Source organism: Callithrix jacchus, chromosome 6 (assembly GCF_049354715.1).
Source record: "Callithrix jacchus isolate 240 chromosome 6, calJac240_pri, whole genome shotgun sequence".
NCBI classification, from domain to species: Eukaryota; Metazoa; Chordata; class Mammalia; order Primates; family Cebidae; genus Callithrix; species Callithrix jacchus.
Window position 1 is genome coordinate 47,975,125 of NC_133507.1, and position 144,179 is coordinate 48,119,303.

General features: G+C 36.1%; 1 protein-coding gene and 3 long non-coding RNA genes across 8 annotated transcripts; all 4 read right to left on the reverse strand.

Annotated features, from left to right (window-relative positions):
- Window positions 1–6,375: 6,375 nt before the first annotated feature.
- LOC144576793 (uncharacterized) lies at window positions 6,376–10,530 on the reverse strand. The gene is made up of 2 exons (XR_013519314.1): window positions 7,820–10,530; window positions 6,376–7,083 (listed from the first exon to the last, which is right to left on the reverse strand). It is a non-coding gene; the product is annotated as an uncharacterized LOC144576793 (long non-coding RNA).
- Window positions 10,531–15,745: 5,215 nt separating this feature from the next.
- LOC144576791 (uncharacterized) lies at window positions 15,746–37,884 on the reverse strand. 2 transcript variants are annotated; one of them, XR_013519311.1, is made up of 4 exons: window positions 37,765–37,884; window positions 36,816–36,862; window positions 26,820–26,852; window positions 25,962–26,097 (listed from the first exon to the last, which is right to left on the reverse strand). It is a non-coding gene; the product is annotated as an uncharacterized LOC144576791 (long non-coding RNA). The 2 variants fall into 2 exon arrangements; XR_013519312.1 differs by lacking the exons at window positions 25,962–26,097; window positions 36,816–36,862; window positions 37,765–37,884 and adding an exon at window positions 15,746–17,655 and having other exon boundaries at window positions 26,820–26,882.
- Window positions 24,126–25,768, reverse strand: LOC144576792 (uncharacterized). The gene is made up of 3 exons (XR_013519313.1): window positions 25,675–25,768; window positions 24,499–24,589; window positions 24,126–24,264 (listed from the first exon to the last, which is right to left on the reverse strand). It is a non-coding gene; the product is annotated as an uncharacterized LOC144576792 (long non-coding RNA).
- A 1,005-nt stretch (window positions 37,885–38,889) lies between the features above and the next one.
- Window positions 38,890–121,339, reverse strand: UBE2E3 (ubiquitin conjugating enzyme E2 E3). Of its 4 annotated transcripts, none has more exons than XM_035304362.3 (6): window positions 120,969–121,339; window positions 119,701–119,919; window positions 117,901–117,951; window positions 44,597–44,729; window positions 41,462–41,609; window positions 38,890–39,516 (listed from the first exon to the last, which is right to left on the reverse strand). In XM_035304362.3, the coding sequence occupies exons 2-6, from the start codon at window positions 119,892–119,894 to the stop codon at window positions 39,419–39,421; spliced, it is 624 nt and encodes a 207-aa protein (XP_035160253.1). In that variant the 5' UTR covers window positions 119,895–119,919; window positions 120,969–121,339; the 3' UTR covers window positions 38,890–39,418. The 4 variants fall into 4 exon arrangements, with proteins under 4 accessions (XP_035160253.1, XP_003733205.1, XP_078185216.1 ...); XM_003733157.5 differs by having other exon boundaries at window positions 120,553–121,013; XM_078329090.1 differs by having other exon boundaries at window positions 120,461–121,013.
- Between the last annotated feature and the right edge of the window lie 22,840 nt (window positions 121,340–144,179).

Genomic DNA, 144,179 nt, shown 5'->3' on the forward strand with positions numbered 1-144,179 from the left:
CTCCCTATGCTCTACTCTGCTCCCATCTTTTGGCAAACAAGATTCTATTCCCAGAATGAAAACAGGAAGATTTCTTTGGTTACTAAGCTAAGCCTAAAATAAAAGACCTAAATATACTGGCCTTCAGGCGCAGTGGCTCATGCCTGCAATCCCAACACTTTGGGAGACCGAGGTAGGCAGATCACAAGGTCAAGAGATCAAGATCATCCTGACTAACACGGTGAAATCCCATCTCTACTGAAAATACAAAAATTAGCTGGGCATGGTGGTGCGCACCTGTAATCCCAGCTACTTGAGAGGCTGAGGTGGAAGAATCACTTGAACTCAGGAAGTGGATGTTGCAGTGAGCTGATATTGCACCACTGAACTCCAGCCTGGTGACAGAGCAAAACTCTGTCTCAAAAAAAAAAAAAATTAATAAACACACAGACACACACACACACACACACACACACACACACACTGGCCTCTGGGTATTTTTATCTTTGAAAATTCTTACAATTTTAGGGTGTATCCTGCATAGTCAATAAGCACAACCATGCACACACAGAAATTCCAAACAGCATTGTAGTGACTAACTCTGAAATATGAATCAACAGCCAAGAATCAGCTGGCATTTAAATACATTTTTTGATGTGAAAGAGGAAAATCAAAGTAAACAAGCAAGAAGAAAAAAATTTGCAAGAATCAGGAGCAATGCAGTAAGGGGAAGAGATGTTTAGGAGAGATTGAGAAAGACAGAAAGATTGTGATTACATTCAGGAAGAGTAAAACATCAGAAAAGAAAACATTCAGAGAATAAGAAAGAGCTCCTGAAATAAAAAAATAAATAAAAAATAAAAGACTTAATAACACTTGGGAGGTAATTCTAAAGATGTATCTTAGAAAGAAAATAAGAACCACACACAGAGAAAAAGCATGAAAAGTATCAGAGACAAAATAACAAAGTAAGAGTATCAAATCAGGCATTCGAATATCCATTAATAAGAGTTCAATAAAGCTGAAGCAGATAAAGTGAACAAGGAAGAAATTATTTGTATTAGTTCATTATCACACTGTTATAAAGAACTACCTGAGATTCTAATTTATGAAAAAAAAGTTTAATTGACTTACAGTTCCACATGACTGGGAGGCCTCAGGAAACTTACAATCATGGAAGAAGGTAAAAGGGAAACAAGCATGTATTACCACAGTGAGGCAGGAGAGAGAGAGAGAGTGAATGGGGAAGTGACACACCTTTAAACCATTAGATCTTGTGAGAACTTACTATCACAAGAAGAGCAAGGCGGAAATTCACCCCCATGATATAATCACCACCCACCAGGGCCCTCCCCTCACATGTGGGAATTACAATTTGACATAAGATTTGTGTGGGGACACAGAGCCAAACCATATTATTATGCCTCTGGTCCCTCCCATATCTCACGTCCTCACATTGCAAAATACAATCATGCCTCCCCAACAGTCCTCCAAAGTCTCATTCCAGTATTAACTCAAAAGTCTAAGTCAAAGTCACTTCTGAGACAAGGCAAGTCCCTTCTGTGTATGAGCCTGTAAAATAAAAAACAAGTTAGTCACTTCCAACATACAATGGGGGTACAGGCATTGAGTAGATGTCCCCATACCAAAAGGGAGAGATTGGCTAAAACAAAGGGGCTACAGGCCCCACAAAAGTCTGAAACCCAACAGGGCAGGCATTAAATCTTAAAGCTCCAAAATCTCCTTTGACTCCATGTCTCTTATCCAGGGCACACTGATGTAAGGGGTGGGATCCTACAGCTTTGGGCAGTTCTGCCCCTGTGGCTTTGCAGGGAACAGCCCCTGTGACTGCTCTTATGTGCTGGCAATGAGTGCTCACAGCTTCCCAGGTGCATGAGGCAAGTTGTCAGTGAATCTACCATTCTGGGTTGGAGGATGGTGGCCCTCTTCTCACAGCTCCACTAAGCAGTGGCTCAGTGGGAACTCTGTTTGGGGGGTTCAATTCCACATTTCCTCTCTGCACCACCCTAATAGAGGCTCTCCATGAGGTTTCTGCCCCATAGCAGACTTCTGCCTGGACATCCAGGAATTTCCATATATCCTCTGAAATCTAGGCAGAGGCTGCCAAGCCTCAACTCTTTACCTCTGCACACCTTCAGGCCCAACACCACATGGAAGCCACCAAGGCTTGGGCTGGCACCATCTGAATCAATGGCCTGAGCTGTACCCTGGCTCCTTTAAGCCATGGCTCAAGCTGGAGCTACTCTGATGCCAGGGACCAAGTCCCAAAGCTGCACAGAGCAGCAGTGGGTCCCCAGGCCCAGCCCACTAAACCGTTTTTCCCTCCTAGGCCTCTGGGCCTGTGATGGGAGGGGCAGCTGTGAAGATCTCTGTCATGTCCTGGAGACTATTCCCCACAGTCTCAGCTAATAACATTTAGCTCCTCCTTGTTACTTATGCAAGTTTCTGCAGCTGGCTTGAATTTCTCCCCCAAAAAATGGGTGTTACTTTTCTACCACATGGTCAGGCTGCAAATTTTTCAGACTTTTATGCTCTGCCTCCCTTTTAAACATAAGTTCCAATTTCAAACCATCTCTTTTTTCATGTATATGAGTGTACACTTTTAGAAAAAGTAAGGTCACTTCTTGAACATTTTTCTGCTTAGAACTTTCTTCCACCAGATACCTTAAATCATCTCTCTCAAGTTAAAAGTTCCACAGATCTCTAGAGCAGGAACAAATGCCACCAGTCTCTTTGCTAAAGCATAGCAAGAGTCACCTTGACTCCAGTTCCCAATAAGTTCCTCATCTCTATCTGAGACCACCTCAGCCTGGACTTCATTGTCCCTATCACTATCAGCATTTTGGTCACAACAATTCAGCAAGTCCCTAGAAAGTTCCAAACTTCCCCTCATCTTCCTGTCTCTTCTGAGCCCTTCAACCTGTTCCAACCTATGCCCATTACCCAGTTCCAAAGTCACTTCCAAATTTTCAGGCATCTTTATACAAATTCCCCACTTCTCTTGATACCTATCTTTCTATTTCTCTTATTTGGATCCTGTGTTTTCCTATTAATCTCTCAATTCCTATAAAATCATGTACAAGCAATAACCTATCAGTCAATATGACAAATGCTCCTTCTAACAATCCCACTAAATCACCCCTTGTCCTAAGATTGTCTCTGATACTGCAAAAATTCAAAGGATTTTTGCATTAGTAGCTACTATAAGCAACTATATGCCAATAAATTGGAAAATCTACAAGAAATTGATAAATTCCTAGAAACACATGATCTACCGATATTGAGCTGGGAAGAAATCCAAAACCTTGATAGACCAATAAGAAGTAATGAGATTGAAGCTGTGGCAAAAAGTTTCCCACTAAAGAAAAGCCCAGGAACTGATAGCTTCACTGTTGAATTACACCAAACATTTAAAGAAGAATTAATACCAATTCTGCTCAAATTATTCTGAGGCTGAGTGCTGTGGCTCATGCCTGTAATCCTAGCACTTTGTGAGGCCGAGGCAGGTGGATCACCTGAGGTCAGGAGCCTGAGACCAGCCTGGCCAACATGGTAAAATCCTGTATCTACTAAAAATACAACAACAACAACAACAAAAATAGCTGGGTGTGATGACGCACACCTGTAATCCCAACTACTCAGGAGGCTGAAGCCTGAGAATCACTGGGAGGTGGAGGCTGCAGTGAGCTGAGATTGTGCCACTATGCTCCAGCCTGAGGGAACATAGTAAGACACTGTAAAATTAATTAATTTATTAACTAATTAAAAAGAGGAAAGAAAAACTATTTTGAAAAATAGAGGAGGAGGGGATACTTTCAAATTCATTCTATGGGGCCAGTATTATCCTGATTCCAAAACCGGAAAAAGATTGTGGGAAAAAAAATACTACAGGCCAATATCTCTAATGACTATTGATCCAAAAATCCCTAACAAAATACTAGCAAACGAAATTCAACAATACATTAGAAAGATCATTCATCATGACCAAGTGGGATTTATCCTTGAAATGCAAGGATAGTTCAACATATGCAAATTAGTCAATGTGATACATCATATCAACAGAATGAAGGACAAAAACTGTATAATTATTTCAATCAATGCTGAAAAAGCCTTTGAGAAAATTCAATATTCCTTCATGGTAAAAACTCTCAAAAAACTGGGTATAGAAGGTACATACCTCAAAACATAATAAAAGCTATATGTGACAGACCCACAGCCTGTATCATGCTGAATGGGGAAAAATTGAAAGCCTTTTCCTCTAAGATCTGAAACATGACAAAAATGTCCACTGTCAGCATTGCTGTTCAACATACCACTGGAAGTCCTAGCTAGAGCAATCAGACAAGAGAAAGATATAAAGGACATCCAAATTTGAAATGAAGAAGTCAAATTATCCTTGTTTGGTGATGATATGGTATATGATATGATATATTTGGGAAAATCTAAAGACTCCACAGGAAAACTATTAAAACTCATAAATAAAGTTGTAGCATACAAAATCAACATACAAAGATCAGTAGCATTTCAAAATGCCAACAGGGAACAATGTGACTGAGGCCAAGGAGACAGGTCCTTGAAAAGAAGGCAGCGTGGAGTGGGTGGCCCCAGGGGATGGACTTACCCTCCACTATCAGACTTACCTGGAGCTTGACATCCATGATGGTCTTGGGGGCTTCCAAAGTGTTCAGGCAGCGTTAGTCTTCAGCCACCAAGCTGAGAAGCAGTGACGTGAGTCAGACAATCCAACTTCCAGTGGGGACCCCCACAGATGGGGCAGGGCTTAAGAAGACTCCCCAGCTGCTGGCATTCCTTGACCCAGTGGCCAGGTTTCCCACACTTGAAGCAAGGTCTGGGAGGGGTGGCTGGATGCTGCACTCTGGGTGCTTTGAAGTCTTTGTGAGCTGGTGGTGAGGCTGGGGTTTGTCTTATGGCAGAGGCAAGTATCTGTAGTTCTGAGATGTGCTGCTGCTGGGCAGCTTCTTCCCTATTATTGAATACCTTGAAGGTGAGGTTTATTAATTCCTGTTCTGGGGTTTGAGGGCCAGATTCTAATTTCTGTAGCTTTTTTAATGTCAGGGGCTGATTGGGTGATAAAATGCATATTAAGCATTTTCGGGGTGAGAGTAGAAGGATGATATTTAAGTCACTTCAGGTGAGATTACAGGACTGGGTTAAATATTGGAACTCTTGTATATATTAAGTAGGATCTGATGAAAAGGAGCCTAACTGGTGGCCAATTTGGGAAAGGTCAGGTAAAGAGAAAGGAACATGCACCCTAACTATGCTTTTGGCTCCAGCCACCTCTCAAAGGGGGAATTGTTGGGCAGGGGCAGAGGAGTTAGCCGTGGGATTAAACTGTAAGCTGGAGTGGGTATGAGGTGGGGAGGTGACAGGAGGGGCATAAGGAGGTGGGTTGTGGGCAGAGGAAGAGGAGGGAGGCCCTGGGTGGGGGTTGGGTTAGGGCCCAGATTAGGGCCTGGAAGGGCTGATGGTCAAGGAGGATTCCAAGTCACTGGCAGAGGCAGGAGGGGTGGATGGAAGGGAGAGAAGGAAAATTTGGGATGGGTTGCCTTGAGAGCAGAGATTAGGGAGGGATTGGAGTGTAAAAAAAAATGCCTCGACATCAGGCACCTCCGAATATTTGCCCATTCATTGACAAAAATTGTTTATGTCTTGCAGAATAGAAAAATTTAAAGTGCCATTTTCTGGCCATTTGGAGTCATTGCCTAATTTGTATCGAGGCCAGCCAGGTTATAGAAAAAATGACATGTTTAGGTTTCAGATCAGGTGACAGTTGAAGAGGTTTTAGGTTTTTTAGGACATAGGCTAGAGGTGAAGACAGAGGAATAGAGGGTGGAATATTGCCCATAGTGAAGAAGATAAGTTTAAGGAAAGGAGCAGAGATGAGGATAAGGAGTGAGCAGCTACCAGGGTTTTCAGTAGGCGTCCCTGACTGAGTCCTGGGCTGTAACATCTGTGATTAAGGCAGGCATCCCCATGATTGACCAGACATCAAGGGAAGACTGTCTTCCTCAGTCTGTGACCTATGTCAGAGTTTGTGAGAGGGAGAGACTTGTCTCCTCTGTCTCTACACAAATAAAGAGTGTCTCCTTTGTCTCTACTAGAAGGAGAAAGATTTAAAGGAAAATCAAAAGAGAAAGGAAAAGACTTGTTGTCTTTTCTCTACCCACAAGGAGAAGGATTTAAAGGAAAAGCAAGAAAGGGAGAGATTTGTCTCCTTTTATCTAAAGGAAAAAAGAGAAAGAGGGAGAGACTTGTCTCCTTTTCTTCTCTATTTAGAAGGAGGGGGATTTAAAGGTAGAAAGAGAGAGAGGGAGACTTGTCTCCTTGGGATTTAAAGGAAAAGGAGAGAGAGAGAGAGAGAGAGAGAAAGAGAGAGAGAGAGAGAGAGAGAGAGAGAGAGAGAGAGAGAGAGAGGGAGAGAGAGACTGCTTACCCAATCTGAAGGTGGTGAGAGCTGTTTGGCATGCTAACTTTGAAGTGCTGGGCTGATCTGATGTGTTAAGGTCTCAGGTGGATTTCCTTCCAGAGGGGGAGGTGGGACAGGGGGCTGGTCTTCCCAAAGGAGTAACCCTGTCCCAGGTTTTGACACCAAATGTTTAAATGCATGCTCTGAATGAAGAGACCCCCCACCTCCACGACCTGCCAAAACAGGCTTTGTGTGAGCAACATGGCTGTTTATTCCCCTGGGTGCGGGCAGGCTGAGTGCAAAAAGAGAGTCAGTGGAGGGAGGTCGAATGGGAGCTGGTTTTATAGGTTTGGCGTAGGAAGTGAAAAGTTACGGAAGTTCAAGCTGGGAGGGGGTCATAGCGTCTGGAGTCACAAGGTTGACCAAGGTCGGTTACAAAGTCCAATTGCCTTATCAATTGAGGTGGGAATAAGGAATAGAGAATGTGTCAAAGTTAATTAGGCACTGCAGAGGTTGATCATTTCTTCTCCTTTTGTAGTTTTCCATTTACTTCAGACTTTCTGGTTCCAGGAGGCCATCCAGAGGTTTATGTGCAGGTCATGAGGGTCACCATGGCTTGACTTAAGGTATGGTCTATAGTGCAGCCAGTTAACCTAAAAGACATTAATTACAGTAATGTCTTCTTTTTCATTTCTAATTTTATTTGGATCCTCTCCCTTTTTTTCTTTGCCAAAATATTGGCTAAAGGTTTGCCAATTCTTTTTAACTTTTCAAAAAACAACTTTTGGTGTCATTGATCTTTTGTATTATTTTTTTCAGTTCAGTTTTATCTATTTCTGCTCTTATCCTTATTTTTTTCTACTAATTTTAGATTTGGTTTGCTCTTGCTTTTCCAGTTAATATGCATCATTAAATTCTTCATTTGAAGTTTTTTTTTTTAAATAAAGGCACTCATAGCTATAAACTTCCTTCTTAGTATTGCTTTTGCTATGTCCCATAGGTTTTACTATGTTGTATTTCTATTATCATTTGTTTCAAGAAAAAACTGATAGACAGCTATGTGTCCAACTCTTATATTAAGAGGATGTTTAGTGAGCTAGTAGATGTTTAGAAATAAGCTATCAGTAAGAACATAGAAAGACAAGTAAGTAAAATAAAATGTGATTTTCAGGAAGATTAAGTTGTATAAGAAAGAAAATAAAGTTATACTACACTATATTGCTTTGCTATGGAAGCAATAGTGTACTACACTGCTATATTCACACACTGGCATATTAATGTAACATTCAATATATATTTAACCCAAATGTGACATGATTTGAGGTGAATGGAGTGGGAGAAAGTGGGAGGGGGTATTAGGCTGAGTAAGGGGTTAGCATAAATACCTACCTTCCATGGTAGAATTTCTTGTCAATAATGTCTGAAATGAGAAAGCCAAGAAATAGCAGTACAAATGTGTTATTCAAAACATAGAGCTTAAAACTGGAAACAAATAGCTGAAAGAGTTGAAAGTGAATGCCTGTGGGGAATGTGAATCAGAGCACAGGAAGGGGTAGAAAAGAGGCCTGTGACCTTCCTCACAAGCTTTGTAGTACCATTTTACTTTAACTATACGATGTGTTATTTTTGTGGAAAATTAATTTGAAAATAAAAATGCACTCAAAAAATGTAAGCAATACAAAATGGTCCTTCCCCAAACATTAAGTTTCTCCCTCTTCTCTGTAGCCTAAGGTGACACATTCTCTCTAGTTGTAAAAATTCTAGTGTGTATTCTTCCAGACATTTTTCTCTGCACACAAAGATGTACATCTAAGAAAAACAGCAGCTTAGGAGTAAGTAGTTATGATGGTTAATTCTGTCTCATTCTGGTTAGGTAATGATGCCCAGAAATTTGGTTCAAACACTATTCTAGATGTTTCAGTGAAGCTATTTTTTGGATGGAATTAACTTTTGAATCAGGAGACTTTTAGTAAAGAAGATTGCCCTACCTAATATAAACTCATCCACTCAGTTGATGGCCTTAAGAGAGTTTCCCAAGTGAAGAGGGAATTCTGCCTCCAGGGTGTCTTCAAACTCAGATAGTAACTCTTCTCTGAGTCTCCAGCCTGCCAGTAAACCCTGCAGATTTTGAACTTGCCAGCCATATCATGTAAGTCAATATCTTAAAATAAATCTCTCTTTCTGTATACACACACACACACACACACACACACACACACACACCCTATTGCTTCTGTTTCTCTGGAGAACTCTAATACAGTAGTGGACATACAGAAAATGGACTTAAAGGCCGGGAGGAATGAGTCTAAGAAATATGGAATATTCTCTAAAGTCAAGAATGGAAAGGTCAACTGGTTAGATGTTTTCTGTGATTGGAGTACAGAAAAATGCATAAGGCTCATAATATGAGGCACATGTGTGGAAAGATTTGTTTTAAAAGTAATTTGAGAGATGACATACTGGTAGCTATCTTACATTAGTAGAGCAATTCTTTCAGTCGAGTCAAATATTTAAAAAAAAACTGGAGAGAAGCCAAAGTAATAGAAAGTTTTTCAAAAATTAGACAAACTTGCTTTCAAATCCCTATTCTGTCTTGAATTTGCTGTGTTGTCTTGAACAGATTATTTCTGTAATCTTGTGTTACCACATTTATAAAAATGGGGGCCAGGTGCCATGGCTCACCCCTGTAATCCCAGCACTTTGAGAGGCTGAAGCAGGTGAATCACAAGGTCAGGAGTTCGAGACTATCCTGACCAATATTGTGAAACCCCATATCTACTAAAAATACAAAAATTTAGCTGGGTGTGGTGGTGCACACCTGTAATCCAAGCTACTCAGGAGACTGGGACAGGAGAATCACTTGAATCCGGGAGGTGGAGGTTGCAGTGAGCCAAGATGGTACCATTGAACTCCAGCCTGGGTGACAGGGCATGACTCCATCTCAAGAAAATAAGGAGGGGGCATAATTGTACCTCTCTCATATGGTTATGGAGATAATTAAATAAGACGGTGTATCTGAATGTAAAACCCATATTAAGGTGGGCGAGAAGTTATTAAAAAGTAATGAATATTAGTTGCTTCCAGGGAGCAGTTTAAAGTATACCAGATCTTAAGTGACTCTTCCTGACAGGAAGAGTTTAATATCCCTCTCATTGTCACAGGGGAGAGATGAGGGAAAAAAGTGAGAGAAGGGAGAGGGCAAAGAAAGAACACTTATCACCCAAAAATAATACAATACCATTTTGAAAGAAAACATAGATGGAGTGTTCAAGTTAGTGAGGCAGAGACCTCAGGAACAAAAGAGGATTATACTTACTTGTTACATTTGTCATTTGTCATGGTATGTATAATGACACGAAATTTTTATTAAGATTTTAATAGCCAGAAACAGAATTTCTGTTAGGAAGATAACTGTCTTTATTTGGAAATACCTGGATTGCTTACTCCTTCCCAACTTGGAGCGGAGCCTGGATGTCAGCAGTAAACAAGACATCAGAGAAAGGGGAAGCTGTCAGGAGACGAAGGGAGAAATTTCTTGTGTGTGTGTGCTTGTTTTTTCTGCCTCTGGATAAAAGAGGCAAAAATGAGTAAAGGTCAGAGAAAAGGAGGGAAAGAGAGAAGCCAACAAGATAGAAAAAAAGCCTAGAAGAAGGTGACATGAGTCATCAGAGAACCCTCAGATAGTAGAGTAGCCTATTATTGTGTGGGAGTCTAAGTCTGTAGGTCTCTAAGAACTTGCTTTATGAATCTGGGTGCTCTTGTATTGGGTGCATATATATTTAGGAGAGTTAGCTCTTCTTGTTGCATTGATCCCTTTACCATTATATTAATGCCCTACTTTGTCTTCTTTTGATCTTTGTTGGTTTAAAGTCTGTTTTATCAGAGATTATGACTGCAACCCCTGCTTCCCCCCCCACTTTGGTAAATATTCCTCCATTCCTTTATTTTGAGCCTATGAGTGTCTTTGCACGTGAAATGGGTCCCTAAATACAGCACACCAATGCGTCTTGACTCTTTATCCAATTTGCCAGGCTTTGCCTTTTATTGGGCATTTAGTCATTTACATTTAAGGTTAATATTGTTACATATGAATTTGATCCTGTTATTATAATGCTAGCTGGTTATTTTGCCCATTATTTGATGCAGTTTCTTCATCGTGCTGATGGCCTTTACAATTTGGTATGTTTTTACAGTGGCTGGTACTGGTTTTTCCTTTCTATATTTAGTGCTTCCTCGGGAGCTCTTGTAAGGCAGGCCTGGTGGTGACAAAATCCCTCAGCATTTGCTTGTCTGTAAAGGATTTTATTTCTCCTCCACTTATGAAGCTTTGTTTGGCTGGATATGAAATTCTGGGTTGAAAATTCTATTCTTTAAGAATGTTGAATATTAGTCCCCACTCTCTTATGGCTTGTACAGTTACTGCAGAGATCCACTACGAGTCTGATGGGCTTCCCTTTGTGGGTAACTCAACTTTTCTCTCTGGCGTTTTTTTTTTGAGATGGAGTTTTGCTCTTGTTACCCAGGCTGGAGTGCAATGGCGCGTTCTCCGCTCACCGCAACCTCTGCCTCCTGGGTTCAGGCAATTCTTCTGCCTCAGCCTCCTGAGTAGCTGGGATTACAGGCATGTGCCACCATGCCCAGCTAATTTTTTGAATTTTTAGTAGAGATGGGGTTTCACCATGTTGACCAGGATGGTCTCGATCTGTTGACCTCGTGATCCACCCGCCTGGGCCTCCCAAAGTGCTGGGATTACAGGCTTGAGCCACCACATCCAGCCTCTCTGGCTGTTCTTAACATATTTTCCTTCATTTCAACCTTGGTGATCTGATGATTATGGTCTTGGGGTTGCTCCTCTCGAGAAGTATCTTTGTGGTGTTCTCTGTATTTCCTGAATGTGAATGTTGGCCTGTCTTGCTAGGTTGGGGAAGTTCTCCTGGATAACATTCTGAAGTGTGTTTTCCAACTTGGTTCCATTCTCCCTGCCACTTTCAGTACACAAATCAAACTTAGGTTTGTTTTTTCCACATAGTTCCATATTTATTGGAGGCTTTGTTCATTCCTTTTCGTTCTTTTTTCTCTATTCTTGTCTTCACACTTTATTTCATTAATTTGATTTTCAGTCTCTGATATACTTTCTTCCACTTGATCAATTCAACCATTGATACTTGTGTATGCTTCGGGAAGTTCTCATGCTGTGTTTTCCAGCTCCATCAGGTCCTTTATGTTCTTTTCTAAATTGGTTATTCAAGTTAGCAATTCCTCTAACCTTGTTTCAAGGTTCTTAGCTTTTTCGCACTGGGTTAGAACATATTCCTTTAGCTCAGAGGTGTTTGTTATTACCCACCTTCTGAAGCCTACTTCTGTCATTTATCAAACTCATTCTCTGTGCAGTTTTTTTCCTTCAGTGGTGAAAAGTTGATTCTTGGGAGGAGAAGAGGCATTCTGGTTTTTGGAATTTTCAGCCTTTCTGCCCTGGTTTATCCTCATCTTCATGGATTTATTAACCTTTGGTCTTTGCTGTTGGTGACCTTCAGAGGGAGTTTTTGTGTGGCCATTCTCTTTGTTGAGGTTGATGCTATTTCTTTCTGTTAGTTTTCTAACAGTCTAGCCCCTCTTCTGAAGGTCTGCTGGAGTTTTCTGGGGGTCCAGAAACCCTGTTTGCCTGGATTTCACCAGTGAAGACTGGGAACAGCAAAGATTGCTGCCTGCTCCTTCCAGAGGGGCAGTCAACAGATGCCAGCCAGAGCTCTCCTGTATAAGGTGTCTGTTGACCTCTGTTGGAATGTGTCTCCCAGTCAGAAGGCACAGGGATCAGGGACCCACTGGAGGAGGCAGTCTGTCCCTTAGCAGAGCTTGAGTGCTGTGCTGGGAGATCTGCTGCTCTCTTCAGTGCCAGCAGGTAGGAACATTTAAGTCTGCTGAAGCTGAACCCACAGTTGCCCATTTCCCCAGGGGAGTTTTATCTAAAGGCCCCTGATTGCGGCTGCTGCCTTTCTTTCAGAGATGCCCTGCCCAGAGAGGAGGAATCTAGAGAGGCAGTCTGGTTACAGCAGCTTTGTGGCACTGTGGTGGGCTCCACCCAGTCTGAACTTCCAGATGGCTTTGTTTACACTGTGAAGGGAAAACCACTGACTAAAGCCTCAGTAATGGTGGATGACCCTCCCTCCACTAAGCTTGAGTGTCCCAGGTCGACTTCAGACTGCTGTGCTGGCAGCAAGAATTTCAAGCCAGTGTATCTTAGCTTGCTGGGCCATGGGGGTCAGATCCACTGAGCAAGACTACTTGGCTCCCTGGCTTCAGCCCCCTTTCCAGGGGAGTGAATGGTTCAGTCTCACCGGCATTCCAGGTGCCACTGGGGTACCAAAAGAAAACTCCTTCAGCTAGCTTGGTGTCTGCCCATACAGCCAGGCACTTTTTGTGCTTGAAACCCAGGGTTATTGTGATGTCGGCACCTGAGGGAATCTCCTGGTCTGTGGGTCATGAAGACCATGGAAAAAACATAGTGTCTGGGCTGGATAACTCAATTCTTCATGGCAGTCTCTCATGGCTTCTCTTGACTAGGGGAAGGAGTTCCCCAACCCTTTGCACTTCCTGGGTTAGGTGACTCCCTACCCTGCCTCTGCTTGCCCTCTGTGGGCTGCACCCACTGTCTAGCCAGTCCCAGTGAGATGATCTGGGTATCTCAGTTGGAGATGCAAAAATCACTTGCCTTCTGCATTGGTCTCACTGGGAGCTGCAGACCAGAGCTGTTCCTACTCAGGACTCTTACCCGAGAATCCAATGTGATTTCTAACTCCTCAACACACATATTTTCCTACAATTATGTTTAAGCACATAATCTACCAAATGCACTTTCCCATATAACCCAAGTTATTACCAATGTCTTCTTCCATCTTCTGTTCCCAAATTTTTTATAAAGGTTCAGTTCAATGGCCCCTTTTCCAGGAAACCTTCCAGATTATATTAGCTTAGAGCTGTCTCCTTGCCACCCCCATATCTTTAGGATATATATATATATATATATATATATATATATATATATCTCACTAATTTAATTTCTTATCTCTTTCTTTTTATACATATATATTTTAGCTCCCAAAGGGGTATCTAGACTACTTCAGGGAAGGCGCTGGTAAATGTAGTAAAAGTAATTGAAAGCATCATTGAGTTTCATTGCTTAATGTTATAGAGACAATTAAAAAGGAAATTGCTTGAGCTTTTTCACTTTTCAGCTATGTTTTAGGCAGAATTATATATAATAATAAAATCTGGTTAATCCTCATTTCTTTGAGTTTTTACTAATTTTGTGAGGCAATGCTTTGGCTAATGCTTGAAAATAGATCTTTATCTTAAGCATGGGCTACAAAATATTTAATTTGGGACGGACAGGACTCAGGCTTTACTAGTGTGTAGAGCTTATTTATCAAGTGCTTATTTATTAAGCATTGTGCTTATTTATCAAGTGCTCAGTGAAGTATCTCTTTTCAAATACTCCCAATTAGCATTAAGTATAGTTTCTCAGGCACAGCATATTTTTGATCAAGGGTTTTCAATCAAGATCACATCCCTTTACACACATAGAATGAATGAAATTACTTTAATGCTCTTTCTATAAATGTAAAAATGGAATTTTGGCCTGCATAGCCAAGACAATCCTAAGCAAAAAAATAAAAATAACAACAACAACAACAACAACAACAAAAACCCATAGCTAGAGGCATCATGCTACCTGACTTCAAACTATATTACAAGGCTACTGTAATTAAAACAGCATGGTACTGGTATCAAAACAGAGATATAGACCAATGGAACAGAACAGAGGCCTCAGAAAGAACTCCACACAACTACAACCATCTGATCTTTGACAAACCTGACAAAAACAAACAATGGGGAAAGGATTCCCTATTTAATAAATGGTGTTGGGAAAACTGGCTAGCCACATGGAGAAAGTTGAAACTGGATCCCTTCCTTACACCTTATACAAAAATTAACTCTAGATGGATTAAAGATTTAAACATGAGGCCTAACACCATAAAAACTCTAGAAGAAAACCTAGGCAATACCATTTAGGACATAGGCATGGGCAAGGACTTCATGATCAAAACACCAAAAGTAATGGCAGCAAAAGCCAAAACAGACAAATGGGATCTAATTAAACTTAAGAGCTTCTGCACAGCAAAAGAAACTATCAATAGAGTGAACCAGCAACCAACAGAATGGAAAAAAATGTTTTGCAAGCTAGCCATCTGACTAAGGGCTAATATCCAGAATCTATGGAGAACTTGAACAAATTTACAAGAGAAAAACAAACAACCCCATCAAAAAGTGGGCAAAGGATATGAACAGATACTTTCCAAAAGAAGACATTTATGTGGCCAACGAACATATGAAAAAAGCTCATCATCACTGGTCATTAGAGAAATGCAAATCAAAACCACATTGAGATACCACCTCATGCCAAATAGAATGGCAATCATTTAAAAATCAGGAGACAACAGATGCTGCAGAGGATGTGGATAAATAGGAATGCTTTTACACGTTGGTGGGAGTGTAAATTAATTCAACCATTGTGGAAGACAGTGTGGCAATTCTCCAAGGACCTAGAAGTAGAAATTGCATTAGACCCAGCAATCCCATTACTGGGTATATATCCAAAGGATTATAAATCATTCTATTATAAAGACACATGCACACATACGTTTACTGCAGCACTATTCACAATAACAAATACTTGGAACCAATGCAAATGTCCATCAATGATAGACTAGATAAAGAAAATATGGCACATATACACCATGGAATATACACCACTATACAGCCATAATAAGGGATGAGCTCATGTCCTTTGCAGGGACATGGGTGAAACTGGAAACCATCATTCTCAGCAAACTGACACAAGAACAGAAAACCAAACACCACATGTTCTCACTCATAAGTGGGTGTTAAACAATGAGAACACATGGACACAGGGGAACATATCACACTGGGGCCTGGGGGCGTGGGGGGCTAGGGGAGAAACAGCAGGTGGTGGGGATATTGGGGAGGGATAGCATGAGGAGAAATACCTAATGTAGATGATGGGGTGATGAACACAGCAAACCACCATCATGGCACATGTATATCTATGTAACAAACCTGCACGATCTGCACATGTACCCCAGAACTTAAAATATAACAAATAAAAATGTAAAAAAATTTTTTAAACAATTTTGGAGCCATAAAGCTGTTTCCGGAAACACTTTGTCTTTTTTTTTTTTTTTTCTTGGTTACTTTTGTTTCATACACTTAAGAAATCAGTGTCCATGGCATGCTGTGCTCTGTATGGGGCACATTTTTGCTTTATTTCATTGATTGAAAATTGTATTGGGGTAGCACTATAAATACTGCACTACTTGGGAGAAAAATATTTTTTGGCTAAATCCATTAAAAATCACTGGAAGTTACAACTACCGAAATTTAAAAACAGTGTAAAGCTATGAAAATGGAACAGCAGTGTTTTATGGCATGTGAAGTACCCCTCTCACACAAACCACATAAAAGTTTAACCAGCAAGAGGCATCCTTTTAGGAGGCTGTCACTATAACAGGTATGCTGACTGCAGCAGTGGTTGTCAGCAAATACAAATGATGACTTTCTTTTTTGTGAATTCCATCTCAGGATGTGAAAAAGAAAAATGAACAACAGATGGCTGTAGAGAAACTATTTCTGTGGACCTGTTCTTGTCTATTACTCTGGGAGAAATACCTCTGTTGCAATATATGGCCATGGTCCACATCTTACCCAGTTGTTTCAACCATTTGTATGCATAAAAAAGACATTAGACATTGAGTAAAATGCACATTCCTGGGCTACTCTGCAATAATTTCTTTTAGAGTAGATTTGGAGCAGAGCCCAGGTGCCTGAATATTAACTGTCAACTAAAATGACATGTTCTTGGACTACACTTTAAGAAACACTGCTTTGGATGTCGTACAACATAGGCTCTATGTTCTCTATGATGGGAAATGAAGTAATGATGAGTCTCCCCCCAGTACTGTTTAGGACCTGAGCCAATCTATATTCTATGGCAGTTTTATCATGTCTGAAGCAACATGTTGAACTAGTATAGGAAGGATTTCTAACGCAAAAATTTCCAGGAAGGAAGGTTCAATATAAGAACAGCTTATAAATGGCAGTTGGTTTCGAACAGGAATGTTTGACATTCAGTTTCAAGGCCTGTGGCCAATTTTGTAACTACTAAAACAGCAAAACATGGCAGCACTGTATTTTCAGTGATTCAATTGTGTGCCAAAGCAAGTTTCTCTTTAATTAAATATTCAGCATTTGAAGCAAATTGAGAAAGTATGACTGGGCAGGTTGTTGCAGACATTGAGTCCTTAAAGTAACGATTACTTTCTTTTTTTGGCATAGTTCTATTCATTTGACTGGTGTGTGTTCTAGAATCGGGGCACAATTCTAGGAGCATTCTTCCTAAGATAGTGTGGCTTATGTTTCTATTCACCATGATATTGTAACAAAAGGCCACAGGCTTTGCAGTTAAGAGGTCCTGAGCTTGAATTCTGGTCTCATTGGCTTTATAAACTTGGACAAATCTCTTAGTCTTATTATGTCTCCTTCACTGGAGTTTTCAGAGAATCAAGAAATCACATATGGCAATGACCAGGCACAGTAGTAGTGAGTTCTCTCCCTCTCCTGCTCTTACTCCTTTCCTTAGTGATAATTCCTTTCTTGACTGATATAGCAAGTTACCCGAACTAAAAGACTTAGGGTCATTTTTAAAAATCCATCTTCTTCTTTATACTTCTTATTCAATTAGTCACCAAGTATATCAACTCTGCTCCTAAAACTTTCTCTGGCTGCCATCTGCTTTATCAGGCCTCTAAACATGATGTGTCCTTTAATTAGAATGTCCTTCCTCTCTATTCCTCTACAGGCAAGACAGCGATGTTTCATGCTCTGAGTGTCACAAAGCCTTTGATTATTCAGTGCAGCAGTCTTCCCCACAGTAACAAGGAAGCTGAATGACACACAGTGCCACAGTCGAGATTGTGCCCCGGTGCACGTTGGTTATTCCCTGTGGTTGTGTTCCTTCATCTGGATCACTGCTGTAGGAGTTACGGAGTGACCTTTTAACAAGAGCTCCCAGTAGAGTCCTGAAGAGTCACCATCTTTAATGTATATAATCAATACCTGCTCCTTTCCTCTCATGCTGCTCCTAAGGCCACCTGTGCAAAAGAAAAAATAAATAAAGAATAAAAGCCCCCTCCCAGCTTACTCCTCAGGTAAGATAAACAAATCACCCCTTTTACAGACACTATAACCCACATTGTTTCAATTTGACTGAAAGGAGTTTTGTATGAATGTGCTTTAATTAAAGGAATCAAGATACAAAAAAAAAAAAAAGCTATGTTATTCAGAAATGTGGATGCTTGGGAAAAAGGAATCAAGAGATATTTTCAGAGAAAAAAGCTTCTCTGAAAGTATAAAAAAACTGAATGATGTATTTAAGAATGAATATCTCAAATGATTTATCTTAAAGTGTAACTACCCTACCTTCTTACCTTGGTTCTTCCAAATCATTTCTGAAAGCTAAACAACAAAGACTACACATTAGTAAACATTTGTTAAATAATTTTCAGAAATATATGTCATAAGTGTTGAAGCTAGGTATTAAAGAATACGGTTATATAAAATATAAAGTAATGACCCAAAAACAAGAATCCTATTGCCTTATTCTTGCTGCCGTCAACTGCTAGGACTATCTTAAAGGACTGATGTCAATTATTGACAGCACAGTTATAAAACCAGCAGTGGCAAACTTACAGCTAGTAAAAAAAGAAAAGCAGCCTGCTTGAGATCGTGGTCCAGGTTCATTGTGTAGGCCCAGGAAATCTATCCTCCCAAGGTATAAATACATTTAGGACTTCTCAGTTTAACAGATTTATTCAAACATTTACTGGATACAAGGCAGTTTGATGAGGCTAATTAAAGAAGGCATTCTAGGATTCAGGCAGAGGCATGCTCCTTCTGCAACGCCTTGACAAGGCATTATGACAATTTGCCTGACTGCTCTAATCTCCCATTTTTTGTAGGTTTTTAAAAAAGTTGATCTATGGTTGGAAATACTTATGCCAAATAAATACGTAAGCTAGCTATGACAAAGTGGAATAGTTTCAGTTAATCAGGAGATTAAAGCAAGAAAAAGAACTGGAGTAGTCAGACCGTCTAGGAAATAGGGTCCCTTTTCTGAAAATGAAGACTTGAAGGAGCTATTTGTTATTGTGTTTGTTTTACAATCATTTTCTCATTTAATCCTTACAGCAACCCTACAAAGTAAGTACTACTGCCATTTGCATCTTACAGATGAAAAATCTAGATCAGAGAGTTAAGCAATATTCCCGAGGTTACACAGCTGGTGTGGGTCGGACAGCCCAATGCTCAGCCATGCTATATACCCAGTCTTGCTATCTATCAACAGTTTTCCCTCAGCAAATTTTGTTTGCTTCTCATAAACTGGAAAAAAAAAAAAAACCTACCAAAAATCTTGTTAAAAGCTTGAAGGCAACTATCAAATCATTCATTCTCTAAAGAGGATAAAACTAAAATTAATACAATTAAGTGGATTGCACTGTAAAAAATACAAGGATAAAGGAATTAAATTATTAGATGAAAATGAGGGGGGTGGCCACTGTTCTTGAGGTGTAAAACAAACTTTTCCTATTAATAACAAAAAGAAATTCAAACTGTACAGGTGGCCCAAGATAATATGAATGCAAGACCTGGTTTACATATCTTTTAATTTTAAACTTGTAAAAGTCTTCATGTATTTTATATCTATAACCTCAAAGAAATAGCAACAATACTAAATGTAGAAATAAATTTGATGCAAAACATTGCCTCTGTGTATTTCTTGATGCTACATTTTAAGATACAAATTCACACTTTAGTAGTCAAAAGTCCTCTTCCCCACTCCCACAGGAAATTATGCCAGGGAGTGGGAGACACCTGGCTGGCCACCCAAAGGATCCAGAAGGGAAGGAGGAAGGACACAGAGGGAAAGAGAGAGAAAATTCTTCGGCTGTGCTGAGTTGAGAACAGTCAGAAACAACTCACAAAATGACTTCAGAAGCAGAGGAAACAGTGTGCTTAGGTAAACCTTTTGGTGATATGCTCTGGAGAATTTAAGTTTACCAGGAGAAGAAACAGACTTGAAGGCCCCACGTCCCTGGACACAGAAGTAGAAGTAGGAAAATCTCTCAAATATGCTGTCTCAGCATAATTTGTTACAGGCATAAAAATGTATGTCATCAAGTTAGACACTGAATATAGAAAAATGTCAACCCTGTTTCCAAGGAGCCTATTTGTAGCCTAGGATGAGACAAATAGAACATTTCAGCAGTCCCTGTCTTCGGAGGCGCCACTGGGTTTACAGGGAGTGAAAGCAGAAAAGTACGGACATGGAGAAGGTTGACTCTGTAAGCATCTGACAGCTCCCATCTCTTTGGTGAAGGCAGCTTCGTGTGAAGTGAGGTGCCCCAGGCCCAGGGGTGGTGGGAACTCCACATGGCTGCAGCAGCCACAGCCTGTGGGTTCTCAGGGCTACTCTGGAAGTCAATCAGAGAAGTCAAAGCAGGCACATTTAAAATGAAGGAATTGAGAAACTTCCAAGCGACCAGTCCTCCTTTACTTGAACTAGAGGAAGAAATTTTGGAGACTGAGGCACAAAATAACCACTAATACACATTCTGACTGGCTCCCAAGGCTGACGGTCTAAGGAAATAATATCTGTTAACATATGAGTATAGATACGTAATTAATTGCAAATAACTACTAAGTATTTATTGAGCTACTACAAAGTTAGACAGTATGTGGGACCCTGGAGAGGCAAGGAAGGGTGAGAAGCCTTAGTCCTTGAGCTCCTGTGCTTCAGAAATCCAGGCAGGGGAGAAGACAATCAGATAGTCATACAAATGAGGAAATGCCTAATAAGGGACTGAAGTCATTTCTATTAAGTAAAAAGCCTGGTTATAACATATAACAAAGGAAATCGGTTAAGCAATGTGCCCAAGGTTAAACAGCTGGGAACTAAGTGGATTGGTGAGGTAAAGGAGATACCTCATTTTAAAATATTTTATAGTGATACAATAGTATGTAAACCATTAACACTGAAAGTTATCCAAGAAATCCATCCAATATAGATAACCTAGAGATTTTTACATCATGGAAGGAAAAAAATACGCTTTGGATAGATTCGTTCAGAATAGTATTGCTATTTAGACAAGCCTCTAACAAGCAATATTTGGTAAATGTTATTATTGTAGTTTTCATATAGTACATGTTGTTATGTTATGAAACCAAGGTTACTTAGCTATTTCCAGTTGTAGTACCCAGTTGTGGCATGGAATACTTTTTTAGTTCTCTCACAAATCTCCAATGGAGAAAGCTAATATTGTTAAATGCATGCCCACTGAGAGAAATTTTACAAATTACAGAACACTACAGCTCAAATACAGTAACTGTATATTAATGAAATAAGTAAAACTGATCTACAAAATGAAAAAATATATAATCTCCATATTCAATGTGCTTTAATCTTTGAGAAAAGTTAAAATTTGATCATCCTTAAATTGAAGAGATTATCAAATACTGCTATGTAAATATCAAGGAACTATAACCATATTTTCTCATAATACTAATACATTTAAAGACATTGAAGAAATAAAACTGATTAAAATAAAAAAGAACTACTGTTTGGAAACAAAAATCAAGTAACAGTTTTGTATTTTAAGCTACTGCAATAATAATTCACTGAAATTTTCTTTCATGTTAATTTATGTGAAGTTAAAATACTTCTATGTTTAGTTCCATCTTTATCCTTTAAGAATGGGATAAACATTGCTCTAAGGAGATAATAACTTTAAGCAGTTTTAACCAGTTGTCTATGAGTTTTTTTTTGCAATATATTTCCAAGTTCTGAAAATATTTCTGTCAATTTTGAAAAGATTTTGCCAAGAAAAACTGCAACATTTAAAACAGTATCATTGCTAACTCTCGCCAAATGTTCTTAGCAAGTTGTGGATTTCAAACAATGCAATACACACCACAGTCAGAAAATGATGATCTAAATGTTTTGAGTTCCAGTGCCTACTGAATTGCTTTTCTTTATTCTCCTGATAACAGTATACAAGCCATCAGTACTAAATCTTGATCTTCCTGCTAGTGGCTGAGCTTACAAAGACACAAAAGACATCTTGAAATTTCGAATTGAGAGATCTTCTGGATGATTACTATTTTGGCAAAAATGAGAATGCTGAGCTCACCTTTGCAGCATGTCACAAAACACTCATAACTTAGAACTCAAGGATATATTGGAATAGCAGGTGCTCTGTCAGGATTGGACATGTGGCTTGAGAATGTGTTGTCTAAAGCACTGCTACTTGAAGCCCTCCCTAGCATCAGCAGTTAAAAATACAGATTTGTGACCCTCACCTGCTGAATTAGAATCTCTGAGATGGGCCCAGGAATCTCTGTTTTAATAACCTGTCCAGTTGATTCTTAGTTCCACTCAAGTGCTAGAACTTCTGGTTTAAAGGACTTTTGGGTGTCAGGTTACAAGGCTTGCCATAGACAATCAGATTATGTTTGTTCCTCTATAACAAACAGCAACATAGATATCACCTGGGAGCTTGTTACAAAGGCAGACTTTTCTGCCCCAGCCCTACAGAATCAATCTACCTTTTAGGAAGGTCCCCATGTGATTCCAAGTTCAAGTTGGAAAGGGAATGAGTGCTGATCTGTTTTCTGAGGGCATGTTCCTCCAGGGGCCTGTTCTCTCCAGCAGTAGCTAGAGTGCTCTGGGCCTCTCTCCTCTCTCCCATGTCAAAATCCTCATTTACCCAACAATGTGTTTCAGGCAGATAAAGGAACAGGAAGTGATTTATATGAGCTAATAAGTTTTAGTGTACAGTTACTGGTAAAATTCAATGTGCTTTGAATTTCTAAAGTATCAGCATTAAAAAGAAAAGATTTCTGGAGATGATTGTATATATATATATATATATTCTTCTATAAAAAGGCTTTTTTAATCTCATGGCTTTTCTTAAATTGATACAATACATATTTATGGGGTACAGTGATATTTTGATACATGTATACAAGGTAAAATTATCAGAGTAAATCAAGGTAATTAGCATATCCATGACCTCAATCATTTATCATTGTATTGGGAGCACATTCAAAGTCCTCTTTTCTAGCTATTTGAAAATATACAATAAATACTGTTAACTAGAAACACTCAAGAATGCTATGAAACACGAGAACTGATTCCTCTTATATAGGTGTAATTTTACGTCTTTAAGCAAACTCTCCCAATCTTCCCTTCTCTCCCACCCTTCCCACTAGTAACCACTATTCTACTCTCTACTTCTACCTTTATGAGATCATGTTCTTTAGATTACATGAGTAAAAATGTGGTATTTCTTATGGCTAAATAGTACTCCATTGTGTATATATATCATATTTTATCCATTCACCTACTGATGGACATTTAGGATGATTCCATTATCTTGGCTACTGTGAACAGTGTTGCAACAAGGGAGTGCAGATTATCCCTTTGATATACTGATTCATTTTCCTTCAGATAAATACCCAAAAATACCCAAAAGCAGGATTGCTGGATCGTATGGTAGTTCTATTTTTAGTTTTTTTGAGGAGACTCCGGACTGTTTTCCAGAATGGCTGTACTACTTTACATTCCCATCAGCAGTGTGGGAGTATTTCCTTCCTCTGAATCCTCGCCAGCATCCATTGTTTTTCATCTGTCTGATAACAGCCATTCTAACTGGGGTGAGAAGATATCTCATTATGGTTTTGATTTGCATTTTCCTAAAGCTTAGCAAGTTGGGGCATATAAGACATGAAATACAAGTTTTCTTTTATATATATGAAATGCTACCATTTTATACTTCAATCTGATGTGTGCATGATTTGTTATAATACAAGTTCTGCGTCTAAATATAGGTCCGAACATGCAAAATAAATAGCAATTTTAATTTTGGCATTCTCTTGCGTTTTGCTAGTAACTGTTTTAAAACTAAACCATTTAAAATGAAAACACAAGCTGAGGATGGCTAAATTTATTAAACAGTTCTTTATCAAAATTTACTTAACACTAATAATGCACTAAATACTACAGCAAAGAGCCTCCTGGGATTTGGGCAATCATTTATCTTTACCTAAAGTTTAAAGTTTGAAAATCTGACCAGGCACCTCTACTTTGAATTTTTTGATTTACTGAAACATTGGTAAACAAACCAACCATGAAGCCTATCTTCTTGAATTACCATTGTTTACAGTGTACCTCAATGACATTAGTAAGCCCTTCTAAAGTTGAGATTGTCACAAATTTTTACAATATGTACAATAAAGGAGAAACAATTTTTTCCCTTTATATTTATGACAAAAACAATAATTGCCACATAGGGAAATTAAGTTTACCCATAGTTCCTTTTATTCTGTGTATTCTCTTAATCTTTATTTTTTAATTTTTTAGAAAGGTTATTCTCTAACCTTTTTTAATGTATTCTCTTAATCTTTATTCACAAACATACTTTTTACATACTTGTAACCTGTGTATTCATAAAATTTAGGAGAAATCACTATTTAAGTTTATGCAGAATTCTCTTTAAAAAAAAACTATTATACAGTGTAAAACTTACACCATAATCTTCATAGACCGAAGAGTTTCAACCACCAGACCAAATTACAACTTCCTTTCCTTCCTTTCCCACTTGAGTAAATGAACTAATATGATGCATTCATTAGTTTAACTGTCCCTAAAAGAGTACATGTAAAATATTGTTATCTTCTTAGTTGCTTAGCATTCTCTTAATGCAATCATTATGAAATCTTGAAATTATGAATTAATGTAGATTCTCAAATCTGCACAAAACAGTTTAAAGTTATTACCAAATGTCTTTTCCACAAGTAATTTTAGTATTTTTTCCTTTACACACTTTTCTTTTTAATTTTTCTGGTATAAACATCCCCATAGTAACTTAACCAATTACCTCATTGTTCTTATCATTCCACTCCTGATGAGCTGGCTGAATAAGAAAGGAATTAATACAAATGACAGACTTCTTCAAAGAGCATCTGCATCTAAGTATATGACAAACACCAAAGGAGAAGCAGTATTAGTTAGGTAGAATAGAGTCTGCAATTAAAGAAGCGCCAGTCTGGTTCCACCATACATCAACTGTGATTGATCTTGGGCCTATCATCTTGGCCGCATGCAATTCAGATTAAGTCTACTATAAAAAGAATATCTTACTGGCATTCTAATTCTTTGTGGATATGATGGGGAAAAGGCAGGACTATTCATAAGCATTCTGAAATCCTCAGATGAAAGCTTCTGAATTTTTTAAACAGAAGATTTCATTTGTTATTAATACTCATTAGGATAAATATCTCTTATTATTAGCTTGTCTTGCCAAAAAATCTGATCATTCTGGTTAAAAATTATAAATGAGTTTACTTTTCCACTGTTTCAAAAACAGGTCTGGAGAGCATGCTGAACTGTTTTCATTTAGTGACACACTGACATCTAGTGGAGACTTACGGTGTGCTAAAGGATATCATACACCAAAAATAACCACAGTTCTGATGGGGCAGAAAGAAAAAACACCTTTTGTTTTTTATGCAAAGCAACAAGAAAAAAGATTTTTAAAAGATTAAACAAAGAAATGTACATTTCTTGTATACTTAAGTTTTGTTTCTTCAATTAGAAACACTGGCCAATTCACAAAACGTAAAATAAAAAGATGGAATATTAGAGATGGGAGTGGTGAAAAACTGTTTCATGCTGTGGTTTGAGAAATCCCAAAATATATCCCACTAATTAAGAATTTAAAGGAGCAATATGTAATTATATGCTCACTTGCTCTTTACTTTTTACAGTGAATGCAGGCAAGGGTGGAGGAAAGAAAGCGAGGAGAGACAGGAGGGGAGGAGAAATGAGGGAAGCGGACAAGGGAGGCAAGCCTTCCAGGGTTTTCACTATATCCCTTGAATTAATTTCTGCACCTCCTTCTAGTTAGAATTTTATTAATTCCAGAAGGAAAGCTCCTTTAAGCAAATATATGTGTAAGCTATTTGGCATGTCACTAAGTATTTATCAAAACCTGATCATTTAATGTACTGTATTCACTTTGGAATAAAAAAATAAAACAAAATGTTTCTATTACCTTGGGCTTTCCCAATGCCTGGCACCATCAGTAAAAACATGGCTTCTGTGTTTCCTTTCTGTCCTTCTACAGGTAACAAGAAATAAATGCTAAGTGGCCCCAGGAGGAAGTCAATTTAACACCTGCATATTTTATTTAACATAATTATTTAAATTAGGTAAAATTAACAAATGTTAATTGGAAAATTATCACATTCTTATCATATCTGGTACAGTACACTAATTAAATCTAAAACTGTGCCCCTCTTCCCCCTTTAGTGAACCTGGGAAGGACTCAGAGTACAGATGGTCTATTTGATGTACATCAGCCTATTTCCTTGTTTTCTATTGAGCTTCAACCACTGGCTGGAACTTCTTTACACTATTGTTTACAGCTTCATTAGTCCAGTGAACAGGCAAGGCTGAAGAAGAAGCATTCTGGAAGCTGAAATAAAGAAGTTATATTTATACTGCTACGTGCTTAGCCTCTGGTTCTGGAAAACCTTTCCACCACACCTCTTCCAAAAAAAAAAAAAAAAAAAGGGGCAAAGAAAAGTGAAAACATCTTATTATTGGCCTGGAGGAAACATGGAACTAAAAGAAATCCTCAAGAACTAGGAAATGTGTGATTTTTCTCTTGAGAAGAATGTGTATGATGTTGTTCCCGCCACACCCAGAATGCTTCTAAATTCTTTAATTCATTCTTTCAATTATGTCTGGAAATAAGAATCATTCAGAAATGGTTAGACCAGCTCTCCAGTGTAAAATTCTCAAAGAATATATATATTCTTTTTGAAATAGGGTCATGCTCTGTCACCAAGGCTGGATACAGTGGTATGATCACGGGTCACTGCACGCTCAACCTCCTGGGCTCAAATAATCTTTCTGCCTTAGCCTCCCAAGAAGCAGGGACTACAGTTGTGCTCACCATGTTTGGCTAACTGTAGAGATGAAGGTCTTGCTATGTTGCCCAGGGTGGTCTTGACTGGTCTCAAGTGATATGCCTGCCTTGGCCTCCCAAAGTGCTGGGATTACAGGCATGGGCCACCAAACCTGGCCCTAAAATAATCTTAAGGCAGCCATGTTGCTTAATTATAACTATATGTCCTTAAATAAATACGTATCTATTGTCGGTATTGTTAAATTTTTAAAAAGAAATATACTCACTTATTTCTTTCTTGGCAATTAATAAACTTCAATCTTCAGAGCCCAGAGACAAAAACAAACAAACAAAAAAACAACAAAAAAAGATGCGACACAACCTATTAGCACAAGCAAAAACAATGTTCTAACAGTGAAGCTTCATACTGCACTCAAATGTATAATTACCCATACAATATAAAACTGTATATTTTACTGCTTTAAAAGAAAAGTCTTTCAGACGCCTTACCCGCCCATTGTTTTACCACTAAGTAAATTTTCCTTTCACTACATTTCTGCAATTGTTCATTGTTTGTAGTTCAATTACATAGTTGAGAAAATTCAGGCCCAGAGAAATGAAGAGAAAAAGAATTCCTTGCTACAGAGCAAGAAAGCAAATAAGGCATTTGAAAGCTTATTCTATTACAGGCTGGTGGTTAAATTAATTATTCTAGCTCTGGAATTCAGTATTGTAAAGACCCAGCAGTCAGATTTAATATATCAATTATTATTGTAGTGTTTTACTCACAAAAAAACTATTGTGATAAATCAATGACCATAATTACTCCAAAAATATAACTAACATTTAAAAGTTGTGATCTCCATACTCATTTCTTTCAAGAGAAAGTGTCAAAATGTGTCAGGCCACAACCCTTGGTAATTGGTTTCTGTATATGTGTAATATAGATTTTATTGAATATGCTCTACGGATGGTGATTTTAAAGATTTCCGAGCAGAATCCCAAGTTTGGAACTAAGGCTGCTGTGCCTACTGGCAGAAGCAGCAGATTTTTGTGATTCTCAGAGAAGTCACTAGTTTTTTTGGGGGGTTAGGGTGGGGACAGGTATGTTTCTGTGTCCTCCTAAATCAATCTTCTAGTTCCATTCTCTCAGGATATGCCGCCATGTCCTAGACAGAGAATGACTCTTCTAAACATGTCCAAAATTGCAGATTCTAAGAAGAGGTGGCTATTAAAAGGTCGGTCTATGAGCATGTTACATAAAATGAATGTGGTCAGAGTACCTGTGCACAATACATTTTATCTTGGAAAAAGAATTTACAGTAATATTATGGAATCAATACCGATATTCCCACCACCACAATCAACCAGTCTTTGTAATCTCAGCTTCCCTGGAAATGTTAAGAAAATAGAGACAAGTCTGACTTAGAGAATCTGAGGAAACTTTATTGATCTCTTTATCCTTCCAGCATTATGAGAGCAGGCAATACAATGTTTTAACCCAACCAAGCTCAAAGGAGTAAACCTTTTTTCCCAAACCATAAATGGGCTGGATGTTTCCTCCACATTATAGCACCCTCTCCTAAAGCAGCCTTTATTCACCTCCATGACAATGATAACCCACAACTCAGTGCAGGATAGAGATGCTTTTGCCATTTCTCTTCAGAGGTCCTCACCAGAGTGTTCTTATCTTCTTGTGGGCTTTGGGCATCCTATGATATTTAACACTCAATGCCTCCCAAATGACAACCACAGAGTTACACATATCCTTCTTTGAAAATACATGAAGAGAAGAAATACATTTCTAGCTAATGACTAAGAACCCTCTAACAAGCTGCAAGTAAAAAGAAATACAAGCGATTTCTAATGTTAGTTAACAAAATATAGGATGTCAGAGATGCTATTCTCTAAATACAGACTTCAAAGATACTATATTCGTGGCAATATTCTAGCCTGACCTTAAATAAGAAAATGCTGTTTTAGCAAGGTGCCTGAGAAGCATTAACCTGGCAAACAACATGAAACAGGAAAGGTGAACAACATGAGATTTAAAATTCTCTGGTCTCCTAAACTTACTTCATTGAAAAGCCTTCCTTCTGAGCTTAACTAACATTAGCCTAACTTTTAAATTAAAATCTGAAAAGTTTGGGCCCATGTTTAAATGTGCCAAACCACTGACCCTTGAAGAACACCAAAGGGGGGTGACCCCACACAGTGCAAAAACCCACATATAACTTTTAACTCCCCAAAAGAAGTAGCCTACTGTGGACCAGGAGTCTTACTCATAACAAAGATGATTAACACATAGACTAATATCTACATGTGTTTTATGAATTCATGACATAACTATTTTTAAAAAATATATCTAAGGTTCATGGTTTGCAAGTTTTTTTTCAAATTGTTACAAATTTCCAAAAATCTTCTGATACATTTATTGGAAAAAAAATCTGCATATTAAGTGGACCTGTGCAGTTCAAACACGTGTTGTTCAGGGTTCAACTGCACTTGGAAATCTTACTGGAAACTTATCACTATAATAAAAATAAAAACAAGTGGCACCATATGTCAAACTGACATACAGTACTTAATCCCTGATTATGTGCTTCCCTATGCCTGTAGTGTCATTTTTTGAAGGTACTTACATATAGCTAGCATATAAGCTAAAACACTTCCAATACTCAAATTCAGCAAAAACAAAAAACAAAAAGAAAAACCTCAAAAAAGTATAAAGTTGCCCACTCATCACTGAATTATTTTGAACTGAGCAGAAGGCTCAATCTCAGCACTGCCAAATACTCTTAGGCACAGAAGCAATGCACCATCTGTCCTGAAGCACCAACTATATCAATTCACATTTAAAATACTGGTGTGCCTAGCCAAGTATCTTAAGTAATTCATTTTCTGATGCTTGATTGAAACTTAACGTGGCTAGCAACAAGGTTACATGCATTTACTTTCAACTACTAGTAGTAAAATTATAAAAAGTCAGAGCATCAAAGAGTTGTAGTCCTATGAGCAGAAAACCTTGAAGTCATCGGTGAATTAAGGAAATGTTCTCAATGAGTCACTATCGCTTTGTGTGAGGAAATATTTTTCAGTGATAAATCGAACTGCTGCCATTGGGAAGAGTGACTCTGGTATTTTGCTACAAAATGAGTACATCCAAAGCTCCTACTGAAATAGATGTTACTGCTTCCAGGGAGTACACTGATGTAATAACAAAGTCAGCCTTCTAGGGAGTTTAGAGTTTATTCAGTAAACGATGGGCAACCATTGCAATTTAAGCAGGGACTATCCTGATAAAGAGTTTACTCTGGGAAGCTTAATGTGACATTAGTGTGAAGAATGGAGTTTTATGGATGAACAAGAAACTTTAAAGGTTCCTTTAGATAAGGAATAACCAAGGGCCTGAATGAGACAGTAGGAGTGGAAGGAAGAGAACAAAATCAAGACATGATTTCCTTCAGAAATAAGAAAAAAAGCAACTACCAGACTATATGCATCTACCAGAAATATTCTAAAGCAAGCTTATCAAACCTGCAGCCCATGATGGCTTTGAATGAAGCCCAACTTTCTTACAACAGTATGAACTTTATGCACGGACCATTTCTTTAGCTCATCAGCTACCGTTATAGTGTTAGTGTATTTTATGTGTGGCCCAAGACAATTCTTCCAATGCGGCCCAAAAATGTCAAAAGATTAGACAACCCTGTTCTAAAAAATATTATTGTAATCCACTTACAAAAGAAGAGTCATATCCTATTTCTTTTCCAGATAAAAAGAATAATTGGGCTTAAATGTGCAATAATTACAACAAAAGTATTGTTCAGCAAGACCCAATCAGGAAACAAAAAAGTTTTCACTTGTAAGTATTTCTTAACTCTTGACTTTCTAAGTAAAGTAGTTGAGCTAATTAAAATTCCAACTCAATTCTTTGCTGACTAGTTTTTCAGAAAAAATAAGCAAAAAAATGCCCCACTTCTTACCTATCAATCTTGGGAGGCAAGAAGTCAGGAAAATAGCAGGGAAAAGTAAGCAGAATAAAAGGTCTAAGCCTTGGTCATAAGCTGTGATTGCCCTGTGGATTTTCTGGAAATGAAACCTGATCTTCAAATTCCCTCCTTAATGAGTGAGGTGCAGCCCAAAGGGAGAGAAGGCTTGTAACTGAATCTTGCCAGGGGAACCAATGATGGAAATGAGGATCACAGAAGTTGGTGTCACTATGTCCTTCTCTGACCACCTCAATCCATAAAATAGTTTTCTAGTGTCATTTTTCCTCTAGCAAACTCAGGGACATTATCTCTGTGTAACTCACCTTGGACATCTCTCTTCCTGACTAGACTATGATGATCTCCTTGGGAACACGGCGTAACTATCGTTTGTGTCCAGCATTTAAAACAGTATTAACTTTCAGCAAATAACTGAATTTCGCTAGTCTGGTGTCAAGGTAGATTCTTCAATGACTTCAGGAAAATCACTTGAATGAAACAAAAATTACAGTGCCAAAGATTCAAACAAATGCTAAAACGTAGCTGATGAAAGAGTAGCCATCTGAGCTGATACGGAAATTTTAATTGCATGCTCCTTAACACGTTAACTATGAAATAAATGAAAGGCTCATCCAGGTAGACAACTCAATCATTCGTTTGACAGTAAACGACTAGTTACTCTGCTGGACACTAATGGGTCACACAGATACATAAATTGTGGTCTCCTCATTCACACTTTCAGCCAATAACATCTCGTTTCATGGAGGGGTAGAAGCAACCAAAGAACCTCCTATTAACCACATCTACCCCCCAGTCTGACCTATGCCCTTGTCCTCTGCAAATTCGCAACAAGGGTCAAACACCTCACTTGTGCTAGATCCTATCCCCTCCTGCTTAACTAGGGGAACTGAAGAATTTAGTGAATGACAATGCTGCACTAAGCCCTGGATGCTGTGCTTCTCAAAGAGCTTCTACCCTAGTTAAGGAGAAAGACAGATATCCAAGGTAGTGCACAGAGCTTTGAAAACACCCTGAATAATGAGGTAGCAGATAACTTTTCAGGGACACTCGCTGCTTCTCCTCCCCTACACCATCGACTTCCCCCTCTCTAATCTTTCCCATCAATATACTGTCATTTCTCCCATCTTAAAGAAACTCCAACTACTCCCCACTTCTCTATTTCTTTTATTTATTTATTTATTTTGAGATGGAGCTATTTCACTGCAAAATGCTCACGAGTCTCACGTTCTTCATTCCTTGTTACTTTCTTCAAGCTTTGATTTCACTGCTCCAACAAAACTATGCATATAAAAGTCAACAGTGACTATGACTCCTAAGTTGCTAATGGCTATTTAGATCCTTATTGTATTTGGCTTATCAGTAGTATCACAGGGCGGTAGACCATTCCCATGTCCTTTAAACTTTTCATTTCCTTTTCAGGTTCTCAAACTCTACTGGTTTCCTTTCACTTCTTGAGCATTCCTTCCTGCGTTTCTTTGAGGACTCCTCATCTCTCCTCAGTCTAGTCACGCTGCGAGTGCCTAGGCTTTTTTCTTTTCTAGCAGCACTCATTCCCTTGAATGAGTGATCATAGGTCTCGTAGTTACAAATAGCTGATGTGCCAAATATACATCCTTGGCCCAAAATTCTTGAATGCCAAATTTGTACATCCAGTCTTGCACTTCCATTTGGATGTTTAATAGGCATTTCAAACTTAATCTGTCAAAAATTAAGCTCATAATCTTTCTCCGTATCCTGCTTCACCCTCAAGTTAATGACACCTTGGTTAATGACAACTACAGTCTTCTAGTTTGCTCAGGCCCTGAAGTTTAACTCCTGTTTTACATCACATATTCAATCTGCCAGCAAATCTTCTTAGTTCTCTCTTTAACTAGAACCTGACCTTTTCTTACTACTTACACTGCCACCATCCAGGCTGAAGTTACTGGTATCTCTCACCTGGATTACTGCATTAGTCTCCTAACTCATCCCCCTGCTCCCAAATCCTTAACCCCACAGCAAGTTTTTTCCCTATGATCAGAGACTCTAATAAATCATGTCCTGTTGCTCTTTGGCTAAAAACAGCTTCCAGTGGTGTCCCATCTTATTTAGAATACTAGCCAAACTCCTTAAAATGAAATACAAGACCCTATGTGATCTGCCCACCAGTCACCTTCTTGACTTGGCTTCCTATTCCTCTCCTGGTTGCTCACCTACTCCAGCCCTCCTAAGCATTTGCTGCTTTTTCAATGTATTGGGCATGCTCTTGCCACAAGATTTCTTCAGTTGGTATTCCCTCTGCCTGTAATACTCTTCCCCTAGGTGGCTTATTCCTCACCATCTTCAGCTCAACTCATCTTTTAGGTGAGGTCTTCCCTGACTACCCTTGTTGTAACTGCAATTCAACCTCCCCTTTCTTTGTCCCTCCCTGCACATGTGTGTGCATACACACACACACACACTCACTTTAAAAATTTTTTGGCCTGTCTCCCACCAATTGAAAGGGCAGGGATTTTTGTGTGTTTTATTAACTGCTAATCCTAAGCACCTAAACCAGTATTCCAGTGTACACAACTAATAACATATTGAAATAAATTGGATCCCTTATTTCTAGGGGCTCATAATTGAGATATATGTATACAAGCAAAACATTATATGTGTCATTAAAAAAAAAAAAACCATGGATGAAAAAACATGGTCTCTCAAGCATACTTAAAACGACCTTCATTTGAGAGTTGCGTGACCACAGCAAGAGTTCGGCAGAAGGCTAAACAGTGCTCTTCAAACAATTATAAAGGAATCAGGTAAGTGGTGCCAGTGAAAGCTCTACAGTATTATCCCCTCATACCCTTTAAACCATAAATTATTACTCTTCTTCATCACTTTGTAGATGACAACTTGAAATGCTCATATAAACACTTAAGTACCCCAATCTCAATCACTAGAGAATCCCTGACTTTCCTTACATACCTGGGCCCCTGACTGTCAGAACTTCTGAGTACCACACACCTCTCGGCAACCCATTCCTCCACAGATTTACCTATCCCCTCTCTTGGACTGAAGTGGGAACAGCCAATGTATGTGAGTTTGCTAAGCTGACTTAAGAAATATTCATGGTGTGAGACAAAATAGAAGTTGCTGAAATTATACTTCTGAAACTAGGGTGCTTCTTACTCAGTTACCTTTCCATTCACCTTACTAGCAAAGAACGAACATGGGGCAATACATAAAAAAAAGACCATGTGACTCTTCATCCTATTCCATTTCCCTTTCTCACAGAAGAAGTGAAAACACACACGCACACACAGAAAAAAAAGGCCTGAATAATAGTTTAATAAATGACTTACAACACTCCTGAGTAGCCCCTTCCACCTTACCAAATGGTATACTAGGTTCCCTTGCCCTAAAATATTTCTCTTAAAAGATTTTCTCAAAGGCCATCAGTTTTTGTTTCTTTACAGATCTCCCTAAAATACTGCAAGCAGATACATGTTATTTAGTTGTTTCCTTTTTACCAATAAAAAAGAATAGGAGAAATATCAATTAAGAAGACAGCAATGATAATGAGAAATTATGTAAACTTTGAAAGACAGAAAGTATTCTGGTGAATTTAAGGACTTTTAAAATTATAACATTAAGTCAGTCTATTTTAGATACACTGTCATTAAGCAGGTTATATGAATAACCCATTGCTATTTCCCGTATTTCAATTCAACAGTTTCAATTTAACAACTTAAATATATGTGGCACCGACCACATACAAAGCACTGAATCAACATGGGGAAACAAAGAAGACATGACTGATACACTTCAAATGGTCTCTGGATAAACTTATGGAGAAGACTTTCCATGATTTAATTATCATTCACTCAGCAAATATATATCATGCTACATATTGGACTAGATACTGAGTTAAGGAGACATGAAGCATAGATATTAACTTCCAAAAGCTCATTATCCAGAAATATGGATATGGAATAAAATTGAATAAAATGCCAAAATGCATGCTGCAAACATGGGGTACTAAAAGGAGTTTAAGAAAGAATAATTATATTAAAAGCATTAAACAGTATCAAGCATATTCAACATTATATATAGAATAAAACTTACTAAATATTGTACTAATGTTTTCATTGCTAACTCAGCGAGAATAACTGTTCAGTTTTTCATTCAATAAAAAATGGATATACAATAGCAAAGATGTGTTCTCCTCTGCTAATAAAAAATCTATCTCGATAGAGAAATGATACACTATTTAAGGATGTGAAAATGTATTCATTTCTGCATGTACCACACTGCCAGAAAGAACTTTGAAATTAGCAAACATATAATATTTGTAGAGCAAATAAACTCAGGGTGAAGATCAGCTAAGGAGTTATACAACATAACCACCTTTCATCTCCCCCAAGCCCCTTCCAAAAAGAAAAAGAAATAATAATTCTTGGCTTTATGGCACACATTGTGGAGGAAGGCACCTGACTTGCTGTTGGCACTTGGAAATATGCATATGCTTGATTTCCTTTTAATATTTCTGATGTTTGTGAAGAAGGCATCTCAGAGAAACAGACCAACAGGTATGTGAGAGCAGTATAATAGAAAGGTTTCCATCAAAGGAGCTGGACTTGAGATAAACTTTAGGTACTGGAGATTGGAGGATTCTGGGGAAAAATTGCTTTTAGTGACCTGTGTTGGGAGGACTTGAGTATCTGGCTCTAGCCTCACCAGATTTCAACAACATAATCTACAGATATGAAAACTTAGTGTGAATTGAAATTTCTGTAAATACATGTCATTGATAATACCTATATTTGTCAAACAATTCCTTTTGCTATGCATTGGAATACTCCAGTATATATTCAGATATAGTTCAGAATATATTCAGGATTAGGTCCCAAAGCTCTTCTGCCTAATCATGGTTTCTCATGTATAGCTAAATTAACAACAAAGACTATTAAAGATTATTTATACTGTATTTGTGCCCGAATTAATCTACTGCTTTTTTTCTTTTCAAAACTTGGCTTTTCAATATATGATCTTATTAATATATTGGATGCTGCCATTTAAAAATCACCTTGAGCTTCCTGTCTCACAAACTCCTAGAAGCACAAGAAGCTGAGAGTCCAGCAGAAGGTAAACTGAAGTGAGAGAGATACTGCTGGAGTTCCAGGATAGTTTCTTAAGAGAAATGCTTATGGTTTAGGAGAACTCGTAAGACAGAGAAATACAAGCGAGGTTAGTGTGCATATGCCTTAGATGTGATAGGCATACATCTTAGAGGATCACTCCTCATTTCTAATTTAACAAGATTGGTTCTGTTTGACAAAGACAAAGGCTTTAACACTACCTATTACTGTCAGCAATGCAGTTATAAATGCCACTCCCATTCACTGTATAGCCATTTTGAAAGCACTATCAGTTTACTATGTAGAAGCATGCCATTACACACTGCAGAGATAGGCATTTAAATCACTGAAGAACTTTATAAGAAAAAGTTGATAAACTAGTTAGAAAAATTTTATTTCATTTCAAATAATGTATATCTACTAGAATGTAATTGTAATTTTTATTTGGCTATTACCTGAGAAAATTTAGTAATTTATTTAAATATGAAACAAATGAATTTATAAGTTTTATTTACCTAAAATAAAGACCACTAACTGGAATATAAGTAGATAAGTGTTTATATAGAATCATTATCTCATTCTCTTAAGACAATTTATAAAAATTTGAGAAAAATAATTGATGTTTCACATCATGCCATAATTCTGTCCAAAGACCACAATGTAAATGTTAACAAAAATGTGTTAATGTACTACACTTATATCATTATAATGCAGGTTACTATCTAAATTCACAGGACTGATACTGACTTAAATTTTACTGTACAGTCATATTCTTATGGTTGTAAGAACAGCTGGACAAGTTAGTGGGGCTAACGACGAGTTCTTTAAGTACGCATCAGAAAACAATACCTTAAATTTTGTATTAGAAAGAGTGGCATACACATGGTCAAATTGTAAGCATCACATGAATTTTATTCCTGTGATTAATTAAAATTTCCTTATTAAAAAAAGGCAATGTCTAGATAACTAAAACAGCCGTTTTGAAAAAGGTATTCCATTAAATGCTTGCTTTACTTATCAAAATAAATTTTCTGATGTGGTTATACAATACATGGTTAAATAAGTTTAAAATAACATTGTTTATCTCATTTTCCAAATTAATAAAGGGAAATCAGTGATGTTAAAAGTATTCCTATGACAAATGACTAAGGGAGAATACAAACCTACCTACCTCAAATTTACTGCAAACAGTCATATTTTGTAAGGTTCCACTTGAGACTGAAATAAAATATTAAAACAAAGACTTGCTAAAATGCAATTCTGTACTTTATAATTTCCAGAAGTTATCATCTACGAATATCTACTTTTATAGGGAACAGTAATAACGTGTGTGTGTGTGTGTCTGGGTGCACGTGTTAAATATAAAGTTGTGACATCAAAAACAAAAGCTCTTTGCCTAGTGGGAAAGAATGGAGGTGCAGGGGGAGAGGGAGTATTGTATTGCCTGTGTAATATCAAGTTATTTAAACCTGTCTACACACACTGCCAGCTGTCAACTGATGATCATCAGTGTCTGCTCTCCTAAAGCTCTTTAGGTGTCTCCAATGAGGTAAGGCACATCTGTGACTGAACAGTGCCCTGGCATGCAGTGGCTCTCATGTCAGAGGTTCATCTATCAATTAGAACACTAAGATACTATTAGTCCGTTTCAAAGAGTAGCCTGTTCCCTCTAGAGAAAGCAGGACAAGAGCAAGAAAAATTTACAAGATTAAAATAATTGAGCTTGAGGGCTAATAGAGAAGAGGGAAATGATCAAATTGACTCTTCTGTATAAACAAACTAAAATTCAAAGAGTTAAAGTGTCTTATTTAAGGCCACAATGGTAGTTTGTGAAAGAGCTGCAAATATTTTAAGTAACCAAGTCCCTCCACTTTATCCCAAACCAGTATAGACACAGCCTACAAGTCAGCAAAATAGGTTGGTGGTGGTAATCAGGCTCATGGTAACTTAAGGAAGGCTAATCATAGCATCCCTAAACATCCTAACATTCAGTATGATAAAAGTTTTTCTAGCACCAAGAGAGAAGTTTATTACTTTAGGATGTAGAATGTACAATTTTGGCAGTGAAGGAAAAACTACTTTCCACAGCTCACCCATGGTTGATAAAAAAAAAACCTTACAGCTTAATAAAAGGTCTCCACTTGTATCACATTGACTTGGACTCCATTATATATTAGTCAGGTTTTCATAGATGTAAAGTCTGAAGTATTTAAAATAGCTCCTTTGTATGGTGTTCCTCTGCAATAATGTTGGGAGGGAAGTTTAAGTGAAAAAGAGATATATAAGTGTAATTTTAATTTTACTCTAAGACTTCTGACAAACATTCAAGTAGGAGTCTATTTCTAGTGATGCATACATGTTTCACTTATCTTAAAGCAATTTTTATGTTAATATTTTCACTCTATACATTTTAAGATGATACTTCATTTCCATATTGAAGACTGACTGGAGAAGACACTTGCCCCATATACCACAACCTTGGCTATATGACCAGAGATAATTACCTTAGTCAGAGGGAAACAAAACAAAGAAAACCATATACAATTATACTCTGTTTAGCAAATCTAAATATTGCGAAGTAATTCTAACTTTCCAAAAACCTAACACTTTACAATTGCAACTAGGAAGAAGAAATTTAACCTCTAAAACATCTTACAATTTGGCATTTTATCCATTGAGAAATAATACCACATCTGTACACTAACACAGTTCTATTCTACCCTCAAGGCAGACAAAGATTTCTCTGTTCGACTCTGCCTCTGGCTATATTTGCTGGCTACTTGCCATAGTAAGAATGGTTATACACATACCACGAAAATTCAAGACCAGGATTAGAAGTAAAAAGTACACCATAAACTAGCTACCACATCAAAGTTACCATCTGACAATACTGCCCAATGCTGAACAAAAAACACCAATTTGGAAGCAACATGTTCCATAAGACATTACCAGACTCCTAAGTGAGTGAACCAGGATTACATGTTCTTTTTGGCTTAAACATCGTATTATCAAAGTACAGTTTTATGCGTTTAAGACTAATGAGTTAAAATCCATTTTTGAATATTTAAGGTCATTCTTTCAATAAAATGCATTTAATAAGATTTTAAATGTTTTCAATTTAAGAATTGGTTTATATGTGCTAGTCTTCAGTAGTCAATCTTCATAGCCATATTTTTATTTCATCAACAATCATCTCAGACACACCTTCTAAAAAGACTGACTTAAAATATTACGACAGGAAACTATGCCTTCAGGAGCATGTTTATTGTGTTTGAGATGATACATCAGGTGCTCTCTGAGCTACAAAGGGTAAAAGGAAATCCTCTCATTACAAACTGACAAAGGTAAAAGGTAAAACATTTTTCACAACAGCATGAACCACATACTCAGATCTGGATTTAATACAAATGACAATTCCTAGTCATCTACAGCTACTTTTATAACTTCATACAGATAATGAATTAGGCTAAAATGCACTATAATATTTGGTAGACTTCAGGACCAGTATCCTTAGTACATCACAAAATACATTTTGATATCCCAAAGAAGCAAGACTTGCAAGTAGGCGTTTTAAACATAACTAATCTACAGCTACAAAGTTCTACTCTTGATAGCATTTACCTTTTTGGGGAGTCTCCCAGGCTCCAAAGGATAAAAGCAGAGTAGAATCAGTATAACATATACACAGAAGTCCGTATTGTAAAGGCTATAAAGATTTGCAGCACAGTGAGAAGATGCCTTCTGCTCCTTCACACTGCATACAAATTATGTGAATTATGTTGCGTATCTCTTGGTCCACTGTCTGGCTATCCTGTCGTGTTCTGCTCTGTTGGTCAAATACTGAGTGGCTATGCTTCCAACCAGAGGATCCGCTGGAAAAGTGGAAAGAACATTAAAAGCTATTTTGTGGTATCTTCTTCAAAGTATAGTTCTAATAGTCTACTAAAATGAAATGCTTATTTTTCAGCAGTATCTTCACGTTATAGCTAGATTTTCAAAAGCAAAAGTTTAAAGTAATATGATCATATGTATATTTTAATATTCAAGTTAGGAATACCCTCTTCAGCCAAAAAAAAAAAAAAAAATTAATTTTGAGCTGTATAGCTAGATTTGATTTTTATAAAAGATATGTCTTCAATAAACAAAAACTATTTTATAATTTTGGCCTTTCATTCAACAATGGAAGTATGCTAGGTGGTTATATTTCTGCTTGTGAAATGTTGAAAATGGTAATTTTTAGATAAAACCCCAATCTTACAATATAATGCTACTTCAAATAAAATGCTTCCTTCAATCTGTGCCCAATATGACTCTAATCACTATCCACAGTTCCACTTGAAAACTTACTTGCCATTTTGTTTTAAGTAGAATTCTGAACTAGAGAGTGAACCTGATATAAGTTTTTATTTTTAAAAAGAAAAAAATATGTACATATGGTACAATATTTTAATTAGCCACTAAAAAGAAACTCTTCCTTCCTGACTTCAACTATCCAGAATTTTCTTTCCCCCAGAAAACAATTGTTACAACATTACTTTCCAGAGTTCTTACATGCATTGACAAGCAGTTAGAATATTATGTTGTGTATATGCATTTTCTTTTTTTTTTGAGACAGAGTCTCGCTCTGTAGTCCAGACTGGAGTGTAATGGCAAGGTCTCGGCTCACTGCAACCTCTTCCTCCTGGGTTCAAGCGATTCTCCTGCCTTGGCCCCCCAAGTAGCAGAGTAGAATCAGTATATTCTACTGATGGTGGGAATACAGGTGCCCACCATCATGTCCAGCTAATTTTTCTGTATTTAGCAGAGATGGGGTTTCACTATGTTGGCCAGGCTGGTCTCGAACTCCTGACTTTGTGATCCTCCCACCTCAGCCTTCGAAAGTGCTGGGATGACAGGCATGAGCCACCATGTCTCATGTATTTTTTCCAGTGCTTTTTATATTTAATATATCTTGAAGATATTTTCCTATTAGTTCATATACAGTTGTCACATTCTTTTATAATGCTACAACTATTAATGGGCATTGAGGTTATTTCCAATACTCTGCTTTAATAAATGATACCACAATGAATATCCATCTCTATCTATTGCATATGTATCTCTGCTGAGCACAAGGTAACAACTGTAACAGTCTTTAGTGCCTTATCAAATATTTAGAAAAAGGAAGTGGACTTAAAAAAAATGGCCACATAATGAAATAAAATGTGTGTGAAATTTCAGATCTAAACATTGCTTTATCAAGTCAGTTACCCAAGTTTCTAAAGTTCACATGTGGCAGTTAGGCATTTTTTAGAGTTATGAATTACATACAAATGATTTTATCTCTGAGTTGATATAATCATAATCTAGTTCAAGTCTCACTGGCTATCATTATAATATCCATTACTACTATGTCTATTATAACTAATTCAAAAAGGAAGGGCGAGTAAGAAGCCCTCCATTATCAACGTAGTTGCCTAAAAGCATATGGCAGCATGGAAGAAGCAGGAAAAGGAGGCATCGGTGTCAGAGATATTGCTTCACTCTTGTTAGACGTGGTCTGTGCACCTACATAATTTTAAAAGTAGAGATTCCATTAATTATGGTAACAAAATAATTACAGAGTACCACGCTATTAACAAATTAAATGAGGGTATTGAGAAACTTTTGGCCTAGTCTACTTGGAATTGCATTGGTAATTCCCTCACAAAATGTTTTATGCTGATCTTTCTATCAATAGCATTTACCTCTCAATCTACATTTAAAGCTAACTAAAAAAAAAAAATAATGCACTGGTTTTTGTAGTCTTAGTATATGTGTCAATAAATATTTGCTTACCAGGGTTGCAGTCTGTCAAAAGGGAACAAATAGACAGCAAAACCTTTGAAATAGTCAAAGCGGGACTCCAGTTGTCTTTAAGGATGTCCAGACAGATGACTCCCTGACTGTTGATGTTGCAGTGATAGATCCTGGTGCGGAAAGTAACCTAAGCACAGTCACATTAAAAACAGAAGGAAAATCAATGTTTTATTAACAACTAAAACACTAAAAAAAATAATGAAGGGTAATGTATCACTGATTATGAGCTAATCTTAGATTAGGTTTAATAACAAAATTAAATGATTTTATTTGACTCAGTTGAGAAAAGTTTGTCTGTTTTTACTCTGTACAGAAAGAACTAAAGTGAGGAACTGATCAGTTACACTTAAATAGCTGATACAGTAATTCTATTTATGTGTGTTGGTATGTGTGTTAGCATACACACCCACATCATAAACAACTGTGTGTGTACATACACATACAGAAAGACAGAAAGTGAGGAAGGAGAGAAATATTTTGGTGCCAAAGGTAAGAGAAACTGATGATGATTTTTTTAAAAGATAAAAGTTACATCAGTTTCTTAGTATAAAAGATCAGTATCAACTCAGCTAATTTCTTACCAAACATTAGAAAATATTGGAGGATTCAGAAGAAGGTTAGTAAAATCATTTACACTACCTGCCTTTCTGTTTCTTAGCCTTTCATTTCTATAGCTGGTTGACTGTCTTGTTAGATAGACTAAATTATTAAAATAAAATAAGCAAGGTTTTTAGCTAGTGAATAAAGGAAACTAATATATCCCTGAAATGTGTGAGAAAAGAAGATAAATCATAAGAACAAACACTACCAAGTCCCAAAATAATCACAAACACTAACTGGGTAGTTAATTCGTAACTGGGAGTTGCCGAAGAAAAAAACAGACAATTTCTGATCATTTGACACTAGCAGTGTACTGTGAATGCAGAAGCAGAATCTGGGAAGAAAACATTAAATGCTCTCAAAAATGTCTTTCTGAAAAGAATGCATGATGGCAAGGAGTGGGGAGCAACACACTAGTTTAGCAGAAAAGGAGGAGAGTAAGCCCCTCTAGAACTGCTCTGACCAATACAGCATATACTAGTTACTTGTGAATATACTACTCTTAAATTGTGGTGAGGTGAATTGAGATGAACTAAAAGTGTAAAATAAATACCAAATTTCAAAGAGTTAGTACCAAGAAGAAAATGTATAAGATTTCATTAATAATACTCTTACATTGATTACATGTTAAAATGACAATATTTTGAATCTGTTAGGTAAATAATATATTATTAAAATTCCCTATTTCTTTTAACTTAATGTGGCTACTAGAAAATTTAAAATTATACATGTAGATTTTACAATATTTCCATTAAGGCTGCCCTGGAATATAGAAATAATGTATGTTCAGATCACTGACATGACTACTCAATACACATGTGATTTATAAATATAATATTTTCAGCTATAACTAGTGAACAGAATAGCATTCATGAACAGATTTCTATTAAATTTTTATCCTTCAAGAAGTTCAACATTTTCCAAACTTCAAAAATATTTAGCACTATAGAGAAATAATTGTTTCAAACACCACAATCATACCAGAAATCTTATTTTTCACTTGTCCAACTATAGATCTTAAAAATGCTTAATACTATATATCTTAGCAACACAGTGAACCAACACTACAGAATTAGAAAATTCACATATTGCAATTTCAGCAGAAAACATGCTAAATTTATAAATAACCAGTAGATTAATCAAAATTACTGGTAATCATATACAGTACTGTAGTGTGAAATTCTTATATTAGTCAATTTCCATTAAAAGGTGTCCAGAAAAACTTAAGAGTTGTCTTTTGTAATTAATCTTCTGCCATATGCAAAAAGAATTTCAAGATCTTAGATTCTGATGGGACCACACAGTAAAGCACTTTACACAATAACAGCTGTAACATAGTAAATACCTCCAGGTTTTAAGGGACCTTGCTGTCTGCGATTTGGGGTAACTACCACTAGATGGAACTGTTGTTACCTTGTTAGACAATACCTTCTTGAGAAATAATCATCTTTTATTCACAAAATATATCCTTTTTGTGCACATACATACATACACACAGGCTACATAATTTTAAATGTTATAAATTGCAATATAAATTTTAAAAATAGAGAGAGAACAAAAGTTACCATGTTGAAAAGAACAACATTTTACCACCGTTAAGGGCTACGGACTTGAAAATACACTTTCCCCTGTATGTCAGACATCTCTGTATCAGGAGCATAATAATACTCCATGCTTAATTCCAGTGGTTTTTACCTGCTGGCTTGACCACTGTAGAAACAGAAGTTAGGGGAGGAAGCCATTCAAGTAATTGTTACATTTAAGCTTTGCAAAGTTGAAGGTCATTACAAAGCACAACTCACCCCATTCTCTGTTATCCACCTAATTCATACTTCCAATGAATTCAGAGCCAACAGAGACAGAAGGTACTCAGGCACTCTGTTTCCATTACTACATCATACTCACAGAGGGTACAAAATGAGTTTACTAAATATTATTAGTTTCCCTCTTCTTGGCTTGAAGTTTTTGCTTATCTATAAAGATAAGATATTCAGCACAAAATTCACATTAAACCCTTCTGGAAGCTGTCAAACAGTTTTACTTTTTATCCTAATAAATACCTTCATTAATAATACCTTAATTAAATATTAAGGTATTTTTATACTTATAAGGGAAATTTTATACTTATGAGAGAAAATACCCTATGAACCTTCATTAATACCTTCATTAATAATACCTTAATAGTTAATTAAGTTAGTTAATTAAGGTATTATTAATGAAGGTATTAATGAAGGTTCATAGGATATTTTCTCTAAGTATAAAATTTACCTGCTTTACTGATGTGCAAGGTATAGTTTTATTTACAATTAAGAATTAAACTGTCTGTTGATTACAAATTATTTGTGAAAGGAGTCAGTTACTTTCAGTTTTAAAATTCTTGATTACGTGAAAGTTTCCATATCAATCCATGAAAAACAACGAAATCAAAATAACTGCATCAACACACATTTAAATTCTAGAATAACCAATTTTGAAGAAGAATAAATATTAAAGAATGCACTTCTAGCTTCTTACCTTTGGTGGCTTAAATGGATAATCTGATGAAAATGTGATATCCAGAAAAAACACACCACCTTCATATACAGAACCCGGTGGACCAAGTATAGTTGATCTCCATTCATAAATGTTATCTCCTTTAGGCCCAGCACTATTTAAAAAAAATTAAAAATCAGTATGTACATATATTAGCAATGCATGTTAATATAATAAAACCAGGTGAGTATTAAAGGTAAATTAGCAACGCTAGAGCAGTAAGTGAAATAAGCATAAAAGAAATAAGCCCCAATGTGTTTGCACATGCGTGTGTGTATGAACTTATTTGAAAAATTTACAAATTTACAAAGGAAACTCAAGGAAAGTACACAGAAAGTTGGTATAACTTTGCCCAGTCTCCATTAGCATTCTGCCCCTTCTGCTCCTCTCTCCCACTGTAACATGCACCCCTCTAACCCTGCAAGCGTGCACAGAGACATGCTTTCTTCTGAGTCATTTGAAAGTTACACATATCATGGCCTTTTCCCCATAAATACTTCAGTGTGCATTTCCTAAAAATAATCTCCTATAAATCACAACAGTTACAATTTCAGCAAATACATTAATAGAATTCTTTAAACTACAATTTGTATATATTTATAATGTTGTCAACTGATTCTGTAATGCCCTTTAAAAATTAATTTTTCTCCAAACACAGGACTCAGTCTTGGAACCATGTATTTCCTGTGTCTTTATTCTCCTTTAATATGGGTCCTTTCCACCTTTCTTTAAATTTTATAACATTAACATTTTTTGCAGAATCTAGTCTTTTTTAAAAAAAAAAATGTTCACCATTTTGAGCTTGCCTGATGTTTCCTCATGATTAGATTCATGTAATGCATTTCTGGCTGAAATAATATGTAAGTGATATATCCTCATGGTCTCACATTTGGAGGCACACAGCATCTACCTACCTGTAACTCATTGGTAATGTTAAATTTCATCATCCAGACAAAGTGCTATCCAATTTTCCTACTGCTTAGTTACTATCTTTTCCCTGCAACCAATAGTAATCTTTGGGCAGACACTTTAAGACCTGGCAAATATCCTGCTTCTCATTAAAATTTCTTCCCAATATTTAGTATCCATTTGTGATTGCTACGGTTTGATTTGTCCCTGCTAAAACTAATGCTAAAATCTGACCTCCAAATGTGGCAATGCGGGGAGGTATCTGGGTCAGAGGGGTAGATCCTTCATGAATAAATTAATGCCTTCCCTCTGGGATGAGTACTCACTCTAGCAAGAACGAATTAGTACCCAAGAGAACTCGTTGTTAAAAAGAGTCTGGCTTTCCTTAGTTTCTCTCTCTTGCTTCCTCTCTTGCTATGATCTCTTTGCACATGATGCTTGCCTTTCCACTGTGAACTGAAGCAGCCTGAGGCCCTCACCAGATGTAGACAGATGCCCTTCAAGTGAACCGAATAAACCTCTTTCCCTTATAACCTACTCAGTCTCAGGTATTCTGTTATAGCAACAAAATCATGATTGTTCATTTCTAGAACTTTCTCTATACTTAATAGTTACCCCTTGAGACCTTTCTCCTGACTGTACATATAGAAGTGTTATTGGTATGGTCTCATTTTTTCCCAATGCTTTATAAGTCATTACTGTCTTTAATTATTTTGATGCCTAAATTATCGTAGATTTGGCCAATGGGGAACACTTTCAAAATGACTCCTATATCCTTGCAATATGCTAGCATCTTTTTTTTTTTGAGACGGAGTTTCGCTCTTGTTACCCAGGCTGGAGTGCAATGGCGCCATCTCGGCTCACCCAACCTCCACCTCCTGGGTTCAGGCAATTCTCCTGCCTCAGCCTCCTGAGTAGTTGGGATTACAGGCACGCGCCACCATGTCCAGCTAATTTTTTGTATTTTTAGTAGAGACGGGGTTTCACCATGTTGACCAGGATGGTCTCGATCTCTTGACCTCGTGATCCACCCGCCTCGGCCTCCCAAAGTGATGGGATTACAGGCGTGAGCCTCCGCGCCCGGCCTTTTTTTTTTTTTTAAGCATTTCCTTCCTTTTATCATAAAGAATCCCATCCTTAGAAGCAGCATTTCTCCAAAGAGCCCGGGTTCCTTTCTGTGGGAATGTTGTCAGAAAAACCAAGATCTGAGTCCTAGGTGCTACTAAGTCTTAGTCACATTTTGGCGCAATGTGCTCAATACCATCACTTTATAAAATACAAATGAGAGAGAGTTCAAATAAAATCTAAACTCACAATTACTTTTTGGTAAGGTCAATCTAATATGCCTTAAACTCTTCTCAAATTCATTTTACTGCCAGTTGGTAGAAGAGCTTGGATTCTCCACACCCAATTCTTAGTTCTTTTTTTTTTTTTTTTTTTTTTTGAGATGGAGCTGCGCTCTTGTTACCCAGGCTGGAGTGCAATAGCTAAATCTCGGCTCACCGCAACCTCCGCCTCCTGGGTACAGGCAATTCTCCTGCCTCGGGCTCCTGAGTAGCTGGGATTACAGGCACGCGCCACCATGCCCAGCTAGTTTTTTGTATTTTTAGTAGAGACGGGGTTTCACCATGTTGACCAGGATAGTCTCCATCTCTTGACCTCGTGATCCACCCGCCTCGGCCTCCCAAAGTGCTGGGATTACAGGCGTAATTCTTAGTTCTTAAATGTGCTCTCTTCTCACGTAACATACTATTTGCCATAGTGACGGAATGTATTCTCTTACTCCCCATCCACCAGGGGGAGTTTCAAAGGCAAGAACTTCTCAGCGCCATACCTCCACCCACGTCTCCATCCGGGATCTTAGAGGTCTTTAACTTTTGTGCCCGCAGGAAGAAATCAAAGATCAATCACTCAGGCAGAAGTTAAAAGGAACTCCTTTCATAGATCAGAAAACTTAAATGGGGTGGGAATTACTCCCGGGTTAAAAGTTCCCTTCTATCTCTTCCAGGCCGGTATCTGGATCCCCTCCCACGACCTCGTGGGAGCTCTCATGCGTGCTCTTTCTCCCCTCTCTCCCCTCTCCCCCCCTCTCCCCTCTCTCCCTTTCTCTTTCTCTTCTCTCTCTCGCTAAATAAATCACTTTTTGAAAAACTTTTTGGGGTCCGATATTTACTCAATTGCTCACCGTGCGGTGTGTGTGGGTGGGGGAGGAGAGTCCCTCCCTCCCATTCTTGGGTAAGTGAGGGACCACGAGTAAGAACACATCCTCTGGGGAGCTGAGTCTCCCCTGCGACAGGAACCAGTCTCAATAGGACAAAGTGTACTTTTAACTATTACAGCAGGATAGTAAATAACTTTTCCTATTGTCTTAGATTAGACTAAACAGAGAAGCTATAGTATTGTGATTACTTTGCTATATACCCAAAGACACCTAGCTTAAGGCAAGTTAAGGGCTAAAAATCCAATCCTAAAATCCAGGCAGTGCTTGCTACCTGTCTGGAGTAAGGGGCCTCTTCTCAGTCTCATAAACGTACCATCTGTTAGTGAAAACACGGAATGAGAGGGGAAGGAGTCAGGAAAAGACATGAACAGCTGCAGGACTGAGTCCACTCTATTTTAAAGAAACCACATTACAGGTTAGCAAATGACTGACATAAACTCTGTCTCTGCCTCTTTCCAATGTCTTGAATCATTCATTTTTCCTTCTCTGGTGAGTGATGCCAACAAGAATCCAACAATGCTGTTTCTCCCAACTTTATTATTATCATTTTTAAATCTCTATTACTCTATCCCTTCCAGCTTCCATCTCAATCATCTTTCCTTTACAGCAAAACTCCTTGGAAGTCTTATCTACACGGGCTATCTTCAATTTCTCTCCTCCATTGTTGTTTGAACTCTACCAAACAGGCATTTCCTCCCATTACTCCACTAAAACAGCTCTTATCCAAGGTCACCAATGATCTACCTAATCACTAGACCCAATGATCATTTCTGAATCTTCATATTATTTGACTGGTCCAGCAACATTTGACACAGTCAACCACATCCTCCTTGATACATGTTCTCTTTCATCCCTAGAATAACATTATTAGTTTTCCTACATTTCCTGACCCCTTTCTCACTCTCTATTCCTATTTCTTATCTCTCTAAGCTTTAAATACTGCCAGTCCTCCAGAGCTAAGACCTAAATAAACTGTTTTGTTATCTTATGCAGTTTTATGGCTCCCAATGGCACCAATATGCTCTTAACTTCCACATCTGTAACTGGCCTAGATTTTTTTGCGCTGCAAGACAATGTCGAGAGAATAAGAAGACAGGCAACAGTCTTGGAGAAGATATTTGTAAAAGATATATCTGATAAAGAACTGTTATCTAAAATATACAATAAACTATTGAAACTCAAGAAAATGAACAACCCGATTATAAAATAGGTGAAATACCTGAACAGATACCTCACACCAAAGATAAACAGATGACAAGTAAGCTTATGAAAAACTGTTCAGTCTCATGTCATTGGGGAATTTCAAGTTAAAACAAGAAAAACATACCACTACACACCTATTAGAATGGCCAAAATCAAAAACACTAAAAACAAATGCTGGTAAAAATGTGGAGTAACAAACTCTCATCCATTGCTAGTGGACAATACATAATTGTACAGGAAACGCAAAATATCTAGATTCATTTTTATCATCTGGATGTCCACTTTGGAAGACAGTTTGGCAATTTCTTACAAACATAAACATATCTTACCATAAGATCTAGTAATCACACTCCTGGGTATTTACCCAAACAAACTGAAAAGTTATGTCCAAATAAAATCCTGCATGCAAATGTGAATAGCAGCTTTATTCATAACTGCCAAATCTTGAAGGTGACCAAGCTGTTCTTTAGTAAATGAATGGATATCTAAACTGCAGTATCTCCAGACAATGGAATATTATTCAGTGCTAAAAAAAAAAAAAAAGAATGAACTATCAAGCCATGAAAAAACATGGTTGAAACTTAAATGCATATTACTAAGCGGGAGAATCCAATATGAGAAGGCTACATACTATATGACTCTATCTGTATGACATTCTGGAGGCAAAACTATGGAGACAGTATAAGTATCAGTGGTTGCCAGGAGTTAGTGGGGTGGAAGGGATGAACAGGCACACACAGAGGATCTTTCAGACAGTGAAACTATTCTGTATGGTATGACATCGTGGCTATGGCATTATACATGGGTAAAAACCCAGAAAATGTACATCAAGAGTGAACTGCTAATGAAAACAAGGGACTTCACACGATAATGATGTATCAAGGTAGGTTCATTGATTGGAATGTAACAACTATACCACTAGACAATAATAGCAGGCGTGGTTGTTTGTCTGCATGGGGGCAGAGGAACAAGGGGTTTCCACTCAATTTTGCTATGAACTAAAACTGCTAGGAAAAAAGCTATTAATTAAAAAAAATACAAATAAAGTTTAGAACAAGCAAATACATATATATTTGTGTGTGTGTGTGTGTCGTATAAATAAAACAAGCAGATATTTATATATTAAATCAAATATATATACTAAAACAAGAAACAATGTTTCTCTAAGTATTGGTTTATAAAAAGAGTTACTAACTTGTATAAACAAACACGTTCCAAAAATTTGTTTTAAAATCAGGTACTTTGGAACTTGGAACACATTTTGACCACAGAAATAAGGTGGATTAAATCCTGGTCCACAAAATTTATATAAACTATTTCTTCCATAACATTAAATAAGGTACAGTATATCTGCAGTATAAAATAGTGAAAAGCAATGCTATATTTTATTTACCATGATAAATGGTTAGACATTTTAAAAATACATAACCCAGAGTGCCTTCAGCTTTCTGGCTCTCAAAGTTCATGTAGTTGGCAGGTAGTAACTCTGGGCTCTGATCTTTTCCTATTCTTTCAAACACATCTTTATAAACCAAGGAGAAAAAGAGATGTAAAAATAAGGAAATTCTGGTCACAAAGAATGAGAGGAAAAGAAAAGGATTATTCCTGCAGACTTAAAGGGTGCTGAAATGACCAAGAAATGGAAGACAGAGGAAACACAATTGTAAAGGTGATGGTGAGGTGTCCTGTACACAGGAAGGCACACAGAAAGCCCACCAATCGACCAGATAAAAGAGATATAAGTAGATATATAAGGGGATGAAGGTAGAAAACCAACAATCCTGCATGATGTGCACCTGTATGGGAGACGGGGGAGGGGGAGGTAAGGATAAAAGAAAATCAAGGTAGGAAAGTGATCAGCAAGCATTTCACAGCAGATAGGAAAACAGAGACTTTCCTGGAACAGCAGAGGCAGAAGAACTAAGGAAACAAAACAAGAAATCTACGCTGGCCTTAAAAAGTGAGCAGACCTTTTATCAAAAGTGGTAAGAACTAGATCTTGGTATGATCAGAAACTACAAACCAAGAGGTAAACAGGAAAGGAGAATTTCTGTAGCTATTACTAGACAATAAAAAAACTAGCCAATGCTGATGGTGTTAAAATGTGTGGAAGTCAGGTGTTCTCACTGATAAGCGCCTGCACATTGTTAACTTTCAGCACTCAACCATTTTCAGATATTTTTAAAATTCAAAATTTCTGAAAAGCAATAGGCATATACCTTAAAGAGTCGGGTTAACGAAGATATTTAAATGCCACACAGACTCTAGCAAGCTTGTCTAACCTGCCTTAGTTTGCTGCTGCTGTTGTGCTGTTGTGTTATGCTTTTAGCTATCTAAAGCCATGGTTTTTAGTTTCTGCCTAAAGTGATATGAGGAAACAAGGATGAGGAAGGGGCTTTACTAGTCTAATCGGAAACAGAAACTTCAAGAAACTACGACCATATTTTCTCCCCTGGACATCCCGCCAAGTGTTTACATTAGTTCTTGACATCACCAACATGCTGATTAAATGTGAAAATTAGTTACACCTTAATGATTATAATTTAAGCATTACTTTTTTTAATAGGATGTGGCTTTGTCAGCCACCTTTCTTTTCTACAGCCTTGACAACTAGATAAGATTCACTCAGATTAATAACATGGCTAATGAAAGGAGACATTTCGGCACTATGATTCAGTCATAATTAAGTTAAATCAGACAATTTTTACATTGTGCCAAACTATATGAAAATACCTCAGTGATTCAGAAATATACCTAGTGTTTGCAGACTCTACACGAAATGATTTTATTTAGAAAATGTATTTTTGACTTAAAAACAGAGATACAAAATTTCAGGTAAGATGCCATCCCCCATAAAAAAGAAGCAATCTAGAAACATAAAGAATAGCAATTATAAAATGAGCTCATCTATTCACTATAAATACATATTTAAAAAGAAATTACATATAAAAGTTTACTCCATTAGGTTGGATTAAGTACTGTAATAGTCATAAGAATATGCATGCATATTCTATTACAAAAAGCAAGCTTTAGAATTCGTATACTTAAATTGCATAATGTAAAAATTAAAAACAATCACTATTAATATCGGTAAAATAAGCAGTAATATGACTTTTCCCACAATGAGGTTATAAAGTTAGCATCTCGAATGAGTACAGGAGGAAGGGGAGATTAGAAAGAGGAGTCCTTAAATTAGACCAATCTTTAGAAAAGACTGGAATGAGTTAGGTAACTAAGATTATAAATAAGTTCACTTATAAATGAACTTTTAAATAAATAAGTACATTATAAAATAAGTTCATTTACAAATAAGTTCATTATAAACGTTCATAAGTTCATTATGGTCATTTGCATTAAAATTTGTAGGTCAGTAATGCACTTTCAGGAATAAAGATGGGACTCAGTAAGTACACCTGAGTTCTAAGAAGAATATTAAAAATACAAAGATACCCAACCTAGCATTGTTTTAAAATACTGAAAACACGCATAAAGCCACTGTCCACCAATAAGGAAATAGATAATTATATAGCAATTAAAATGAATGACCTATATTTTTCAGCAAGAGATCTGAAAAATAATGCTAAGCGAAAAAAGTTAAGTTGTAGGATTAAACATGTAATTGAATACCATTTATGCAAGTTTTAAAAACATAAAAAAGATCCCACAAATTGTTTATGAATGCATACATACACAGTGGAAGTATGAAAACTTATACAGAAATCATGAACAAAAAATACAGGATAGTTATTGCCTCTGGGGAGGAAGGAAGAGGAATGAGACTGGGAAGAAAGTATGAAGAGACTTCAACTGTATGTAGTTTTCCTTTCCTTTAAAAAATACGTTCAACCTAGAATATATGAAAGGATTGCTGATTATTACTTAAGCCTTATCTACTGCTGTACATTGAAACAAAAAAGAAGGGAGTTTCAAAGTATATCAGAGCTCTATTTTACTATTAACATAACTAAAGAAAGAAGAATATTTTATGGAGTGTCCACTCTATGCCAGGTACTTTATATCTCATCTAACTCGATAGTAGTAATCCTGTTCGAGTATTTTGATCAAAATTTCATAGATGAGAAAACGAGTCAGAAAGGTTAAGTGACTTGCCTAGGGTCATATATGCAGAGCTAAGATTCTTTTCTAAAATGTCTTCATCACAAATTTTAAAGCAATAAATCCATACAAACATTTTTCATTACCCAGCCCCTGCCAAAAATTAAATGTTAACAGATTCAGAAATAAAGGTATCTAATGACGCACTAAAGGTGATTCTGTAATGGTTTCTACTCTACAGACTTTTAAATCCTTCATATAATTTGGATTATTAATCCTCTGTTCCATCTCTGTTTTAAGTGTCTACTCTAAGAGTCCCTCTTGAATTTTAGGGATCATATTTCTGAAGAGAATCCTGTTGAACAAAACAGCAGGTGACAAGATGAGTTTTAGTTTCTTTATGTTTAACACTTAGGATGTGGGGATGGGATGAAAAACAAGATGATATTAAACTCAAGTTTCTAAAGAGTAGAAGAAAACCCACAAGGTATCACCTTCAAAACAAATATGGTCATTTGCATTAATACTCTATACTAGAATGTAACTCTTTCCTGAAACATCTTCAGTAACTGTTCAGGAAATAGTGATCGGAGAGTACTGTCCTATAAAGAAGTGAATTCTTTTCCTAACATTTGTATTAAGTAGATTCTGATTCTTAAGTTTTTGAACCATCCTTTACCAACTTCACATCTTTTACATAAAGTGCTACAAATGCTTGTGCAACTTCTTGACCCTTTTGTAAATTACTGTGATGTGGCCAGGCGTGGTGGCTCACACCTGTAGTAACCCCAGCACTTTGGGAGACTGAGGCAGGCAGATCATCAGGTCAAGAAATCATGACCAACATGATGAAACTCAGTCTCTACTAACTAAGATATACAAAACTTAGCTGGACATGGTGGGGTGTGCCTGTAATCCAAACTACTTAGGAGGCTGAGGCAGGAGAATTGCTTGAACCTGGGAGGTGGAGGTTGCAGTGAGCAGAGATGGCACCGCTGCACTCCAGCCTGGCGCCTGGTAACAGAGCAAGACTCCTCTGTCTCAAAAACAAACAAAATTACTGTGATGCGCCAAAGTATGGTTTTTGAGACCTACTCTTCTTTTCATATATTGAGGGTATGGCAAATAAATCTATTTTTTCTTTGTGTCCAGCTCCAGCCCTAACAACCTTACCACATGGTCTATAGAAAATAAGTAGCATTTATTTTCATAGTCTTTGGTTTAAAGAAATTAGATTGAACACAAACTTAAATTGGCTGGATGTGTGTTCCATATACATACACAGAAATTCAGCCGGCAAAACCATCTTCATTAAAGAATCAATAACTATTTCTGGCGGTCAGGTGTACATATGAAAATACTGATGAAGTAAAAAAATTATTTAAGGCATCTGCCTATAAGACTTCTGTCTGCACAGGTAATGCAATAATGCTTTCTTGATCTAGTAATTACCATCAAGTCTTTCTTCAAAACTACTATAAAGTATGTGCTTTGTCTACCTTAAGGCCTATTATGACATTCATCATCCAAATGCAGTCAAGTCTATTGTGTATAATCATAAGAAATATTTTATAAGAAAAGAATTCTGGTACAGGTATTTTTCATTGCAAAGTACTATACACTTACCCAAGCATAGGTGAAAACATTTCTAAAAGTACAATCACACACAACTGAAAAAATTTAAAACACATACACAAACACACACCCAAGTAAGTCCAGTCAGTTAAACAACATTGTAAACAATAACTATGGACTAGGCACTGGGATGCCAAGATAAAATGTGGGTATGGTGAAATTAAACATCAACATCTATAAGTATATTGTCTTCAGCTAATACTGTAGTCACAATTTCACACTTAAATCTCTTGTTTTTTATAATCACATTCATTGTGGTGTATAACACCAGACTTAGCTAAAATACCTACACTCAAAAAGTTGTTCTGTACAGAAGATCCTTGATTTCTCGGCTAATGGTGACATAAAGAATACCTTTATTCTCTGAAGCTTCTCTACTCCCTCAGCTGAAACCTCCAGAAATCTCAACCCATCACCCTTTCTTCTCCAAGTCGCCTCTATTCTCTCTCTCTCAACCGAGTTCTATCTTCACTGCCCAAGAGAGAAAAAAGGTAATGTCAAAAATGAGTTGTTCATTTTAACAACATTATCAATGGTGGTTGGGGCTTAGGAATATCCTTAGCATGCAGAACAAACTTAATTATATGAAGTACATCAAATGCTAATGGGCATGTGTCAACTAGACTGAGAAGGTAGGCAACTTCTGTAAATTTTTCTAAAGGGAAGCCATACCTCTATATTGCTTTCAAAATTTCAAAAACTGCTCATAAGTGAGCAGTTGTTATTCCTGAATGTTTTCAAAAAAAAATCTTATTTATTTAGTTTGAAAGCAATTAGGAGTTCACAATTTATTATGGAAAGCTATAATACAGACAAATAGGGTGAGGGGAGTGGCTGGGGAAATAATACAGAAAAATAATTCTACTAACTAAAAGGGTAGACCTAGGTATCTGCTAGCAGGTCCAATGATTTTATCTTCCTATTCCTCTCCCCAAGAATGGCCTCTTTTTGGTAAATGTGTAAATTCTTAGGTAATCTCTATTACACCAACCAGGAAATGGTATTGCTTATTAATCCACACTGTGCCTTGTGAACATATGAATTCACTTTGAATTAAAAGTATTTACAATATACAAAATATAGTACTTGTTAGATTCAATAAAGAAAACATTCATTCATTAAAGAGTTATTGAGTGTCTAAGGTCTGGGGGGCTAGGGATCTGTACAAGAAACTAAAGATACAATGGAGATTAAAGCCAAGCTGAGGGTATAGATCTTAATCAAATAAACTCACAAAAAAATATAAAACAGAAAGTGCTACAAAGGCGAGGCATTCTTTGTTGAATGCCAGGGAAATGTTAGAGAGATAAGGGAAGAGTCATAGAAAGCCATACTTAAAAGATTATTTGAAATACCCTCTGGGGGTTAATCAGGAGAAAGTGAAAGGGCTGGGAAAGAGGACTTCACAGCATATGCAAATGCCCCAAGGCTACCGGGAACAATGTAAGTAGCAGGGCCTGGAAGGACAATGTGGCAGAAGCAAAGAGAACATGGGAAGTACAAGGAAACATGACCTGATGAGGGAAGCCATAACAAACGTCTCAGCAGGAACCTGTCAGGCTACATGAAAGATATTTGTCTTTAGATTAAAGGAATAGGCAGCTATCAAAAGATTTTAAGCAACGAAGGGGAGTATTAAACTAATATGGACATTTTGCAAGGCCTCCTCAGGTTGCTCTGTGGAGAATGGTCTGGAAGAGGCCCGGAGGGGCTGTGGGTGGACCACTGCAGTAATCTAGGTGAAAGATGATGACAGACTAGACTAAGGCAATACCAGAGACAAAGAGGAGACACTTGAGAGGTATTTACGAAGTAAAAGGAAAAAAAAAAAAAATAACCAGACTTATGTTTTGAAATAGGGCAAGAATAGCTTATAGTTTTTGGACTGCATGACTGAGATAATGAATGAGTATGCCATTAACTAAGATACAGATGTTGAAAAAAAAAGTTGGTTTTGGACACACTGGGACTAAGAAGTTTTTGAGATATTCAAAAGATAAATATGCCGGAGACAAAACAAACAAATAAGGTAGAGGGGCCTGGTCCTAAAGATATAAATTTGTGAGACCCTGATACACAGGTCCTTAATGTTCTGCAGGTGGGATGGGCCAGGCTAGGCAAAGAGTACAGAGTAAGAAGGCGAGATGATGCCTGAGATGTGACCACCACACCTAAGTCCCAATACTGTATGTCAGACCTGTGACAGGTGTTTAATAGAGGGACAAAGAAGCAAATGGAAACAAAGCAGAGGAAAGATTAATTACATGAAGAGATACGGAAAGAAGTTGGGTTTGTAAAGTGTGTTAGAAACTGAAGAAGATATTGTCTGGTGATGTGGGGATGATACCATAAACTACAAAAGCTATCTGCATGTGTACACCAGCAATATAAACTAACTCTTTCCGGAAAAACAGAGAAGGAAATGCTAATCGTGGTCACCTCAAAGGTCACTCTGGAGTGAAAAGGAAACCTAGTTTTCACTGTATACTTTTTCTACTCTGAATAGTTTTCTGTGTAATTTTTAATTTGAAAAATAAGAGGGATGGAGGCCCAGTAAGACAAAACTGGGGCTATGGCTGAAGCACTCGAGAACTGTTGTAAAGGCACTGCAGAAGAAAATCTAAACCATAAAGGATTTTTCGTAGGCAGAGTAATTTCTATGATACGCTTTCTTGTCAAACCCCAAACTGGAGAACTCTTGACAACACAGATTTTCTAATTCTGAAAAATCAAATTATTAAGAGCTTTTAGATATCTTGACTAAGATTACTTACCCCTTCTCTTAAGTATCTTCCTTCCCCCATTCTTTGAACACTGTACAGTTTAAGGGCTCATCCAAAATTGAAGCCATTTTGCCAATATGTTATAAATCTGAATGATAAGTTAACCATATATGACAGATCATCTTGTTCTCATTTTCTACCTTTAAGACAGGCTATGATTAGGTAAAATACAACTAACAGCTGATATATGTGTCAAGCTCTAGTCCAGTTTATCATGAAGCTTAAACTAAGCATAGACTCTAAAAGCACCCATTTGTTCCTTAGTTTTTTTCTGTACGTTTTGCAGTTTGATATACGAGGGCAGGTATGGAAATATATCTTCTACCAGGAAGTATTTATGTTCTGTGCTACATTTTTGTTCAAACCCTTAATGCCTACACAGAATCCCTGACCTGCAAAAGACTCAAAATTCAACAAATCTATTTTCTGCTTATCTTTGGCTTTATGGAAGATCTTTTTCCTTGATGGACAATGTAATTACAAAGCTTCATAAATGGTACATATGTGAGGTACTCCCAAAACTCAGTGTAAATGATTCACTCTTCTGATTATCCACAACATATGAGGCACTAGTGGGTACTGAAAATACAGTGATGAACAGAACATACAAGGTCTTTGCCCTCACAGTGATTATGCAAATACTGAACAAACAACACAAAACTATCCACATAAAATAATGCTGGATAAATACAAAGTCACTTAAATAAGCAGGCTATATTCCAAAGAGTGTAGGAAAAATAATACTTAACAAATTGATTATTGTTTTTTTTTCTGTCCCAACTTGTGTGTGTCTGTGTGTGTGTATGTATTCCCATCAGTTAACACTAGTTCACTAAAGTAATAAAGGTAGAAGGAGCGAGGGAATAGTGTGGAGAAAATCTCCCAGGTTATGCTAATGAGCAACCTTCTTAAGAGGTACTAAGTTAATTGATGTGTGGTTATGACATCTGAAACCATGGGTCCCAAACTTGGGTCCCAAACTTGGTTGATCACCTGTGGAGTTTAAAACCTTGCCCAATACCAGGTCCCACCCCTAGAGATTCTGATGTGTTAATCTGAGGCTGGGGCTGGGTCTGAGCTTACAGAGGTTTAAAAACTCATCAGGTGATAAAATGCTCGGCCATGATTCACAACAACTGGAGACGGGCAAGAGCAGGTGTGCAGAAAGAAAGAAAAAAAAGAATGAAAATAAGAAAGCATTCCAATCCTCAGATATGACATAATTGCCTGGGCTCTGTGACTGTTACTAGTATTGTGCAGAAAGCTGTAAGAAGCTATTATAACTTTTGCTAAAACTCATTAACGTCTTTAGATTGTGGTGAATTTATTAAGGTAATGCAGCTTTGTTGGGCTCAGCCAGGAGCATGCAAGCCTTCTTGGAAAACTTCCCTATTATCACCTCAAAAAGCTGTAATGATAATCAGCACAATGTAATAGCTTCTTAAAATTGATCAAATGAGAAAATGTCTCTACAATCTTACTCATACACAGCACAAGTAATTTTGCCTATACATTTGTCTTTAAAAAGTAGATTATGACAGTTTTTCTCAGCTCTTCCTGCTGTATACTTTCTTGCCATTTCCCTACACCTCTTTCTGATTATAAAGTAGCAGACTTAAAAGCATAAACACTAGGTATGCTATTAGAGAAAGGTAAAATCTTATTTTAGTATCCTGTGTAAACATTTAGTAAGTTCTCTGACTTTAAATTCTTGCATTTAGAAAATTCTAAATAATATGAAAATAGGTAAAATATTATTATCATTAATTTTAGAACACTAACCAGTGCACCACTGACATTGTATGACTACTATGCTGTAAAATACTCTTAAAACAGAACTGAACAGTTCCTCGAGAGTACAGTAAGCTAAATTAGAAATTAGTGGGACAATCAGGACTTTTAACATACTAGTTAATATAAGAACCATTCACAGGGACTTTAGTAATTATGTTATCATTTATCAGTATGTAAAAGGTACATTAAGAAGATCATTACACTAATCTAGTGACATAAAAATTATATCGGCATAATAGTGGAATTATGTCACAAATCCTGAAATTATAAAAAGTAGTTTCTACACAGTAAGTTAAAGCTGAATCTTCTTTAGGATAAAGCCTTATAGAAAATGTAATCTCCTATTAAAGTAAACCTGCATTCCATCATCTCTAGTATTCTCTACTACCACTAAAGACTTTTTTTTTTTTTACTTCTAACCCTTATGATCTGGGTTTGCCCTGAAGTTGTCTTAGGTATCCTTCCTGCTATACATAATACCATAAATAATACAAACTATACATATTTATTGCTTAGAGACTTCATCCTGTTTTACATAAATGTCAGTTTCTAAGTCTTTAGTTGTAGCACTGTATATTTTGCACTATTCACTTTTTAAGTTCTTATTGAGCATTATACTTTTCTGACCAACCATCACCTCAAACTCAACAAAATCAAAATAATTTTTAACATAAAACCTGGCCCTGCCAAAGACCAGAAATTGTAGAACTTAGGAAAAAGGTGGAGGGACAGTCATGCTCAAATACTACTAGATCGGAGGAGGAACACTACTTTTTAAAGATTCCTAGCCACATGTATCAAGAGCCATTTGATCAAGTAATCTCACATCCAAGAAGCTATCCTAGGACAAAAACAGAGATACGAACGAAAGCTCTTGTATAAGGAGCCTCAAAGCAAAATAACAATAGTGGAACTCAAAATAGTTTAAATGTCCAACAAAATGATAATGGTTAGATCACTCATGGTTTTCAATTAACCATAAGGTAGGCACTGAGGATAAAAAATCAAGATTCTGAAGGCTGTTTAATGACATGGAGAAATGTTACTGACAGATTAAGATGGAAGAGTAGATCACAAAACTATACATACACAGTAGTAATTATATTGCATAAACAATTTGTATATGTGTATACAATATGTCTGTGTATTTTAAAAGAGGATGGGTAGAAATAACAGTGATTATGTCTATGGTGATTATCATTAATTATTATATTTTACTTTCTTGTGTTTTTGTCTTATCAAGCATTCTACAATAATTCAGGATAAGTAACCTTTATCCACAATGCTTAGGACAAGAAGTGTTTCCATTTTTTTTGATGCTTTTGAATTTTGGAAGATTTGCATATACATAATGAGATACAGTAAAGATGAGACCAAAGTCTAAACACAAACCTCATTTATGTTTCATATACATCTACACACAAAGACTGAAAGTAATTTTATACAATATTTTAAATAATTCTGTGCATGCAACAGGTTTGTACATCAGAAAGCACTGTAAACCATCAGAAAGCACTGTATCTCGGCCACCCATGTGGACAATCTGGTTGACTGGCATCACCATCATTCCTGACTCTTGAATATATATGCTACTGGTAAGTATTCATTTTCTTACATTTATTCACACGTCAGTATTTAGCAAAAAATAGAACATACCATGGATATAGTGAAAAAATGTGCTCAGGTTAACTTGTGGCATCATGTTGGAACTCAGAAAGTTTCAGGTTTTGGAGCATTTCAGATTTCAGATTAGAGGTGCTCAAATATTTTGATTTAAAACAATTTTTTTAAATTGGCATTTTCTTTTTCCAATTGCGCAGGCATAAAACTTGACTTTTAAGCTTCCTTGCTCACCAGACATCCTGAAAATTCTTCTGAATAATCTTTCTTATAAAAATAGAGAGGAAGCAATAAATTTTATTGAAAAGGTTTGGAAATCACACAAGACCTAAAATCTGGTTACATTTACCAGATGTGTGACGTTGAGTGTATTACTCAATGTTTCTCCATCCATATGTGATGGCACCTGCCTTTGGGGTTAATAGTGAAGTTGACAGCTCCTACTATTATGTAATTTTCTTTATCACTACTTCCAACCCAGATACTTAGCGCATTTGACCTGGGATTCAATTATGGATGTTTAGAATTGACAGGTCTTTTACATGTCACTTAGTATGAGTTCCTGGTTTTACAAATGAGGAAACTGAGGTCAGGTGCTTGCTCAAGGCACAGAGCTAGTATGTGGCAGAACATGAATTCTAACCTGCTCCTTGACTTCCAGGTCGGCACTCTTTCACCAGCACTCTTAGAAAACTCCTCAGGACTTTGCTGCCCATGCCATTTCTGAACTACCACCCTAATGACTACTGTCTCTTGCAATATTCCTTATCTGAACTCAATTAATACACAGAAAGCTCTTCCCTAATACCAAAGGGATTTCTCCCTCTTTTTGAACTCTAGTACAGATTGCCATTTGGCTTTTTGACTAGGCCACACTAATGGAGAGCCAATCAGAAGAGCACAGACACTTAAAAGTTAAGTCAGAAAATACGAAGCATATAAATAGCCCCTGAAGGGGACAGGATATTAACTGATGTTTCACAATACCCTTGAATTAAGAAGGAACGACTGAGCAATGCTCAGTACATATTCTCTGATTCCTAAGACAGGCAAACATTAGTTTTCAAGCATCTGGAAAGCTTAAAATGACTGATGGGAATAGGGCAGACTTAAGAGATGTGACTGACAATTAAATGCAATGTGATCTCCTGAAAGGGACACCAGTGAAAAAACTAATATAATGCCAAGAATTTAGTTAATAATTATTAGCCAATATTAATTTATTAGTTCAACAAATGCAGAAGGCTCCACAATAACATCCTCATTTACACTTGCTTTCCATTGTCTAAATTAGGAAACATATTACAATAAAGTTTATAATCAACAGTACTCATGTCTGCTGACATGACCCTCCATATTCTGTGATGGCAAGGATGAGGTGTTTTGACTCACACTCCACTGCTCTTCCAGATCACACTGCCTCCTGACACTGGTTTGGTAGACATTCAATTCACCTAGTGAAAGCACTGGCCAAAAATACACTTGTATTTGACAAAAGCTTACCACGGTTTCTGTGAGCAGTGTGCAACATCACAACTGTAATCTCAGCACTTTGGGAGGCTGAGGTGGGCAGATCACCAGGTCAGGAATTCAAGACCAGCCTGGCCAACATGGTGAAACCCCGTCTCTACTAAAAATACAAACATTAGCTGGGCATGGTGGCGCGTACCTATCATCCCAGCTACTGGGGAGCCTGAGGCAGAAGAATTGCTTGAACCTGGGAGGCAGATTGCAGTTAACCAAGGTAGCGCCACTGCACTCCAGCCTGGGTGACAGAGCAAGACTCCGTCTCAAAAAAAAAAATAATAAAATAAAAAATCCTTATGTTGCACACTGCTCACAGAAAATCCTGACATCCACTTTAACAATTAAAACAGACCGATAATGATCATCTATATAAAAAGTAGAACGTTTTAAGCTTCCCCATTATTGTTCAATGCCCCTATGAGGAGAGGTTCGAGTGCTTTTTGACACTCTACATGATGACTAAAAATCGATCTTAAAAAGGAAAAAAAAAATCCCATGGATCTTTGAAGCATTTTGTTTTTTGAGACAGAGTCTCACTCTGTCGCCCAGGCTGGAGTGCAGTGGCACGATCTCGGCTCACTGCAGCCTCTGCCTCCCAAGTTCAAGCAATTCTCCTGCCTCAACCTCCCAAATAGCTGGGACTATTGGCGCATAACACCATGCCTGGCTAATTTTTGTAGAGATGGGGTTTCATCATGTTGGCTGGACGGTCTTGATCTCCTGATCTCATGATCCACCAGCCTCAGCTTCCCAAAGTGCTGGGGTTAAAGGCCTGAGCCACCGCGCCCGGCCCTGAAGCATTTCTTTAGAGAAAAGGAAATGTACTGAACCATCAGAAGGAACCTCTAAGACTCTATTTACGAAAATTCAAGTCTTCTTCTAAGGTAAAAAATTAGCTCATTTACTGCAGCACAGTTTAAGTCTCTGGATCTAACAATATGACAGTAAAGAGAATGATTTTATAAAAATTCCAGGAACTGTTTGTTAAATTACATTTTAAACTATGATTATTTTGAATGCCACAGCTACTAAAAAAGTGATTTCCTTTGTCATCAGACTGAACCATTTTTCCAGTATTTTTTACCTATGATCCATCTGAAATCTCTAGTGATTACCCATCCTCATCCTATAATTTATAGTATACCCTACACTAAATAGAACTTACATTTCATTCTAACCTTAAATGTTTAGATGTTATAGTTCTTTTCTATATCCCAAAGCAGCCAGATAATGCTTTCTACTTAACAGTTACTCAATAAATGCTTATTGAATAAAAATCAACCCCAATAAAATACACTGTGGCACAAAATTGATTCTATATAAAAAGTTTTCCTATCCACTAATATATATTTTATGTACATCATAAGCCAGACACTGTAGTAGGGATAAAAGGAATAAATGCCATCTAATCGAATTTATTGTTATGAAAATGGCTAAATATAATACAGTGTAACATGTGAAGAACTAGAGACAGGTCAATGTCCTATGGAAGGATGAAGAAGGATGTATCAACATTAACTAGGTATTGGGTATATCAGAAAGCTCTTTGAATGCATGACTATAAAGCAATCTTCCATTTATCCACTGAGAAGAACACAAACATTTTTTCTTCCCCAATTTAAGTATACAAAGTTTTAGAAATGTCAAGGAAACAGTCAAATAGTCACTTAAATACTTATTCATTTAGGTATAGATATTAAAAATCACCCTGTATAGTAAGTTATAAATACAATAAGCCCTCTGTACCACCCATAGGTTCTACCTACACAGATTCAACCAACCACAAACAGAAAATATGCAAGAAAAACTAATAAAAAATAATACAAATAAAAAACCAATACAGTTCAACAGCTATTTACATATAATTTATGTTATATATTGGTATTAAAAGTAATCTAGAGATTTAAAGTATACCAGAAGATACCACAATATACATAGATATTTTGCCATTTTACATAAGGGATTTGAGCATTTTGAGGATTTTGGTATCCATGGGAGTCCCAGAACCAATCCCCAAGGATACCACAGGATGAATGTAAACTGTAACAGCTTTCCTATAATCACATCTCATTAAATTTTAATCAACTCCAAGATATCAGTGTCTTTGTCATTACAAAATTATTGAGATGAATTTTTTGACTCTGCAATTGACACTAATAGAAATTTTATCATAGCCCAAATTAGCATTTGTACACTTGTTTAGTTTGTAGTGATGGGAGTCTCACCATGTTGCCCGCGCCGGTCTCAAATTTCTGAGTTCAAGCACTCCACATGCCTCAGCCCAAAGTGCTGGGATTACAGGTGTGAGCCACCACACCAGTCCCTGTATACTCTTAAGACAATGTTTTTACATTTGATCTAAAAATACATTCATTATATCTTCAGTGTAACCATGTATTGTATTTTGCAAATGGTTTTAATCAGCTTTGTTGAAATATAATTTATTTATAATAAAATTCACCATTTTCAAATAAACATCGTTAAGTTTTAAAAAATGTATACAGTCCTGCAATATCACTACAACCATGATATAGAACATTTCCACCACCCTAAAAATGTTTCCTCATGTTCCTTTAAAGTCAATGTCCTCCGTCCCTATTCCCTACTCCTGGTAACCACTGATCTACTTTCTGTTACTATAGTTTGGCCTTTGCTAGAATGTTGTACTGCAGAAGAATATAGTACATAGACTTTTGCTACTGGATTATTTTTTACAGCATAATGCTTTTAGACTTATATATGGTGTGTGTTTGATCAATAATTCATTCCATTATATGGATATAGCACCCAATTGCTCAGATAACAGACACTGGGTTGTTTGCAGCTTTTCACTATTATAATCACAACCATATAAATATTAACGTACATCTTTGTGTGAACATGTTTTCATGCTCTTGAGTAAATGCCTAGAGGTGGTACTACTGAGTTATTGGTTTCCTAAAGCTGTCATATCAAAATATCATAAACTAGATGGTTTAAAACAATCAAAATTTATTTTCTCACAGTTTTAGAGGAAAAAGTATGAAATAAAGGTGCCAGCAGACCCATGCTCTCCTGAATCACCTAGGAGAGTCTATAGAAAAGAATGTTCCACGTTTTTTCCCTAGCTTCTGCCACTGCAGGGATTCCTTGGCAGTCCCTGATTTGCAGCTGTATAACAATCTCTTCCTCTGTCATTATGTGGAATTCTCTGTAAGTCTCTCTTCAAAAGGCCATTTCTCCTCTTTGTCTGTCTTAAGAACACAAATCCTACTGGATTAAGAACTCCCTACTCCAGTATAACCCCATCTTAAACTATTTATAATGCAATGACCCTATTTCCAAAAAACGGGTCACATTCTGAGGTACTGCAGATTAGAACTTAAACACACCATTCTGGAGGACATCATTCAACCAGTAACACTGAGTCACGTCACATATATGTTTATAATAACAAACTGCCAAACTGTTATCCAAAGTGGCTGTCCATTTTGCCTGCTCAACGGTAATGTATGAGAGTTTCAACTGCTACATATCCTTCCTAATATTGTTTTTTTAAATTATTTTAACCATTCTAGTCAGTATGTAGTTGTATCTCATCGTAATTTGCATTTCTCTAATGACTAATGATGTTAAGCACTATTAAAACAGCTTAATCAGTAACATGTGTATTCAAATTTTTTGTCTATTTTAAATTGGTTTGTCTCACTATTAAGTTCTAAGACTTGTATGTTAAGACTTGTTTGTTCTGGATACAAGTCTTTCATCAGATGGAGGGTTTTGAAATTATTTTCCCCCTTTCTGTGACTTGCCTTTTCATTTTCTCAGCAGCATATGTCACTACTGTCTTCCACCATCACATCTTGTTCCACTTAAGTTCCTCAGGAGCAATAACATATACATATAGCTGTCATCTCCTTTGATAACAATGCTTTCTCCTAGAACACCTAAAAGAACTGCCGAGGCTGTTTAACAGTTAACTTAAAAAAATAAGAGTACACTCTAAAATAATAAAAAGTACAGTAAATACATAAAGCAGGAACACAGTTCTTCAAGTATATACTATACATAATTTTATGTGCTATATCTTTATACAACTAGCAGCACAAGTTTGTTTCCACAAGCATCACCAGAAACATGTGAATAATGCACTGTTCTGCGATGCTACAATGACTACAATCTCAATTAAGTGATAGGAATTTTTCAGCTCTATCATAATCTTATGCGACCACCATCATATATGCGGTCTGTTGTTGATCAAAACGTCATTATACAATGCATAACTATGGATGATGAGAGGTAACAATAAAGGTTCAATACAGTAAGTCTTCACTTAACGTTGCTGACAGGTACTTGGAAACTGAACTTTATGTGAAATGACATATACTGAAACCAATTTAACCATACGCTAATTAACATAAACAAGACTTAAGTTCCTATATCATATTTCGGGTCACAAAAACATCACCAAAATTTACTAAAGACCAAAATATTTCTAGCATTAATACGCACTGAAATAAATGTGAGCTATACATATAGTTAAGAAAGATTAATAAAAAAGAAGACTATCGTTTACCCACTTATTCTAGTTCAGGGTGGAGGGTAGTTGATGAGTTCCAGCAGTCCAGGGCACATGGTGGAAACCATTCCTGACAGGATGCCCCTGCATCACAGGGCACACTCTCACATATCCCCCGTACCCACTCATTCACTCAGTTGGGGAAAATTTAACACAGAAATTTACTTAACATGCACATCTCTGAAATGTGGGAGGGAACCGGAATGCACAGAGAAAGCCCATACAGACACAGAAGATGCAAACTCCACACAATGGACCCTGCCAGAATCAGTGTTTTTCCTCATGAACATTATCACTACAACACAATGTTGAATGAAACATTATTCAAGAACCTTCTGTATATTGAGTATAAATATTCAGTTAATCTAACACTTTCTGTTGAAATATTTTCCCTACTGAATTACCTGGCATTTCTCCTGAAAATCAACTGGCAATTTATGTGTGGATCTATTTCTGGGCTCTTTATTCTGTTTCACTGATCTATATGCCTATCATATCCCAATACCACACTATTTTGATTACTGCATGTTTATCTAGGAGGTCAGAATCAAGTGGTATGAGTCTCCAACTTTGTTCTTTGCAAAAATTAGCATGTACAAGATGTTGCCTGTTGCCTGCTGTGATCCAGGTCCTTTACTTGTCCATTTCAATTAGAAATTTGACATTTCAAACATACCTGGTAACTTGAGAAATCCGGATTCTGACTCTACTATTTGAAGAATGTATTGTACTGACATTGCTTACCAAACTGGAGGCTTATTTTAATATATACCTATACAGTCTAATATCAAACAAGATAAATCTTAAATTCTAAGACAGGTGGCCATTAAATTATGAATAAAATTCATCATCAGCCTATATTTCCTATTATGTGACCTTTCTCTGTTCTCATGGCAAAAACCCTTGGGAACATATGAAGTATGACTATATATCAGGGGTGTCCAATCTTTTGGCTTCCCTGGGCCACACTAAAAGAAGAATTGTCTTAGGCCACACATAAAATATACTAGCACCAACGACACGTGATAAGCTTAAAAAAATTGCAAGAAAATAATTGCAAAAAAATCTCATGTTTTAAGAAAGTTTTCAAATTTGTGTTGGCCTTCAAAGACATCCTGGGATGCATGTGGCCCACAGTCCATGGGTTGAACAAACTAGTTATATATTATTACTAATATATTACTATATACTATCGTCAATAAGCTTAGTATTACATGTTTCTACATGTTTATTAACATATATAATATTACTACTAAGATAATATCTAATGCATCTACTAAGAGTAATATACATGACTAGTAAGAGCAGTATTAGCAATAGCTATTACTATTTAAAAACTCATTTTTTATAAATACATTTTAAAATAAAAATCAATAAAATGGTTATTATTTCCATGACAATGACAAAAGCTGCATTTAAATTCAAAAAGAAAAATTAGCAGTTGAAAGAACTGCTGCAACCATAAAAAGAATAGTTAAGAAAAAGTAATATACAACTATAGCCCTGAATCATGCAAACCAAAGTATTACAGGGTGTAGGTTTTACTTTGTAGGTTTCATTTTTTACAATTCAAAATGCTGCTGTCCCTTATATAGAATGCATATAAATACTAAAACAAAAGTTATTCTGCTATAACATACATTAATTTTAAAATATGAACACTAACTACAAAACACCTAAGTGATTTGAATAGTTTACAAATGACATGTACATTATATATATTATACAGTCTTCCAAGGCAGATTTTACCATTTATCTCAATAGAATCACCTAAAATATTAGTTGTCTTTCTCCTTTCTCTAATAGTTCCTAAACTAAAAAGTATCAAACTAATTTTTTCCAGATGTTACTATTTCATATTCTTGAAATAGGTTAACTTTTTAAATTCTTCAAATTTTTCAGATTCTAATTTTTTCTATTATTCAAATCATTTCACCTGTTGAAAGCCACATTTTGCTCTACAAAACTTTTGTTCTTTTGAAACTTTAAACAGAAATAAAATAAAATTTAATGTACACTCTAATGTACACACTAAACTCTAAGCTAGGTGTAAAATGGTATTGTGACATGCTATTTCCAGGAAATTTCCGACAGTGTTTGATAATCCTCAATTAAAACATTTGCCCATTAATTGAAATCAATGAGCAAGTGCTTTAATTGAATCAGTTGGATATAAGAAGGCATATTCCTTATTTTGAATTAAGTGGTTCTGAATCAGTTGGGAATAAGGAGGCATATTTAAAAATTAAATTTTTTCAGCTTTGCTTTCTTTGCATGTCCAAGTTACAGTGGTAAAATTTACTTTTTCAAAGAGATTGCAAATTTTTCTTACTTAGAAAAAAAGGAATACCAAGTTAAAATATCTAGTGTTAAGAATAAAGAAATGGGTCAAATGAGACACTAACAAATAAGAAAGTCCTAAGATATAAAGAAGATATTCAATAATACTAAATGACTCAAATGTTTCTTTGAAACTTCATTATCTTATCCATACTATCTACTATAGAGGCTCCTTTAAATAGTGGCCATTTGAATAAGTTAGTCAAACGACGTTTTTGTAATCCATATATATGAAAGGATAAAACATATTTTTACCAAATTGAAGCTCGCTCTCCAGAGGAAAAAATATTACCAATTAGAAACTAATGCTGAATATATTTTATTTCATGCAATTGCTACCAGGTGAATAAGACCATATTCTATTTTATGTTTCCTCTGAAATAATGATGTTCACTTTAGCTTTCATAACATAATACTTCAACAAAAAGAGTTAATTTTGTCCTCTAAACCCAAGGTAAGCTAGGCATAAAATCTGTTCAAAGCGAAACTAGAAGCTTCTGCTTCTTCGGAGAATATAATCTTCAGAAAAGCGATCATCCAGTTTTTGGTTTCTAGGTTTTCCTAACGGAGCACTGCCCTGAAGCTTGCTCTCCACTGAAGAAAACATTTAGATGATAAGAACAGGTCACAAGGCATTTCCAAATGGCATTTGTCAGCCTAGCAAACTTTTTGAGTTAAACAGAAACAACTGGTCACTGGTCTGGAAACATTTAAGTCAGGAAAGGAGCTGATTGAAATTAAACTGTTTCACAATCATTGTCTTATAGGAGAGTGAGTTAAGATACTAACTTAAGACTTCTTTTTAAGTAAGCACAGTAAAATTTCATAAACACTAAGAATATAGAAATAGTGTATATCCTCCAAAAATGGGTGTAAAGGAAAAATGGAATTACAAGGAAAACAAAACAAAACACCAAAACTAATAAGCAAAAAGTCCTCAATCAATCACAAAGGCAAGGCAAGGAAGAGGGGCACAGAAAAAGAGAAAAGCAGAAAGCAGTAATAAGTAAATGGTAATTAAAAACCCCTATCATAATGAATACAAATGGACCAAACTCTTTAGACTGTCAGACTAAATAAATAAAAACACAGAGTAATGTGGTATTTTAAAATGACCCAAGAAAGTGGTAAAAATAAATGCTACTAAAACATTGCAAGCTTGCTTTACATAATAAAATAACCTCAAGGGATAGTAACACAGCAAAGATTAGACAAATGCACACATTTCCACATATCTTGTTTTGTTTTTGATAAGCAGGGTGGAAAATAAAGAATATTTGAACCACACAATAAATGAACATGATTTAATGGAAACGCAGAGAACCCTATATATAATAATTACAGTAGAGATATTTTTCTCAGGCACACAGGAAATACGTATAAAACCTAGCAATACATTAGGTCCAAAAGCACTTTTCAACGATTCTTTTTTTAAATTAGTAGAAAAGATTTAAAAATCAATATTGAGAGGTAAATGTAGAGCTTTAATGCTAATATTACAGTAGAAAAGCTAAAAAGTAAGCACCCAATCTAAAAAGTTACAAAAAGAACAGCAAAATTAGCTAAAGCAAATAGAAAATGTAATAAAGGTAATAGTATAAACTAGTGAAACACAACACAAACAAACAGAGTATCAACAAAGACTGAAAGTTTTTTTAAATTTGTGGGTCAAGACTAGTAAAACATACAAACCTTGTGATAAGACTGAAAGAAGACAGAAACAACAGACATAAAAAAATAAACAAATGCTCTAATTCCTAGAAAAATTTAACTAACTAAAAGGAACAGACTGTGAATACTGGTTATACAACATAGAAATAGATTGGTAGTTAATTTCTATCTTTTCCCTACCTTATACCAAATGCAAAACCACCAGGTCCAAATAGTTTTATAGGCGACATCTATCCAATTTCACATAAGAGATCATTCCACTCATAAAACTCTTCTGAGAATCAAAAAAAAAAAAATAAGTGTTTTTTTCCTCTGAAGCCAATATTTAAAATAGGCTAATTAGGTGTAAGAAAAAAGTCAGAAGCCAATCTCAAGTCATGAACACTTACGTAAGACTCTTAGCAAAAAATCACATCCAAGAGTGTTCATATTTCAAAAGGATAATATATATTACCAAACTGGAAATGAAAGTCTGACATTAGAAAAATATACACATTCAATTTGTCATATTAATAGATTAAAGCAAAACCAAATGATTATTTCCTTAGTAGATAAAGTATTCGCGAAAATGTAATGCCTGGCCGGGCGTGGCGGCTCAAGCCTGTAATCCCAGCACTTTGGGAGGCCGAGGCGGGTGGATCACGAGGTCAAGAGATTGAGACCATCCTGGTCAAACTGGTGAAACCCCGTCTCTACTAAAGATACAAAAAATTAGCTGGGTATGGTGGCGCGTGCCTGTAATCCCAGCCACTGGGGAGGCTGAGGCAGGAGAATTGCCTGAACCCAGGAAATGGAGGTTGCGGTGAGCCAAGATAGCAGCATTGCACTCCAGCCTGGGTAACAAGAGTGAAACTCCGTCTCAAAAAAAAAAAAGAAAAGAAAATGTAATGCCCAAATGAGACTTTACATAAGGCCACCACCACCAACAAAGACAACCAAAATACTTTCTTGGAAAAATAGGAAAAGAAAGTGACTGAATTAACTGATAAAGAGTACTTCTTCAAACACCCACACCAAACATCAATATTAAGGATGACAAGTTTATACCACTCCATTTAAAATACTGAACAAGAAAGGAAGCTCAATTATGTCTTGGTGGCTGCTCTGGAGAGTACAGTAAAGTAAGAAACAGAACTAAAAAAAAAAAAGAAGACAGAATTGTCTACATATAAAAATCAAAGAATGTATAAGCAAATTATAAGAATTAAAAAGAACATTTATACAAGGTTGTTAGATATGACAAAACATAATTTTTAAAAACTGAAGTTTTTAGATGATAAAATTTACAATAGCATCAAAAAATATTAAACACCTAGAAATAAAACTGGCAAAAGATGTACAATAATTGTATACAGAAAATTACAAAGCAAAATCAGAATTAAAGAAATCCTAAATAAATGGGGCTGATATATTATGTTCATGGAAAAGAATATCCAACATTTTTAAGAATTCCATTTCTAATTTCTCAAATTCAATAAATTCTAATTGAAACCACAAGAATACTTTTCAAGGAATTTGATAAGCTGATTATCATTTTATATGAATGAGTCAAGCAGCTCCTAATAAAAATACAGATACTTGTCCTACTAGATATCAAAGACTCATCAGAATTATAGTAAATAAAACTATCATGTAGTATTTGTGCAGAGACGGACAACTTAATGAACACAACAAAAGGGCCCAACACAGAACCAGGCAAAAACAGCATCATGAAATGACAGATGGCACTCCAGCCACTGGACTATTCAAAAAGTTACTAAAACAAATAGTTATTCATATGGAGAAAACTGAGATTGGAACACTACCTTACGCTGTTCAAAGCATCAATTCCAAATTGATTTGAAATAAACACGAAGGGCAAGCCGTTGAAAACAAAATAGAGGTATTATCCTTAAGAGCTTGGGGCAAAGAATAATTTCTTTCTTTTTTTTTTTTTTCTTCCCCATGTACTTTATTACTACTCTGCACATGTACCCCAAAACCTAAAATGCAATAAATAAGAAGAAAAAAAAAAAAGTAGTAGTAGTAAGAATAATTTCTTAACCATGACACAAAGAGTGCTAATCATATAAGAGACTGATACATTTAACTACCATTTAAATTCAGTTCCTTTCACTAATATACCAAGAAAAGAACCAAGTCATTAACAGAGACAAAATTTTTGCAACATATATAAACAAAAGGCATCTGTGTCCGCAATATATAAAAATTCCTAATAAATCAAAATCAGGGAGGGGAGAGAACAAATAAAAAATAAGCATTTCACAGAAATAGAGATAAACATAAAAACTGTTCAGCCTCATTAGGAAAATGCAAATTAAAACCATGATGAGATACTACTTTTATACCCATAGATTAGGAAAAATCAAGAAGTCTGAAAATTGTCAGAGTTGATAAACGTGTAGAGCAAAAAGAACTATTGCACTTTGCTGGTGGAAATGTGTATCGGAGCATCACCAATTTGGCATTATCTTGCATGGTTGAATATGCACATACTCTGTGAGACTCATCTATTCCACTCTTAGATATACAATGAAAGAATTTACTCATATATACTAGAGCACATATTCAGTAATCTTCACAGTAGAATTGTTCATAATGACAAAAAATCAAAACAAACATGGAACACCCAACATATCCTACTACAATGCATCCAAGTATATCCACATAATAAAATAATATAAAGCAATGACATTTAACATAGCTACATGCCAAGACTCAAATAAATCAAAGATTTAAGAGGAAAAAAGTATAATTATATAATAATTACATTAATATATAATTACATTGTCATATATAATGTTCAAAATTAAACAATAAATAGTGTTAAGTAATACATTCAGAAACTATTGTTTTTATAAGAAGTAAGGAAATGAATGAAAACATCTTAGAATAATGATCACATCTGAGTGAATGGAAATAGGGTGACTGAATAGGGACAGACAACATATACAGAGATACAATAATACCTTCTAGTTTTTAAGATAGGTGAGAAATCATCAGTATTTGTGTTACTGTTATGCTTTACAATATGTTATATGTATTCTTTTCTATGCATTATGCAGTACATGATTGATGATAAAAGTGTACTTATGTAATAAAAGGATATGCTTTTTCTGTACAATCAAATGACTAGGAAAGTAGAGTTATACCAATGTTAGAGTGAAAGCTGGCTATATTCACTGTCGATACTTGATTTTAAAAATGACACTAGCAGAGAATTTGGGCTTTTCTGTTACTTGCAAAGATCTTTAAAAGATTCAACATGCTGCAGCACTCTTGCTTAAAAACACACAAATTTTCTAGTCTCCATAACACTCGAAAGACAAATTTTTTAAAAACTCTACCCATAAACAAATTATTATTTTTTAAGTATCAAGAATTAAATAACTTTACATCTAAGAATTCCTGGTAAGATATTATTTAATATGTCAAACAGTTCCTATTTCAAATTTATTTAGCATTTTTACTTATGGTTAACTATGTCTCTCATTTAAAACAAGAGATCTGGATGGCCATGATGCAGCTACCAAGTCCCTTATACACAGAAAAGCAAAAAGCAGGATATTGTAACTATAACACTTTCCCACACTTCTTGTTGTGGTCCATCTTTTAGTCAAAGATTTAATTTATGCACATATGCACACACATAAATATACATAGATATATACGTTACAAATCCGAAATTCACTTTAGTTATAAAATGGAGACCCTTTATTTAAAAGGCTATAGACATTTTAACAATAGGTATAGATAATTTAAGAAACTAAGTAAATTTTTAATAAAGATCATTAAGAATATTCCTAATAGTAAGGTAAATTAGAATAAATTAGAAAAATAAAATACTCTGTGCAATTCTCTGCACAAATTTTTTTTACTAATATTTACCTTTAGGAAGAGACATTTCTAGCTGATTAGTAAAATCCATGTTAAAAAAAATGTAATGCAAATTGCCTGAATAACTGGTTATCAATCATATCTTTATAATAACCATAGAAATTACACAAAATATATGCACAATAATCAAAGTTGGAAATGAGTATCAATCATTAACTAATACAAGTTTACTGATGATATATGTTCAATAGATGTAATACTGCCATTGGCATGTGTAAATTAAACATATTCATACTGACTGACAGGAAAGTTGTATTCAGACAGTCCAGTTGAAATAATGAAATCCATAATGGTGGAACAAATCTCATACACCAAAGGTCTAGAGTCAAATATTTAAATTAATGGCATTATTGAAATTTGAAGAACATTAACTAATCTCCAGCTAATCCCCATTATATACTGCTTTCACCCCTCTCTCACTTTGTTTCCTCAGCCTTTGGAAATCATATATCAAGAATTATTTTTTTAAAAACTGGTTGAAAGATCTAAGAACTAGCTGACAGAAAATTCAATATACAGAGGTGTCTCTGCTCTACCTTCAGACAAACAAGATAAAGAAGCCAGAAGGAATCAAAATGGTCTGAGACACTACAGTTGTTTTTTAAGAGAATGGAACTCAAAGAGTTACCAACATTTTATTCATTATCTTCTGAAATTGAAAAAAAAAATCAGTTTATAAGAAAATGCCGACAATCTATAGAATATGCAATCTATATTCGCAATACTAAACAACTTAAAGTATTAGCTTCAATCATTATTTCCAAAATTTAATCTTCCAAAGGATTTTTTTTTCAGCTTTTCCTGCTGTTTTAATTAAAACTATTTAAGTATTCATTATCCCAACACATTTGATTCTATAGAAAAAGCCTCCCTGGATCTACTGTCATTATATTAGCTGCTCTGTAGACCCTGCGAATGAGATCAAATTGCTTCACGGTATTATTCAAAATTTGACATATTTTTTGAACAACATCAAGAAAATATTTTTACACTTTTTAGACAAAATGTAATTACATGTTTGTGTGCAAATTTCCATAAATTCATCACCTGTTCTTTAGAAAATTGCTTCCATATAAAGTAGAACTATCTTAGAGAGTTTTAAAAACAAAAAAGGGCTATACACTGACATTAGAATTGTTCTTATAGAAGACTAGGTATGAACTCAGATTTTTTTTTCTCTTTTAAGTCAAACAAATTGTCACTAAAATGATTCTTCACTGCTAATATATGTAGATATGACTGCAGAAGATTATTAATAGCCAATGATATTATTCAAATACAAATTAATATAATGGCCCTATATGTCCTTCATTTCCAAGACAATGGTCACTTAAATGTAGAAAAAAATGTGTGGTATTTAACACTTATGGTTAACAACTATTAACTTAGACAACTCTTTTAAAAGAATACCCTTAAATGCCATATATCCCAGGCAATTCTACCTGTTTTCACAATAAATATGAAAAGAAAGTCTCAAAGTTATTTTACCTAACAAAGCTAAATTTATTTCAACATGAAGTGTCAGGGCAAAAAATAGGTATTATCTTTAATGACAAAATCAATGTTATGACAATGTGAAAATTACATTTATTTGCATAGCGGTAATAAAAATAAAAGCATTTCTAGTAAGCAAGACATTTCTCTGCCTTATATGCTATTAAGAGCAAGGTTTCTGTGGTCTATTTAAGAGAGTAGGCTAGTGGATATGATTAGGAATTCAAGTATAATTGTGCAAAGTAGTCTGATTTCTGGATAATGTCAAGGCCCACCCTAATCCTAAACTTACCTCAAACGACTCGTGCTCCTAGAAATTATTTGGTGTTTTTTACTTGTTGAGAATACTACCAACTTTCATTCCAGAACCTATCCCCATATGACAAAGGCCACATGAAAGGCTTACAGCGAATTCTAAAGACCTTTATTAACAACTTTTTAAGTTGTCTGTCCTGGCAAAGAAATCACAGAAGTTCCTTGGCAACTATTCTACTTTTATTAATAGAGTTGATGTGAAGCAATATAACATATCAGAAAATTCTACCTTTGACGTTACTACATTTTAATTACTACAGTTCAAGATATAGTCCCTAAGTTAAAAAAAAATCCTTTTTTCATTTCTGTGATGATGCTGGAGATCACATATTTGGTTTTTGGAGTGTATAGTTTTTCATTTATAAAATGGTAACATCGATACCTTTATAAAAATAGATTACTCAAGGATAGAATCTAGATGATGAGCATGTAAGTAGTCACTAAAACTTTCAGCTTTACTGTATGTTTACACATTTTCATAATGTTAGAGAAAAACAGATTACTGTAACACTGATTCATATCTACATAGCACATCACCATTACATCTTTATAATCATATATATTAAAAGTCAAGTTTGAAAATAAATTTAGAAAACATTCCAAGCCTAATTTACAGCTCTGTCACAATTTTAACAAAATTTTTACTAAAATTACAAAAAAATTAGCTCGGCATGGTGGCACGAGCCTATAATCCCAGATACTCGGGAGGCTGAAGCAGGAGAATCCCTTGAACCAGGGAGTAGGAGGCTGCAGTGAGCTGAGATCGTGCCACTACACTCCAGCCTGGTGACAGAGGAAGACTCCATCTCAAAAATAATATAAAAACAAACAAATTCAAGATAAAAGTATCTAAATCTATTTTAACTTGTAAAATAATAAGTTAATCCAATTCATTTTCTCACTATAAAGCGTTAAGTCAATTCTCATTATTTGGGGATTTTGGGTCTGTGAATTCACCTACTCCCTAAAATACAGAGACTGTCGGTCCCTGATGTTCCTACTTAATGATTTTTAGATGTTATGATGGATTTCTTGGGGCATAGCCCCACTGTAAGTAAGAAACTCTTCACCATTTACTTATGATGGGGTTATGGCTTCTACTGAATGCACGTGGTTTCTACTACATATGTATTGCTTTCCTACCATCATAAAACACATTAAGTGGAACCACTGTAGGTGAGGGACTATCTGCTCTATTACCTGCATTAAACAGCATTTTTGACTTCCAATAAGGGCTTATCAGGACATAACCCCACTGTAAGTTGAGGGGTATCTGGATTTGTAAACCAAAAATCGATACTAGAGGGCTTTTGAAGTCATTTGCAAACCATGTGTAGAGTGAAGAAAAATTTGAGTCCCAGCTGAGGCTGAACAAGGCAGCACTCCCTCTGTTTGAGCTCTCATTCTGTAAATGTGTGTGTGTGTGTGTGTGTGTGTGTGTGTGTGTGTGTGTGTGTGTGTGTTTTGCAGCCTACTTAGTACCATGCTTTTTGCATTTTTGTGCTTTTTGTTAGTGGTTTCATTGTTTGAAATGGTCCCCAACAGAGTGCTAAATTGCTATCTACTGTTTCTAAGTACAAGAAGGCTGTGTCATGCTTTACTGAGAAAATACATGTTAGATAAGCTTCCTTCAGGCATGGTTATAGTGCTGCTGGCCATGAGTTAAATGTTAAAAAATCAACAATATACATTCAAAAGTAAGATGTCTTTCAGCAGAAACATTAAAAAGATTATGTATTAATTTTTTAACAACAATGCTCTGACTAGAAGATCATAAAAGATAATCCTTTATTTCCCTTAGGAGTAATGGTTCAGTACTCACTAATTCAGTGTTTGACAACTTTATGGAACATACCACCACTGAGAATGAGAATCAACTGTGTTTATTTTTTTCTAAACGTTTGATAAATCTTCCTGAACTAGAGAACTAGCAATAATGCTAATCTTATTTTCAAGAGTCTTACCAAAAAGGTTAAATTTCCTATAAAATAACTATTAACATTCATAAAAAAAATGGTAGTCTATGACTCCTCAACTTAGACTATGTTTGCCGTAACAGTATTAGAGGACATCAAAGATTAATGCTCCATTTACGTTCCAATATTACAGTTAATGCTATTTTATTACATCTGTACTGCATTTTACAATTTCTAAAATGTTACATTATTATTTTACCTTCACAGTTGTAAGGCAGGAGAGCAGTTTTTACCCTTAACAGTAAAAAACTGACCAAAAGTGAAAAATTGGTGGTTTCACATATAAGGGAAGACTAAGGTCAAGGATTCTGAGGACTTTTACTCTAACCTTTTAGATGCACTTAAAAATCACTTAAGAAACCAAAACCCAGAAATACTGTCCAACCTATATATCATCCTTGAAAAAAGATTAAAACAAATAGAAAGTTATTCTGCGAAAGTGTTAAGAAATCCACTGGTCAAAAACTACTAAATTACTTTATATGGTTCCATGACTATAGACATTAATAGATATAGTATATTTAAAAGAAAAGTTGTAAACAGAAGAAAAAAAGAAACATTGTACTGGGGAGGTTATCTGGATAATCAATTTTTAAAACTTGGAGAAAGACAAAAAAATATAACTTAAATGAATATACAACTTCACAAGGAAAAACAATACTCCATTAGGATTAATATCTTATTTGTCAGCAAAAACATCACATCCTGACTAATCTCATGTTTTGTAGTTGCTTATGTAATTATATGTGAAGGTCCACCAAGACTGGTATATTGCTGTAGCAATTACCTCCTCCTATTTCTGTAAAACACCTTTCCCTTAAATAATTAATAATTTTCACATATAATAGTCTACAGAATCATTGAAAAGATGTAATAACCCTTTCATTAGTTTTAAATGCATACACAAATATTGAAACATGTCCAACTAAAATACTACAAGAGAAGAATAAAATTCCCCCTTTTCTATCCTCCACCATTCCCTAACTCTAAAAACTCAATGCAAAAATATAATCTTCCCAGTCATCTACAACCATATCACTAGATTTACTCATGTCAGGGAAATCCAGATATAATGAGATGACTTTAAAGTTGTCTACTTCTTATGACTACCTATTTTTTTTCTTAAGCATTATGTATGAACCCCATTTTAACTGTTCACCTTCTTTCCCTTAGCTCTATATAAAGGGTAGTTTAGGCATTCCCTCTAAATCTACACTATGACTTTTATTTAATCTTAGACACAAGAAACGAAGTATTTAATAACACTTGCTCGGCAGAGAGAAAAGTGGTAGTGACATTATTGAAATGACAATGAATTTAAAAGAAAGAAAATAATTCTAGTTTTATTATTATTTAAGATCAAAATCTTTTTATCAACCGTTACAGCTTGAATTGTATGCCCGTAAAAGATAATGGTGAAGTCCTACCCCCAGTATTTCAAAATGTGAGCATATTTAGAAACAGGTGTCACTGCAGATGTAATTAGCGAAGATGAGGTTATACTGGAGTATGGTGGCCCTTAACCTTTATGGCTTATGTCCTTACAAGAAGAGAAGAGAGACAGATATACTCAGGAAGAAGGCAGCCACGTGACAATGTAGAGTAATGTCAAAATCACAAGCTATTACAGACAAGGAAGGATGGTCCTCCTACTGGTTTCAGAGGCAGCACAGCCCTGTCCACACCTTATACTGGAGAACTAGCCTCTAGATTTGTGAGACAATAAATTTATGTTCAAAGTCACCCAATTTGTGATACTTGGTTATGGTAGCCCCAGGAAAATATTACATCACCTTCCCACAAATACTCATAGGAAATACAAATAGAAGCAGAGAGTAAAACAGTAGTTGTTAGGGGAAACTACTAGTTGTAAGGGAGAAATGGGGAGACACTGGTCAAAAGATACACAATTCTAGTTATGCAAGATGAGTAAGTTCTGAATATCTAATGTACAGCAATGTGTCTATAGTTAACAATATTGTATCATACACTTGAAATTTGCTGAGAGAATAGTTCTTATTAAATGTTCTCAACACAAAAAAAGAAAAAAAATTAAAAGAAAATGTTAAGTATGTAAGGTGAAGGCTATGTTAACTAGCTTGACTATGGTGATTATTTTAAAATATATACATATATCAAAATATATATACCAAAATATCAAGCTGTATACCTTAACTACATATATATTTAAATTTGTCAATTATCTCAATAAAGCTCACTTTTTATGTTTTAAAGAAACTAATAGTAAGTAGACTTTAAATCACTAGTACATTGTGTTCTCCAATGAAAAGAATTTTTGACATAATTACAAATGAAGCTCCTGTCTCCTTAGAGTTCTCTATTTCTATTATTCCTTCAAAATGCAAAAAGAAAATACGATACATACTGTGGTTTCCAAAGTAACAAGATGAAACAAACACCAAGTTAAAAATGACACTGAATACTGAATTTTAAAAGTCAATAGGTAGAAAAAAGATTAACGCAAACTTAATATGCTTCTGAGTGACATTTATGGACAGCACATTTTGAGCACTGACTGTCTATCAACTAAGAATTTCAAGGACCCATATTCTCATAAATATTAGAGCTAGGCCCTGAGAGGTGATTCATGCCTATAATCCCAGCACTTTGGGAGGCTGAGGCATGGGATCGCTTGAGGTCAGGAGTTTGAGACCATCCTGGCCAACATGGTGAAACCCTGTCTCTACTAAAAATACAAAATTAGCCAGGTGTGGTGGCGCATGCCTGTAGTCCCAGCTACTTGGGAATCTGAGGCTCAAGAATCGCTTAAACCCGAGAGGCAGAGCTTGCAGTGAGCGGAGATCACACCACTGTACTCCAGCCTGGGCGACAACAGCAAAACTTGGCCAAAAAAAAGAAAAGAAAAATTAGAGCTAGGAAGGAACTTAAGAGTTCTAGTATTTCCAACTTCCTTGCTTTACAGTGAAAAATCTGAGAGCATAGAACCTAGATCTCTCCTGACATCCAGCCCAGGTAATTGTTTATGAGGAAAATAACACTCCCCTATATAAAAGGTATGAGCTCTTCTAGACCCTCCAGACACAGAAGAAAATAATTATACATGTTTATTATTATACTATGGCCATTTGTTAAGATGTTACCAACTGTATGAAATCAAAGATGACAAGTCCTGGTGGTCTGAGAAAGTGTAAGGAAAAAGCCCTAACTCCTTCAATTAAAATTACTCAGAATTAAGTAAGCTCCTCAGAATCAGCTTACTAGTGAAACATACATACACACACACACACACACACACACACACACACATACAACAAATTGAAACAAAATGCAGAGAGATCAGCAAATAAAAAGGGCACACAGTTTTACTACAATACTCCCCTGAGTCCTTGGACACAAAAGTTAATCAAGAATAGATTATCTCCACTGAAAGGTAGATAGGTTTCTATACCCAGATAGATATACTATACAATCCTAGGTCAAATATATACGTATACACAGACAAAATATTATCCTCCTAGGTCAAATATATATGTATATACATAAAAAATATTAACCACATGTGTAAACGTAGGTGCTTGTATGTGTGAATGTGTATTTATGTATACATGTACATCACCAGAATGCATTCCTCCAAGGTGGACAGAATCTCTAAATATAAGTAGTGTTCTTTGTATTTTATTGGCATAAATTGCTACTAGAGTATAACCATTTTATATATTCAAGATTATTCATTTTAGAAGGTAGCCAGCAAAACACCAAGAAGAGCAAAGAAAATGAAAGTCCATAAAGCATAAATGAAACCAAAGCACAATCACTGTGGCAGTCTCATAACGTAGAGCTAGGTTAAAAACTACAGCAAAAACAAAATCAGGGTGATCTTCTAGGTAGAAAGAGGAAGCAGAAAGTAAAACCACTGTGAAAAGAAATACAGACAAAAGTGAGTTAAACTCAGAATACTGAGTTAGAAGATGATGGCTGACATGAAGCTGGGATTCCTCTAACCAAAAAGTCCTGCAGCAACAAGGCTCTAGTCAATCATTCCCTTTAAAAAGGCATCTTAAACCCCCTATCCTATAGTCAGCTGAGTCCCATTTTAGTTCATAGCTGAAAGACAAGGCAAGTCCAAAATATACTAGATCTAATTATTACTTAAACAAATTAGAAAAAGAAAACTTTATGCTGTTGTTAAATAAGCAACATTATGACACTTCTATATAGGTTAAAAAAAAATGGATCAAGGGAAAGTCCAGAGTAGGAAGGCACAGATGAATCCAGTCTAGAAAAAGCTATATTTCGCAAAAGGATGGTATGCATACTACTGCATCTCCATGAGGTGACTTCAGACAGTGCACATACACAATCAGAAACTGCTCAGATTGTCACATCTGTAGGCCAGTTTCAGAAGAAAAAGTGTGGGCTTAATCCAGGAGGGAGTCATGCTTGGTTCCCCCTCTCTCATGCCCTGACTCAAAAATTGCCATCCCAACCTCAGATACACCCATCTGTAAGGCTTTATTTCTGAGCCCCCTTCACTGGTCCTGCTCTAAACTTGTCCCACTGGCCCCTCCTGGACTTCAGTCTTCACCTTCACACATCTATTTCCAGAAGTCCTGACCACTGTGTCCCACTTTAATGTAAACTTCCAACCCCTGTGATTCTTCCATACTTCCTAATCCCTGTGTCCTTCCTTCAGGCGCTAACCTTCTCCTTACTCCCAGGGAATGTTCTACCCTCAGTCTCAGACCCTTCTATAACCTGGGTTCCATTCCTGGCCCAATTCTGTCACCACCTCTAGTTTTGTCTTTTAAATCAAATCCAGCTGCTTCTCAGTCTTCATACTTTGTCTGTGATATGAAGTTCTCAATCAGATGGGATCAAATTGCCAGTCTCAAGCACACAATTCTTTGAAGTTATGGCATTTCCAGGCTCTGATTTCTAACTCCAAGAGATTCCCTCTCTCTGGGCCCTTGGTCCCTCCTGTATTTCATACGTATCCACCCCACTGCCTTTCAGGGAAGGAAGAAAGAGTGCCTTATCTTTTCAGACTTTCATACACATTTTATGCTTAGTTTTGCTCGTTTATCAAGCAGTTTCCTTCTAAAATAAATTTAAGTAAAATATATAATACAGATTTAAAGAAAAATCTCTAGTAAATCATAGTAGTCATGACACTGATAGGGTGACAGTTGTTAAAGCTGTATGAAAATGAGGTTTGGGACACACTGATGCTGTGCAAAAAATTCCAGCTCAAGTCTACTGACCCCAAAAAAGTTTTGCCTTTTAGGGTGCTACATATTAAATAAGAAATGTTAAGAAAATGGCACTACCTGCCACATAGTTGGTGCCCAATAAACATGAGTTTTTTCATACCTCTGACTCCAAAGCTACCATTGTGTTGATAAAGACAAAATAGTATTAGTCAAACATGGTGGCTCATGCCTGAAATCCCTGCACTTTGGGAGGCCAAGGCCAGAGGATCATTGCACCCAGGAGGTCAAGACCAGCCTGGACAACACAGTGAGATCCTGTCTCTACAAACAAACAGGTATAAAGGTATAAAGTTAAAAAATTCCCAAAAAGGTATAAAGAAGGTAAAGGTTAGTGTCTTGTCCAGGGTCACAAAGTTAAATCAGTGGCAGTTATAGGGTTAAAACTCAGTTTTCTGACATCAGGCTCACTACATTGTTCACTAGCATTTATTTCAAGGTTTGCTATATGAATGCCAGAGGTAGCATGTGTTTATTTTATCTTTCTAAAATCTGCTACAACTTTATGAAGCTAGTTGAATTGAGCAAATTTTAATCTTCATTGCTAATTACTCTGGTCTCAGTCTCACTGCTCTAACATGCTCTATGATACTATACAACAGAATTTGCTGGTGAGAAGAGTACCCAATTTCTAGTTTGGACACTTGCAATATAATTAACTGTAAATTATTGAGTTAGTGACTTAAGATTTGTGGGTCTTAACTCTCGTATATGGGACAAGGATCATGTAATTATACTCTAGTCCAGGCTTCTGTGCATTCTTTTAAGTACATCTCAATTTTCTGTTACCATTAGGCTTTGATGGAATTTGTGGTATTTTTTTTTTAACATCGATTATTTCCTAGGGACTTCCTAAAACCAATTAACTTGCTTTTATTTCATTCTTATCTGTTACTATAATAAATTCAAAGTAAAATAGTCTTGACTTTATCATATAATGAAAATTGTTCATTTTTCCAAGAATTCTGACATTGTATTTTAATATTGCATTTCCTCCAGATTATACTTTATCATTTATTTAACCTCTTGGTCTTTTTAATAAGTAAAGTCTTTGTTTTTGTTAAGTCTTTACTGCAAAAATCATTTTTGTCTCAATAAATACTGTAGTTATTGACAAAATGTTCTAGATGTATTGAAATTTTTAAAAAATGCAAGTCACCAATTTAGTTCACAAAGAGCACAAATAAGCTACATAATAAAGTCTGCATATTAAAATGGCCTAATGTGACTATAAGCAGACTTAATACATAGGGCTATAAATACCATTACAATTTTTAAATATGCTTTTGCATGTTCTGAGTTTTATACTAAGTTCACATGTATAAGATTATACCCTTTTTGCTCTCTCCCAGATCCTTACCATAAACATTTAAAGGTGTTCAACCCTTCCATCTTAAAAGAAAAAAACATATTAATTAAGAAAAAAAGCATCTTTACTTCATTTTTCTTTGCAGCTATTGGCCTCAGTCTCTCTCGCCTGCTTGACCAAACATCTTAAGAGCTGCCTATGCCAGGCACGGTGGCTCACACCTGTAATCTCAAAACTTTGGGAGGCTTAGGCGGGCGGATCACCTGAGGTCAGGAGTTCGAGGCCAGTATGGCCAACATGGTAAAACCCCATCTCTACTAAAAACACAAAAATTTGGGCCTGGCACGGTGGCTCACGCCTGTAATCCCAGCACTTTGGGAGGCCAAGGTGGGCAGATCACGAGGTCAAGAGATCGAGACCATCCTGGCCAACATGGTAAAATCCCGTCTCTGCTAAAAATGCATAAATTAGCTGGGCGTGGTAGCTTGTGCCTGTAGTCTCAGCTATTTGAGAGGTTGAGGCAGGAGAATTGCTTGAACCTGGGAGGTGGAGGTTGCGGTGAGCTGAGATCGCGCCATTGCACTCCAGCCTGGTGCCTGGTGACAAAGCGAGACTCTCAAAAAACAAAAAAACAAAAATTTGCTGGGCATGGTAGTGGGTGCCTGTAATTCCAGCTACTCAGGAGGCTGAGGCAGGAGAATCGCTTGAACTCAGGGGTCGGAGGTTGCAGAGAACCGAGATTGTACCACTTCACTCCAGCCTCGGTGAAAGAGAGAGAACTCCACCTCAAAAAAAAAAAAAAAAAAAAAAGAGCTGCCTCACAGGCATCACCATTCTCTTCCTTCCCACTTACTTTTCAAACTGTTCTAAACTGACTTCACTTCCACTTCAAAAATACAGTGGGAAATTACAGTTAATAATTTACTGCATATCTCAAAGTAGCTAGAAGAGAAGATCTGTAATGTTACCAACATAAAGATAAATGTTTGAGGTGATGCATATCCCAATTAGCCCCACTTGATTATCACAAATCATATAAAGGTATCAAAATATCATATGTAACCCAAAAATATGTACAACTGTATCAATAAAAATTTTAAAAAATAATAAAACGACTCTGCTGAAGTCACCTTCAAGAGATAAAATCAGTAAGATTATCCAGTCCCAAACGTACATGGTACACCTATGAAACATTTTCTACCTCAGGTTTCCATGACAAGTAACATCTTTGTTTTCTTCCAATCTCTCAGGTCAGTTCTTCTCAGCCTAGCCTTCTCTAATCAATCACTAAGAGCTGACATTTCTCAAAATATTTTCCCCCTCTTTTAATCTTCTCAGTCTACACTCACCTAAGTGAACTTTATTCATACCTACTGCCATCTAAACATATAAAATTCTCAACTAATTTCCAACCCAGGCTGCTTCTCTGAGCTGTATCAGAATGTGGCAAAACTAGCAACAATCCATTTCTACAGAATATCCCTCAAGTACCTTGAACTCACTTTGCTTGGAAATGAACTTAAAATGTTACCCCACCCACCATAACCACAGAAAACAAAAACTTCCATCTTCATACCCTCTGGAATTTCCTATCTCAGAATATGTCAATGCATCCATTAATACTGATGTCAGAAAAATGGGGATCATCCCTGACATCTCCATCTCCTTTACCATCCATATCTTTTCATTCAATAGATGCTATCCATCCTCTGGCACATCTTTTGTAGTATCTACTTCTTACTACCTCCACTTCCACCACCATCAAATCCTTCCTAGACTACAAGAAACATGTTACTGATCTCCCAGTATCTGCTCTTGCTCTCCCTTCTGTAGCAAACTGTATTTTCCAAAAATGACCACGTCAATACTATTGGTCCAAATGCTCTTCCAGTACCTGGCCATTCCCCATTAAGAAACATAGTCTATTTCTCCTCCCTTTGAATTTGGGTGGAACTTTCTGACTACCTCCACCAAAAGCAGCAGAAGTGATGGTGTATGACTTCCAAGCCTAGGTCAAAAAAGCTAATGAATGAGGCTTTCAATTGTTACACACATACACACACCACATACACACACACGAGCTCCCTGTTTTCTTCCCACTTCCCCTGCTTCAGAATATGTGTTTTTGAAACACAGCCATGAGGTTTAGAGAAGTCCAGAGTACATAGAAATGTCCCTCCCTTCCTCCCTCCCTCCCTCAGATCACTTACTCTAGAGGAAATTAGCTGCCACTTTATGAGGACATTTAAGCGGCCTACAGGTAGGCCAACATGGCAAGAAACTAAGGCCACTTGACAACAGCCAGGGAGGAACTGAGACCTCTGCCAACAGTTTTTTATATGACTGAGCCACCTTGAAAATAGATCTTCCAGTCTCATCAAGTCTTCAGACAGCTACAGCCTGCTGACACCTTAACTGCAATTTCATGGAAGACCCTGAACCAGAACCACCCAGCTACCAGCTTCTTCTCCTCTCCCAAACTCTTGTCTAACAGAAAGTATGAGATAATAATGTTTTCTATTTAAAGCCACTAAATCATGGAGCAATTTGTTAAGTAGCAACAGATAACACAACTCCTATGGATCACTATCATAATACCCAGTATTTTTTCTTTGTTGCACTCAACATATTCTCAATTTAAAAAAATTAATGTAGCCAGCCAAGGTGGCGCATGACTGTAGTCCCAGCTACTTGGGAAGCTGAGGTGGGAGGATTGCTTGAGTCCAGGAATTTCAGGCCAGCCTAGGCAACATAATGAAACTCCCAAGTAAAAAGAGAAAAAAGTAATCTGCATATCTTCCTGATTCCTTGTTAAAAAGCAGTATATGGGAATGAACAAGACCTGACTTTGTCCACTGGTATATTCTAAATACCAAGCATTGTCTAACACATAGCAGGGAATCCATAAATATTCAATATAAGAAATACCAATACTTATATACATCTCTAAATCCATGTGTATACATTTGTTAGATAATAAAGCTTTAGTCTAATATGTGATGCCACCAAATGGTTTAACACCATAATTCAAAACCTAGATTTTAATTACAACTAAATATCTATATAACAACAACTAAGTATATGGGACATATGTCCATTTCAAACTATTAGTTTACACAGAATATACTGCACTCATTTTACTTAAGACAGTCCAAACTGGCTTCACACATAACAAAGAGATTAGTTTGTAGTCATCACATGTTAAATCTCTTGTGTGTTTATGTGACAATGTGTAGTTGTCAAATAAATGACTCAAAATCAATTACACTCACACACCTAAATCCATGAGTGACCTCATGTACATGTGAGTGTGTATGTGTATACCCACCTACCTATATATATATCCCTTGATCTTTTTTTAAAAATTGAAAGAGCTATTAAAGTACCTAAAATACATAACAATCTAGAAAATAATGTAAATAAGACAGCACTGATTCAAATGACAACTGTAACTGACCAATACCCTGTCAACTGCATAAGACAAAATATTTGCTTGAGTTATATTTGAAAATTTACAGTATATAGTAGTACATGTATACTTTGTTATACATATAGATTTGTTGAAACTAATCAGTGTTGCTAATCTATTAAGTGTTGATGCAAGAAAGGAACATGCATACTATTGTTATCACAACCAACAAAAATCTGGAGTTGCTGACCCACATATTGCCCTCTCTCAAAAGAAAGTATCAATTAACTTATTTCTTCCCTTCCTACTACCTAAGCCATCTACCTTGCAGTAAAGCAAAGCAGAGCTGTGCTTCCACATAAAATGATGGTTTAATTATGAGACACTAGAGTGAAAGGAAAATATGATACATTCTATGGAGTCCATTTTGCCTAATAACTCTCACTCAAGAAAATTTAAAACAAATAAATAAAAATCACCATAATTAAATAATTGGAAAAAATGTTACAGTCCATCCTTATCACTTGCTCTTCCTAAAAGTAGTTAAAAGGAGGACACATGGTTCATTCATTTTAAAAGCCAAAATAAAAACAATAAATAATGATATGATCCAATTTCTGTAACACTACTTGCCAGAGGACCTCAATGATTAAACTGATACAGCTCACACAAGGTTGGCATTAAGCTAAAAGTTAAAAAATGGAAAGGTATTATCTAGCAACTAACAGTTAAAATGGCACTTCTATACTATCATTCTTGTGCAGCCAGTGCATTATTTTTCTTAAAATTTTTTGGTTTCGTTTTGATTTCGGTGCCTGGGAACAGCACTGGACTTATTATATGGGTCCCTCCCTCCTTATCACCCCCCTTTCTGCTCATCACCTCTCTCTCTTGAACTTTGCTATGGGATAAGCAGCATCCTAGCTCTTGCTAGGACCTTCCTAGGTCCTGCCAGCACCCTGACACTGGATTTTCTAGCCTCTAGAACATGAGCCAATTAAATTTGTCCGTTATAAATTACTGTTTCAGGTACTCCATTATATCAACACAAAAAGATTAAGACAGGACTGCAGCCTAGAAATCTGAATTTTTGTTCTGGCTCTAACTAATTAAAAAAGAAAAAGTCAAGACCCTGTACCCAAGCCACCTAGTCTCTCTTTAATTTTATTAAGTAAAGGGCTTTTATTAGGTAAGTCTGTGAAAGCTCTGGCTGTTGTACAATGTGAAGTTGAAGCTGGCAAGTCTTCAGCAGGAAGTTTTAATTCAAGGCACTCATTAGTAAAGAAATCAGTAGGTTCATTGTTGCAAAGATGAACGCACTCAACGCACACATAAAATTCTGAGGCAGATTTGAATGTTGTCAATAAACAACACATCCATGTAAAACGTAAAAAAAAAAAAAAAAGAGGAGGATATAACAAAAACAATAAGTAAATATTTTCAACCTTCTGTAACATCAGACCTCTTCTTAGCAAAGATTTTTGTCCCTAAATTGATTTCATCAGCCATAGGCTGTTTTAGTTATTCTGAAGTCCCACCAGAAAACACTGTTTATACAAATGTAGAAAAAGTAATAAGATGACATTCGGAAAAATTCTGCTAGCTACTATTTTCCTTTTGTACCTGTAAAACCCAGTTCATATGTAACTTCTGAATCCATTTTTGGTAGTCATAAAACAATTACCAAAATCTAACTAAAACAGTGCCAATCCTGCTAGAATTTTTACATCATAGTAAGGAGAATTTTCAATCTGATAGAAATATTAAAAACCTGCTTAGTCTCTGCAGATCATCTTTCTTACATAGAAGAACACAGATTCAGGTAGATAGGCAGAACCTAAAAATATGCAAATATCTCTTTGATTTCTCTGATTTCTTCTACAGCTAGGAATATCAACCACTATTCTTCATATTATGAGACTGAAATGCTGCCTGCTGCACTAAGAGGGTGACTTGTACACCAACTACTCTTATCCACTTAAGTAACCACCTCGAAAAAATAATCCTTTAATACAGAACATGACTGACAAGATATAGTATCACAGTAACATATTAACCCTGTAACCAGCTCTGACACATGTGAAATTAAGCCTTCTGCTGATTTATCTGAATAAAAAAGAACTATATAGAGAATAACAATAATATTAAATAATAAAGCCTAGTACAAATATATGTTTTCCGATTATTACACCATTACAGTAGAAATAATATGAGGAGGACTTTCATCTTGCTTTGCCTTCTAGTTGGTAAAACATTACAGTAATCAAGAATGAGTAAAAACTGCATGTGCCTAGACTCTGTTTATACTTGCAACCACATATCTGGCTAGCATAAAACAAGGCAGAAATAGTATTTAAAATATCAAAATACAAATCTGTTTGAAAAGAGTAAATGAAAAGTAAAAAAAAGGATTAAAAAAACTGGAAAAGTTAGTTTATCAAGAAAAATAGGCTATACATTAATAATAGGAAAAGGATTTATAAAGTAAATAACTAAGTGCCAATGTGCTTTATTAATACCACCTTGCCATTCTAGTTATCAACAAATCCATAAAATAGTACTTTTTACATTTCATAAAGGAATAGTCTTAGCTTGTACTTTACAGTACAGGAGTCAGAAGGAATTGCCACAATTACCACTTAAGAAGGAGTTAGAAATACAAATACTAAAAGAAACGAAATCGTATGTTCACTGACCTCAAGCAGTGAAGTGTTTATTTTGGTGTATACACCAAAATAAATAAAAAATAATATTATAACTTAATAATTCAAAGTTAGTTTTATAGATAAAGGGTATAAATGGTCACTTATTTTTCAGTTATTTTATAGTGTGCCCAATCTCTTAGTATCAAAAATATTACATGCCTAGGGAAAACATCATACTAGCATTATATTAAGAGTTACTAAGGAAGAAAATCTGGGACTAGATACAACATTCTAAAGTAGAAAGACAAGTGACAAAATGTAGAAGAGCTGACTAGAAGAAATAACTTCCTTTACCTTTTATTGATTTTATACAAATGGCATCTGTTTATGTTGTTTTAGAATAACCATCCTTAGCACAGATACAATATTTAATGCATTAAGATCCAATAATATTTCATTCAACTAATTTCACATTCCCATGAAAAATAAAACAAATTATAGCCTAGCCTGATAAAAGAAAAAGCACATACTGCAAGACTGACTTTGTCAAAGACTGCAAGGGAGAATCATGCTCACAGTTTATGCAATTATTTCAAGCTCAGCTCTAAAGAAATTAAACCATCACTCCAAATAACTATTTAATGTTTGCTTGTGCGATGCAGACCTGACTTAAGCACACCCAGTGCTCTCTGACCTGCTTTAAGCATTCTCACTGACATTCCCTTTAACCCAAAGCCACTAAGGAATTCCTCCATCCTCCACTTATCACTAGAGACTCTGCCACAGCCAGGCCTAATTCCTCTCTCTGCTAGAACCTGAGGCTGTCCCCAACAATCCCCTGAGCATGGCTTGGAACAAGAAAACCTTCCCTTGCCCAATCAGGACTGGTATACATCCAGTTGGACCTCAGCCAGAACTAGGAACGCATCCGCAGTAGTCACCTTCAATGCATACAAATGAAACGTTTACGACCACTTTAAGAACAACTTAAAAGACTAGTGCAGTATGGCAGTTAAGAGCATGAACTCTGGAGCTTGACTGCCTGATTTCAAATCTTGCTTCTACCTTTTACCAACCATGTGATCCTAAGGAAGAACTTCTCTCTGTACCTCAGTTTTCTCACCTCAAAGTGAGGATAACATTCATAAGGCTGCTTTGAGACTAAGAATATTGCCTGCCACATAGTAATTGCTCAATAAGTATTAGCGGAATTATGTGCACAGCTTCCATCCAAACCTCATACAGAAGAATCAAAACACTATAAGCAAAATAACGTATCCTGATTGGCATACTCATATTTGTCTATACTGCAGAGACCCTATAATGTCATAACTGGTTATTTTATCACAAAGGCCAAAGTTTAAACTGATTAAACCTCAATACTTTTCAAATTCTACTTTGTAAAAAGCCAGATTAAAAAAACAGTTCAGAATACAAAGTACTGTATTTGTTTGGCTTTAGTTTGAGTTGATGCTTGAAGAAGATTAACAAACTTTTCCTGTAGAAACCTTCCTTGTTAAGTGTTCAAGACTTCATCCAATATATTAGCTACTAGCCACAGATAGCTATTTACATTTAAAATAACTAAAATTGAATTATAAATTCAGTTTCCCATTCACACTAGCAATATTTGAAGTGCTCCATTCCCTCATGTCGCAGATATCAAACCCTTCTACAACTGTGGAAAGTTCTCCTGTCCAGCACTAGTATAGACAGAAACCTGCAGCAGCACATTTGGCTCTATTGGCCTCCATTCATTGTTGTGTCCCCTAGACAGGGGTGGCAGAAAGAATACATTGATGCTCTGCCCCTTCCAGGATGGTAGAACTGGAGACCAAAGTTCAACCAATGGAAGGTCAAATGGACCACTTAATTCCAGCTCCAACTTGCATATCGTTAGAAAACAATGTTCTATACTATTTTCCCAGGTACTTCCAAGCATAAAGAAATAAAAGACAATCAATTATACTTAGTTCACAGTTTTACTTATTTCCACTTCTTCTTCTTTCCAAGTCCAGTCTACTTTCTGTTTATAAAACAAAAGTACTCACAAGGTCTGATTATCAGTAGGGAGCAACATGTAGGGCTAAGTAATTGCATGGAAAACATGCTAGCCATCTTTCTCCCCAGGCCATACCACCCACTGTACAGATGAGAGAAAAGGATAAGGGAGCAAGCTATCTTAATGAGGCTCAAAAGTTCTGAAAACCTGAAGGGTCACTTCTTTCTCTCAGCTTACTCAAAGCGGTGGTGGGCATTAGGATCTGATTTATCCAAATTGTAATCTCACAATTAGGAAATCACTAATAAAGTCACAACAGACTACTGGGAAAAAATATGATTAAATTTGGGTCAAAGGAGTTGGAAGACCTTTGAAGGACTGCGGGATGAAAGAGACTGAGACCGCATGGTTCAAAATATTACCTGCTCAGAATGCCTCAAGCTAAATTATTTGTTTCCTAACATTTCCAATGCAGTAGCTTGCTAGAAAGATTAGAATATTTACTATTTGCAAAACGCAAATGTTTTGGGGTTGGGCTGCTTTACAATGAAAAAAACCCCAGAGAGGATTGTCAAATTTAGCAAATAAAAATAGAGAAAAATCTCTCTGAATTCTTTCTTACAACTACATATGAATCTACAATTATCTCAAAATCAGAAGTTTAATTAAAGAAAAATAGAATTTAGTCAGTTAAACCTGAATTTCCATTAAACAAGGAATGTTTAGTATGTTTCTAATATTTAATATGCATGTAAGTATGCTCCATGTACATCTGGGACAAACTTATAAAAAATTATTGTTTAATTGAAATTCAATTTTAATTAGGTATCTTGTATTTTATCTGGCCATCCTAGACCTAGAAGTATTATCCTTCATGGAATCTGAAAAGGCAAAAGGTAGAAGGCAACAAAATCTGAAATCACAAACAATATGGCTAGAATACATATGCAATGGAGAGGGAGGTGTGCCTTTAACACAAGTGAAAGTATGTCTATTTAAGCAAACTCTGTGTCCTTAAATCTAATGCCAGCACAAGGGAATCTTGACAGGGGAATTTTTTCTGCACTATTTGTGCTCAATTCTAGCTCTCACTGTTTGTTCATTTTATCCTAGACACGAATCCCGACCTCACAGACTTCTGCCTCCTTTCCCTCTTCAGTTCTGCCTTGCTGTCAGAGTAAGGGACTCAGGAAATGCCTCCCAATTCCCTTCCTGCAGAAGGACTAGGCTTGGACCTCCTCTGTTCCAGCTATGACAGCCTCCCAGCCCTCAGCCCATAAACTGGTGTTTACATCAGTAGCTCTTGGCTTAGCTATAACTATACGCACAAGCCAAAATGTGGGCTACAGCCTCTTCTAAGAAATTGCCAGAAGCAGTTCAAGACTACCAGCTGAGCTTTAACAAACACATAAACCTGTGTTTGATAAAGCCATTTGAAAAAACTAATTAGCCCAAAGCTTTATAAACATCCTTGCCATTTCACAACTTAAACAAATGTAGCTTCAGATTCATAAAAATATTAAATACACAGATATACAAAAGATTAACGCTATAAGCATAGCTCTGTTAAATAGAAAAAAATATATGCAACTATATAAGTGTAACAAATTATTCAATAGATAACAGGAAATTATAAATCAGAGCAATCAAACCCAAACGTCAGTAAGGTGCCACACAGGTAATGTAAATTAGTTAAGTGAGCCATCATAATAGGAAGAGGTAAGGACTATGGAAAAATAGATAACGCCTATCACTACAAAAAGATACACACTGATTTTGCTACTCAGCTTAACTTCCCTTACTTAACTTGTGGTAACCCAGTTCACCTTTGTACCCCTTCTCATAGTCTATATGCTTCCAATGGAATTAATGCCATTCCTATCTTGGGGATAGAGCAGTAGTCTAGGCAAGCACTATATAGATATAATATACCCAACTGGAGTTAATGAAATGCATTAGACTTCCGACAAAAAAACCAGGACCAAAATTCACACTATTTCACACTGCATCTCAATCTGAAGGACATAGCTGGAAGGTACTTCCAGTTATCTTATGATCACAAGGAGAAAGTCTGTCTAATCATGGAGTCAACTAAGAGAAAAGAGAGCAAGCAAAATGGAAAAGGTAAGTAAGACGCTGACTGCATGCCAAATGCCAAATTTACTCTGACTTTCTCAGTTATGTGAGCCAACAAATTCATGTTTTGCTTAAGCCAATTTGGTTTAAGTTGTATGCCACTGCAACCAAATTAGCTCTAATATAAAGGGATTCAAAGTCAATTTTTAAAAGTAACTTACACACACACAGTGTTGAGTTTGTCTTTTAGGCTGACAGCATGCAAAGTATATACAAATGTAAGTTTTGGGCTTTACTTAAAATCCTTTCAAAATATTTTCTTCGTAAGACATTGTCTACCTGAAGATTTATCATACAAACACTAGCCTTCAAAATTGCATTTGGCAAAAGGCCAAGAAACAACAAAGGCCTTGGTTGTCACTTACTACATTATATATATATTACTTTTATTCACAATATAGGAGGCTATGATGTCTTGGCCTCCTTAAAAAGAAAGAAGCCGTAAGCACGTGCAAAGGACACATACATAAACTGACAAGTAATCCTCATATTAAACATATTTAGTCCCAGATCAAAAGTTACTTAACACAACTCTATTGTTTCTTAAGCTATAGCTAATCAGACAGTTAATTTTTGTGTACAAATAAGAAATGTAAAATATTAACATTATGTTATCAAGTTTTACAACTAAAACTACTACACACTACACCACTGGTTTCAACTCTATAAACTATAAGTTCTTGAAAGTTGCTTTGAGTCAATCTCAAATTCTATATAATAGAGAGGAAAGTGAAGAGAAAAGCAAAGTATTATGCTGAACTGATTAACTTTACAGTATTAGGTTTTTCTTAACTCCCTACCCCAACCTCGCAAAAACCTTCCTGCACACACATTTACAACGGATGCAAGCAGTGTGATGAAGAGCATGATCTTTTCAGAGAGAGCTAAGTTTGAATCTTGCTTCCATTATTTATTAGTACGTCTTTAGACTGGTTATATAATTTCTGAAGGACTTATTCTTCTGATTGCTAAAAAAGATGACAATATTTTCCTAGGAGAATGCAGAAATATTAATAATACATGTAAATTACCTAGAATAGTACCTACCACACTGAATAAATAATGCACTTGAAATTATATTCAAATGGACATACATAGCTACAATTAAGTGACACTTGTAACAATTCATCACATAAGGAAAAAGTGGCAATGAAAATGTCCATGGCTAGAAGTCTTAGGAAATACAGTCTGGTTCCATAGCATACTATGTTTTGTTTTATAAAGTTTAATAATATTCAAATTCAGTGTTCAAAACCAGCAAACTGACTTACAACATTCGGGTACTGAGTAAAATCACAATACAAAAATCCAAAAACTAACTACATCTTAAAGTTTCTATCAAATAAAGTCCAGTTGTACTTAGATTGTTTTTACTTCTCAGGACAGAGTCATCCCTCCTGGAAGTTCTTCAAAAGTAGACATAAATAATTAGACTTAAAGTTATTTACAAAGTACTTCTAGAAATGTCTCAAGTAAGAATATCACATTTGCTCATTAGAGGTCATCTGAAACATTAAGTACTGCTAATGGTAAGACTGTCTATAATGTGATAAAGCAGTTATAAATACATTATTAGCTCATGTTTGCTTAAAAGCTGTTAATATAAAAAAATTAAAATCATAACAAATAAGATTTCATCTTAGAACACCAATGAAAATATACTTAGGTTAATATAAGTTCCTTACTAAATAAACTCCATCTGGGAATACAAATTAAGCCAAATATATTATACTTCTTGTCACAAAAGTGATGTTCAGTACATACCCACCATTCTCAAAAGGAATAGAGAGACTCTCAAAACAAAAAGCACACATGTTCTCCATAAGATACCAATAACAAAGACACAAAGGCAGAGAGATGTGTTTCAAAACAAAAGCCTTTAAAAAGATCTCTGCATTTTTGTATTGGGTATTGAGTTTTCTTTCAGATCTTTCACATCTAATTACCTCTAGCCAATAGGGGTTGTCCATCTTTTTACAAACTAGGGTGTGTCCCAGTTCTTGAAATCTATGCACACTTAAAAGAGGTAAGAGAAAACAAAAGACAATCCATAATAAGTGGAAGAACACAGAGCAGCAATTGTAAATCTCTGCTGTCCAGTACAGTACTCACTAGCTATCTGTGACTATCTTAAGACCATAAAAGGTGGTATATATTTTAAGTGTAAATATACACTGGATTTCAAAAACATTGTACAAAAAAATTGTAAAATAGTTTATTAATTTTTATATTACTTATGTTAAAATTTGAAATTTTTCTTATTTGGGTTTTAACATTGAAATTCACTTTTTCATTTCAATTTCTAATGTGGTTACCAGAAAACCAAAAATGACATATGGGGTATGCATTACATTTTTATTGGAAAGCACTGTTGTAAATCACGGCAATTAAATCTATGAATGTAGTGGATTTTCTTTGTTTGCAATCATTCCTAAATGTGTCTTTAAAAAAAATATTGTGAATTGACAGTCTGTCAGTTTAAATCCTTCTATACATTTTCATACAACCTCTTAGGATGCCTTATCTACCACAGAGAGCAATAGAAAATAAACATATTAATGAACAATATAGATTAAACATGAAACTAGATCAAAGGGCATTATGTTGTTGGGTACTACTTCTTTTATCATGCAGCCAATAAGTGATATACATATATTTTCAGTAAAACAGAAATCCATTAAAATAACTCCATTTCAAAATGTGATTGGTAGGCTGGCTATAAAGTCAACCTCATCCTTACTATTTCATTTGTCAGCAAATGCTAGGTGTGGAAGGTCATGCATTTCTAATGCCAACTAGGCTTCTATGATACCATACTGTCAGCTGCTTGAGATATTCAAGCCCTTCAATCTCCATATGCAACAGCTGGAAAACTACAACTTCTTTGTAAACTGTCATTATTAAAGCGAAGACATGAACAAACACATTTCTTTAAGTAACAAATATTTAATTGTAAAGACAGTCTTGCCATTTTAGAGGATTAAAAAATAATAAGAATTTAAAATCCTCTCATCCAAATTTGAAAACAGTATGAAAGGTGAACTGCATCCTGATTTGTTTTCTCTCTCTCCGCCCCCCACTGTTAGTTAACCATGTCTCGTGGTTTAACCACCACAACTCAAGTTATACAATAATTTGTCACCTTCTAAATCCCAGCTCCTCTTTTCTATACCCTTTAAAGATTTCCTATGGCCTGTACATGCCAGAATCCTTACCTTCAGTTTTAAGAGACTTCTTAGGCCATTTCAGGCTGCTAATCTCCTTTATTTTTTTCTGTACTTTTCTGACTATTCCTTCTCTTGGGTTTAAGCAAACCTACTCATCTGGTGCTATATCAATCCACCCCTTTTCCAAATTTTCTCTTTTGTTGTATTTCCACTTCTTGATGCCCCAGCCTCTACATCCACAGCTGGGGGTAGGGAGGAGGAGGACTTCTGGACTCAAGGTAAAACATAATTGTATGTTTCTTTTCCCCAGCCATTTAAGAAGCTCTGATAATTCTACTTTCAAAACGCAAGCTCTCAGCTTTCCAGAGGCTACTCTGTGTTTCTCTCCCACTTCTCTTTCCTGAATAAGTAATATATTTTACCTAATTTCATTTCCTCACTCCAATTTACATTAAATGCAGTAATTCATGTTTATAAAACTCTAGAGCTAGAAAGGAATTCTGGAGTCCAGAAAACCAAAAATTCTTAAGCATTCTTCGGAAGCAGTGGTTCAAAACTTTCAACAGGTTTTTGAAATAGTCCAAGTAATGCAATCTCGCCCAAGTTGTTTCCAATTTTTGCCTCTTTAACAGTCAGTGTGAATTCATATTCTCCATCCCATCATAGTGAATCTTAATATCTTTGTTACTGATATGACTTAATGATGCATGACATATTCTTTGTAATGTTGATGCAAATTACATCAACATTACAGTATGATCAGTATTTGATGTGTGTTTAAAATGTTGTTCCTTTTAAAAGCACAAGAATTCTTACTTTACATAATACAATTTCAACCAATGTGTTTATGATTTTGCTTATGAATTTAAAAAGTTATTCTTTAAGGTCTAATCCTGGCCACCACACTATACAACTCTAGGGACACCATTTATATTATACTTACTCTGTGCTGTGCTATGCTGGATATGTAGTACAGTGTGAATAGTACCCCCAGGAGTTGTACAATGTTAATATTCTAGATTCAAACAGTAATATATACGCCCACTTTGCAAAGTTTTTCAATAGCTTGACCCCTTACAACATATAAGATTTTCATCCATCTTGAGCTTTAATTATAAAAGTTGTGATTAACAATTTTTTAAGTCACTATTTATGTATTCCAATGTCACTTAAATAATCTTAACCTCATGTTTTAGAAAGCTACTTTAATAAATTTTTAAAGAGGTGTTTTATAATATACTGAGTCATTCCGACCATATAGTGAAAAAATTTTTAAACTATATATATGTATGGTATCTAGTATGTCTAGAAATTGGGTGAAATGCTAAGAACAAAAATTGCAAAAGGGAGCTGAAAACACAAAACAATTATCAAACTGTGTTAATATTCTTTATTCTGTACTACTGATCATTGCTATCTGTGGGCCAAAACCACTTTCAAAAATATATATTTGTATTTTAATTGGTCCTAATACTTCATTTTTCAAAATGTTCTTCATAAGTATGCCTGTTTATTTGGCCATATAACAACTGCTTTTTATATCACTATGTGTAACATAGACCAGGTACACAATATCTAAAACACTTAAGAACAATGAAATGGGATTATTATTCACATTTTTAAGAGTCAGAGGAGAAAACTTGCTCAAGCTTTGTAGTTACTCAATTGTGAAGCCAGGACTTGAACTTCTATTTGTCTAACTCCAAAGCCCTTTTTCTGAGTCATGTGGATTTCCTGAATGTACAACAAGGTCTGTTTTGGGTTTTTTGTTTGCTTTTTTGAGGATGGGGGCAGGGGGTACCACTAATGGGAAAAAAAAAACAGAAAATAAGTATGGCAAGGATGTGGAGAAATTGGAACCTTCACAAGCAGTTGGGAAAGTAAAATGGTACAGCTTTTGTGAAAAGCAGTTCAACGGTTCCTCACGAAGACAGAGAAATTATCATACGACAGCAATTCCACTCCTAGGAATACACAGTAAAGAAATAAAAACACGTATTCAAACAAATGTATATTCATGAATCCTTCAAAAGCAACACTATTCACAGTACCCAAAAGGTGAAAACAACCCAAATGCTCACAACTGATAAGGAGATAAAATAAACCAAATGCTTTTTTTGGTATTGAGGTATTTCTTGAAATGCTCAGTGTTTCTTCATACTGTGTGGTATGTCAGAATACTGGGAGCTAACTTTCTTTGTGGTCTTGTAATACCTTCTGTGGAGGAATATTATTTCACTTATCATTTAAAAAAAAACTCGACCTTTAAAATTTTAATATTCTTGCTCATCAGTGAGATTAAATAATTGTCATTTAGCAGTACTGGAATTATGCTTGGGGATTCATATCACACTTGCCTCAAAACAAGCTTGAGGTAGCTTCCCATCTTTTCTTATGCTCTAGAACAAAAGATACATGGGACATTTATACTGCTTACACATTCAATACATCTTATCTGCAGATCTATAGAGAAACTTTAATAAATATTAAAAAGTATGGGCCAGGCGCGGTGGCTCAAGCCTGTAATCCCAGCACTTTGGGAGGCCGAGGCGGGTGGATCACGAGGTCAACAGATCGAGACCATCCTGGTCAACATGGTGAAACCCCGTCTCTACTAAAAATTACAAAAAATTAGCTGGGCACGGTGGTGCATGCCTGTAATCCCAGCCACTCAGGAGGCTGAGGCAGGAGAATTGCCTGAACCCAGGGGGCGGAGGTTGCGGTGAGCCGAGATTGCGCCATTGCACTCCAGCCTGGGTAACAAGAGCGAAACTCCGTCTCAAAAAAAAAAAAAAAAAAAGTATGAATTGAGAAAAGTTATTTTACAAATAACCTAGTTAATGTTTTCAAATGAATTATGAATCGTGTTACTTACCTGAAGGAACTGCTTTTGAAGATTTTTTGGTTTTACTCTTTTTTGGATAAAAATGTATCTGTTGCTTTGAGCCCCTTCAAAGTTGCATCTTATTATGTTCTGATTTATTTCTACTTTCAGCTGTTTGCACTAAAATTTGATGCTTTCTCATTAAGTCTTTAAGTACACATGTGCTCACACACAGGGCCTTAATATTCCTATAAAGACTCCTTCACCACACATTATGACCAACGATTATTTTGCATTATGATGTAGGTAAATTATAGAGGATGCTTAGATTAAGAAATGACTAGCCATTAAAATCAAGTAGGTGGCCAGGCGCAGTTGCTTATGCCTGTAATCTCAGCACATTGGGAGGCCAAGGCAAGCAGATCATGAGGTCAGGAGATCAAGACCATCCTGGCTAACATGGTAAAACCCTATTTCTACTAAAAAAATACAAAAAATAAGCCAGGTGTGGTGGCACGCATGTGTAGTTCCAGCTACTTGGGAGGCTGAGCCAGAAGAATCACTTGAACCTGGGAGGTAGAGGTTGCAACGAGCAGGGTTCGCGCCACTGCACTCCAGCCTGGGTGACAGAGCGAGACTCAGTCTCAAAAAAATAATAATAAAAATAAAAACAAAGTAGAAAACTTGATCTTAACTGTTCTTCTACACCTTCACAGATGATAAACGGTATTTTATCATCTTCCCCTGCCCCTTCCCTACTCTCCTTATCCCAACTAAGACCACTGGTCTCAGTACTAGAAAGAGAGTACTGCTTCTCACATTACTACCTCAATCCTTTTATATGCTTCTTAAAATGCATGTTATCAGGCCACCGTTGACTAACTAAATCAGAATCTCTGTTTTGGGCAACTGTTAATTATAACAATCTCCTGATTCATCACGTCCAACCAGACCACCACCAATTTATAGCATGAGGGTAAGGTGAACCTATAATTTATCATACAAACTTGGGTATTTCTAAAAGTGAAAGGAAATGCTATTAATATTTTTGTCAAGACAACAGATGTCAAACAAAGTGTATGGTCAAGCAGTGTTGCTGTTGTGCTCTACACTTTGAGAATCTGGCTAGTTTCAGAACTACTTTCAACTAAGTTAATTAAAATTATTATCATGGTTAGGGCTATGGTATTTTACTGATGAAATACCATGTTGATGAAAATATAAAGTAACATAAGAGTTAAAACAAGTCCTAGTGCCTGCTTCAGTTTGGAAGGGCACATGACAAGAAGCAGTAAGTACCAGTGAATTAAATAGTAATACAAATGTCTCTCAAAAGACATTATGTGCAGGAAAGACTTCACAAAAAGGTAACATTTGAAATAGGCTTTAAAAGATCACTACTACTCGAAGGATGAAAGCCATCCTAGGTAATGAGAGAGGTAAACAAAGACGCAGAATCTAGAGAACCTAAGTTTTACTCAAGTAATAGGAAACAACACTTTTGCTGCAACATAGAACTTTTCTACATAATGGAAGAAAAAAATAAGGATAAATTAGGAGAGCCAAATGCAGGTAATTTTGATGGAAACCACTGGGATTCTGAGGGAAATCCACCAAAAAGCAGCTGTGATACAATGTGGCAGGAGAGCCTAGGGGAGATAAGGAGGGATAAAGGACGGGGGGGGGGGGGGGTGGTGGAGGATATGGATATCACAAACATGAAAATAATAAAGCAGAGTGGGAGAAAGAAGAGACATTTGAAGCACATCAGAAAAGAAGATGAAACTAAAGAGAAGGTGGGCATATAAAACAAAAAAAAACTAAGAATAAGTCATATGAAAAATACTAAAAGCTAATATTACCAAATAACCTTTCTAAAATAAAATAAAAAGGAAAGCCAGATAACAGAAAGATGAAAGAAATAAAAGACACAAAAGTGAGACGAAATAAACAAATACAGGTGATAGATAAATGGGAAGCTGGATAGTGGATATTAAGTAGAGAAAGATAAGAGAATTAAATGAGCATAAAAAATACCTTAGAAAAAGGAAGAGGTTAAATAATTGAAGAGAGATTAGAATAAGAGTAAGGAAAAAGTGTAGTTTGAGGCAATGGGCTAACAGAAATCCTTTTAAGAACACAAGTTTTCCTGTAAGTGAAAAAAATTTATTAATAATATAAAGACAAACAGATTCAGAGCCACATATTTAAAAGAGCCAAGTGTACATACATACACATTAAGCTCATGCACAAAGTTCAAATTTACTATGAGAGTTCAGAATTGTGGGTGGTGTAAAAGCAAAAGGCTGGAGGAAGAAAATTTTTTTCGCATAATAGACAATTACATATGCAGTAAAAATTATACAAATTTGGTCATATACATTTTATGTAAGAAATACGACCTCTACAAATTATTATATATTACTCAAAGTAATGCTATATAAAACTAGTTTTTTACAGCATTATGATTTGCTATCACTGCAATGTGTAATCTAGACCCGTAATTTGCAAGTCCAAGTGATAGCCCCTCCCCTCCAAGACATGTAGAAATGGAAGGAAGAAGCAGGTTTTGGTGGCCAGAACATGGCTTTTAGTCAGCAGAGTCTAAGGATGTTCAATGTCTTCCAAGTCAAAGCACAATCCAGTCAAAAATAACTAAAATGCTCCTGATGAGAAACACTAAGCAGACAAAGGAGGCTGCTTCTTATACATTTAGATAACAAGGTTAATTTTTAAGTTCAATTATTGTGACAAATTAATTTGATTCTTATAAAGGTTTGCATTTTACCTTAATCTAGCCCCTCAGTTTAATTCATAACTTAAAAGAGACCTATAGTTCTAATAGATATCCGGGTTATCCTAATGCCAAGACTTAATTATCTCTGACAACTGACAAAGAAGTGGCTTGGAGAATGTCATGTTTGAAACAACAGCTTCAGCAAGTATTCGGTTTTCAAAATAATACCTAGAGCAATGGTTAAGTTGAATGCATGCACTAGCATTGTTTTACACCAAATAGCTCCATATGATTTTTATCCTCTAAGGTTTCCTAAAAAAAAGCAATTTCAGCTGAAGTTTTTTTTTTTAATTAAGAAGTTCTATAAAGATGATAACAGCAATATACTGAAGTACTACAATGGGATGAAGGACAATTATAAATTGACAATCATTCTGAAAAGGATACTAGGACACCAACTCATTATTTTGAAAAAGAAAACTGGTAAACAAGTGAAAAAATTAAGCACATATCCTACCTTTACCATGTAACTTACATGATTAGGTAACCAAGTAGGAGAGGAGAGTAAGTTTCTGTTTAGAGCTGTATTATAATGGCTGCTAACATCACAAAAAAAAACCACAACCAGATCTTAGGTGTCTTTTGATAGAAAAGCACACCACCAGGACTTTTGTTTTGTTTAAAAAAAAAAAAGTCGTAGTTACTAAAAAAAAAATCCAGCCTGAATTTGATCAAGCCTCTTAATCTAACTCCCAAATAAAAAAGAAACACTAAAGATGAAGAACTACATTAAACTACACCATAGAAGTCCAATAAGTAAAGCAGACTCTAAGAAACTCAGCCCAGTTTCTTCAATAAATAAATTGCAAAAATGAAGAAAACACTGAGAACCTTATAGATTAGAAAATAATAAAAGACATAACCAATCACAATGTATCTACACTTGACCACTGAACAATGCAGAGATTATGGGCACTGAAAACCTGAGTATAAGCCAGACTTGGTGGCTCAAAGGAGGCTGAGGCAGGAGGATCACTTGAGCCCAGGAGGTTGAGGTGGCAGTGAGTCACAACTGCAAAACTGCACTCCAACCAGGGGAACAGAGCAAGACCTTTTCTCAAAAAAAAAAAAGAAAAGAAAACCTAAGTATAACTTCTGATGCCCCAAAAACTTAACTACGATTAGCCTATTCTTGACCTGAAGCCTTACTAATAACAAAAATATTTTGTATACTACATGTATTACATACGGTATTCTTACAGTATAATAAACAAAAGAAAATATTAAGAAAATCATAAAGGAGATAAAATACATGTACAATACTGTATTTATCAATGTTGTAAGCTTCTCTGAAACAGCAGGCACCTGCAGCTGCAGTCCTCAACCTACAGTACATGTCAAGCAATTCAACTTTTTCTTGTAAAGTTACGACTTTTCTCTGCTTCTTGGGAGCATTTCCAGCATCACTAGTGCCACTTCACATGGGTCCCATGGTGTTATTCAAGGTTTACAGTACTACACTAAATACAATAAAATACATACAAGAACAAAATCACTTTTTGCTGCAATATACAATTTACTGGAGTGATGAACTGCTTATATAGAAATGATCCACATCACATAGTATTTTAAGCAGATACTTGGAACACTAGAGCTCACTGCAACAGCAAAAAGAGGCGGCTATAAAATTATTGCAGTAATACAGTTATGTACTATGGTTAATTTTATGCGGTTATGATTTAATAGCATTTTTACATTTGTTTACATTTCTCTTGACTCCAAATGACAACATGTATGATCTGAAAATGTTTGTGTAAGCTTTGATAAATTCTTCTTATAATAGATTTGTGTATATTTCATAGTAGTAATGATAAAACAGACTAGTATCCACATGTATTTTATGCATTCATGACAAGATTAACTTTTTAATATTTTTCAGTATTCTAGGCTATACCATTCACCTACAACTTTTTTCAAATTGTAAATCTCTAAATATTTTTCCAATATATTTATTGAAAACAATTATGTATAAATGAATCCACTCTTTCAAATCCATGCTGTTCAAAGGTCAACTGAACTTTATTTGGATCCTCATTCAAATAACTGTGGGGAAGGAAGGACAACACCCATTTGTAAACCTAAACAATGACTGATGAGGGAGCTACTGAAAATTTTTAGGCATGTTGACTGCACAATGGTTAAGTTAAAAGGAGTCTTATTTTTTGAAAGTGCATAGTGAAATACTTGCATGTTTTAAGATACAGAGGAAATGACGTCTGAGATTTGTTTTAATGGAATAATGGGAAGGTGAAATGGATGGGGCATAAATAAAAGCCAGATTAGCTATCATTAGGTAATTACACATATATGTAGGTTCATCATATCAGCCTGTTTACTTTTATGTATGTTTCAAGTTTTCCAAAATTAAGAAACCTCAGCAGAAGGGAAAAGTGATAATTGCAACATGCTTATTTTAGGGTTTTCAAAAGAACAAAATGAGTATTTGGCAGTCTTCTAATGGGAATGGGGATATTAAGCATCTGGAAAGATGAGAAAAATGTCTTTTTAAATTTTACAAGGAAACTGGTGTAAATATAAAATGAAGAAAAACTGAAGGCACACTAGTTAAAACTGCCATTGAATTCCATGTAGATTACATGCCTCTGAGTTTGTGTTCAGAGCCTTCAAATGCCAGGTTTCTTCTCATTGTGATACCAGGTAAATTTAGTACAAGCATATATATCACAAATCTAACAAATAACACCAATACCCTAAGAAACAAGTATGAAGCAAGAATAAATCATAAAGCCAATGCCTTATGGTACCCTCTAAATTCTGTTGTTGCTACTGTTTAAATTGAGAAGACTACAGAAAGCAATAGGAAACCATAAAAAATATGTAGCCACAATCTTCTGAGATCGATTCTCCTGGGGACCCTGAATAAATGGATTCTTGATCTACTAAAATTTAATGTGAAAAAAAATGATCCATTTGTAAAGGACTTATAAGATTGTAAATGGCCAAACTAACTACAAATAACCACCCTCAGAAAGGGAATGAACAGTGTTTATAAAAACTGAGACGCATGGATGTAAAGGGAGGATCATCATGATGATTTATAAGTGAAGGAAAATAAAATAAAAAGGTAACAAAATTCATGTTTCCCTAGGCCTTTCATTGAGACCGAAAGATGTGGAACTATACTCCCAAAAGCAATTTTGGACTAGAGATGTCTTTATTTTTCCCCAGACAAGCTGGAAGTTAAACAGAATGACAGAGTATATTTGCTCTGGGACATTAAAGCAACAACAACAAAAAAAACTCTGGAATGGCATAACCAGTCCAAAACCCTCCAAAAAAGGCAGACTAAACCTCACACAAGGAACAAGCACAGCAATATGGCAGTTCCTTTCAAAGGTTCATTTGTTGCAAAGAATCATAAAGTTAAAACAATTATTATATACATGAAGGATCAAAAAGAAGAAACCGGGATTTTAAAAAATTGAATGGCCTGTAATCTCAGCTACTCCGGAGGCTGAGGCAGGAGAATTGCCTGAACCCAGGAGGCAGAGGTTGCAGTGAGCCGAGATCGCGCCATTGCACTCCAGCCCGAGTAACAAGAGCGAAACTCCGTCTCAAAAAAAAAAAAAAATTGAATGACCCTAAGAAGCTGATCATCACTATTGATATTACTCTAATCACCACCTATCGACCAGCACATCCAAAACAGAAGTGATAAACACACACATTATGTTATTTCCCCACACACCCTTATAAAACTGATAAAATGTCAACAGAGATAAAAATCTCAAAAGAGTTAGAATTTAACTTTAATACTGCATTTAGACAAGATGCAAGGTACAGATTTGATTCATAAAACTCAATATTGTCATCAATTTAATAGTTCCGATTTGCAAAGTGGGCCAGCCCCTCTTCCAAAGAGACTCATTGGAAAAAACAAATCCCAGTCTAAACAACATAGCGAAATCCTGTCTCTACTAAAAATACAAAAAGTTGGCCGGGCATGGTGGAGGGTGCCTATAGTACCAGCTACTCAGGAGGCTGAGGTGGGAGGATTGCTTGAAGCCAGGAGGCAGAGGTTACAGTGGGCCAAGATCATGCCAGTGCACTCCAGCCTGAGTGACAGAGTGAGACCCTGTTTCAAAAGAAAAAAAGAGAGAAAAAAAAGCCAATTCCCATACTAATGAGCACAAGTTTATATAAGTTCACAAGTACAAATTCACAAGTTTAGGAAAAACAGTTTAAATAAACTATGAAAATATATAAAATAAGACAAAATAAAGAGGGATCTAATATAAATCCAAATTTCTGCAAAAAAAAAATCAAAGCTGGTATCAATATTGAAAGATAATACATATTCACATTACTGAAATACCAGCTTTAAAAATCCCTTAAAATTCTATGTGATTGGAGCTTTTTCTCACAAAACACAAAAATTCTTATCTGCAAAGAGATTTTTGCCAACTTCAAAGCAATTCATAAGCATGGACTGCTTCACAATACCGAGAAAAAAGTAAAGATAGATTTAAAAGTTACTCCTTTGCCTATAAGAAAGCAATACATGAAGAACTACATGGCAGAAAACAAAGATTTACCTTTTCCATTATGATCATATTTAATCCCTGACCTTCTTCGAACAAGGAAGGAGAACAAGACAAAACAACTGACTACTTGCGTAATGCTCCCTGAAAAGAAAATGCTTCTGAATGATAATTTTTAAAAAATTAGCATAGGAAGCACCTGCCATCCCCAAGCCAAAGAAGGAAACTCTAATTCACTGTCTGGACCTTACTTGCCAGATTCTAAAACCCTACAAGAACACTATTTTGGATCCTTTAAGAAATAAGCAAATAAATGGGATATACTTACACTAAGCATGTACTTACATATCAAAACTCTGTCTTCTTTTGCCAGATTTTTCAAACAGCACTGTACAAAACTAAAAATGCTTTCATTTCAAATCAACAACTAGGTTTTTGCCCTGGATCTGTCATATATACACACTGCATGACACTTGGCAATTTTCTCAATAACACTCACATTCAGTTTTGAAATCTAAACAAGAATAATGATATTTACTTCATAAAGTTGTTTTGGGAATTAAAATATTGTTTATTAGGTTACTGTACAGTGGAACCTAGTACAGTGCAAAGCTGGTCCTCAATATTTCCTCTTTAAGCTTTTGAAGTAAGAGTGAAAGTCACCTATTCATAAAATAGAGTGTATGTGTATGTATGTATATCTTCTTTGTACAGAAATTGATTTCTCACTGAATATCTGTATACTCCTCTACATTTTTTGGCTACTTTACAGTTACTCTACACTGGTGACTAATTCATGCCTTGCTTCCAGACCAAAATACTTGAAAGTTGCCACATGACTCTCCAGGTGTATGTCAGAGCTACAAGATACACAGATCCAAGTCAACACAGAGAAGAGCTACCCAAGACTGTCCCTGGACCCATAGTGGACTTCATATGAATGAGAAATAAATCTTTATACAGTTGAGCCACTGAGCCTTCCAGGTTTGTTTGTAATCACAACATAGCCAGCAAAATTTAACGTCTCCTTTTATAGCCTAATTGTACTTAAATGCTGCAAGGCAAAATACGTACATAAAAATGGCAAGTCTTGTGTTTAAGTATTAAGGATTACCTTCCTTTCAGTGTAATATTGTGTATCTAGAATGAATGGAATGATTACAAGACAGTATTTGAAAACAAAGCGGAAAAACAACCCAGTATACAAAGAACTTTAAAAGAAATGGATACTGATAGTTTCATCTTAAGATAAAAGAACTCTTAAGTCTAAAAATTTTCTCTAGTTAAGCATACAAGTTACAAAACAAAAAAAAGCAACAATCCAAAAATGACAACTGAGAAACCAAAATCAGCTATTAGGAAACAGGTAAAAAAGAAAGCAAAGCAAATAAAAACACCCTTTCATCATGAGTAGTAAGTAATTGCAGTCATGGTCACATAACAGAAGTAGCTGAGCTGTCCCAGCTTATCCGTGCAATTTCACCTCCCATAATTCCAACTTCTCTAGGTCAATCGCAGTCTGAAAATATTAAATGGAAAAATTCCAGAAATAATTCTTAAGTTTTAAATTGCACCTCATTCTAAGTAGCATGATGAAATCTCACACTGTACTGCTCCATCTCACTTGGACTTGAATCATACTTTTGTCCAGTTTACCCAAAATATATTGCTCTAGCTCAGGAATGTCCAATCTTTTGGTTTCCCTGGGCCACAGCAGAAGACAACGAATTGTCTTGGGCTACACATAAAATACACTAACACTAACGATAGCTGATGAGTTTTTTTTTTTAAATGGCAAAAAAAATCTCATAGTGTGTTAACAAAGTTTATGAATTTGTGTTGGGCCACATTCAAAGAAGTCCTGGCCACCATGCAGCCCACAGGCTGTGGGTAAAACAAGCTTGCTCTAGTCACTTAGTCTAGTCTTGACTATCAGACTCTGCTCTAAGAACTGGGAATCCATTACCAACTATCTCAGTGCTTATTTTTAAATAACCCTCATTTACTTAACCATGGCTCCAAAGCCCAAGAGTGGTGATGCTGGCTGTTTGGGTATGCTAAGGGGAAGTTGTAAATCTCTTACTGTGCCTAATTTGTAAACTTTATGTAAACATCACATAAGTATGTATGTATGTATAGGAAAAAAAATACAGTATATAAAGGGTTCAATACGATCTCAAGTTTCAGGCATCCAGTGGGGACTCTTGAAAGATATTCCCCACAGATAAGAGGGAACTATTGTATAGGGCCATAACTGCTTATCTACAATTCTAGAATTCCCAAAACCCTGGAAAAAATAATATATCAAAGGTTTTTTAATAAGGTTGTTACGAAATAATCTGGTAGCAACCCTAAATCTGAACTGACGTGAAACTATTTGTAGCTTCTATTTATCCCACTTGCATGAATATTAATACATTTTTGGTGTGGAAATAGTAATGTACAGAAACAGTAATGCCGTGGAACACAGTACACAAAGTACCACAAACACATCATATTACCTTTCTAAAATGTGAAAATTTCTGCATTCTGAAACACATCTGGCCCCAAGGGTTTGAAATAAAGGACTGTGGACTTGTAAAAATAGAAGTAACTTCTGTATTGTCATAATGATAAAAATAAAACCCACATGAAGAGCACAAATTTCTAACCTTTGTGTAATTCAATGTCAAACTGAATTTTGATGATTGCCCAATGTTATTTCTCCATGATGTTACTTTAATACTCCTAGTAGAACATAATAGGCATAACCAGCCTAAAGCTAGATCATGCCAGGATATAATTAACTGGTACCAGACCTAAAAGAAATAAAAATACTGCTGTAAGCATTTCTGGTCTCAGAAGACCATGATTTAGCAGGTATTCAAGGTAGCCATTCCTGTGGTTTCGTATGAAAAATAACACACACATATGTCAAATAACATAAGATGCATGTAAACTATGCATAGAAGTAGCAAAAAGTGGAGAATCAGCTCTGAGGAAGGTGTAGATGAATATATTAAGAAGGTATCACTAATAAGACAGGAAAACAGTCAAAAGCAAACTATTCAAAATTTCAAGAGGCAAAGTACAGGAACAAATATTTATAGCAAGACCTCTCAGCTTCAGCACTAGACATTTTGGCCCAGATAATTCTTTATTGTGGGGGTCTGTCCTGTGTATTATAGGGTATTCAGCAGCATCTCTGACTTCTACCTACTAATGTCAGCGGTAGCCCCCTTCTCCCTCAGTTATGAAAAGCAAAAATGTCTCCAGGCATTACCAATTGTCACCTAGCCTGGGGGCTGGGGAAGGACATAAATTGCCCCAGTTGAAAACCACTGATCCAAATGCAAAAGAAACACTAAAAGTTTGAAGATGTTTCAGGTTTGGGATTCCAATAAAATGCCCAAATATACTTACCTGTCAAAATTGGTATGGGAAGAAAAAAAAATCACTTTCTATTTCTCTAGATTTACAAGTTATTTAATTATGTTTTTATCTCATACTGATAGGAAAGAAGAAACTGAAAGGTCAAGTTCTTCTTTCTCAAGCTGAAATGTCCTTACAATCTATGTAAGACTTGTTGATTTTCCTGACAATTAAATATATCCATCTGTTGCTACAGCGACTCATTTAAGGAGAGAATAAAGTACCATTGCTTAGAGCATGTAGCTGCAAAGTAACCATGTAAGTTTTTTAAAAGAACATGCTGTTTTCACCCACCTTCTAATTACATTATTGGTATTGAACTTAATAGATTCTTAATAAAAATGTGAAGTTTAGAGGGAAGAATATTATTTTCAGTTGGTCACTCCTTTGGAAAATGTTTCTAGTCACATAGAGTACTAAGTCTCTCTGCTACAGGGGCATGTATGGAGAAAATAACTAGGCCAACTGTAGGTATCAATTTCCTTTTATAAGCAAAAACAGTAGCTGGGTAACCTTTGAATAGGTTATTAAAGATTAAGTATCATACTTATAAAAAAGGTAAAGAATATATCGGATATTTAATAAATTTTCTCTTAAGTCATTAGTTTGCCTGGAATTGCTATTTCTATGTCAATTTGAGAGACTTTAATTTATTAACAGACCTTCACATGCAAAGCACCATGTGAATGAAGCAAGAGATACAAAAAATAATAAGACAATCTCTCCCTTCAAGGAACACTCACTCTTGCAGAAGGTAGACAAATATTATAATACAGCATGATAAAATTACATTATTACAGTTTTGTTGAAGAAACTATTGGCTTATTGAAAAATAAAACATCATTTGCTTTGATCACAAACCATTTAAAATTATCAGTAACACCCAAGTCCCCAGAAAAATCCTCATGATTTTTATTTATTAACAATAAAACTATCTATCTGTAGATGATCACAGCACAGTGGGATGAAAAATACTTTGTCAGAGTAGTTCTGTACTTATCTATTTTAAAACCAAGTTTCCAATTAAGATTTAATTTTTATAAAGAAGGGGTTCCAGAATCTTTTTTTTTTTGAGGAGTTGAAAATAAAAGAACCAGAAAATTAATGAGATACAATCTTTTAGCACACACTAAGTAAAACAAAAACAATTAAATGTATTAAGAAGAAAAAGCAATCTATCTATATGTGTTAGTTTAAAACCAAGTACTCTATAAGCAACCAATAAAGCTAATATAAGGATCACATGTTATTTCAATTATTACCTGCTTTCATATGCCAATTAGAAAAAAGCTTTCAAAATTTCTCCGTAGTTTACAGACAAGGAAAGAATGCTTTGGGGTTAGGTAATGGTAAGATAAAGCAATCCAGAATGTGAATTGTAACAACCACTGATATAATCCCATTCATGTAAAATCACAAATTCTTATGATAAGATATTTTAAAAGGGAAAAACATAATCATTAATCTAAAAATGGTTTATTATATGTTACTGGATAACCATAGTATTCTCTATTGAATTAAATATCATTAACCTTATACGTATTCCTTTAAAAAAGATACAGTATTTGTTCATCTATGCCCAAAGTTTTTTATACTAATTTCGTTTTTACACGAGTTCCTAGGAACTGCTTTTACTGACAGTAAAAACCAAATTTCTTGTTATTTACTTGTACTCAATAATCAGGTGATACATTAAAATAAAATTATTCTTACAGTAAGCTGTCCATGCACCGGAGAAAATGCCAGCAACAGTAAGGGCAAAACACTACACTGTCTCTCTTGTGTTTATCTTGCTGTGGCCACTTTACTGACTCAATTTACACTGCTACAAAACTTATACATATTAATTCATTTAATCCCCACAATAACCCTATAAAAAGGGGGTATCATTTTAATCCCCACTTTACAATTGAGGAAACTGAAGAACAGAAATATTCCAAAGCACATCTAAGGTAACATAGCAAATTAGTGGCAGAGCATGGATCTGAATCCAGTCTTGCTCCGGTACCAGCACTTTTCAAACCACTTATATGTACCATTCACCAGGAATCTTGTTAAATTCAAATTCCGGGTTGGGAATTGAAGGAAGCAAGAGTCTGCATTTCTAACAACCCTAATCTGTGATGCAGATACTGATGGTCTGCAGATCACTCCTTTAAGCAGCAAAGTTCTAGTCTACCCTAGAAAATGATGGAAAGTGGTAGCAACCCTCAGAAGAAAGTAGCATTTATCCTCAATTTGGCTTATAAAGAAGTTAAAGATTACCAACTACTGGTTTAGAAACAACTCTTTTTTTATGATTTCACTTTTTTTTTAAAGAAGTTAACAAAATTACCTGATCTCAAGTTTTGTTTATCAATGTATTAATACTATTAACTTAAAAATGTAATACATATCCCCCAATATGGCCTTTCCCACATTAAAAAACTATTTATTAATAGAAATACCAACGAAAATCTTCAGAATAGATACAATCTGACAAATTCATGAATATTTTAAGAGCATATATTTGTGCTTCTTTCTATATGGAAAGAAATTAAGGGATAAGTTAGAAATCCAATGCCTTTCTAAACTTTTGCTGTTGCACAAGTGGTGACTATGAGAGGACAAGGACACCCTCTGGGAAACAGATGGAAAGCAAATGTCTTAATAACACATCACTAAACAATTCTAGTCGATAATTCTCTCTAAATACAAATAGGGAAATGCCCATAACACAGTTTCCCTTCACTCTCAATGATGTACAAATTATTTATAATCTAATCTATGTAAACAGCATAAACTGAAACCAGTGAATAGACATATATCCCTATTATTTAGTACACTACGGTCCATGGCCCTCCAATACCTAAAACCTGCAATAACACCAAATCACTGGAAATAACATCATTATCAAAGTTTTACACCATCGGGAAAAGAAATATCAACATTATCAAAATATATTAAAACATGTATAAAGCCATACACAATTCAATTAAATCTATCCTAAGATCACCCTGAGTGTTACGTACTAGACTGAACTATATACTAATCAATGAACATTTCATTAATTAAAACATAGGAAAGGATTTTAGAGAAATCATCCCAGTCCAAATAATCTTGGTTTTGCTGAGTTTTGTTGTATTTCACTCAACTTTTTCCTGAATGTACACAGATATGCTTTACATTTCTTCCCTGAGGAAGAATTAAATCTGTCATGTACTTTGACAAGCTTGTAAAAATCATATTCAAAACTGTAATGGAATTCTGCTTAAATAACTACACATGAAAGGCAAATGTATTAGGTTTCATAGATCTCAGGCAATACCAAGTCACATATTCTAGAATTTATGAATATAGATTCCATTTTTAATTACAACATAAATTAATAAATTTAAACTGTACAATCACCATAAAGCTAAAATTCTCATTTACGCACTTGTGAATTAAAAGAACATATAACACCACAATCTGTCACAGATCTGACATGAAGGCAAAAATACAATACAAATTCAGGCTTATTTGTCAAAATTCTAAAATACCTCTATTAAACACTCAGTATTCCAATTCTTACTCAGGACAAAAACTAGGTCTTCTTCCACCCAAAAGAATCTGAAGACACACAAAGTATCTGGATATTTTACTTGCGAGGCATATGGAAAAACAATGCCTCTCAAATAATAAGAAACAACTTATCCTGATTCCCTACTAAGACATATTTTATGTTTGTTTTTCACATATACAGCCACACAGAAACTCATCTATTAAAACTTGAGAATTGAAAGATGTCATTTACAAGAGTTAATAGTCATCACAAGGTTGTGACAAGGGAGTGCAGGGATGAGGTGTTCCATGTTATTGTTCACAGAAAGCCCAAAGTTTTGATGTTTCACTAGTCTAATCACTAAATGAGAAGCATTATTTCAAGGACTTAAATGAAATCTGGGTTATAAAGAGAAAGACAAGTGAAACCTCTGATCTCATTGAAAGAGTCTACTCCCTCTAAAATAATCCTCAGTGACCTTGAGGAAACATTCCCAGGGTTAAACATGTAAAGCAGATTTCTTTGGCAACTGCAACATTAGGCTACCGCTCTGAGGGCACTCAACACATGTCTACTAGGCTCTCTAGATTTATGCACGTACATTAGTTTGTTCCATTTGCAGAAAATCAACAGAAACCTTTAAAAATGTTTGACCTTACATGCAATTTTAAAACATTTAAGAGTTCTGAATTGATAGATCTTTACATCTTTCATAATGGGAAATATCAGAATACACTATGCAAGTTAAGTGATTCTTCCAGAGAGCAAATTTAACTTGACCTCCTAAATGGCTACAGATTTGACACACTATTTAGAAGGCTGGAGGGAAAATACTTTGATTTACTTGTTCTCTAAAGCAGCACTGTTCAACAAAAATATAATGCAAGTCACATTTGTAATTTGAAATATTCTAATAACCATATTAAAATAGTAAAAAAGTAAAATTAAGTTTAATAACATTTTATATAGCCAAATATATCCAAAATATTTCAATATGTAATGAATATATTTTTAAGTCAATTTTTTTTGTAAAAAATCCAATGTACATAAATTTTACCCTTATAGCACATCTCATTTTGGACTAGCCACAAGTGAAGTGATCAACAATGACATGTGGCAAGTAGTTACATTACAGGACAGCACAGCTCTTAATACTTTGAGATCTGACATACCACTATCTCCTTAAAATTAGTTTACATTCATGCTTCCTATTTGAACTGAAATTACAAATACAAGCAAACTTTTCTTTCACTGGATAAATCAGGACCAAATCACCTTATCTGAGGATCCAGTTAACATACACAGTAAGAAGCGATTGGATTATACCCTATTATATCACAAGTAGACTTCAGAGATAGGGTCTGATCATCCCAAGTGAACACAACTTGTAGCAGAAATGCAGGTTAAACACAAAAACATGTTCCTATCAAGCCATAAAACTGCCTTATTTCTTGCAGCCACTCACATTATTGAGCACATATCTCTACACAAATTACCTATAATATTGTTGCCTATGTGTGTCGAATTTTGTAAGCCATATAGTCATCATTAAAAAGAACAGAGCACTATAGAAATGAAATAACAACAATTACTGGAGAAAAAATTATCGACCAACTACTTTCAATGTATCTTATACCAACCAATAATCTTAAATTCATCTGAGTTCCACTGAAATGAATTCCCCCAATTCCAATTCATTTACTGCTTTTCATACACATATTCCAACTACCAAAATTACTAAAAATTTCCGGAAGCAATTAGGACATTTGCTTAAAACGTAAATAATTCCAACAATACACTTTCTAGAAAACGAGGACTAAAACCATTAGCTTAGCACATAAAATCTGTCCTGAAGGCAAGTTACTGAATAAATCAAACAGAAACAATTATATGCTTGTTTACTGCATTTACATTTTGTAACACCACATTCAGCAACTTCTAAATGTGGAAGGTCAGTTCAGATTGCACACAAGCAGTAACTTTAAAGCTTAACAAAATTTTAGAAGTTTCTTCAGCATACTTCTCAATAAACACACTCTGCAGAAATACATCAGAACAAAAATCAGCACCATTCATACGAATCTCAAGCACAAAATCAGTATATTCATAAATCCACAATGTATACTTATGCTAAAAAGTATTTTTCTCCCAATTATATCTAGTTGACCTTCTGCAATTTTTGTTTAATGCACTTGCAAAGCTGTAAAGAAGCAAACATTGTCTCCTCTGCTGCACACATATCCACAGAAGACACACCAATCTCTTCATATTTTTTCACAATTTTAAACCAAAACAACAAAATTCATTTCTTACCTGCAATTAGGAGGAGGATCAAGGGTTATTTCAGCTAGCTCCTTTTGAATTCTGTTAGTGAAATGAGAACAGACAAAAAGGATTTGAGATAGTCTACAGAATAACCAGGGAATTACACTGCCCTCTACCACCATGCAGTTAAATGCAAGGCTGGCTCTGCCTTCAGTAATGCTAACATGGCTGCTTCCTCTTTGTTCTCAGAGGCATAACCCAAATCCCTTAACAGAAACTTTGCAGCTTTTTTTCTCACTTGCTACTGCAAATAAGTAAGTCATTTACACTTGATTTGAGAAATACTCATCCACTAGTACTCAGTAAAGGATATAATATCTATTTCAAAACACTTTTTACCCAAGAAATTCTCTTTTCAAGCTTATATGCAAATGAGACAAAAAGGGAGGAGGGAAAGCACTGGAATATTTGACAAGGACTTCAAGTGACTTTTACTGAGGCAAAAATTAACAGGCTACTGCAAGAGCACATTAACAGTTCTTAAAACATTTTAATCTGTCAAAAAAAAGTTTAAAATTTACAAATATCTTTATTGGTGAAAAACTTTCAAAGACTACTTAACATTCTAATTTAACCATTTCCATTTTTCCTGATCTTAGGTACAGCACTTAAATTTAACAAATATTGAGAAAAAGAGGAGAAAATATATAGGCCTGAGTTAAGGGGAAGAAAAGCAGTTTTCTGATTTGATTCAAATTTAAGATGCTTTCAAAACTTTAGATGTGAAGGATTTTAAATTAGGTCAAAGACTGCTGCCATTCAAAAATATTCTCAAATTATTAATACTTTATTACTGAAACAATAATGATGAAAAGCCATAGAAAAATAAGGTATTTCTGAATCACCACAGAATGCAATACTTGATCAGTTTTTATATTCTTTTTCCTTTACTTGTGACATCAAAATTGGTTAATGCTGTAGATATTATACATTTTACATATAATTACTAGTTTGTGGATATTCCACCACTAGTACCACTGATGGAGTCTCATTGACAGAATTTTTTTTTCTTCACCAGAAAATATAAATCAACAAGAAACAAATGATCTTTCACTTACATCCAATTAAATATGCTTCTTCTGCTGCTGAGTATTAACTTGTCAAGCATATCCACAAGTTTCAGAGTGAAGAGGCCCAAGGACAATACAAGTTTTCTATCACCAAATGACACCTCAAATTGTAAAGGGCGACTTTTCAGTTTGATTTGCCCTCACAAGCACAGGGAGGAATAATCATAATTTAACCACGAAAGTTACCTGTGATGCATGATTTAAAGTCATGTTTTGTAAAACTGTAAGCAGATTTGCAGCACAATTTTAAATCTGCTTTCAAATATAGCAAAACCCTGAATTTGCAAATTTCCTAGCACATATGATCATTTCTGATCATTAAGTTTCATGAAGAGAGGCATTGCTAATCTCTGGAAGTGTCAATCTCATTAAAGAAGATTATGACTCATAAAAGGAAACATCCCGAAAGTACCATCTAATTTGGGTTCGCCAAATTTTCCTTACCAGCTCCTTAAACAATGTGTCAATGTTAGTCTAATCTCTACTCAAGGACACTCTTAACTAAAGTTACCAAAGTACAGAATACGTTTGCTTAAAAATATAATTCTAGTAAAGTTGCTTACATACCACCTTAAGAATGACAATTCATTCAAGTACAAATAAACTGATAATGAAGTAAATATTCCTGAACTATTGTTATTGATGTAAAGCCAACAAAAGTGTCCAACCACCTGGAACAACCTGACAACGTGTGCTGGATCCTTCTTTTACACATTACCTTTTAGCACTAGTGGATAACTTAGCAGTGGTTTTGCTAGAGAGTTTGGTGTTTTTCTTCTGCTGGGTGGCAGAAGGTTTTCTTTCTTCTTGTTCTTCAGGCTCTGGAGCGGCTGGGTCTCGCTGGTCCGCATCTGAACTGCCACTGCTGGTGCTGGGGCTCTCATCATCGGACCTTTGCCTATCACTGGACATCTTGGTGAAGTTATCTCTTGGAAAACTTTTAAAGAGAACGGGGAAGGCGGGAGAGAAAATGTTAAATCTAGGAAATAAACCAACAGCATTTTCTTCTATTCATCTAAAATCGCATTGTTGAAAAATGAAAAAGCTTCAAAAGCGTTCACATTTATTTAATCGTACAACAAGGGTACAGGGGAGGTGATGTGTCTCACAACGCCAGCGTTCAAGGATTTGCCGAACTCAAGTTAGAAAACCCACTCACATTTTTTTCCATCCCTTGGACAATCTATCAATTGTCTACTTTCTCAGAAGGCATGAAACAGATTTGCCAGGGAACTTAGGCAACAAGCATTAATAACATATGACACACTGTAAATAACAGATCTCGCTGAAAAATGTTAAAAAGTCACTAATAACGTCTAAATATTTACACACTGACATTGGTCAAAGCTACCAAATTCCCTTTCCGAAAGGAAAACACACCCTGTTAATCGCCCATATGCTTATTTAAGGTGGCGATTCCTCCTCAGTGCACGGAAAGCCTTTAAATACAACACTTGGAAATTTAAAAATCAACTAACGAGCTGCTCTAGCTTTTTCCACGGCCAGCAGCGAAGATTCATCCGGCCAAGACCGAGCTGCCACCCTGGGAAAAGCAGAATTCAAACTGCACCTTCTGCAAAGCTCCCAATGCCACCAAGGTTCCTCGCTCAATTTTTACATCACGGGCCGACATTTTGTCCAAAATAACGAAAAAAAATTAAAAACCCAAGGGAAAAACAAACAAACAAACAAAGCCCCAAGAAGTGCAACAAATTTCCGCGCCCGCGGAGGCGAGCCGCAGCCGGCGGCGGCGGCCACGCAGCTCCGCGGCCCTTTGTGGGGAGGGCCGCGCGGGGGCCGCGGGCAGCGCTCCCCGCGCCGGGCGCCAAGTGATGTGAGCAGCCCGGCCGGCCCCGCCGCGGCTCGCGGACACCGGCGGCGCGGGCGCCCGGCGCGAACAAAGCTGCCCGCCCCCGCCCCCTCCCCCACCGCCGCCGCCGCCGCCCCGGCCGCCCCCCACGCGGCCCCCCGGCCCCGCCGCCTTACCTCGGCCGCCCGCCCGGCCCGCTCGCGCGCCGCTACGGTGTGGGGGAGGGAGAGAGAAAAAAACCCTTCCTTAAGGAAATGGAGGCAGCTGTGGGGGGGGGAAGGGGGGGGAGGGAAAAAAGAAGCCGAGGAGGCTCTGGCCGGGGAGTGTGGAACATTGAAAGTCGGAGGGGGTTGTGCAGTGCCGGGCTCCGGCCGGAGGGTGGCGCCGCCCCGCGCCTTCGGAAAAAAGGGGGGGAGGTGGGAGCTCGGCTGGGCGAGGGCGCGAGCTCCCGGCGAGGCGGAGGGGACGCGGGAGACCCCCGCGCGCTGTGGCCTCCCGCCGCCGCCGCCCGGCTCGGCTCCTCTCGGCCGCGCAGTCAGCAAGTTCCGAGGCAAGCGAGGGGGGAGGGGCGGGCGCGGCGGCAACGCGCGTGCTTGCTGCTTGCCTGGCGGAGGGACGCGCGCCGCCGGCGCCCAGCGGGCGCGAGCCGTTCCCGCGCGCTCCCGCGCGCGCTCTCCGCGCCTCCCCTCACCCAGGGGGTGCACGCGTCTGCCCGCGCGCGGCCAGGACAAAGAGCGCGGCGGGGACCCAGCGGGCTGGCCCCTGCCGCCCTTGGCCGTGGAGCCCGTGCCAGAGAAGGCGGGGGCGCGGGCACCGTCTCGCGGGGCCGCTGTGCCGCGGGGTGGCTTCCGGCCTGGGCCCGCCTCCGGGGCGAGGCTGCCCATTGGGCTACCCGCGTCCCCAGGGCTGGCCCCATCCCCTCCGCCTACGCGGGGCCGTCGTGGCTCCCGGGTCCCCAGTACCTGCGCAAGGGTCCTGGCACGTGGTTGGGAGTCCCCCGCCGCCCCGGGAGACGGGAGACTAATGGGTGTTGTTGAGGAGGCCAGGCACGCAGGCGGAGAAGAGCTGCCACTTGCCCCTCGTGTGAGCTGGAGGAAAAGGGACAAGTTGGGGTCCTGGGCATTGAACATGGTAGAAGTCATTTGGAGATTAGGAGACCAACCTCTGTTTCTTTTTGGCTCACAGCTTGCAACTATCGCTGCCAAAGTTGACTGTCCTTCCAATGCTTTGAAACCTTAAAAATCCAACACAGTGATTAAAATGTCCCGCTCAACATTCTAAAAAGTGAACGAGAAGAGTTTGGGGTTGGGGAGTGGGGACGAGACCTAAAACATGACACATTTTGCGGGACTCTTCTGTCTTGCCCATGAGGTGTCAGTTCTGGAAAGAGAATTCGTGCCTGATGTTGGGTCAGAATGTCCACCCAGAAGAGCTTTAGGTGGAGATAGTGACAGTTTTGTTTGTTCTACCATTCTTTTTGCTGTCTCCAGGTGGACTCTGGTTTTTACCCCGCGGCGCAAAGTAGCTAAAATACAGAAACTTCCTGTTTGCTGCCCGGACCTTCTCCAGCTACTGAGAGCTTGTTCCAGTGATGGAGTCTCAAAGGAATTTGTGGATTCCTCTCCCACAAGTGTCCAGGGACAGGGGTGCTGTGAGAATGTGCAGTTCACAGAACGAGTGAGAATGGCAGAGTTAAAAGAGATGTACCAGTTAAGGGAAAGAAGAAAAGACTGAGTGAGCCAACGTATTTGCTTATTATTTCTCCTAATAGAAACTTTTGGTAAAGGCTTGCTCACAACTCTGAGTAAGTTACATTTCCATAATTTTCCAAAGATACAGTCATTCAGTTAACTTTATTGAGGGCCCTATGTTGCTAGGTACTGGACACACTCTCATTCAGTTGCAGTGTGCCTAAAGCCAGGTCTGTACTCTGTACTAGGAGCTCCTAGTCCAGAAGGGGAACAAGTTCATTAAAGTTCGATAGATTCATAAGGAGTAAGGATATTCCACTCAGAGTGAATGTATAGAACTTCTCGTGTCTCAAAAAAGAGCATGGTCTATGTGTGGACAAGCATTTTTATTTGGCTGGGTCAAAGAGTGCTTGTGGGAAAAGCTTGTTAGTGAAAATAAAAGCAGAATTTTCCCCCAGCTTTACACGATGTAATGTTACAGCAAAAGCCAGCCAATTTGGAGTTGAGCTTTGCTTTGGAATGGGGAGACATAAAAGGAAAGCTATATGTTAAACGTGGGTTCTTTTAGGAAATGTAAGAACACAGAAATAGCCTGAAAGTCCAAAGGCCTATTGCTAATAGGATTTAATTGGGTGAGGAGCTTGAGGGAGAAAGACAGTGTTTTGGTAACATCTTATATTATTGGGTTGAATAGCAAGGAAAGTGTATTCTAATTTTCATTCTACCAAGTTCATATGACCACAGGCAAGTTAAGTTATTTCAATTACTCTTATGTAAAAGGAGATTGTATTAAAGGTTCTAAGTCCTCTCCTGCTAAAAAATTCCATGTTTTTTGGTGAGTTGAAGTCATGGAGTTTAACTCAATATTCACCCAACGGAATACTTAGGACCTACTAACTGCTTGGGAAATTGGAGTGAAATATGGGTCGTGCTCTTACCAAACTCAATTGTGTAGTGGGGCAGCCAGAAACCTAACCTACAGAATGAGAAGTGCTATATTAAAGAAGTAAAGAGAATGAGAATAGAGCATTAGTAATCATCAATTAATTAATGATGGAACTATTAATATTAATTCAGCTTGGAGTTGTGGGGCATGAGGTAAAGATCAAAGAACAAAACATTAGATTAGTCCTGGAGAGATCATTAGGGCCAGTGATAACGTAGATAATATAAGTAATACTCTTGGCAAAATACCTGGAACTTAAGTGTTCAGTAAAGAATAGCTATTTTTAAAGTCACCATAAAGATAATGAAGGGCTCCATAAGTTTAGAGACAGTAGTGGCCTGCCCCCACAATGTGAGGCACCTGGCTGCCTTCATTCAGCTGACTGAAGGGGTTACTCAAATGATTCCAGCTCACAGCTCCTCTCCCAGGTGACATGGCATCACCTCAATCAGAAGTAACTTGTAGTTATAAATTGTTTCTAATGTTTAGTTCTTCCTAGCATGACAACCTGTTTTGTAATTATTTTCTCTCTCTCTTATTTTTGCTATGTCAATCCTTGAAATTAGGGATCATGTTTCACAGGCACTTTTGGAAGCATATAAATTTGACCTAAGGCAATTATTTCATAAAATATGTAATAATAAAAAGGGCTCTTTTCCCAAGAGGTCCCTCAGAATAGTTCCACAAGCAGACACCAGCCACTATAAAGAAGATTGTTTCCTCTCAGTCTATTTTCTTTTCTCTTGTTGGTACGGGGTCCTGCCAGCCTCTCACAACCCTGAGAAGGGCAGCAGTAAGACGAAAGATTATGAATCCAATTGCAATAGATACTACAATGATTATCTCTTGTCCCCTTATCCACCAAATGTTGTGACAAAAAGAGCTGCCTAAGGGCAGATAAGGCAGGCCCCAGAATCCTTTAGACCTCCCTAGTTTGGGAGATGCTTTTCTTGAGCCTTTCAGTGAGTTTCAGTGTTATCTACTTACATAACTGAGAGTATGTATAACCAAGACTTTCACAGGATCTATCACTGTGTTACCTAAGAAGTTTCTGAACTGAATGATTATGTAAGCTGGGGTATAGACCTCAACTCATCCACCATGGCCAGCAGCATCACTCACACATAAAAAATGTAGAATAAATATAAATGTATTTTGTTGATTTTAAGGTGCTTTGTTTCCTTCCAGTCAATAACTTTTCTCAGTATCCCTTCATTTTTACTGGTGGTTTCTGATGCTTTCCAGTTACTTGTATCCTCAGTCATCTGGCTAAGAATTTTCTTCTTTCTACTCTTGAAGACTGGATTGGTTTACTAGGCAGGCATTTCTTGGCTCAGCTGTAATTTACAAAGCCTTGTTTGTCATTGTTAGTCCCAATGCCTTTGGACCTCCAGAGTCCAATGTGCTGCTTGACATCCAGGTGCGCTTCCACTGGATCCTGAGGGGAAAACCTGCTGTGTGCTAGACCAAGCTCTGGGCCCTGGAGACGGAAAGATGCATACATAAGCCTTGGTTCAACTTCAAATAATTCAGTGATTATTTTCTGTGTTTCTCTTTTGAGATAACTCTAAGGAAAGGTAAATACCAAAAAAAGCTCATGTCATGGTAAGGAGCTCGTACACATGAAACAAAACCATGAACACCTTAGTATGTCAAAAGGCATAGGCATTACAAAAAAATTTTTAAAGAAATATTTATCTAATGTTATAGAAAAAATTTAGGCTTGCTAGTTATCCAGAAAGGAAAGTTGAAATGAAACATCTATCAAAGTAACAAAAACAATTTTTAGCTATTATAATCATTCCTGGCAAATTGTTTTTTTTTAAAAAAAAATCCCTTCGTCCATTTCCAGTAGCAATGAACGTTGGTACAATGTTTCGAAAGCAATTTGGACGTTTTTCAGGAGCCTTAAATGTGGCCATACCCTTTGACCAGATTTCTCCATTTCAAGAAATGTACTTTAAGGAAACATTCTAAATGTGTAAAAAATGATATTGAAAAATTGGAAATGTCCAACAATTATACAAATGATTATACAAACTGATTCACCCATATAATTAAATTTGAAGTTACTAAAATAACGGTTGTGAAAAGCAAGCTGAAATACAAAAACAGATTATGAGAAAATACACTTGAGGATAGATGTTTGTCTATTTTCGTCACTGTGAAATCAGAGCCTGCCTCAATATCTCTCAAGGTACCCCGCACAAAGTTAATCCTCTATAAATATTTAATGAGTGAATATGCACTATATTTTTACAATAAGCAAATTTAAAATGTCTGAAAGGAAAATATTTCAAAAGATTTATCAGTACCTAGATTTTGGAGTGTCTATGAATGTGAACAACTTTATTTTTATTTTACTATACTCAGTATTTTTCTAGTTTTCTTTAATAAGCAGGTACTACTTTTATGAGGTGAAAAAAGATGTGAATAAATGCAGAAGTGTAGATTTGGCAAAAATACATGCTGTTTTGTATTAACAGTTTTTTAAAGTAAGTTCTTAAAGAAATTAAAAGAAATGATGAAAGTTCAAGCAGACTGTTTTAGAATTTGTCAAGATTTTAAAGTTGATATAAGAAAAAATAGAGAAAACCAATTTTAAATCCTGAAAAATCCATGTGAAGAGACTCCACATTAAATAAAACAGTAAACTCTGGCTCAAGGACAGATAGATCACTGAAAAAGAAGTAACTAAATATTAGGTAATTTAATTATATAACAGATGAGATTTTACCTAAAACATAGAAAAAAGAAGTATTCAATAAATGACTGAGATAACTAGTTACCAATACGGAAAAAATTAAAATCATGCCTTATATTGTACATCAACATAATTACAAGTGAGTTCAAGAATTAACATTTATAAAAGGCACTAAGAAAATTAGAATTTGAGTACATAATATAGAGAGAGTTATGATATACTATGCTAAAAAGCAACAAAAAAATTTACAGGAGACAATGCATTTGACCAGGTACAAAAACTGAAGCCTCAGTATGACTCCCTAAAGGAATCATGTACGAGTACATGTACCAAGTTGAAATGACAGACTAGATAAAATAGTTTGGATAATACTATGAGTAATGATTAATATCTATCACATATAATTCTGAATAGGCATATAAAAATATCAAAAGTTAAAGAACATATTAGAAATTCAAAGTTATTAAGCTGTATGTAAAAATATTTATATTTGCCTTAAAAAATTCTAAGAAATGTATATCAAAATGAAGTACTACATACTTGCCCTCAAAATTTGCAAATCTAAAACTATGTAATGCCAAATACCTGGAGGAGTATTATGAAAAGGGCACTTTCCTATACTGCTGATGGCATTTTAAATTGATATAACCTTTTTGGGAAGCAATTTGGCAATGTGTTAACAAGAATCATAAAAATGTTCATACTCTTTTAACCTAGTAATTCTACTTCTGGGAATCTATCCTAAGGAAATAACCCAAATATTTTTTAAATGCTATATGCTTGACAATGTTTATCCCAGTATAATTTATACTATATAGAAATGGAAACCACTCAAACTGTCCAGCATAAGGACTATGCTTGGTAAATTACGGTTCATTCACTTGATGGAATATGATACATGAATATAAAATGGTGAGTATTATAACTAACAGTTTATCAGTTCCTCCTTGCTGATGAATCCTTTTCTATGAAATCAGCTCATGTCCTGCTTAGTTAAAAAAAGACTAAGAAGGCTGGGCGCTGTGGCTCAAGCCTGTAATCCCAGCACTTTGGGAGGCCAAGGCGGGTGGATCAGGAGGTCAAGAGATCGAGACTATCCTGGTCAACATGGTGAAACCCCGTCTGTACTAAAAATACAAAAAATTAGCTGGGCGTAGTGGCACGTGCCTGTAATCCCAGCTACTCAGTAGGCTAAGGCAGGAGAATTGGCTGAACCCAGGAGGCGGAGGCTGCGGTGAGCCGAGATCACGCCATTGCACTCCAGCCTGGGTAACAAGAGCGAAACTCCGTCTCAAAAAAAAAAAAAAAAAAGACTAAGAAAAGTGTCATGCATCATTTTTTTTAACATATTTTTACTTAACATTGTCACTTAAATTTTTCTTAGATGCCTTATAGTATCTTCTGTAAAATCAGTTTAAATGTATCCTTTCTGCTTCAGAAAACAAAGTTGTATCCATGATGTTTGAAAAATTTATAAAAGAGATTTGGAAGAAATGTGCAAACAATCATTTTCAAATAAGTAGACTGATTGCCTGTGATTCTGGCTACCTCTTCCACGTTGCACAAATGGTTTTCTAATTAGAAAAGACTCAATAAGGAGCAATGTGCTTTCTTTTGAGGCTGCAAATAAAGTAGCTTATTTTGACATGATAATCAGGTTTATGTGCCAGTTGAATATCTATATAACTAAAATAGTAAAATATTTTTACAGAATGTTTCTGTATCAAGAATAAGACTTTTAGGTTTTTTAAGGTCCATTTTAAAGGCTTGTTATAATTTACAAAAATCTCAGAAATCTTTTATGCCTAGTAAAATGTCAAAGTGTATATGATTTTAACTTCTCTGGATTATAATATCCCAAAATAACTCAGACAAAGTAAACATCCCAGAGTAATCAGAATAAGTTAAAAAAAAAAACAGTGATAAATAATTTTCAAAAAGAACATATATTCTATGTGGTAGAGTTAAGGAACATCTCCAATTTAGATTCATAAAATAATGACCACTTAGTATCAGTTCTGATAATCCAGAAAAGGATGTTGCGGTAGTAGACTTTTTCTACCAATGAAATTAAGGATTAGAGACACTAAACGACTCCCCTAAAGTCTTAAAGGTAGCTCTTGACAGAACTGTAGAGAGCAGTTTGGAATTCTATGCCCATTCTGCAATACTGTCATATCCACCAGAGCAAAGAGTCCAGTCTCCCAAGTCACCAGTTCCTGTAGAGATTGTCAAAAGACTGTCATCAGAAAGTTATTGTAACTTTAATAGTCTTTGTGCATCTTTGTTCATAAACATGAAAGAGATCTTCTCTAATATGGCAGTATAAATTCAGTGATCCTATTATAATCATTCATAACATCTTATATGTTTTTGATAAGACATCATGATTTATAAGTATTTATGTGATTATTTCTGCAATATTTATCTCCCCTCCTAGAAGGAAGGAAGATTCCATATCTATTTTTTGTGCCTAGGACAGTACTTGGCATATAATATTTAGTAAAATAAATCCTGAATGATGACCAAGTTACCTTCATTCACAATCAGAGAGAGCCAACTGAAGGAAATGTTATGGAATAATAGCAGCAAGAAAAATTATTCTTTCACACTGCTAATATATTTATGAAACTAGTTTCATTAAAGACAGCATAGGCCAAGCATACAGGAATTGAAAGATATTTGGAGAAATTCAAGAATACTTTCATACAGTGAAATAAATTAAAGATGTTTGGTATATGGCTCTAACCTCTGAGATAAATGTCAGGGAGAACAATGACCACATTTTATCACCTAATTTGTAATAGACCACGGTCAGAGAATAAGTACTGGACCATAGGCTTATGTTCTTTTCTAAAAGTACAGCAGGGCAGCACAATTTTTCTAACCTACTTAATAAAATGTCTTCACAGAAGAGATCAAGTTATCTGTTCTATAAAGCTAAATTCTGGCAGTTAAGATTAAAATCAATCACCTCAATCAATCTCAGACTCATTGGCAGAGCAATTTAAAAGAACTGATGGAAAATAAAAGTGTTATACATTTGGTCCAACTTTCTCTACCACTTTATCAAAACATCATGGTCATTGACCCAGAAACCCAGCATCTTGAGTTTAAGTCTTAGTTATAATGCTTCAGCCTTCTAGATGCCAGTGTCTTTATCAGTAAAATGAAGAGTCTTAGAGTCCTTTCCAATTCTGGAATCCCTATGATTTACACTCTTGTTTAAAAAAATAATGTTGAACACACCGAATTAACTAACATGGTTGTTAGCATCTTTAAAAACAACAACAACAACAAAACTAACTGTGCTTGAAGGCACCACTTATGCCAGATGTATTCACAAGTTGATTAACTGTTAAAATTCAGTTTAGCTTTTAAAAATTAGGATGTCTTTCTTATATAAAGGATACCATAACCAGTGTCACATTTCCCCCATTATTTTGGCTGTATGAACATATGTATGTCCAAACCAGCGGTCAATTTAAGTGGGGAAAAATATGCCAGCAATTCAAGTTGTTTAGAATTTTGTAAAGAAAATAATTGATGTCATTTTTCATTTTTAATAAGGTTGTTTATATCAGGTGGCATTTCTACTGTCTGGTTAGATTAATTCTAAAGTTAATTTTTTTCTTCTTCTTAGAAAAATTTATATATATATTTATATTTATATTTATTTATTTTTTTGAGTCAGAGTCTCACTCTGTCACCAGGCACCAGGCTGGAGTGCAATGACATGATCTCGACTCACTGCAACCTCTGCCTCCGGGTTCAAGCAATTCTCCTGCCTCAGCCTCCCGGGTAGCTGGGACTACAGGCACATGCCACCAGCTAATTTTTTTGTGTTTTTAATAGAGACAGGTTTCACCATGTTGGCCAGGATGGTCTCGATCTCTTGACCTCGTGATCTGTCCACCTCGACCTCCCAAAGTACTGGGATTACAGGCTTGAGCCACCACGCCTGGCCCCTAGAAAAATTTCTTAAAAAACAAAGTTATGACTACCTCATGGCTACTCTTGCTGTAAGTACAAAACACTCATAAAACTGAACTTAGGAAGTATAATTATATGTATATCTGAGACTATTTATTCATATAACAAATGTAATAAAGTCATTTTAAAGGACAAAGTACAGTGCTTGAGGAAATATGCCAAACAAGATATGAGGATAGTTTAAGAGGGAGGGCCTCAAGGTCTAAAAATAGGGGCTTCCTACCTAAAAAACAATGGCTGAATTTCATTCACCTATTCTTTAGGTAATACGTAGCCTCTTGGAATTGTGTTTTGCTGCCTTCAAATATATTAGAGAGGAGGGCAGAGGATCTGAAAAATGGACTTATATACTGATTGAGCAAACAAATATTGAATAACCATTCAACAAATGAAAAAAAACATATTTTGTAATACCTATTCCTGCAGAGAGAAAACTGTATTTTTGAATGTAGGTGACATGTCCATCAACACCCCCATGTGCATACGCATGTATACACACACAGAGCAGTCTCTGAGAAACAGGCACTAGTTGAGTAGATGGAAAACAAGTTCTATCTTAGGATAATTATATGGTTAAGTAGCGGCAGTTGAATTATTTTCACATTGTGGTAGGTTATCTTTTTAAAAAAAAATGTAATTCAGAATTCAGCCTTTCAGCTGGGATATTTCAGATGTTGGACTCACTCACTCACTCCCACCATCACAGTTGTATCCCCAGTGCCTAGCACCCTATTGGAGTTCAGTAAACATTTGTTGAATAAATATAGCAAATACTTCTATAGCAGTTACTGTCTTTTGTGCTGTTTTTTATATACATTAACTCAGGTAATACCCCCCCAAAACCCAAATAATTATATGTTAATAAATACAGATGAGGAAACTGAGGCACAGAGAGATAAAGCAATATGCCCAAGGTCACATTACATGACTAGTAAATTTTGGACTGTGACATGTTGGACTGTGCCCCAGAACAAATGCTCTTGGCTGCTATGCTGTCCATATCTGAAGAAAAAAGTGGCATTCCAAGTGAAGAGATGAGAAAGAGGGGAAGAAATTAACAGTATCATTGGCCCCACGGTGGCATGAAAGGATTGAGATGTCTAGGACAGACAGGAATTGTTGATAGTCAGTGAAGAATAGGGAAGTGCTGTGGTTTCTGGCATCCACAGGAGGTTCCTTTTGGACAGTCTTTGCATAGTGGGATTGACAGTGACTGTCCAATGAGAAAGAAATGTGTAAAGAAGCTCCTGTAAAAATCAGAAACAATGTGTTGTCCTTCTGTGCAATTTTTCTTCTACCAAACTCTCTCTAGTTCATTCTCTTTCTTTATGACATTCTCCATTTTTTGTCCCCTTCCTCTGCCTGTTCCATTTAGCCTGTTACAATGTTGACCTAAAATTTAAAATATTTATTAAATCAAATTTACATATCATCACACACTCTCCACTCCATCAGAAGAAAACAACTTAAGTAAATTAAAAATGATTTCTTATTAGTGAGAAACATGCAGACCAGTGATTCTTAACAGAAGAATAGTGTCCCCAAGTGGACTAAACTTTTAAAAATTAAGAGATTATGAAAAATAAATCTTGGTACTCCGTCACTTTAATATTAAGAAGAGATGGCCAAATCTTAAATATGAACCATTTCCTATTAAAATTTAACACTTTATTTTACATTTTTTTAAATTCCCAAATTTAGATTTAGGAATATTGATTAGACTCTTCACTTTATAATGGGAACAAGTTCATGTGTGCCTAATGTAGGTTGAGCGATAGTTTATAGAATGCTGAAATCTCTGAGTTTCTGTGAAGAACACTAAATCACTGATAAGCTGTATTTGTGCATTTAACAGTGAGTATATAAAAATAATTGTTAGTTATTTAAAGGCATTATCTGGAAAATTCCCAGCATCACCAGGCATCAGTGCCTACTGTGGCACGAATAGTGTTTGGACTAATGACTTAACTCAGTGTATTTACTCTAATTAATCAGAGTGCAAACATACACATATGTATAAACATAAATATACATATAAGTGTGTATGTGCACGGATAGTCAATTTGGTACAAGAACAAGCACTGGTTTGTTAAAGACACTACAGATGAGGACTAACATTGCAGCATTCTCAACCACATAACTTGACAAACCCAAGTGACTTGAGTGCTACAAATAATAAGTTAAAACCAATATCAGGGACTGATATTAGGAGCACGTTCACAGGCTCTATGTTGCCTAACTACAATGTGTTTTAGTGTGGTGTGTGCAATGTAAAATCCAGACAAAAAGGATCCCAGTTTAAAGAGATTGATTTGGGGTGAGGAAAGGTGATACGGTATTCATCTCCGCACAGCTTCTTAAAACTGATTTACTGCAGTGGCTTGCAGAAGTAACAGATGTTTATTTGAATGAATATTCATCTGCTGACATTAAGTCCCAGTAGATGACACTTTCCTCTTAAGAGGTCATATTTTCCTTTTCCAGAGTATTTGCTATTGTAGTTGCCAACTGTCTATTTAGAAGGCATAACACTAAAGGAGCTACGTAAAGTGGTGTATTGATGTATGATCTGTACCACAGGTAAATGTACTAATTAGAAACTGCAATAGTGGTAGATATAAACATCATAGTGACTTTACTTTCTTGACAGCATCATGACAGCTTCTCATCAACCAATCATTACTTTTCTTTTAAATTACCTTATTAGTACACCACTTGAGCTGGAAAAATATTTATTTAAGAAAGAACATTACCAGAAAGTCAAGTGACTTAGAAACCAAATAAATAATTTTATTGTAAAGAAGCTTTATTAATTATAAAGTTCTATGTGAATAGAAAGTATTATTTGGGGGCCTAGCTGCATTTCTACCACTGGTTATATAAAATCTTACTTTCTTCTACATATATTTTTCAAGAAAACAGTAATATCAGAAGTACAGATAGCCTGTTACAATTGTTTGTTTCATAAGTTCATGCATTGGGGACAGTTTATCATACCTAAAGTTACTTTGGCTCTGCAAAAGGTTACTTTGGCAGAAGTTTTATTAGTGTATCAAATTGTCTTTTAAGAAACTTGGCCGGGATTACTGCCCAAGATGGCAAGTTATAAATTTTAAACCCTTTTACTACACACTCTCACCCATGCCCCCAAGACAGTAGTACTATTGGATTTTATGGTCCTATTATCCAAACACAAATTTGTTATAGAATTCTAAAAACAAATAAATAATTTTAGGAGCAAAGTTATAATAAGATAAAGATCTAGTTATATTTTTTGGTTCACAAAATGCCTAGAGTATTTGGCAACATAACTAAGTCTCCATTATCTATGGTGTTATAAGAACATACATAATATATACAAAGAAATCTGTAGCTAATTCAAAAGTATCATTGTTAAGCTATTTGAGTCAGCCTTCCTTCTCGAACTGACAGATGTGTTTTTTATTATCTAACTCTTCATATTAGTGGTTGTCAACTTTGGCTGCACAGTAGAATCATCTGGGGATGATTGAGGAGCTTTTAAAAATCCTGATGCACAGGCCATACTCCCAATCAATTAAATCATAATCTCCGGGGTGAGACCCAGGCATTAATATTTTTTTAAGCTCTCCTAGATTACTCCAAAGCATGGTTGAGAATCATTGCTTTACACAACTTAGTGGTAGGGATGTGAAGAATCAGTGATGTGAAAATAGTAAGAAAATAATATCTACTTGCTAAGTTAAAGAATGAGCATTAGTGATTGTTCAAATTGCCATAGACCAGTGATGTATATATGTAGAGAGATTATTAGGTTGTTTTTTTCTGATTCATTGAAACATCCTAACTTCAGTTACATCTATTGTATGAAAGAATAAATTTGGATTATATAAGTGTGGTCTACCTATTGACTGAAATACTCCAGTAAATCACTTGCCCCTGTATTTTTATCTATAATAACTATTTTTTTTTCTGTATATCTCCTCTGTCGTCATATAAGAACTATTTTTCTGCACTGGGGTCTGTAGTGGGGGAATAGGGGAGGGACAGCAGGGGTGGGGAGTTGGGGAGAGATAGCATGGGGAGAAATACCAGATGTAGGTGAAGGGGAGGAAGGCAGCCCATCACACTGCCATGTGTGTACCTATGCAACAATCTTGCATATTCTTCACATGTACCCCAAAACCTAAAATGCAATAAAAAAGAACTATTTTTTAATTTGTTTAGTTCTTTCTCAAAAAAGTGGTTTTGAAGGATACTATACACATTATTGTGTAATCATGAGGCAGAATGAATAATTTTCAAATGGGTAATTGGAGTGGCAGGTGTCCTTGGGAAATGGATTCTTAGGCCATTCTCAATTTAGGGTAAAAAGATAAATTTATGTTTTGTGTTATCATTCATTAAATTATGTTCATTTTCACAAAGTATGTTTTCCTGAGGTATCTTAGAGTTATCCAGTAGGAAAAATGAGTTATAGTTGAAATACAAATATTCTCCCTAACTTTAATGTAATTTCAGTAACTTGGAAGCAGTTATTTATTTGATTAGATATAATCAGTGTAGAATATAGAAGACTGTCTAGTACACTGATTCGACTCAAACAAACCAGAACTCAAAACCTAGCATGTTTTGCCTCCTCCTAGCATGTTTCCTAGAGCATATCAGTTATCTAGTCTAGGGTCTCACTTTTTTCATCTGTAAAAATATTGCATTTATATCTTCTGCATAAGGTTGTTAGTTGTAGGAGATTAAATTGGGGAAATGTTGACAGTGTCCTTACCGTAGTGCCTGGGATGTAGTAAGCCCTGAATAAATTGTAGCAATTTTTCTGTATTCAAACAGATTTTTTGAAAACCTGATTTTTTTCCCCTGGGAATCTGTCTATTTTCTATAGCTACCACAGTAGACCTTTGCCATTAATCAGGGCTGTAGGAAATCTTTGCATATACTTAAATTTAGGCATCAGGTGGCAAGGAGAGTGTCTGTTTCTGCATCAGTGTGCACTCATAGCTGTATGAGTTGAGTGCATAATCCACCAGGCTCATTCACTAACAGGAGCCCTCTCCTGTGCAATGTGTTTCCCAGCAAAGTAGAAATCATCTCTCATCACCGACCACCTCAGTTACTACTGAAGAATGGGAATCAAGAATCATCGTTTTCTAACAGTCTCCCTAATACATAATGATATTGATTCCAACACACACATTTTAACATCTCTGAAATAAAAATATACCTTCCAATCAATGATGTCTTAAATCACTCTCAGCCAGGCAGCATTTATGATTTAGTTGTCATTGCTTGTGACTGCATGAACTTGGCCATAGCTCTTCATATTGCTATGATATATGATAAAAATATAATACAAGTAAGCTTATGAAAATTCTTTCAATAAACATAAAATAACAACTCTAGTAAAAAAAGTATAATTTAACTGGCTGTGACTTTTCTTCCCTAGTGGCACATAAAATAATAATGCATCTTAGAATCTAATTTTTAATTTCACTTAATAGTGGTCTATTGTTTGACAACAATTTTTCTTAAGAGTTTATAAAATGATGATGTGTTTTAGAATCAAATTTTCAATGTTATGAAATAGTGTAAAAGCACATAACTTTTAAGATTAGTCATATTTAACAAACTGTTGAATATGATTGTTAAATAAACTCAGAATCAACATTTTAATTTAATAATAAAATATTTAAAATTGGAAAACTAAAGCAGAAGTATAGAGTCAAAAAAGGAGATATGTTTAGGAAGGACTCACCTGCTGTTGCTGGTGTTAAAGATGAAGGAAAGGGCTGTAAGGCAAAGAATGTGGGAGGTTTCTAGAAGCTGGAAAAAGGAAAGAGACAGTGTCTCCCCTAGAGCCTCCAGAAGCCAGTGAACTTTCTTCTGATGAGACTTATCTCAGGCATCTTAACCTGCAAAACAGTAAGATAATACATTGTTGATGCAAGTTCGTGGTAGTTTGCTACATCAGGAATAAGTAACTAATACAATTAATAAGGGAGAAAAATTCTTGTGATTATCTGCATTCGGTAAATGGTTACTAAACTTACAAATTTAATAGACCAATAAAAGTTCCAAAGTGCTGGAACCAATTACTAGCCTTTAACTTTACTGTCTTAGTCTAAATGCATTGCTTAAAATTATAACACAACAATGGCATATATAATTTTACAAGACAATAATAATATAAATATAACATATAAGAGCAAATACATAAATAAATTTAATTTTGACAAAACTCGTTACATTGTCTTTATTTTTCTCATTTCATCCAAAGACCAATTAAAAATATCCTATACCAATCTCATTCTATGGTCAGGCATTTGGAAACGATATACTAATTGCATATTGTTGATTTTAGTGTGCAGATTTTGGAGTTGCCTAAGAAGAGGGAGATTACTATAAGAACAACACAAAACATCCCAGATTATAAATTCCTAGTAAAGAATTCCCAGGGGTTTGGGAAATTTTATTCAATGATAACATTACCATTACTTGCATGGCAACTTTTTTGATTCCCCCTATCTTTTCTTGCTATGTATCCAAAACATGTTGTCTTTGTTTCCCATGGCTCCTATAACAAATTACCATGAAGTTGGTGTCTTAAGTAACAAATACTTATCCTCTTATAGTTATGCAGGTCAGAAGCCTAAAACGAGTTTCACTGGGTCAACATCAAAGTACTGTTGGAGCCACGCTCTCCCCAGAGGCTCTAGGGCAGAATCTGTTTCCTGATCTTCCAGCTTCTAGAGCTGTCGTCCTTGCACTCTTTGGCTCATGACCCTGTTACTCCTTCTTCAAAGCCAGCAGCATAGCATCTTTATTTATGTATTTTTTAATTTTTATTTTTAGTTCTGGAGTACATGCTCAGGATGTGAAGCTTTGTTACATAGTAAATGTGTGCCATGGTGGTTTGCTGCACATATCAACCCATCACATAGGTATTAAACCCAGAATGCATTGGCTATTTTTCCTACTGCTCACCCTCCCCTGACCTCACCCCAGGAAGCATCTTTAAATTTCTCTCTCTCTGTTGAGATGGTCACATGGCCTTCTCTCTTCTATGTCAAATCTCTCTCTGCCTCCCTCTTACGAGGATATTTGTGATAACATTCAGAGCCCACTCATATAATCTAGGATAACACTCCCATTTTAAGATCCTTAATCCTGTCTCTAGTTTCTCTTTGGCATATAAGTAACATTTACAGGTTCCAGAGTTTAGGAACTAGATATCTCTGGGGACCATTATTCAGTCTACCACTTATGCTTAGTTTCTATACATATTACCCAGCTATTGGATTTCATTTACATTTATTCTGAGTTATCCATTAAAGTTGTGACACATTCTAAGGTGTCTAGATTCAGGAGAGCCATGTCTATCACTACCAAAAAAAGGGAGCTCAAAACACAAGTAAGAGGTTTTGATTAATATATTAACCTATTTCTTGTGTACAGTGTCTTTTACAGAAAGCCTTCTCCTAGACAGTTAAGTAGAGCTACTGGTGATTATACCACATTGATTTTGGAACATTCTCTGAAAACCCTAGTGTAAAAATGACACTCAGACTGCTAGGGCAGAACAGCCGAGTGAGAACTCTCAACAGATGCTCAGGCACCCCTCCCCCCATTTCAACAGCGTATTCCTGAGATCAGCTGTTGCTGAGGCATATACAAATATAATTTAAGAGAGCTTTGAGGGCCTCTTCTTCCCTTCTCCTAAATTGCTATCAGGCAGCTGGAGGATCATTTGCACTGTAGGGAAAAAGGTATAACAAAACAAGTTGGCAAAACCAATTCTCTGGTGGACATTGGCTGTTCTGTTCAGGCCATTGCTGTTGTGGTTTGGTAAACAGTGTCTGAGTGACTCTCACATACACAGCAGCCAAATAACTGAGAGGGGGAACATGGATGTAGGGAGGATTTGTCTTTAAGTATCAATTCCTATCAAATAAGACAAACAGGCATGGGCCAGGCGCGGTGGCTCATGCCTGTAATCCCAGCACTTTGGGAGGCCGAGGCGGGCGGATCATGAGGTCAGAAGATCAAGACCATTCTGGCCATGGTGAAACCCCATCTCTGCTAAAATACAAAAAATTAGCCAGGTGTAGTTGCATGTGCCTGTAGTGCCAGCTACTCAGGAGACTGAGGCAGGGGAATCGCTTGAATCCGGGAGACAAAGGTTGCAGTGAGCCAAGATGGTGCCACTGCACTCCAGCCTGGAGAAAGAGCAAGACTCCATCTCAAATAAATAAATAAATAAAAATAAAAAATAACACAATCGTCTACTTATCTGCGTAAAAAAGGAGAGATAAATCGATGGTTTCAGATACTGTTTCAGGTGCTATGGAATTCATAGACACCTTAAGCAAGGATACCAGGGTGAATGGAATAGACAGAACAGACCCAGCTCTGGGTTATGTATCTGGTTTAACCAGAGCAATCTCACTTGTATCTGTTTTACTTATTTGGGTTCCATGTAAGTTTTTGTTTTTAAAAATGATTCAACTATTTTTTTAGAGTAAAAAGAAACTCTAAAGGAACATAGGTTATTTTAGTTCTTGGTTTTGTAAATACACAGATTCATGCACGCAGTGAAGGTATACTGGGAATACAGTGGTTAAGAATACAAGTGTTGGAATCAATGGACCTAGATGAAAATTCTAGCTCTAAAACTTGAGTTGCATAATACTGATCCTGTTTATTTCAACTCTTAGTGACAGACTGACCCTTGCACCTCTACAATGGGGCTAATAACTGCCTACTTTCTCACAGGGCTTTTGTGAGGACTCAAATATATCTTACCAATACAATTTAGTCCATTTAAATTTAGGCACAATACAAGTTTACATGCCATCGCAACTTGTGCTCAATATTGGGTTGGAGATTGTATTAGGCTGTTTTCAGGCTGCTGATAAAGACGTACCTGAGACTGGGCAATTTACAGAAGAAAGGGGTTTAATAGACTTACAGTTCCATTTGGCTGGGGAAGCCTCATAATCATGGCAGAAGGCAAGGAGGAGCAAGTCATGTCTTACATGGATGGTAGCAGACAAAGAGAGAGTTTGTGTAGGGAGACTCCTCTTTATAAAACCATCATATCTTGTGAAACTTATTAACTATCATGAGGACAGCATGAGAAAGACCTGCCCCCATAATTCAATTACCTCCCACTGGGTCCCTCCCATAACATGTGTGAATTCAAGATGAGATTTGTGTGAGGACACAGCCAAACCATATCATTCTGCCCCTCATGCCTCCCAAATTTCATGTCCTCACATTTCAAAACCAGTCATGCTTTCCCAACAATCCCCCAAAGTCTTAATTCATTTCAGCACTAACTCAGAAGTCCACAATCCAATGTCTCATCTGAGATAAGGCAAGGCCCCTCTGCCTATGAGCCTGTAAAGCCAAAAGCAAGTTAGTAACTTCCTAGATACCATTGGGGCACAGTTGATGGCTAAATACAGCCATTCCAAATGGGAGAAATTGGCAAAACTGAAGGGACTATAGGCCCCATGCAAGTCCAAAATCCAGCAGGGCAATCAAATCTTAAAGCTCCAAAATGGTCTTCTTTGACTCCATTCTCACATCTAGGTCATGTTGATGCTAGTGGTCGGTTCCCATGGACTTGGGCAGCTCCACTCTTGTAACTTTGCAGGGTACAGCCTACCTCCCAATGGCTTTCACGGGCTGTTGTTGAGTGTCTGTGGCTTTTCCAGGTGCACAGTGCAAGCTGTCAGTAGATCTACCATTCTGGTGTCTGAAGGACAGTGGCCCTCTTCTCACAGCTCCACTAGGCAATATCCCAGTAGGGACTCTGTGTGGGGACTCTGACCCCACATTTCTTTTCTGCACTACCCTATTGGAGGTTCTCTATGAGGACTCTGTGCCCCTGCAGCAAACTCCTGCCTGGGCATCTAGGTGTTTCCATACATCTTCTGAAATGTAGGCGGAGGTTTTCAAATGTCACTTCTTGACTTCTATGCACCCGCAGGCTCAACACCACGTGAAAGCTGCCAAGGCTTGGGGTTTCCTCCCTCTGAAAGTAGTTGAAGAGAGAGTTAGGGCAGGGAAACTCCTCCTTATAGAACCATCAGATCTTGTGAGACTTACTATCAGGAGAACAGCAAGAAAAGACCTGACCCCATGATTCAAGTATCTCCCACTGGGACCTTCCCACAACATGTGGGAATTCAAGATGAGATCTGAGTGGGGATGCAGCCAAACCATATAAGAGATTATAGCAGCACAAGAAAAAATATGTAAGGGGTAAGAATAAGAGGAATAACATTGTCCCTATATGCAGATAATTATCAACATAAAATGCCAGGAAACTATACAGAAGAGTATGATAACTTACTGAATGAGAGCACAGACTCTGGAACTAGTTAGCTCAAATTCAAATATTGACCCTGTTCTTATTACCTGCTTGATATTGAGCAAGTTTCCTGAAATATTGACCCTGTTCTTATTACCTGCTTGATATTGAGCAGGTTTCCTAAGTACCCTATGCCTCCGTTTTCACATATTTATGATGATAACAATAATAGTACTCATCCCACAAATTATTTGCAACCCCAATTAAAATCCTGACTTTAATCATAGTGTGTAATCTGATAAGCCGACTCTGAAGTATGTATGAAAATGAAAAGACCGGGAAGTAGACAATTTTGAAGATGAACAAGTTGAAAAACTGTGCTGTACCAAGTATTGAGACTAAAAACTATATTAAAACAATGTGGTATCACTTTAGGGTTAGACAAATAGGCCAATTGGATAAAAATAGAGCCAGGTGTAAACAAGCTAGTTGCTCAGATCAGTGGGGAAAAGATAGACTTCAATAACTAGATTGAAATCCTACCCAATAAATAGGCATAGAGCCGCAAGGACAAAAGCCAGACTCCTGTATTACTTAGTAGCAGTTCCCAATTTTGGGATTTCGTGTGGGAAAAAACAGTATTATCACTTACCTTAAACACAAAATTAAACTCTAAGTAGATTAAAAACCCAAGTGTGAAAACCAAAACTTTAAAACTTCTTGAAAAATATTTACAAATTCAGTTAAAATGAAAAACTTATTTTATCAAAAAATATCACAAAAATTAACCAGGTAGCCCACAGCCAGGTAGAAGATATGTGCAACAGCTATAAAAAATGGCTTGTATCTCTACTATCTACAAGTTGCTGAAATCAACAGGAAAATGACAAACAATTCAATGGAAAAATAGTCCAAGGTGATGAGCAGGTGATTCACAAAGGAGGGAACACATCTGACTAATAAATAACCAAAAAATCTTCAGTCTCACTAATAATCATGTCCAATGTTACACAGATGGAAAACACCATTAACTCTGAAGCATATGCTTATGTAAGTAACAAAGCCTTGTATAGAAAGATGCACCATACCATTAGAAAATGGTCTGAGAGATACAGTCTTGCCTATTTTGCCTGTTTCATGGAGTAATTCTGAAAGGAGAATGAGATAATAGATATAAAAATATTTTAAATACTTATACATGCTATATAAATAATTTATTACAATCTACATCATAATGGAAATGAAATTAATTCTTGGCTCTAGTTCTAAGGGAATGGGTTTTGTATAAATTCAGAAGTTCCTAGACTTATGTCTAGAAGAAAGCTCTACAGAAAGAGGTCCTTAAAGTATGACACCAGAAGACTCAGTCCTGTCAGGCATCTATCCTTGCCTGTCATTCATGGGGACTAGCCTATTTAAAAATGAACTAGTCCGTAAAGAGCTAGCTAACACCTGGAAATAATATTAACAATACACAAGATTTTAAAACACTTTACTCCTATTTTTAAAAGGAGGAAGCGAAGTGAGGATACTACTTATATTCTTTATCAGACAACATTTCCAGGATTATACTAGAGTCATGTGTTAATTTAAATTCTTGTGTTTGTTTCATATTTTCCATGTGGAGCTTATTTTTTAACTTTTTAAAATTATAGAAGTACTATTTATACATGGTAGGATAAAATTTACATAGAATGAAGGGCAAAGATAAGCATAAATTTTTGTGTCACCTCTTTAGTTCACCCACATTGAATCCAAATAATTCAGAAAATTTAATAACATTTCCATATTAAAAAGTATATTGCAACAAAGAATACTGATTTCCATATTGATTTGAAATGGGAAATGATCACATTTCTTAACAATATCAAGCATCTGAAGTCCTAGGAGCAAATGGGCAACTTCAAAGATCCTAAAATTTTGAGCTTCCATGGCAGAAGACATATTTTCAGTTGCCTAACCTTTTTCTTGGTGTTTCCACATTCCTTTTTTTTTTTTTTAACCCTATGTCCCCACCTCAAACACAGAAAAGAAACAAATCTATCTTTTATGGTTATATGAGAAACAGCAATACTAATTGGAAAAATGTCAGAATATTGATAATTTTATAACCCAAGCTATCCCACAGTTCTTCAGAATGTTCTCACAGAAAAAGCATTTACTACTACTACAACTGGCTACAGCTGCCATTATTACAGATACTCATAGTGATAAGAATAGGAATAATATTCTGAGGAGCTGCCATTTTCTAGTTAAGCATTTGCAATGTGTCATAGGCTTTGCCTGCATTTTCTCATATTTTTCTCACTATACATGTAAAGGCTTACCAAAAGCAAACTGAGATGAAAGATTGTAAGTAACTAACTTATGGTCACACAGTAACAGCTGAAGCCTACGTGAGGAACCAGCTAGGGATCCCAGTATTCAGTGATTTTTAAGCATTAGGCTTAACTGCCTTGCAGTCTCACAGACTTACCAAATGGAAGTTCTAGAAGCACACTATTCTCCATTAGCAACAACTTTTGTGGTTGTTAATATTATAATTTAATGAAAATTACTCAAAATTATTTTTAAACCCTGTACTGATATAAAAAAGTAACAGATTCTCAGAATAAAATTAATCCACAAAGGCGCATTGAAAATCGACTTCAGAAAGCCGGCATAATTGAAAATTTGATAACCTTACATATTTCCTGAAGTCCAAATCTTTAGCTCCAGTGCTACCTTCACCTTCAAGTTTCATTCTCACTTTAAAATTGTGCTGGGACTTTTCCAAGGGACTACCCCTTATGTACCTAAAAATATGTCTAACATGAAAATCATTTCCTCTAACAGTACTGTTATAAATCCCCACTGTTTCTTGGTGTTCTGCTTTTTCTCTTTATTCAACTTTACCACAATTTGTAATTTTCTATTTATTTGTATATGTGTTTTTTCCTCTATCCTTGAAGTGTTAGCATCAAGAGGGCTGGCATTGAGTTTATTCACACAAAATTCAAAGTTTTAAACTCTGTCTCTACTTTGTACTTCGACACACATCTTGCTTCTGCTTGAAATATTAATAATTTTCTCATGATTTCCTGTATTTGACTAAATTCTATTTATCCTTCAATATCAGGCATGACTTCTAAAGGTAGCTTTCCTTCCAAAGCCTCTTCTCTGTGCTAAAAGAACCCAAGGCCAACTGCTATTTCTGTCGATTATTTCCCTCTATTGTAATCATTATTGGTTTGTCTACCTTATTAGACCTTAAATTTCTGGAGGGCAGAATTAGTAACATTCCACTTGTTATGTCCATTCTATCTGGTATAACCAGGTAGAATGCCTGGTCATAATAAGGGCTTAACAGATGCTTTCTAAATGCATTGAGAAATTGAATGAAAGAAGGGGTGAATGAACCATGTAATAGATTCCAAACATATGGCAGTTTTTGATACTTTAAGATATAAGCATGTAAGGGATATTACACCTAACAGATACTAAATTGCTAATGTTTTCACTTTATTTTATTTTATTTGCATTAACAGGAATTCCATCAAGATCTTTGAAATAAATTTACACATGCCACACAGAGCACAATGGGGCATGGTAGTCTACTCAGGTTAATTACAGGAATCTCAATTGAAAATAAGACATAATGATATATTTCTCCACTTAAGGGCAGACTTAACAGAGCAGGTCTATACTTAATCCCAAAAATATGGCTGGATAAATTTCAAGACAGAGAGAAAGCTGATATACTTA

Excerpts from the sequence above, each read along its gene's own strand:
- UBE2E3 (XM_054257415.2), bottom strand. The coding sequence starts at position 47,283 with ATGGCAAATAGTATGTTACGTGAGAAGAGAGCACATTTAAGAACTAAG. Across the intron at positions 44,730-47,026 it reads CCCAGGAGGCGGAGGTTGCG|TGCTGGGCCTAAAGGAGATA; the intron begins GTGAGCCGAGAT and ends TTTTTTAAATAG. Across the intron at positions 39,517-41,461 it reads TTTGACAGACTGCAACCCTG|CGGATCCTCTGGTTGGAAGC; the intron begins GTAAGCAAATAT and ends CCACTTTTCCAG.